Genomic DNA, 144179 nt, shown 5'->3' with positions numbered 1-144179 from the left:
CAGCAGGGTCTGTTTACATAGCAAGCTGTCTACTTCATTTTGAGATTATCTGTTGAAGACTTTATGGCTCCATATACTTTTTGAAGTATTTCAGATAATGTGTATAGCTGAGGCCTACTCTTATTCTTCAATTTTAGTCCATATGTTGGTCATTCTTCATTCATTTTTCCATTTGTAAAGCTGTAAAAAAACAAAGTAGTACTCTATTCTATCCATCCTTTTCTAGTTTTTCAAGTTTGTTTTTTAGGAAAAAAACTTTTGGGAATGGATGGATTTTAAGAAGCTTGAATAAGGATTTAGTGTAAAAATAAAATTGATATTATGCCATGTTATACTGACATTAGTATAAAATGAGAGGACATGTAATTTTTCACATCTTTTGACACATTAATACAATTACAGTCCTTCTCTTCCATCTTGCTCACAGCTTCCATGGCTTCTCTTTCCTTCCTGTCTTTCTCTCTCCGATTCTAGTCTTGCTCTCTTCTCATCACTCTCTTTCCCTCTCTTCCTGTAGTCTTTCTCTCTCTTCTGTAGTCTTCTCTCTCTTCTTTCTCTCTCTCTAGTTCTGTCTCTAACAGGAATCCTCATATAAATTATCTATATATTATTGAAGACGCTCTATCTTAGCAAAAAATGCATCACACAAATTCATTCGTTGATATAGGTTCTCAAGAGCCTCTTCAAAAGACATGACAGCACAAACTATAGGAGCAAGGAGAGAAATGGAAAGTTCAACCACTTTTATATGTAACTCCTCAATGGTTTTCTATTGCAGCTCAATAGTACCTTGAGATTGCTATGATTCACCCTCACAGTTACTAAGCTTTGTAGCTAAGGTCAATATTTATGAAAGGGAAAAATCTCTCTCCTTGGTCATTTGAACATTAAAGTCCTATAAAGTAGCTAACTTGGCTTCAAACTCCTTTATATTCACCTTCTATGAATCCATGAGAGCCATGGCCTTTGTCATTTGCTTATGGATATCATTAAGGGTTTCTTTCTATGAGGCTAAATCCTCCAAGTCTTTACGGAGCTAGCTAGTCAAAGAATCCACCTTCTTCTATAAGGATATGTAAACTCCTATGTACATGGCTTAAAGACATTAAGTAACTCATATTTCCAAAATAGATTGAACATTAGAAACTGACTATGATAGCATAAGTCCAGCTAATATCATCTATAAAGATTATGGAATTTGAGGATCAAGCTAGCCTTCCCTTTGTGCCACAAATAAGTTTATGCAAGAAATGAATGAGAGAAGAGAGTTGACAAAAACAATAGGTGCTGAAGTTGGACAAAATAAGGAACAACAATAGGAACAAGACATGAAGAACCCTATGTACATGAGCGCTTCTTGCAAATAAACCTTGCAGGAGACTCATTAGCACCAAAATCTTTTTGCATTAGGAAAGGAGGAGGAACTAGATGTGGAGGTTGTGTAGAATGTGGAGCAAGATCAAGGATAGGGACTCCAATAGGAGGAGGTGCAAAAGTAATGCCCTATTAAGAAAAACTCCATAAGATATATTACTTAGCTGGCCTTTTGGACCTTCTAAAATTGTTGATCTATTTTCTAAATAGGAACTACTTGACCTGGTTAAACTTAGCACACACTAAGAATTTTGATGGAGGCAATGAAAAGTTCATTTGATAGGCATTTAGGTATTGTTCTACTAGATGCAAAATAGTCCTACAAGAACTAGCAAAGTTACTTCCATAAGAGAGAAGAAATAGTTAAAACTAACACAATTGAACTGCCTCTCTAACTCGGCTTGGTATCAACTATGTAGAAGTTTCTTTCTAGAGGACTTGCACAATCTACTTAATTGATAATAGATGTATACCACTAGTCATAAGTGGAGTAGAGAGGGGAAAAGACAATGCCTCACTGATGTTGGCAGACAATAGATGAAAGGCCTCGTATGATGTTTGTAAGGTTTCAAAAATGGATAACAAACATCTATAAGCAAAAATCAGCAACAGCAGCAGCAGCAGCAAAAAGGAAAGGAGGAAGGAGAAGAAGGAGAAGAAATAAGAAAGAAGGAGAGAGAGGGGAGGAAACATGTGATGGTTGGAGAAAGGGATTTTTTTAAATAAATTAAATTGTTTTTAGAGTCTCTAGTCTTTTTTTAACTAAATAAAAAAGTAAAAAAGATTTGGAAAGGAGCTACCTTCCCCTCCCCCATGTTCCAATGAAATGGTGAGGGAGGTTGGGGGAAATACGATATGGCAAAATGTAAAAAAGTGGGCATTTGCATGAGAATGGGAGTTCAAAAATCCAAAATAGCACAAAACCACAAATGAAAATTAATTGTAAAAATATGCAACTTGGATTGCAAAAAAAAAGAGAAATGGGTAGTAAGAATGAACAAATAGATAGGCACATCAAATTCCAATTTCAACTTTAAGAAGGCATGTCCCGAGGAAAATTGATTTAAAAACAATAGAAAACACAAACAAAAATTATCAAAATTTAATATTAGACAATTCATAAGTTGGAACAATAGGCAATAAAAAGGAAAAGTGGCTAGAGTAGCAAAGAGATGAATAGGAGTACCATATCAAGTCACAAATTCAAAAATGTGTTTGCATGGAAATCAATCAAAAATGCTAAGAAATATAAAAATACTCAAAAGTTAATAACAAAAAATCCATAGGTCAAAATGATGGGTAGTGAAAAGAAAATATGTCTAGTTCAAAGGGATAAATAGAGTAATAAATTCACAATCTAAAATTTGTACCAAATGGATGCATTTGCATAGAAAAATATCAAAAAATATAAAATCCTACATAAATTAATATCAGATTGACTATGGCTCGAAACGGGGTGATGTGGAAAAAAAATGACATGTTTGAAGGGAAAAACAAGACCGGAAGTGAACATCTAGTTCCAAAAAGAAAATAGTGTATTCATGGAAGGGACCTTGAGTAGCACCTAAGGAGGTAGATTCATAGTTGGAGACCACCATGTTATTGTTGATGAAACGTGCATCACTCATTTTACCAATCACCTGGTTTGAAATGATACAATACGCACTCACTTGTGCTCACCCCAAATGCTTACACCACTCAAAGAAAAAAGATAAACCCTTGTCATACACACAATTTAGAAGATGATAAGATTGAGGGTTTAGAGAAATAATGCAAGTATGCATAATGGATGGTACAACAGTGTACCCCATCCCAACTAGTAGTAGTGTAAGAAAAAAGGTCAAGGAGCCTTATTCTACATTGTACACAATAGAGTGTCCTGTCATGTTGTGTTTACATAGGCCCATCCCGTGTGCGCATAGAAAAAAAATATTGTTCTTCTCTCCATCAAGATCTCCATTTATCGTAAGCTTCCTCAATTCTCACATGTCAGGTTGATTGGAGAAAAGATTTTTCACATTTAGTCTCCCCACTAGAGCTCATGTTTAATTGAGAACTATAGCAGGGCAACCTCATTCCTAACACCTATTGAGTGAATCCTCATAGCCATTAGTGCAAATTTTATGTGCATATTGTGTACAATTAAAGTGTAATCATATGTCCTACCCTATGCTAGAATACAATGCAAAACACAAAAGGCCAAGGAGCCTTATAGTGACGTGCATAGAATAAATTAGTGCTTTGTGCATAAAGAGACCCAACCCTATGTGTAATGTTCAAATTCACACCACTCACCTCTTTGTTAATTCAAAGGGAAAATACTAATCACTTGCCCCACCCTTTATTTCACACTTTGCTAATAGATATAAAGGGCAACCCTTACTCACATCTCCATCCATTTAGGATAAAATATCACAATACTCTGTTGTCAATGAAGATCCTCTTTTTGGTGATGTCAAACATTGTCTACTAATAAAAAGGTGTACCCAAGGAGGTAGTGAAAAAAAAAAAGGAAACTTGTTGATAGTTAGATAGAGCATGTACACTATAGGGTTCAAAGGTACAAGAACCATGAGATGATCAAGTTGCGAAAGGAGGTACACATACTATCAGACATACATTGAAGTTACAGAACAAATACATTGTACCAATGCAACTAGCTTCGAATCTACATCCTAGAAATATCAATTGATGATTCTCTAGGACTAGATTGCCGATATTATGATCTTCTCTTAGAGCCGAGCCTATGATGACAATGAATTTCTTCCTTTTCTCCCATAACAGTTTTTCTTTTTTTTCTCTCTTTTTTTTAGTAAACTACTTTCAAGATTATTTTTATCTTTTCTCAAGGAGCAAGGTGATAGGGATTGAAGTCATTTTCTCTCTTTTTTTTTTCTTTTTGTTATTGTTTGTTTTTTGAGATCTAGCCATGCCATGTCTAGACGATTGAAGGGAAAGACAACTAAACAATGGTAGCATTGGAGACGAGGGGATTGACAAATAGTATTGATCCAGGTTTTTTATGAATCGGATTTCTACCACAAAATTTGGCCAAAACCTCTATCAAGAGTCTTACCCATAGCTTAAACCCTACATCTTATTACTTTGGGTTTACTCTTCAAAAACTAGGAAAATCAAATTTCAAGAAAATTCATGTGCTGCCTGACCGGTTTTGACCTGATCTACAAGGTTGCAGAAGAAACTTTTTTCAAATTCTTCACTAATTTGAAGTTACGAAGGCGCAGACTGCTGGCTGCTACATGGAATTTTCTTCTCTTTCACCCTTATCACATCAACTTTCCATTTTATCCTTCTTATAAATATATTATAATAATGTGCTTTGGGTACCCACCTCTTGTAATCTAGCTCCCTTTCTCTAGCTTGTCTACCATCATCCTTCGCTTCTTGCATGATGACTAAGGTGGAGACTTGTCCCATCCACTATTCTTCATATTATCAAAGATGCCATACATCATCTAGGATTATGTTAATCAAAAATATTAGCTTAATATAATCCCTCATGGAGGCTATATAAGGTGCCCATGGAGATATAAAGAAAAACACAATCGCAAGCACATGAGAGCACTCTAGATCACTAAGCCCAAAGGAGAGCCACTAAGAGCACATTATATAACACCCTCATGCTAGTCCATCTCTTTGAGGTAAGCTATGAGTGAGTCTCTTTTTTTATGTAGCATTCCATGAATACATAATGACAAGCTTCATCTATCTCTTCTCCTCTTGTCTCTCTCTCTTCTCATCTCTCTCCCTCTCTCTCATATTCTAATATGATATCTAGATCATATGGTGTCTAAATCATAGCTACTCTCTTCTAATTCTCCCTCTACATTCATACTTAAACTTATTAAGTAAGACTTGCCATATGCTCTATTAGTGGGGAATCCTTTTTTCCTCATGTTATATATATAGATCATATGGTGTCTAGATCATATGTACTCTCTTCTAATTCTCCCTCTACATTCATACTTAAACTTATTAAGTAATACTTTTCATATGCTCTATTGGTGAGGAATCCTTATTTCCTCATGTTTTATATATATATTCATGGTAAAAATTAGGAGTTATCACCTCTCTTAACCTTCTATCATCTTCATTTCCCTTAAGATGGGCTACAAATTCTCCCTTGTGAAGTTGTATTTTGATTCTTTTCATTCACTTAGGAAAGGGATATCCTAGCCCATCGTCCCTTTGGCTAGGTGGTGCCCTTCTTTAGCTCTCTTTAGTGAGGATTGGAGGCTGGGTGGGTAAGAGGCAACCCACTCATCTTTTCAGCTCTCAAGTACCACCTTAGCAAAAGGAAAATGATAGCTATCAATAATAGAATTGACACTAGTAGAAGGGATGCCTAAGAAAAAAAGGGACTAGCCACCACTGTGACTACCAAGTTCCCAGCAGTAAGGGAAATTTTTCTTCAAGCGATAGCCATTGATTAGGAAGAGACTGCCCGTTGTGACTGTCAAAATACCTAGGGAGGAAAATATTTCTTGAAGGGATAGTCATTGATTACAAAGGGATAATCAAAGGTATTAATGGCTCGTACTCAAGCAGAGTTGTTAGGGTTAACTGCAAGTTCTTTATAGGACCCATCCAATGTTGTTGAAGTTTTTTAGGAAGATTACCAAAGCATGAATCATACGCTAGAATGAGACTCTACATCTAGGAAAGATGGATGAAGGTTTCAATCGCCTCGTACAAATGGGAGGCAGCTAAACCATGAGAAGTGTCGTATTGGTGAAAGTAGTGTAACTTTGTTAGGGCATGTCGTAAGTGAGAGGGGCATTGAAGCAGATCCAAACAAAGTTAAGGCCCTATTGGCGGTGCTGTCACCATCTTTTGTGAAGCAACTAACCTCTTTCCTTCAAAAGGTGCGATATATGGGGCGGTTCATTCATCTCCTCTCCTCCCAATTAGTGTTTCCACTGCAACAATTGGCCCACTCTGAGGAGCTTCTGTGGAGCGACGAAAGAGAAAGGTGCTTTCACGAGGTAAAGAAGGCTCTCAACACCCTTCCCATAATTTTACAGCCTTATTGGGATCAAGAGTTTTTTCTCAACAACAGTTTTTGGGAAAGATGCTCTAGGGGCAGCATTAATACAAAAGGATGCTAAAACTGGCTTAATAAGGCCGGTTTACTTTTCTAGCAGAGTAATGACAACATCAAAATGAGGGTACAAGATGGTGGAGGTAATGGTTTTGTCTCTAATGTTTGCTGTAAGAAAGTTTCATCCTTAACTCCTCCCTAGGCCGTTCACAGCGATCACGATAGAAGAGCATTTTCCATATGCCTTATAGCACATGGATGTTTCAGCCAAAATCGCTAAGTGGGTGATACAGCTCCAAGAGTTTGACTACACCTTCAAGGTGGTGGAGGACTCTACTCGAGCCTGCCTAGCTAATTTGTTGACCCATAGATGCCATCAAAAGAAGGAAAAAGAGAAGCGAAAGGTAAAAGAGGAGACACCTCCTCTTGAGGACCCACCACAGCTGGAGAATACCCATGCCCTCTACTTTGATTGGGCCTGCAAGTGTATTAAAGATAGAGCGGCAGCAGGAATAGTAGTGTTCAGTCCCGAAGGTGACAAACTTTATGGAGAATGTATCAACTTGGAGGATATCTAACAATGAGGTAGAATATCAAGCCTTGCTTTTAGGTTTGAGGTGGTGTCTCTCACATGGTGTCACTCGACTTAATGTTTTTGGGGATTCTATGCTAATTGTTAAGAAAATGAAAGGAATCTGGGCTTGTAAAAATGATAACTTAGCCGTGAAGATGAGAGAAGCTAAAACTCTGATGAGGAAGCTACAGAAAGCCCAAATCTATTTTGTGCCAAGGTGCACAAACAGCGACATAGATGCTCTAGCAGTTAAAAATTTGAAAGAGGTAATGGTGGGCATCATTGCAGTAAAGCTCTCCTTGTTTCAAGGTAAGTTTCAACTACAAGATGTGCTTTATTTTCTTCAGCATGGTGAGACATCTACACATATGAATAAGAGTGAGAAAAGGTGGTTGGCTACTAAGGCTACTAAATACCGTTTGATAAATGATGTGTTGTATTGCAAAGGAAAAGATGCATGCTTAGAAGGATGCCAACACCAAAGGAGATTATGGATGTGATTAAGAGCTGCCATGAGGGGGTTTGTGGCAGACATTTTGCTCAAGAAATAACTAGCAGAAAGATTCTCCAAGCCGATTTTGTGTGGCCTAGTCTGCATCATTGGTTTTGTGTGGCCTAGTCTGCATCGAGATGTGCAACATTGGTGCAGCACCTGTGATACTTGCCAAAAGTCTGGACCAAGGAAGCTAGTGCATGAGGAACAAAATCCCATAACTACATATGGCCCATTTGAGAAATGGGGGGTTGATGCAATAGGGCCACTCCCACGAACTCAGTCTAGCAAGGAATACATCATAATGGGTGTGGACTACATGATGAGGTGGGCTGAGGCTTCAGCAACTAGTAGGATCACAGCCTAAGAAGTGGAGAAATTCGTGTTTGAAAACATTTATTGCAAGTTTGGCACATCTTTAGAAATTATCTCTGACTGGGGTCCTGGTTTTAGGGCTAATCTAGTGGGGGAGCTAATGGAAAAGCTAAAAATCAAGCACAGGCATTCTACTCCCTACTATCCACAATGTAATGGTTTGGTCGAAAAGGTGAATGGACTAATTTGTAAGATAATTACCAAGCAACTACACATACACCTCAAGCACTGGGATAAAAATTGAGTGCAACTCTTTGGGCCTATAGGACTTCATTCAAAACCTCACTTGGCTATACTTCATTTCACCTCGTTTATGGCCAAGAGGCTTTGCTTGCTATAGAAGTAGAACTTGCCAGCTTATGTGCTTTAGTAGCCAGTCGAGAGAAGAATCAAGATAAGAAGTTAGAGGAAAGTATCTTGGATCTAGAGAGGCAAGAGTTAGACAGAGAAGCAGCAATCCAACACTATTACATGCAAGCTCTGAAGAGAGGAGAAAGACATTTAATAAGAAGGTAGCTAGCAAACACATAAGGGAAGGATCACTTGTACTACGCTATGATAACCGCTTTGATAACAGTAAGGATGCTAAACTTGTGTTCAAGGTGGGAAGGGCCATTCATGGTCATAAGGAGATATCCAAATGGCAGCTATAAGCTAGGTGACATGGATGGGAGGGTTCACAAGACAAGGGTAAATGGATGGCGACTCAAGCCTTATTTTCAAAAAATTAGGGATATTTTAGAGCAATCATTCGATAAAGAGCCACCAATGAAGGGGTGCAATCCTCCTTGCTCTATTGGACCATCATTAGTAAGCTAGAGATTTTCTTTACAAAGATTTGTTTTATGGCTTCTTCTTCAATTGATGTTGCTTCTCTAGTTTCTTAAGAGGATTCAAAAGAGACTTCTAGGGAGGTAGATCCATTTCCGTTTACTAGACCGTATAGCTTAAGTATAGCTTTATTGGGTCCCTTGCCTAGGTGGCTTAAGGTTCCCTCAAACCAATCAATTCTTCCTCATGCTTCAAATAGCCACGGTCTTCCCAATAGACGAGGGAGTAAGAGGTTCCACAAGAGTTAGGCTTCACCACGAGATAATTCAACCAATAATCTCATCCTACCAGGGTGTTCCTGGCATACGACGGGAGAACACCTAGAGACCCTATTCTACTTCGATCTACTAGTATAATGAGCCATTGAGCAGGCTACAAGCCTTGCAAGCCCAAATCTTCATTTTTACATCAATCATTATGTTTGCTCAGGAGTCAGGACCCTCCCTTTAGTCTATCTGCAATGCAACATCCTTTAATTCATATGCCACTCTTTGAAGTGTTAAGATCCTAGAAGGCATGGTCACATCCACTTCCTTCACATGCTCTGGAGCTCTATTAGCTTTTGATGTAAATATAAGGTTGGCCATTCTCATCCCATTAGAATACTTTATTTTAGTCTTTTGCAATAGCACATGGGGTATAGCATCAACAATTATTGAAATGTCAAATAGAATAACATGAATCCAAGTCTTTAACCAAATCATACTCTTTTATGGGGTCCATTGGCTTCTCTAGGTTGACTAGGGAATGGAGCAACACCCACTTCATTTTTTCATATTTCTTTACAAAAAGGTTGCATTTCTCCTTCCTCTATCACTAGAGGTACATCCACCTCTTCTATCTCGTGGGCATCTGGTCCTACTTCGTAGAATGTCTCTATATTATTTTGTGGCACTAGGTTGCTCTACACTGCATTGTCATGTATTGTACTACTTTGTGGCTATGTTGGGAGCTTAGCTTTTAGAGTTCTTGTAGGGGGATTATTGTCTTTTGAAACCAATGGTTCCCTTTTCTTAGCATGCGTAATTGTGGCAACATCCCATTCCAGCAAATTTGATGCAAGTTCTTGAGCCTTTGACTGTTATGAATGGTGTTAATCTTCACATGGGTTGGACTAGGACAATCTTTAGTAGTGTGGCCTTCGCCTTTGCATCGACTATATAGAGGCTTGTAATCCATGGACCTTTTAGGGTTTTGACCATTTGGGGAAATATAACCCTTCTCTCTCCATTTGCAACATTCCACTTCCATCCTATGACCACCTCTTGATTATCTTTCTGTCTGTAGCTTTGAGAGAGAAACCTCCTTTGACCAAAATTAGGGCCAAACTCTCTAAGATTTGGTCAAATTTCTTAGGCTGTCATCTTGGATTCCAATAGGTTAAATCTTGTTTCCTAATCTTTCTTCCTTCTTTTCATGCATCTCCTTCAAGCAGTAAATATCCTCTATGTGGTTCTTCCTTAGACAATATGAACAGAAAGCTCCAAGGATTATTAGTTTTTTAGTACATTCAATGGCTAAATGTCCCGCTCAGTGACATTTCTCACACTAGGTATTAAACCTTACGGTGTGTCAGACTGCTCTTGTTGGATTAGAAGCACTAGCAATATTCACATTCAAAGGCTACTGCTGCTTTGCTATCATCCACAAAAATCAACATTCTTGGCTACACATGCTACCATAAACTCTGCTACATGAAGATCAAGATCTTCATTGTACTTTCCCTTTAAAATTGACAATAGGACTACATTCATTTGCATGTCATTAACATTTCCATGATATATCTAGCAAGGAAGGGGATCTTTATTTGGTTGTGCCACTGGGGCTTTTGTAAAGAGTGTTGCAAGGGTATCAAAGAATTCTTATCTTACTTTATTGCTCTCCATTCTGGCCTTCGCTTTCTACCTTCTCACGTACCTCTAGAGTTTCACCCAGGCTTTCAATGTTGCAAAGGAGGAAACAAAGGCTTTTCTACTTACTTTAGTCTCTACAAGATTCTCTGAACAAAGATTTCTCTACTTGTTTTAGTCTCTAGATGACTATCTTGCCAAGTATCTCTTTCCCTTCTTCTTTCTCATAGTCTCTGAATTCAGCCTTCATACCACTACAACGAGGGAGGAATTCAATTTTGAAGGTCTCAAAGTTCATCTCTCTAAGAATAGCCATTGTGCCATAGTTCTGATAGTACTACCTAGTGAGGATTTCAATAGTATATATATTGTAAAGACATAATCCACCAACTTTCAATGGGTTGCTAATTGAACATACTTAAGGTTATCAGTGCACCAAGCATCCAATGTATCTTGATGTTGTCCTTTCAGTTTCACTCCAAACAGTTGGAAGCATGATGCATGTTTCCATGGCTTTAAAAGACAATGGAAATAATCCATTTTCTCTATTGAGGGATGAATTTATTGTAGAAAGTGGCTTTAGCGATGAATTTCTTCAATTCTTTTGGGATATAAGAAATTCAACAATTCTCCATTGATTTCTTCTCTTTCCAATAGTGGTATTTCTTTCCTTTTCAACTCTTAACATATGAGAGAATGCCTAGAGGCCCTATTCTACTCTGATCTAACAACCGAATGAGACACTAAGTTGATTGCATACCTTGATTTCGTCGTGAAATCTGTCATAACATTCTTTGAAAAACCTCCATCTATCAACACATCTGCAATGTAATATCATGTAACATCTTGCAATCCATACACAAGTCTCTAGAGTACCACGATCTAGGAAGGCATTGTCCATATCCACTTCTTTCACAAGCTCTAAAACTTAATTGGCTTTTGATGTAGATGTAGGGTTGAAAATTATTAGCCCATGTCTTCTAATTAGAATATTGTTGAATTTTTTGCAACAGATGGAAATCAATATCAACAATTGTCAGAATGTCAAATTAGGATGGAATATATCCAAGTCTTTAACCAAATTATACTCTTTTATGGGGTCCACTAGTTTCTCTAGCCAACTAGGGAATGGCAGAATACCCACTTTAAATATTCATTTTTCAACAAAGGACAATTGCATTCCACTTAAACCAAATCAACTCTTTTAAGAAATCCATTCGCTTCTCGAGCCAACTAGGGAATGGGGCAACACCCACTTTAAATTTTCATCTTTCATCAAGGGACACTTGCATTCCTACTTCCTCTACCACTAGAGATACATCCACCTCTTCTGTCTCCTAGATAACTAGTCCTGCTTCCTAAAATGACTCACTATTCTTTTGTGGCTAGATTGGGATAGTCTTTAATAGTGTGGCTTTGTCTTTGCATCAACTACAATTCAGGGAAACATGACCCACATCTATAGCATTCCACTTTTGACCTCTGCAAATATCTTTCTCCGTAGCTTTGAGAGGGAGACCTCTATGGACCAAAATTAGGTCCAAAATCTCTAAGATTTGGTCCAATGTCTTTGGTTGTTATCTTGGATTCCAACAAAGTAAATCTTACTTTCTTATCTTTCTTCCTTCTTTCACATGCATCTTCTTCAAAGACTAGATATCCTCAGTGTATTTCTTTATTGGGCAATATGAACAAAAACCTCCAAGAATGGTGAGTCCAAGTATTAGACATTATGGGGTCTAGGGCTACTCCTATTAAATTAAAGATGTTATCAGTATTTAGTTTTAGATTCTACAACTATTTTTTTATCACATCAATAAATTTCTACTTGGTATTTGCAATTGAGTAGGACATGTAGTCCTTCAAACTTTCTCCTCCAAATACATTTATAGTAGGATTTTGAGGTATCTACATGATCACGGCATAGATCAACTGGGTTAATGCAAAAGGGCTTATATTTTGATACTAATTTAGAGCTTCTGGTTGGATTGGTTGTTCCAAGTTCCAATTGATAGGGTTCCATGGTAGTTGGTGATTTGCCATTGGGAGAACTATCTAGCTAGAGCCATTATGGTTGTTTAACTATCATTAGAGGCACCATCTCTGGCCATTGTTGGGTTGACGCACCATATTAGGGCCTCATATGCACATGCTGCAGATAAGGATAGGATACAGTCCCAAGGATTAGGTCACGCTAGTACACTGACGTTGACATTCAGTGAAGTAGGACTCCTTGTCTATGATTCACCACCAACCTTGCCTCTACTTCATCATAGAGTCTAGGGCTTTCCATTGCGGTGTGCAAATTTGTTGGTCTTCTAAATTCTATAAACTTTCTTAAACTTGGTTTCAATCCTCTAAGACTTCTAAATTCCATCATCCAAATCATGGTTGGATCCTCTCTTCAGTATAGACTCCATCCTTCAAATATAATGTTGGACTCATTCATCAATGAACCGACTTAAATTCATAAATTCTTCTCGCATCCTCTAAAAAATCTTCACACTTAAACTTGGTAAGGAAAACCCGCTTCAGGTTATTCCATATGCCAAAAGTACCTACTACTTGACTTTCATACCACTAAAACGTCATGCCCTTGAAAGTGGCAAGAATATCACTAGTCAATGCTTTGGGACTTAGCATTGTTGGCTACACATACTACCAGAAACTCTATTACATAAAGATCAAGGCCTTCAATATATTCATCCTTTAAAATCGACAATGGGATTATATTTGTTATTCTCTCATCAACATTTCTAGGACATATCTAGCTAGGAAGTGGACTCTCATTTAGTTGTCATCAGGACTTCAACAAATAGTGCAATAATGACATCAAAGAATCATTATTTTGATTTGTCATTCTCCACTCTAGCCTTCACTTTCTGCCTACTCATGTATCTGTGGAGACGCCCTAATTTTTGTTGCTTTATTGACTCATTCATCATAGAGTTGACTCCACCTAACTTTTCAATGCTCCACGAGAGGATACAAAGGATTTCCAACTTACTTTAGTCTTTAGAAGGCTCTCTTACTAGCATCTCTTTCTCTTTTTCGTTTTCATAAACTTTGAATTGAATCTTCATGCCATTGCTGAGAGAAAGAAATTCAGTTTTGAAGGCCTCAAAGTTCATCCGCCATAAAATATCCATTGTCCCATCCTTTTGAAAGTACCAACTTCTGAGGGTTTCAATAGTATATGTCATGAAAAAAAACACCATCCGTAAACATCCAATGGGTTGCTAATTGAACATACAAAAGGTTATCAGTGCACCAAGTATACCACGTATCCTAGTGTTCTATGTCCTTAAACAATTGAACACCTAAGACACACATGAAGTCATCACATAAATGAGAATCCTATAGAGTTTTTAATATGTGAACATGTGGTGCTACAATAGCATGTTGCACCATCTAAAAGAATATAAGTTCACTCAATGTCTCCATTGTTATGCATTTAGCCCAACATTTCAGTTCCATTGCTCACACAGAGTGGTACAATTGTAGAGATTATCACAATGCTACCATATAGTAAAATAGTTTTGAGAGACAGTGCTCTTATTTCCCCTACATCTTAATCGTAATAAAAGGCCAAGCTCTCTTAGTCCTTACGAATTATTCCCACATTTTATTTTCTAGTTAATGCTTAGTATCTATATTTACATGAATCAAAGTCTATATGTTGAAATTCATGTCTATGTTTCCTTCTATCATAAAAATATATGAACTAGTCTTTTTGGAATGACATGAGAGAACAACAATATTTCCTTGCATCATAAAGATATAGAGACTGGTCTTTTCAGAATGACATGAGAGACTAACAATGTGGCTTTCGAGGATCGCATTACATATTTTTAGCTTGTTGAATTTACCATAGATGTAAGAACTTTCAATAAGGCAATGATTAGTTCCATTTAAGTTTTTGACCAAGTATCAATACATCTCTCACAAGAAAAAAAGTACCTAAAGTGCATTGTACACTGCTAGAATTAAACTAAGTATACATATTGATAGCAATTGTGCTCAAGCCATCCATATCATAGTATTGTTGGCATTGAGTGAGACAGAGAACCACAGGAAGAAGTTGTATTAACGTCCTCTAAGATGCCTCACGACATACAACACATATCAAGAATTTAGTTATAATCCACTTCGAGATGCCAATGGCACAAATAAAAGGCCCCATTGATAAAGTTGCAAAGGTTACTAAATGTATCAAGATCTTAAAGGATCTTTGTGCTCTGGCTTTGTTAGAATATCAAGCTCCCATTACTCTCCTGTCAGTATGCATGACCGACATTAGCTGTGTCTAGCTGTATCAGCAAGTCTGGGACATTAAATAAGTCGGTGGTCTTAGACCTAGTGTGAATGGTCCTACGGACCTTAGTACTATTGTATACACTTATGTTATGTTAGTAGTCTATGAAATAATAGAAGATGATGAACAACCTGAAGGTCAGGTTGCTGCTCCACTACATTGTCTCTCTCCCTCTCTCTTCCAATATCGTATCAGAGCCATCATGAATGGGCTCTTGAAGGCATGAAGCTGTGAGAAAGACCTGCAGTCTGAAGACTCAGGGCAGTGGTTGAAGAGAAGCAAGCTGTCATTGTGCAAGCTGCCATTGTATCTGTGAAGGTATACATTTTGCCATTTTGGGTTGTCATTATACAAGAGGGTTGTCTTGGCATGTTTGAAGCATTGTAGAGGCTTCATTGAGCACTCAAGAGCAAGCATCAACTTTCCTTGTGGAGTATACCTGCTGTTGAAACCCCCAAGGCTGCTAGCGTGTTTGCGCCTGATCTTGAATTGTCATTTTTTGCTGCTCATGAAGATATCAATCACTACCTAGTTGATCTCCAGCTTGAAAATGCTTCTTGGAAGGTCCTTTCATGCCTGGATAAGCCATTGCTTGGTCTGGAACATCAGTTCTGAAATACAGTCCAGGTCTGTTACAAACAGGGAATACACAGCATGTATGTATCTCTAACATGAGATTTGAGCATAGATATGCTTATGCAGACATATCTATTGGTTGGTATGCTTATGAGCTGAAGTCTTGGTGGCAAAAATATTCAAATCTGAAAATTTTTAATGGCTAGAAACTGTCATTGAACAGGGCAACATACACTACAGTCCTCCTGAAGATTTAAAGCCATTTGATGAGCATTTTGAGCTCTACTGAAGTGAGGGTTCATTCAGGAAGCATATGTACTGAGTTTGATGCATTTGGGTTGCATTTTACTGATAAAATAGTCAGATTTGAAATTTTATGACTGGCTGAAAACTGTCATCATCATATACTCAATTGCCTTGAAGAAGTACATGCCTTTTGTTACCTACAGGGAGTTGTATGGTACGGGATATGATTGTTGAATGCTATGAGCATTGAGATGAGCATTGAAGGCTCTTAAAAACTGAAATCTGAATCTGGAAACAAATGTATTCACAGGGTATTGGCTGGTCATAAACAGTGAATGCATTATATGACCTTGCCTCTTACAGATAAAGTGTCTGCAAATGCTTGTTTGGTCATGTATTGACCTATACACACAGTGGCATATGTATGAAGTGGTTGTATACAATCTGTGAGCAGATTTATGTCACTTGCACTTGCTGGATATACATTGTTTTGAGGCCGCTTGACTATCTAGTTTCTTACATATACTAGCAAATGTTTGGGAAAGTTTGGAGCATGTATGACATGATTTAAAGTGGTTTTTTGACAGTAAAATCACTACTGCTTACTAAAAATTTGCAGGTTTCAGACTACATATTCTCTTCACTGCAGTAAGCTTGCATGACACAGAGTTACAGTACCTGCAAAGTCTATGTACTGACTGATGTACCTACGGGTTATACCACATGTTTGTGGATGTTTTTGAGATTATAAAGGGCTGAAATTCCCTGGTTTTTTGCAAACAATAGCTGCAGAAAACTGTCATAAACAGTCAAGGACTGAAGTTGGTCAGAGTGACTTGTTGTCTTGCAGGAAGTCAGGCAGTGTTGACATCATGGCAAATGCAGAAAGAACCGACAACATAACCCAGATTGTGGGGGAAAAGCTTGATAGTAACAATTATGCGATATGGAAGTTCCGCATGGAGAACTTCTTAATAGAGAAAGGCTACTAGGAGGTTGTGACTGGAGCAAAAGTTGAACCTGAGCTCCTAGAGCGACCTACGGCTGATCAAAGACAACTACACCGAGCTTGGACAGAAAGAGCTCGTAGGGTGTTGCACTGGCTGTCTCTATGTATATCAGATGCCATGGTAATGCAGATAATGAACTGTAGCTCTCCTAAGAATGCATGGGACATTTTGGTCAACTACTATGGTACAACCACAAGTGCCAGAAAGATACAATTGAAGCAAAAATTCAACATTTAGAGAGAGCAGGTCCATACAAGATTATGTCACGGAGATCAAGACTATTGCAGATCAGATCTGGCATCTGTTGGTTCACAGGTTAAAGATGAAGACATGGTTGCTGTGACTTTGAATGGCTTAGGGCCTGAGTATAAGTCTTTTGACACTTCTGTGTCTGTGCGGGCTGAAATGCCTAATTTCAATGAGCTGGTAGCATTGCTTATCCATGAAGAGGTTAAGTTTGGCTTGGCTACAGGATCTAACAATTCTAAAAACAAGGATGCAATTTTCTATTCCAATCAGCACGGCCTTGGCAACCGTGGTACAGGCTATGGATCTGGTAGAGCAGGCCAGTAGAATGCATCCTATGGCAGTAACAACCAGCAGGTATCAAACACAAGAGGTAGTGGAAACTTTAGAGGCAAGGGGAGATCTAGCCCTAGAGGCAGAGGCTTCTGGCAACAGCAGCGTCCATCTGACAATCCGAATAAGGATAAGGGTTGTCATTACTGCGAGAAGTATGGGCATATTACCAAGCACTGCTGGAAGAAGCAGGGCAATCAGAAAGGCAAACAACATGGACACTTTGCTACGTCTAGTCAGGCAGATGATACTTCAGGAGATAGATTGTTTGCCATGCAGTATGTAAAAGATAGGGCTACTGAAAAATCCACTGATGATGCAATTTGGTATATTGATTCAGGGGCATCGAACCACATGACCCCTCACGGTGACTGGTTTACAGATATGGTACCTGAAAGGCATGGCTATGTATACACAGGGGATGACACGCAGCATAGCATTGAGCATAAAGGCAAAGTTCCTTTGGTAATTCATGATGGCAGGAAGAAGCACTTACATGATGTACTACATGTCCCGTCAATTACTAAAAATCTATTGTCTGTGGGTCAAATAATCGGGCATAACTTACAAGTTAGGTTTAATAAGCATGGGTGCTTTATTGAGGAGTTTGGTAAAGACTGCAAATTGATTGCTCGCAGTCACAGGAATGGCAGAATGTTTACTCTTGATGCTACTTTGCCAGAGCTGAATTCAGCTGTGTTTGCCCATGGTTCTGACACTATCAAAGATTTGGAAATTTGGCACAAGAGAGTGAGGCATGTAAATTTGCAAAGGCTGCAAATTATGCAGAAAAAATAGCTCGTAACAGGTTTACCCAAGTTCCAATACTCAAATATTGGTCATGTTAAAGATGCTTGTCAGTTTGGTAAGCAATCCAGGTTGCCATTTGTCAAGCATATAAGGCAGAGTGCACTTCCGTTGCAGTTAGTGCACTCTAATGTTTGGGGACCAGCCCATAATACATCTATGGGAGGCTCTAAATACTATGTGACATTCATTGATGACTTCAATCGCTATACTTGGGTCTATATTCTGAAGACAAAGGATGAGGTGTTTGTTGGTTTTCAACAGTTTAAAAATCAGGTTGAAAAGGAATTTGACTGCTATATCTCTTGCTTGAGATCAGATAGTGGTGGGGAGTATGTGTCAAATGAGTTTGACAATTTTCTGGCCGAAAATGGCATACGCATGCAGCTTACCTACAGCTACACTCCTCAACAAAATGGGGTAGCTGAAAGAAAGAACATGGTCTTGATGAAAGCTGCTTGTGCCATGATGAATGAGAAAAAGATGCCGCTCTATTATTGAGCTGAGGCTGTTATGACAGCCATGTATATCTTGAATCGGACTCCCACTACAGGTATTCATGAGATGACATTGTTTGAGAAGTTGTATGGCTATAAGCCGAATGTAACCCACATGAAAGTCTTTGGTTATCTTGTCTATGTACACATTCCAGACTAGAAAAGAAAAAAGTTGGATCCAAAAGCGCATAAATGTGTTTTCATTGGATATTCGCAAGAGAAGAATGCATACAAATACTATGATCCCTCTACCAGAAAGACTTTGGTGAGCAGGGATGTTATCTTTTATGAGATGGGCTCTTGGTATGTATCACTGGCTGCAATGCCATCGGATATGCCTTCTACTCATATATCTACAGTTGATTCGCAGCAAAGCATTGCTATGACAAGTCCTAGTTGTCAGACAGTATCCCCATGGACAAGGAGATTGAGAAGCTCACCGTCCACTGATACCAGTATGTCAATGAGGGGGAGATATGATGTCTTGGAGAGCAAAGGAAAAGAGAAAGCTACTGAGGATGCATCTGGTATGATGACACCTGGTAGAATGGCTTCTGGATATGAGTCTGCTTACACTTTAGACAGTGAATTTGGTATTCCAACTGTCTATACGCCTAGCACAAGGCAGAGCAGGTATATTCCGCCTCATGAGAGGAAAATCGAGCAGTGCACCACAGCCTAGATGCTCACAGTGAGTCAGATACCCTATTGACAAGTTGACATACAGTGGCTACTTTGCAAAGTATTATGCTTACACGACAAATGTGATGGAGATCAAAAAACCAGGTATATATACTGAAGCAGTGAAAGATGAGAACTGGTGTGCAGTTATGGATGAAGAAATGAATGCCTTGGCTGAAAATAAGACATGGGATCTTGTGCCACTGCCTGAAGGAAAAAAAACCATTGGCTGCAAATAGCTTCCCTAAAATCAAATGCAAGTCGGATGGCAGTGTGAAAATGTACAAAGCCAAGCTGGTTGCTAAGGGGTATGCCCAACAATATGGACTTGATTATGAGAAAATATTCAAACATGTTGCCAAGATAGCAACCATACGCACTGTGATTGCTTTGGCTGCTGCTAAAGGCTGGAAATTGCAGCAGATGGGCGTTAAGAATGCATTTCTTAATGGTGACTTAGCAGAGGATGTTTATATGGTTCAGCCTGATGGGTATGTTCACCCTGATTTTCAACATTATATATGTAAGCTAGAAAAAGCATTATATGGGCTGAAGTAGACTCCAAGAGCCTGGCATGCAAGGATCAATAATTACTTACAGAGCTTGGGATTTGCTGTTGGTAGAGCTGATCACACAGTCTGTTTACGAAAAAGACAGACAAAGGCTTAGTAGTGTTGGTTATCTATGTTGATGATCTGATAATCACAAGTGATGATTTGAAAATATAGCATGTTATGCAGACGCTGAAATCTGAATTTGACATGAAAGATCTAGGTGACTTGAAGTACTTTTTGAGTATTGAGGTGATTAAGGCTGAAAATGGTTTATGGCTGATGCAGAAACATTATGCCATGGAAATGCTGAAGAAATATGACATGGCTGATTATAAACCATTGGATACATCTCTTGATCAAAATGTCAAGCTGGACATTAATACTGGAGCTGAAATTCAAGATGTGGACTATGTACATGCAGATGGTTGGAAGTCTGATCTACTTGACCATCACTAGGCCGGACTTGAGTTATGTAGTTGGGCTCATAAGTCAGTTTATGCAGAAGCCTAGGAAGCCACATTTTGATGATGTTAGGCGGATTATTAGATATGTTAAGTCCACTGTAGATTATGGGTTGTTCTATGTGAGAGAGAAGCCCTTGAAACTGGTTGAATACACAAATACGGATTGGGCAGGATGCTCATATGATCGCAGATCTACGAGTGGTTATGCTTTTGGCTTTGAAAGTGGCATGATCAGCCGGAATAGCAAGAAGCAACCAACGGTTGCATTGTCTAGTACTGAGACAGAGTACAGGGGTGCTGCATTGACAGCATGCGAGATTTCATGGCTGCTCAAGCTTATGGTTGATTTGGATATTCAGGTGGATGCTCCAGTGACATTATTATGCGATAATCTCAGCAGTATACTCCTGGCAACGAATCCAGTATATCATACCAGGACAAAACACATAGAGATACACTACCACTTCATCAGAGAGATGGTTCTTGTAGGGAGAGTTGATCTTATGCATGTGAAGACTGATGAGCAAGTTACAGATATCTTTACTAAGTCTTTGGGTAAAGATAAATTAAGTAGTTTCAGACAGCTACTTGAAGTTCATCAAATGATTTGAGCTTGAGAGGGGGTGTTAGAATATCAAGCTCTCATTACTCTCCTGTCAGTATGTATGACCGACATTAGTTGTATCCAACTGTATCAGCAAGTGGGGGATATTAAATAAGTCGGTGGTCTTAGACCCAGTGTGAATGGTCCTACAAACCTTAGTGCTATTGTAGACACTTATGTTATGTTAGTAGTCTATGAAATAATGGAAGATGATGAACGACCTGAAGGTCAGATTGCTGCTCCATTATATTGTCTCTCTCCCTCTCTCTTCCAATAGGCTTTTGGAACTCTTCTACAATGGTTTGCTACCTCAATAAACTACCCATTTGCCCTCTTTCCTAGCCATATTTGTCCTACCAATTGCTTGTTAGAGAGAGAGAGAGAGAGAGAGAGAGAGAGAGAGAGAGAGGCTCCTATTACGGATACAATTACCTTTTACAGGGCAGCAGAGAGAGAGAGAGAGAGAGAGAGAGAGAGAGAGCATCGGCCAGAGAGAGAGAGAGAGAGAGAGAGCTTTGGAGAGAGAGAGAGAGAGAGAGAGAGAGAGGTTTACGATTAAGACACAGAGAGAGAGAGAGAGAGAGAGTGCACACGTGAGAGAGAGAGATGACGGGCTGCTGCTCCCGCGCCGTGCCGCCCTGCCCTCGCTAGGTCTGGCGCGACCTGCGGGCGCGTTTTCCTGCGCCGCCGCCGCCTGCAAAACCCTACCTGTCGCCACCCCGCGTTTGCCTCACGCGCGTCGTCGCCCCTGTTCGCCAGGCGTTCGAGTTCGTCACCACCATCGCGGCCTGCGTCTCTGCCTCGTTCGACCAGCCACGCCTGCGCCCTGTGCTGCGGGCGTCATCCCTGGTGCCGTCGTCAGGCAGTCCTGCTCCTGGAGCCGGCGGGAGCAGTCGCCCTGCCCCTGGAGCTCGCATCCTCTATTCTGGCCGCCCTGTCAACGCCCAGCTGCCCTCTCGCTGTTGCCCTATTCAGGATAGCATCCTCCTGACGCCCTGTTCCCGGACGCTGCCGACGGACCCCTAACCGACATCCCAGCCTGTCCCGTCCTGCTGTGGAGACCGCCCGGCCTGTGTTTCGCCTGTCTACCCTTGCACGGAGACAGGTAAACCTCGGTTTTCATTAGCTCTTCTTGCTAAGTGCACCCCTGGACAGCGCCTCGGTACAGGAAAAAGGGAAAGCGAGAGAGACGGCAAAACAGAGGGTCAGTCCTCATTCGAGAGCAAATCATCATCTACGATGGCTGGTTTGGATCTGGACTTCATAGATCAAACAGTGGCAGCACTGGGCCCGGATTCTGATGCGGAGGAACCCGAGGATATGGTTCCATGCAATGAAGAGATGCCCCCTGGTCCTGACATCCAGCCTGCGGGGAAACATACCAAGCATGCTTCAGAAGAGATAGGCGTTTCTCAGGATCGATCCTATGCCCAGGTTGCTTCGGATTCGGTGGACTCTCAGGAAGTGGACTGGGAACACTTGCTGGAATTTGCAAACACTTTGCTGGGCGATTATGTTCAACATAATCAGGAAGCCTTTTCCGACTCTGCACCTGACGATGTGCTGGATGCCACCGTGGACCCAAAAACGGTCCTACGCTCCTTTTCGGTATTCTATGATCGCGCTGTGATACTTTTCTTCACTGGTCGAATCCCGTTGCTTTCCCGTATTCGCCAGTGGTTGCAATATCTGCTGCAAGGGGACTGTGTTGAAGAGATTTTTATTGGCTCCCGGGGTTTTTTTGAGGTCCTGTTGAAATCAGAGACGCACCGTGCTGCTCTCCTGTCGAAACTGCCTTTGTTTTTTGAACGCCGATTGGTTCATGTGATTCCATGGCATCCAATGGCAGACTTTCAGCGTCTGCTGCAACGTGAATGCCCGGTCTGGGTCGAGGTGGAAAACTGTCCGGCTGTTTATTGGCCGCTATTGAAGGATGCTATGGCCGCTGTGGGCACTGTTCTGGTCCCTCCCAGTCTCCGGGCTGTGAATCGTAACCGCTTGTGTATGCTTTGGGACACTGCAAGAAAAAGGCCTGCCTGGTTACGCCTCAATTGCCCTGGCATGCACCCTTTACACTTTCGATTGAAATGGGGCAATTTTGCAGGGCATTGCTTCTCCTGTGGACAATTGGGGCACTTTATGGCCGAGTGCCCGGAACAGCAACCCACTTCCCATAATGGCCATGCTGTGCCGCCCATGGAGGAGATGGTGTGTGATGCTCCATCACTGGATGCTACTCATCAACCCCAAGCTTTGGCCAAAGGTAAACAACAGGTTGCGGGTCTGGATTCTAGCGCCAATAATTGGGTGGAAGTAGGTGCAAAAAAAGGCAACAGGGTTGTTGCGGCCATGCAGAACAATGTGCCTACTACATCTCAAGATTCCATGCGTACATACATGCGAAGGAAGGAAATGCAGTCGGCTGAGCGCTCGGCTCCTGCTATGGTTTCCTCTGGCCCCCGTTATCAGTCCGCCAGGAAAATGTCTTCGGATCGTTCTAAGGGTCCCTCTGCGAAGCTCGCATTTGATACCAGAGGTAATGTCATTACCCCGTGGGACCGTCGTTATCCCCGGTCCATCCCAAAGCCAGCAGATATGCCGTCTACTTCCAAATCTGGTCCGCAGAACTCTTTTGCAGTGTTGGCAGATTTCTTGGACGAGGGAGTCCTGGACATGCTCGCTGACAAAGTCCAATCGAGGCAAGCAGTGCCTCGCACCTGATTTTGCTTGGAGTATACATGAAAATCGCCACGTGGAATGTGCGTGGAATTTGTTCTCGCCACAAGCAACATGCTATGTGGACTGTGTTGCATGAAAATCAGTGGGATGTCCTGTGCGCTGTTGAGCACAAGAGTCACGATGAAGCCGAAAAAGTGGTAGATTGCCAGGGCTTTAGACTGTTTTATGCTGGGTCACAGGCCATGCATTATTCGGGTGTGCTCATGATTGTCCATGACAAATATCAGCCTGTTCTGATTAAAAATGATGTTCATGGCCGTTTTTTGGTGATTGAAATTATATTCGAAGGCGAAATCTTATGGCTACTTGGCCTCTATGCTCCGAATGATTCCATATCTCGTCGGGCGCTTTGGCAAACTTTGCAGGCCTCCTTGGCGCTTGGTAGACGGGGCTTCTTCATGGGGGATTTCAATATGTGTGTGGATTCCTCCCAGTCCACATCGGAGCATTCGGTGATGGATACGCCGGAAAGTCGTATGTGGCAGGCGTTGGCTCTTGACGTCCTCAAGCAAGATCTCTGGTCCTGGTTACACCCGTCCTCTACAGGGTTTACTTTCCACTCTGCCCAGTATGCAACAACATGGTCGAGATTGGATCGTATATATATCATGCAGAATGATGATTTTCTTCCTGAGCTGCTCGAAATAAAAGTATTGCAGCAATATGCCCTGTCGGACCATTTCCCTCTGCAGCTTGAGCTGCTTGCACAACCCATTGCCCCGTTCAAGCAATTTCTAGAGAGACTCCCTTTGCGTTTCAATTCGTCTTACCTGAAGCATGCCCTCTTTCAGGGCTATATGCAGCAATTGATCGACAGATTTCTCTTCGACTTCGCTTCTCAAGGCACTGCGTCCTTTGACCGATTGCTCGCTAATGTGCAGCGGGTTGCGCGGCAGTATGGGATCCACCATGCCTCTCTTTGTCGGCAGCGTCGCAAGGCAGCTGAGGACATGCTGGCTTTGGTTCGTTCTTTGCTGGGGGACACTCCGGATGATGCCTTTCTGCTCGCACTGGCCATGCGACTGGCGGATCTTATTAAAGAATTCCAATTGAAATCATATCAGCAGGCCAAACTGCAACATCTGACAGAGACGTTGCAAGATAATGCATGTCAAACCCATAAGTTCTTTCGAGCTCTTCACGCCTCTCCTGCTAGAGAAAATATGACCAGACTTAAGGATGCAGAAGGTCACCTTATCATGGATCCGCAGACTATTGTGCAGATGTGCACGAATTATTTCCGTGACCTTCTCGGCACCACTTCTCCACCCTCAGATCAAATCACTCAGGCCCGTTCGGATTTTTATGACCTGGTCCGCAATCAGATACCGCAGGACATGCAAGCTATTATGGAGTCGGATATTGGTGAGGCAGAGGTTATGGACGTCTTGTTACATTTGCCCAAGGATAAAAGCCCGGGTTGGGATGGTCTCACCAATGAGTTCTTCGAAGCTTTTGCTACCCAACTGGCGAAACCATTGCAGGCCTTGTTTCAGCAGGTGTGGCAAACCGGGATCATGCCTTCCTCATGGAAAGAAGGCCTTATTAAACTGCTTCCAAAAGTTCCTTCGCCATCTACGTTGACACAGTGGCGCCCCATTTCTTTGATGGGTTCAATGTACAAAATCTTTTCCAAAATAATGGCGAATCGGCTTCACAAGCATCTCCCGGCCATTGTGCATCCTCTACAGTATGGTTTCATTAAGGGCCGAAATATTCTGCACAACGTATTGAATGCTCAACTAGCTATTGATTATGCAAGGCATTCTAACCAGGAGGTGGTACTGATTCAATTGGACCTGGAAAAGGCTTTCGACTATCTGGATTGGTCTTTCGTCACTGAACTTATGTCGGCTATGGGCTTTGGTCCCCGGATGTCTCGTCTAATCTATACTGTTAGCGCTGCGGCATCTTCGCGAGTCATGCTGAACGGAGGTGTTACTGAGCCATTTGTACTTGCCCGCTCCGTCAGACAAGGATGCCCTTTGAGCCCGCTATTCTTTGACCTCGCGACACATCCAGTTCTTTCCATGTTATCCCATATGGTAGCCTCTTCTCGGTTGGCCGGTCTGTCGCTTCCCTCAGGCCACCACTTCATTAGCCAATCCCTGGCGGATGATACTTTTATGATTTTGCAGGCGGACAAGGACAACCTCAAGCGCGCATTGGATGTTTGGGGCATCTTTGGGCAAGCCTCCGGCCTTCGCATCAATGCGCTCAAATCAGCCATTCTCAGCTGCACGGAGTCGGATTTACAGTCCTTAGACTGGCAGGGTCTGGTTGTTCCTCGTGGCTCCATTGTCAGGCACCTTGGGTATCCTTTGGGTGTCGACGTTCCACCAAAGCAGCTTCTGCAGTGGATTTCTCAGAAAATGGTGGCCAAGTTTATGTATTGGAAATCTCAAGCCTGGCCCTTCCATATTCGTCTCAAAGTGGCCCAGACAATTATGCTGCCAATGCTGACATATTTTTTGCCATTATTGCCCTGGACTACTACCACTCTCAATGCTCTATGGAAGAAGGACTCATTGCATGCAGGTATCTCGTGGATTTCGTGGTCGCATGCCTGCACCCCTAAACGCATGGGTGGCGGAGCTATTTTAGATGCCCAAATTCACATGCAGGCACTCCGTTGGTCTCTCTTCCGCGCCATGTGTTCGGATCATCATCCATGGGTCGATATAGCCCGTTATCTCCTTGAGAGCCATGGGCTTCTACATGGCAATACCCAAATCCGGACTTCTTGGTGGCATGTTCTTAATGCTGCTTCGAGGTTCTCCAGTTCCTCTTCGTCGCTGCTCAATCATTTGGTATTTTCCTGGAAACGGGTCCTTCTAAAGGCTCAGTGGCATCCAGCGGAGGATCGCTTTACTACGAATTCTTTTCAATTGGAATTATTGGCAGTCTCGCGTTTACTTGCATGGGAAGGCAAAAATGAGCTTAGACCACAATTCAACCGGATGGCTCGTTTGGGCTTGTCTTCGGTCGCGGATGCCACCCTTGCTAGTCGCAATGTGCTTATCTCATTTCGTACAGCCAGGAGGCTTTACAGGATTCCGCGGGGATATAGGCCTTTATGGGAACAGCTTTTGCGTATGCTCCAGAGCAGACAACCCTTTCCTGCCCTTGCTTCAGATCATCCCTGGCAGGATTGGGACCTACAAGGCCGGCTGCCTTTAAGCAAAGCTTCTGCTAATCAAGTTTATCATATTCTGATCAAAGATCAACAATGGTTACTTACCAAAGCCAATGCTTTATGGGGTCTACGAAAATCCCGGTCCTGGTGGAGGGCAACTGTGATGGAGGGCTGGTTGAACAAGACCCCCTTCAAATGTAAAGTATTTCTTTGGAGAGTGATGATTGGTGGTCTTCCGCTTGCGTCGGCTCTTTCCAAGCGACGAATTTCCAATGGCAACTGTTTCTTTTGCACCACTGCGGTGGAATCAGCCCGCCACAGATTTATTTCTTGCCCTGTCGCAAAAAAAATCTGGTTCTTTTTGTCGGCTGTTTGGCAAGGAGCGGTTGGAGTCACGCTGCGCCCCTTTGATTGGGTTTTCGGGCAGCCCAAATACACCACTCCTGCACAGCCACATATGAAGCTCATGTATCATTTTCTTCGATATTGGGGTTGTTGGCATAACTGGACAATTAGGAATGCTTTTCTTTTTGACTCCGCCTATAATGTTCAGCGACATATTGCGAGGCTTAAGGGCCTTTTGTATTGGCAGTTAGATCTTCTCCGGCATTCTGATTTGCTCTCTAGGGAGGACTTCCGTCCCTGGCTTATGGCTATTTCATCTGCCCCCTTGCCATAACTTTGTAACATGTAGCACTTAGCCCATCTTTACATGATGGCCTGGATTGGCGTCATGTATCTTGTAATCAAGTTATCTTGTACTTTTTTTCGTAATTAATACAATTACCTTTTACGAAAAAAAAAAAAAGAGAGGCTCCTATTACATATTCAACGTAATTAATCATGCTACACCAAGATTTGCACACTAAAGCAATGAAACTATTTACAATAACAAGTGTACATGATCTTAATTTCTCCATGCTTTAGTATTGACAATCTTTTGCATGGCCTACTATTGTGATTGCTAATTACATTACTCGAAAGAAAATACAATTTAGTACAAGTGCTCAATGGACTATCTAAAGCTGAATGCCAATCGTATCAAATATATACGAGAGGATAGGCAGGCCTATTATTTCAATATAACTGAGCTTTATTAGGGTAGCAAGAGAGGCTGGAGGAGCACACAATAACGAACCCACTTCCAAGCTTGGATTTTGACAACCAAGAATTCAAAAACAAATGGTTTTTAATATTCACTGTAGCTAGGAGACCTAAATTGACGGAACCCAAGATCATATGCACAAGATTTCACGTCTTACAACACTTGGCAAAGTTCTCATGTAAAGCTTGGCCCAAAGAAGAGATCCATGACAAGATGTAAACACAGCAGTCATAGGTGTTCGAGTGGGTAGAAAGTGGCATCATTTATAACAATATGACCTTGAGTGAGTGACTTAGGCTCTGCAGTCTGTTTCTTATGTCTATAACTTCCCGTAATTAAGGAGAAACAAATACTTGAAGTTATAGACATAAGAAACAGACTGCAGAGCCTAAGTCACTCACTCTAGGTCATATTGTCATAAATGATGCCACTTTGGCTTCAAACATGGCCTATGCTTCCCTTGTAGTGCGCAGCTGAGACTGACTACAACCTGAGAAGTTTTGCATATTGATTTAGCATGTTTAGGTAGAGCTTCACACCTTGTCCTACAAAACTCGGTAATGATACTGTTTCTTTTGTATGCAGATTGGCTTTAATTCCACATACAGTAAAATCATTTTTATAATCTGTCATTCCACAACTCCACTACAATGCAGTAGAATTAAATCCCTCATTCCATGACTCCACTCAAGTGATTTTGAAGGCCTTGAAAAAGAATGACTCTACTGGCATAGCAAGTTTGACTTGCCTAGCATATGCAACATTTGAGCATTGCCTCTGCAGCATCCATCAGAGTGGACATATTTTTGCAAAAAGCAACCCTCACATAGCGTCTTCTATAGCCATTGCTCTTAATGCATCCTAATGATTCACCCAAACCTGCAGTTGCTTCACAGCTTGATGCATCATGGTTGGCACATGTTTTGTTCTCATGAAAAAATCCACATCCAGGAACCACAGCAACCCCTGCTTTCTCAATCAACTCAGCAACAAACTCCACCTGCAGAGCACAATGCTGATTTAAATGAAGTGAAGAGAAAGTAACTCACAATTCATATATTGAATTGTGGGACACCTCCACGTAGCACCAAAATAATATAAGATGCTTACATCACTTTTTTTATAACTCTCTGGAAGCTTTGCGAATACAAAAAAGGATCCCTGTGGCCTGAACAGAAGACTCAGGCCTGCTTTCTGGAGCATTGTGCACACTAGATTGCAGCGCTGTTCATACTCCTTCAGAAAAAAATCAATGGCCATATGAATCATCATAGATAATACAAGCACAAACATTTTCCCAGATTATTTCTGATGTAGTCATTATCTCACCATTTTTAATGTTGTGTAGTAACTCTCAGAACTCTCCAGAGCAGCAATGGCAGCCTCTTGAAATGGAGCAGGTGCAGAGTCAGTGATCTTGATGTGTATGTTTTTTATTGCTGATGCAATATCAGCTGGAGCTATGGCCCAGCCTATTCTCCAACCTAAATCAACAAATACCTTTCTATAAGACACTTAGCATAATCCACATATAAAATAGCCTTAATTTTTGTTAATAATGACCTGTCACACTATATGTCTTTGATATTGATGACGTCACGATTGTGCGCTCCAGCATTCCAGCGAAAGATGCAAGGCTGATGTGCTTGGCTGATTCAAATGTAATGTGTTCATAGACCTGTAAGGAAAAAAGACAAAAATGCAATGACCACAACTTAAATCTGTAAAAGATAACAAAGAACGATGCTCAGGAGAAGCTTGTACTACAACCACCCTAGTATTTTAATTCTTGCTAGAGATGTGTAACGGACACTCAAGCAAGGACAGCCCTTGATTTGTATGCAAGCAAGGACAAGTTCTAGTTTTATGAATTTCTAAAAGATTCTAGAAAATTCTAGAACATTCTAGAAAATATATGGATCATTGCTGATGTCAGCATGCCATGTGTCAGAATGCATGTCATTCCATGTTTCAACATGAATGTGACATTCAGTTCTAGTTTTGTGAATTTCTAAAAGATTCTAGAAAATTCTAGAACATTCTAGAAGATATATGGATCATTGCTGATGTCAGCATGCCATGTGTCAGAATGCATGTCATTCCATGTTTCAACATGAATGTCATGCCACATGGCATCCTCTTATAACAACATGTGTTCCCCTTAACCTCCCTAGGCTATAGTATAAATAGGGGTTATGGGCTACATGCAAGCCCTTCAATCTTGCCAACACCAGTTGTGAGGCTCCTACAAGGTAAGTCCTCTTCCTGTTCTTGTCTTGTTCTTAGTCGTCTTGTATCCAGTCTTATCTTGTAATCAAGCCATGCTCTTACGAGCATTCTCTTATAATCAAGTTATCTCATAAACAAGTCTTAGTTGTGGGAGCAATCTCCTAGCTCTCGAAGAGCACTTGTTGTGTCCATAATAGTTTAGCAAGACTCTCCTACCATGAACTTGTCTAGTCATCATGGAGTCTGTGATGGAAGGTATTGTTGCTTCTTTACAAAGCATCCAACAGCAAATCCAAGAGCTTCAAGAAAGTAATGCAAAGCTACAAGCAAAGCAACCACAAGCTTCCGGCTTAGCTGTGCAAGACCTAAAATGACAACTCCAAGAAATTCAAGATGAAGAGACAAGCCTACATCAAGCCAAAGGACCATCAATCACTAGCAACGTTCTGTGAAGAAAACTGCTAGGGTTTGCACTGAGAATACACAGAGTGTACGACCACAATAGAAACACAAAGAGACAAACACAGACACAGAAAGCAAAACTCAAATCCTAAACGCAAAACTCAAAAACTCAAACCCTAAACGCAAAACTCAAAAACTCAAACACAAACAAAATAAGGGAGAGAATAACACAACTCTGAAGTGAATGAATACAGATACTCAAGGGCAGAGCAGTGTGTCGGAGAGTGACATCCACCGGTGACGGATCCCAAGTCTGTGACCACCAATCGTAGTGTGCAATCTGCAAAACGATGATGCCAAAAGCGCCTAGAGCTCCAAATGCAAGTAGGAGAAGATGATGAAGATGCTAGCGATGGCTGGAAGATGCCAAACACAGCCTCCAGGAAGGCGCCAAAGCACTGCAAGGGCTGATGGAGAGGTGGCAACAATCTCGAAGGCTGGATAGCCACATAGAGGTAGAGTGATGGCTGAAATCTGCACTCAAGGGTGTGAAACCAACACAAATGGGAATGAGGCTGAATGGGGACAGCTTGTCTATTTATAGATGTTGAAGGGTACCCCAAAGAATTAGGGTTTTTGGGGGACCATTGAAACTCTCTCGAACCACTCCTCTTATTAGGGTTTTTCATTAATTAAGTGTGTTTTGGGGCTGTTTAAGAATGCTAGTCAACTGAAAAGCGTGTTTTAGCTCAAACCCCCTCTCAAGCCCAAAACGAAGCCAAAAGGTTAGGCTAGTCACTTTGATTTTTACTTAACCCAAGGCGTCCCACCTTAAAGCAACCAAGGCACTGGACAAAGGGTATATCTCAGCTGCCCAGTGGCCCACCAAGACTACAGAGGCAATGGTTATCTTACCAAGGGAGTCCAAGTAGTCATCCCAGAGAGAACAAGGCATCGGACAAAGGGTGCACGTCGACTGCCCAGTGACATACCAAGCCCTACAAAGGGGAATGGAACCACATTGAATTTATTTATTTTTGAAGTGAGTTAAATTTTATGGGATGTGGCCAATTGAGTAACAGTGATCCAGAAGACGGGAGTAGGGAGGATACACCCATCACATCACAAAACAGTACAAGCTTACCCATCCACTCAAGGGTATCGATGACGAGGAAAAAAAAAGGTGATGAGATATCCATGTGATGGAGTATGGTGGTGTGGTGACAACAACCGCCGATGGAAACAGCTTAGGATCCGCTCAAGTGGTGCTCTACACAATGAGATACAAAGGATGCTACATGCTGAAGAATGCTCATCCAGCAAGTGCCACTTGGATAGTGTCTCTCGTGGAGAAATTGTTCACTTGCCCAAGCGCCATAGTACAAAGATGATGAAATCATGCAATGCAAAGGAGAAAGGTACAACAGGGGGGAGAAGCCAATGTTGAAGACAAAGTTTTGAAGCCTGTAGAATACCAAGAAGGATAGGAACCCCCTCTAAACCTAGATGTAGATGCCGAAGAAGGAAGAGGAGTCTAATGTAGGTCTTCGTATGGTGCCAAGAATCATAAGGAATGAAAGAAGATAATGAAGATGAAGTAGATGAAATACCCCACTGGAAGAGCAAGATAAAAGTCACCGCCATGATAGCATCGAGAGAGATGCTGCACGATCTGTCTCACGAGGGAAAACCGCCATGCTAGAAGAAGAGCAAGCACTCCTAGGATGATGTAACCATGAAAGGAACAGTGCACATCCCCACGTCTCTAACCCATGTGGGACCAAACCAATCTGCAAGTTAGTCCTACACTGAAAGACAAAACCTTGCAAAAGAGATGAGAATCTGCAAACACAGAGGTCAATGGTGAGATACTCCAAAGCAAAACATCACACAAAGAAAAACTAATTGAAAAGGCAATGCAATGAATCTGTATGTGTGTAAGTAAATGCAGTGGAAGACTTAAGAATGGAAAAGCTAAGGACAATGAATCCTATGAGCCCAACTCGAAGAGTGCGAAAAAATGAATGCTAGTCTGACCTAGGATATCCTAAAGAACCTAGAGACATAGTAGTATTAGAAGGTGTCCACCATCGCGTACGTCCAGTAGCAAGACTCTACCAAGGAAACGCCTGACGAGGTGAAAAGGAAGGTGAGATGGATGCATGAAAATGCAACGGGATCTGGACCTGCAGACCAATCAGCCAGTCCCTCATGGTTAGTGAAAGAGACTGTCTATTGAGGCTGTGCTTGTGCCACATGTCTAGTAGCAACAACGGGTGTTGAAGGAGCAGATAAAGCAGGAGCGAAAGGCGTAACCCCATTGGACTGTGCAGTCGCAATGGTCTACTGAGGCTTTTTAGGTGGAAGACCTTGGGCCTTGGAGAGACACTTCTCCTCGTCCACATGGCCTACTCTCTAGCAGTGTGTGCAAAACTGGTTTTTCTTAGGGAGTTGCTGCCAAGTAGATCTAGATTCTTTGGTTCCATCTTTACTTTAATTAAAAAATTATTGAGAAGACCTATATCTATACTAGAAATTTTAAATAATTTGAGAAAAGTTTGTAAAGGATCAAAAGGTTGAACAAGCTTTTCAAAAATTAAAGTAAGCCTTCATCTCGGCACCCATTCTCATCCATGCAGATCTATTGAAGCTCTTTCTCATGGAGACAGATGCCTCAAATTTTGCACTTGGAGTTGTTCAAGTGGTTTCCCATCCAAATTTGACTTCGTCGTCATTACCTATAGGCCTGGAAAAGCCAGGTGCTTAGTCTCAAAGATCCTAGCTGGCACCAAAAGAAGGCGACCAAGCCCATGACCAACAGAATTCAGTAATCTTGAAACCTGAGCAACCGAAGTTAAGGGCAGTTATCAACAAAGCCCCAAAAGTCTTTGCATTCTTATCAAAGTTTAAGAAGTAAATTACCAAAGGCTCATTTGCCAAGGACATAAGGAGGCCATTGCATCAAGGCCAATAACAAACTCAAAGGGATTTTCAAGACATTGATGGGCATAGCTCATTACCAAATACATCCAAATAAGGGTGGGTTGAAGCCAAGACACACTGAGACAAAAGCTCAGCTTATACACAAATACATAACATAACCCATGATCATAATCCATGATCCATGCTGCTGCCATCCATTGACTACTATAGGTATGCACCTCAAAATTATATGTAGCTTCAATCTAGTAGTGGTAGAAGCCTTTACAATTAAGACATATATCAAATACTTCTGTCAAGTCCCTGTCAAAGCTAAAGAAGCACTTCAGCCCTGTCAATAACAGTGCATTCCAACCCTCAATCAAGGCTCCAGAATGCATCCAAATCCAATCATAAGCTTCTCTAATGAATGCCCAAGGTTGCCCTGCTGTTTAGGGACCATATCCAATACATCAATGCACTTAGATCACTTGCAAGCTCTTCCAAATTGAGTGGACTGTGGGCAGCCCTATTTATGACAGTTTTGAACAGTCCAAAACAGCCCATAGACCAAGAAAAATAACACCTTTGGCTGTCCCAAGTGGTACACTAGATCCCGGGAGCAAGAACCACACTCCAGGCATCAAATCAAGAAAAGCTTTGAGAAAGAAGATGAAGCAAGAAGAGACCTTGCTGGTCATGGATTCCCTGTTCTTTCCTATTCAGGACAGCACCATGGTCCATAGCTCTCCTCCTCTCTCTCAAAATTCATACATCAGATGCACTTTACCTTCCTTTCCTTCATCTTGCCCGTTTCTGAGTTGAACTCCAGTTGCATGCCCTTGGAAGCTCCACCTATGGTCCAACTCTCTCCCTGCAGCCCACGCCCGTGATTTGCAGCACAAATCACGCTAATCTCCTTGTTCTGTCCCACACAACTCCAAAGTTTCACACAAACACACTTAAGTTACCTAAGTCACTAACAGGGGGATATACCATGTCCCGTGCTCAAACCTAGTAGACTTGCTGAACTAAGTGATTTCCAAGCAAAAATGAACTTAAAAGAGTCACTACATTATGTCCTGTAACCTGTCCTGAAACTCTTGTAGACCATGTATGCAGACCTACATGATCCATAGCATCTCCATTTTTCACATTGTAAACATAAAATCCCATGACAACGTGCAATCAAGCTAAACTCCCTCGTCATCAACCTCATGGCCTTCTTTTACTATTACCTACTCCAAGTAAGGCATGGTCATCCTTGTCCATTGACTTCATTGTTGAACTACTTTCTTCCAAAGGGTATGATTCCATCTTGGTGGTGGTTGATCGATTCACAAAAATTCAATGTTTGCTGGCTATTCAACCTGCAAATCTATATCAATAGCTTGTTGCTCAAAAGGTTCAATAGTTTTCCTATCTATTCCGGTTGTTCGTCTCGTGAGGACATGTATTTTTTGAAACCTCACTTAACATGTGGATTAAATTTTAATCACATGGTTGAGTAAATATTACACATGTGAAGTGTAATTAGGTTTAGAGTAAATTTACAAGCTCGAGACCCGAGAAAATCATGAGATGTCAAAGGCAAAAGTTGCTATAAGTTATGTTGCACGTGCAATTGGTATCTAGTGCCAATTGTTGGCCTAGGTCATTCATTTGGCCATAAGCGTCAATTCGTGACACGAGAAGTGGCATTTAATGGTACCTAATGCCAACCTCATGGTCAAAGATGACGCGGAGACACTCGGGAATGAAAAATGCCTAGCCAATTTAATTATTGGCCAGTCACATTATTTTTCTGAGAACCGCAATAATTATTATATCAATTTTCAGTATTTAAAGACTGAAAATTAATATTTAATTATGGATAATGCTAGAAAAACCATTTGGGAAGGCTGCCATTTGGCAAACTTGCCCATGAAGGCTAGTGGAAGGTTGAAGAAGAGGAAAAACGTGACCATTCGACTGTTGTGAATCGTGTGAGCTCTTGGAGCTGATTGGGATAGTTTTTCCTCCATTTTTCCAATAAGAAAGAACAGGTTGTCGCTGCAGGCGAGATCTCCTACGGACCCCCAAACTACAAGCGATAGCATCTGGGTTGCTGGTGGCAACATTTATTGCAAGCGATAGCAGGGATAGGGTTCCCAACAGCAGGCGATAGCATCTACAGGCTATTGAGACTGGAAGCAACAGTAAATGACTGATTTTCTTCAATTTTTGCCAAAGACAGTCTGAATTTTCTCTTCTCAGCATTCTCTCTCATCTCCTAGCCTTTCTATAGCCTTGCACTGAAGATTACAGCAATAAGATCACCAAAGGCTAAGAAATTTCACATTCCTCTACTATAAACCCTAATCTAAGCAAAACTTAGAGGTTAGTAGCAACCTCAAGAAACATGCCAAAATTTGAAAGCTCCTCCAAGACTTGGATTCAACAAGGTTGAAGCTGTTTTCAATCAAATTCAAGTGAAGGGACAAGCAAATCAATGAATTTGGGGCATTTTTCATCTCCATCAAAGCAGGTGAAGGCCAATTGATTGCCCAAATCAAGGGGCAAATCAAATTGAAGGCTTGCTGGTCATTTTGGACAGCAAGGGGAGTTAGAATACCGAAAGGGATTGGGAAAATCCCCATGTATATCAACTTTTTCTTCAATTAAGTTAAAGAAATACCGAAAGGGACGCCAGTTTTGGGACCAATAGGGTGTCCATTGTCCAAGATTGTGAGTTAATTTGTATTTCTTAGTTTTGTAATAAATGTTACTACTATAACTAAGTTGTAATCACGGAATCACCACCCATCCACCGAAGGAAGGCTGGTTTCAATTCCAATGGCACATTTTCTTGCCGAAACTGTGGTATATCATGGGTAACTTCCTGCTGATTAATTTCGGTATCATTCCTTGCATTTATAGGGTCATTTACAGCATGTATCTGCTGTCGTGCAACTAGCATTCATTGCTGTCCTACAAGTATTTATTCTCGAAACAAAACCCTTCTGACTTCCTCTACCTTTTCGAATTGTTTATGCATGCGATCTTTCCGGAAGATAACATCATTGCTATGTAGAATTTTCCTTTTCTTAGGATCCCATAATTTATACCCCATTTCACCCTCGTCATCATATCCTAGGAAAATGCATTTATAGGACTTTGGCTCCAATTTGTTGTATTGTTCCTTATATATATGCACAAATGCATCGCAACCAAATTCTCTCAAGTGTGCATACAAAGGTGGCTTGCCCGACCACACTTCTTGAGGGACTCTCCCTCCCAAAGACCTATTTGGTGACCGATTTATCAAGTGTATAGCTGTCATAACAGCCTCGGCCCAAAATCCATGAGGTAATGCAACATGAGACAGCATGGTACGGACCTTCTCCTGAATAGTCCTATTCATACACTCTACGACACCATTTTGGGGCAAATTGTAAGGGACAATGAGCTCCCTTTTTATCCCTTTGCTGTAACAAAAGGCCTAAAAGGCTTTGGATACATATCCCACACCATTGTCACAGCAAGACACTTTAATGTCTTGTTGGTCATATTTTCAGCAAGTGCCATGAATTTTTTAAACTTATCCAAAGCCTCATCTTTACAAAGGCTTTAACTTTAATGTCCTGTTGGTCATATTTTCAGCAAGTGCCATGAATTTTTTAAACTTATCCAAAGGCTTTGGATACATATCCCACACCATTGTCACAGCAAAGACACTTTAATGTCTTGTTGGTCATATTTTCAGCAAGTGCCATGAATTTTTTAAACTTATCCAAAGCCTCATCTTTACAACCAATCGGATAAACCCATACTTTGCATGTGGCATCATCAACAAAAGTAATAAAATATTTATTTCCCCCTAGAGACAACCCTAGCATCTCATATACATCTAAATGTATCAACTCTATGGGTGAAGATTTTAATGAAAGAGACTTTCTATGTGATGTTGAGCATGCTTGCCAAAGATACAATGGTCACAATGGTCAAAATCAACATACCTCAAACACAACAAATAACCCAAATGAGAAAGCACTTTCATTCCAGTTTGACTCATGTGCCCCAACAAACTATGCCATAAAGACACACTTGGCTGCTCGGCTATGGCGACAACATGATCACGCACACTAGATACATGTAATGGATACAGAGTATCACTTTTAGAGCCTTTAGCAACAATCCTAGAGACCGTACATATCTTCCATTTGCTATCCCCAAAAGTGGTATGATAGCCTTTATCATCTAGTTGCCCTATGCTTATTAAACTCTTCTAGAGCTAGGATACATGCATCTATTATGAAAAGTGAACAATGAACCATGTTGAAATGCCAACTGCACACTACCAATTCCTGTAATGTCACATGCATAGTTGTCCCCTTAGTGGACAACTCCAAGTCTACCACCATTATAGTTAGAGAGCCACTCACAATGTGATATTACATGGAATGAAGCACTTGTATCAAGAATCCACGTATGCATGTCATCCTCAGAATCTATAATCAATGGTTGTGCACTAAAAGAAGAAGCAAAGAGTACATCACTGCCACTGTCACTCTCGTGACTGACTATATTGACTTTCTCGATTTTCACACTGCTCTCTTTGCATGTTGACTGTCCTTTTTCTCATCTTTGTTATCATCAGTGTTTTTGCCTTTGTCCTTTTCTTTCTTCCACTTAAAGCAATCCCATTTGAAGTGCCCTTTCTTGCCACAATGATGGCACACCACATTTTTTCCGCGAGACTTGTTGTGTGCTTTGTTGTCAAAGTTACCCTTCTACTAGGATCCGCCTCTAGTATGCAATGCATTGAAAGACTTGTTTGCTGAAATATTTTGCCTATTTAGTTCCTCCATGAGTAAAGATCTCTCCACATCTAAATATAATAGCATAGCATTAGAATTACTCATTGCTGTCCTAAAAGTGTCCCAACTTTCAGGCAAAGTGCATAGAAAGAATGTTGCCTTGAACTCCTCATCAATGTGAAACTCCAAAGAAATCAGCTAGCTGAAAATAGAGTAAAACTCATTCAAATGTACAAACATGGCAAGACCTCCCTTCCTATGAAGGTCCATCAAATTTTTCAACCAATAAACCTTGTTGGCTGCACTTTCCTAAGCATATAGCTCCTCAAGTCTTTGCCACATATCATAGGCAAATTTTAGTTTCTCTATGTTGAAGAGCAACGTGTCTGACACTGAAAGTTCTATGGTAGAGCCCGCAAGCTCATCTAACTCATCCCACTCATCTGGATCCATGGTTGTTGCTTCTGCCATATAGCAAAGTTGTGTGCACCCTTAAGCTTCTTAGTGTGCAAAAGATTGCTACTATCACTGCTGCCAGCCATTATTTACAGCTCAAAAATGACTCAAAAGTGTTGCTTACACATTGATTCAGTCATTATGTATTTCTTTTGTACTTTATATCATCATCTATATCATCAAGATGATCATGATTATAAAAGGGCACTTGGGCAAGTGAACGATTCCCCTGCGAGAGCAATATCCAAGTGGGCACCGTTGCATAGCATTTTACATGAGCATGAGTATTTGCATTGCCTCTTACAAAACTCCAAAGCATCAACATTCTATTCTTGTAAACATGTATTTGTGTATATTTATTCATTTTCGATCTTTGGAGTGGTTGAGTCAGGACCCATCATATTCGCAACATTGCGCATGGCAATCGACAAGAGCAATCTCCCTTGCTTGCTCAGCTTGTCTAGCTTGCTTCCTCCAAGCTTTTTTGCCTCTATCATATACTCCCTCTCACTATTCTTCATCATCGACACCCAATAGTGGCAAGGATAGCTTGTTTGTTTTGGGAAGGTCTTGGGGCTGACCATCCCTTATCTTTCTCCCTTTGAGACACAATTACTCGATAGGCTGGAAACTCGCTGAAAACCCTTAATGATAAATCTTTTAAAACCAAGCAAAATCCCTCCAAAAAAAAAAAAGAACAAGAAGAAGATAATCCGCTATATTTCCATCCGCTTTGGACTTAGTAGACCATTGGGCAACCAACATGCACCCCTTGTTCGATGCTCTTACTTCTCTAGGGTGAACACTTGGGCTTCCTTGGTAAGATTACTATTGCCTCTGCAGTCTTGGTAAGTCACTAGACAACCGATATGCACCCTTTGCCCAATGCCTTGGCTGATTTAAGGTGGAACACCTTGGGGAATAGAAAAGGAAAAGGGCATGGGCTTGTTTGGAGTCCCTTTCTGGTTCCAATTTTGGGCCTAAGGGGGTGGGGTCTTAAGCAAGAACTACATTAGCTTTATTTAAACAGCCCCAAAACTCAAATTATCTAATGAAATTAAACCTTTCATTAAAACGAAACATGGTCCTAGAGAGATTTTGTGCCCCACATGCAAACCCTGATTTGGGAGGCCCCAAACTTTCTATAAATAGACAGGCTGCCCTCCCATTCAGTCAATCTCATTTTTACATCTTGCATATGCCAAAGCTTCATTGTCCACACCCCCTATGCAGAAGATATCTCAACCGAAGCTGTCCCAGAATGCTATCCACCTAGTGGCGTTTGTTGCCCAACCATCTCTTGTTGTTTGCCACTGTTTTCAGCCCCGATTCTGCTATTGTTTTATTTTTCGAATAAAGAGTGTCTAATTATATTACTTCAAGCAAAAACCTTTGAATACAAGGAAGTACTCATGTTCAATAGACTAACTGGAGCTGATGCAGAGTCGCAAATATATAAAATATACAAGCCTCTCAGGGCGGTCTAGGGGGGATGGGGGCAAGAAGCCATGGAGAAGGGGTGTAACGCCATTTGGGGTTGCCTGCCTGTATCTCGAAAAATGGGTCTTGGCTGCCCCAAGTGCACATGAAATAACAACGAAGCTCCTGACAAGCCCTAGACTCGCCTTACACCTAATCCCATCGTCCGCGGAGGGAGTGGATGATGGAGGTCCAGAGCTTTGCTAAGGTTGCATGTACTGAAAGTCTCTCTCTGCCAAAAACCTCCTGACACCGCCCCTTTCGGATATGCCATCCAGTAAGATTCCCTATGATCTCCCATACTTCAAAGCTGTCTGCTGTGGGCTCCAATACCTGGCAGACGGGTAGAGCATCCAAACCGACCACTGCGCATGACCTTGCCTCGATAATGAATATCGTGTCCTACATCCCGGCCTCATACAGAAGGTGACAGCCCTGGCTGACTACCTGTCAGCAGAAAGCTCCCCAAGAGATGCATCCAAGGCTGGGAGCCATGCGGCGAAGGATGCGGCATGCTTCTCTCCAAACTAGCTGTGCCACCTCGCACAACCAAAGGCCGTGTTTTGGGGTTTCCAAAAGCTATTGTGTGCAACGCTTACAAACTCCCTCCTCCTGCATCTGGGCAAGCCAACTGCCAACTTCCCACCACCAAGCCTCCATGTGCCACCACCCATAAGAAATACGATACCCTCCTCAGTCTCCAACTATCCCATAGGCAACGCCAAAAGGTCCGTCTAAAAGGCTCTGTGATGTCGTGCTCCGCCCAATGCCTGCGCTACGCGAAGCGCCCAATCCATATCCTCCTGCATCAGTACGTGTCTGCCAATCTTGGCAGTGTACTCTAGGAGCCTTGGTGGCTTCTTGGCGACTGCAGTGGCTGGCCATAGCCACTCCCCTGGATCCCACTCCAGCTCATCAAGTGGCTTGCCCTCCCAAATCCAAAGGTGCCACTCCCTGAACTCCTCCCAGCAGACAAAAGGGTCCAACCGCCATGTCTTTCCCTGAAGGCCAATCACTCGGATCCTCCTCCATGGATGCATCAGTACGTGTCTGCCAATCTTGGCAGTGTACTCTAGGAGCCTTGGTGGCTTCTTGGCGACTGCAGTGGCTGGCCATAGCCACTCCCCTGGATCCCACTCCAGCTCATCAAGTGGCTTGCCCTCCCAAATCCAAAGGTGCCACTCCCTGAACTCCTCCCTGAAGACAAAAGGGTCCAACCGCCATGTCTTTCCCTGAAGGCCAATCACTCGGATCCTCCTCCATGGAAGGACAACAATCCCCTCGTCTTGCTACCCCCTATCAAGAGCCAAAAAGTCCGTCTAAAAGGCTCTGTGATGCCATGCTCCACCCAGTGCCTGCTACGCGAAGCGCCCAATCCATATCCTCCTGCATTAGTACGTGTCTGCCAATCCAGGCAGTGTACTCTAGGAGCCTTGGTGGCTTCTTGGCGACTACAGTGACTGGCCATAGCCACTCCCCTAGATCCCACTCCAGCTCATCAAGTGGCTTGCCCTCCCAAATCCAAAGGTGCATCCCACTCTAGCTCATCAAGTGGCTTGCCCTCCCAAATCCAAAGGTGCCACTCCTTGAACTCCTCCCAGAAGACAAAAGGATACAACCGCCATGTCTTTCCCTAAAGGCCAATCACTCGGATCCTCCTCCATGAAAGGACAGCAATCCCCTCGTCTTGCTGCCTCCCTATCAAGAGCCAGATGCCCTCCCTCCTACACGGTGAAGAAAGTCCTTGGTGGAGTGCCACCCACTCTACCGGCCACCTAGAGGGGAATACCTGCTAGTGAAAACCTAGCGGCCCTTACGTCCCCGGGCTCTATCGACTCTCATATCGCGGGAGCAAGCCACTCCTGAGGTATTGCTGCATCTATCACCCTTCTCAGCTCCACTCCTCTCTAACAGCCTGATACTCGCTACAACACCTCCTCGTCCGCCAACCTGTACATCTCCCACCATGTCCTGATGGTACGACCCAGGCCGGCCTGCCACCCAACCCACTCGATATGGGGGCGCTCACCAATCTGTGCCCCATCCCGATCTTTGACCAAGGGATTCCAGATCACCGGTTGACGGCCTATCTCCTCGTGGCATCCTAGGGGGCTCTGGATTAGGGCCTTACGGAGGCCCTACCACATGCGGAGCAAGCTACGTAGGAAAGGTGATCTGGGCTGCCATGAAGATCCATCTAAGGGACAGCCTCCACTCAACCACCGAGCCTTAGTCTACACTCCTAAAGACCCTCCTACAATAGGACTAGCTTGCCCAAGAGAGCCATACTCTGATACTCTAGGTCTATGATCCCAAGCCCTCTTGATCGATGACGTATGATGGTTGCCCATGCCACCTTCGCCTTGGAATCCCTAGAGCCATCTGACCCGGACCACAAGAAGTTCTGCACTAGGCAGCGAAGCTGCACTGCACAGAATGAGGAGAAGCACCAACACAAGGCGATGACCAGGCCGTCGCTAGGAGGACCTGGTTAACCACCAAGGCTAGACTAGTTATTGAGAGGCAAGCTGTGCTTCGGTATGTCAGCTTCCTCCGAATAGAATCGAGCACTCGAAGAAACTCCAGGGCAGAAGTGATGTCGAGTCCCACTTGGAACCCTAGATAATGGACGGTCTGCCCTCTGCTCACCCATCTAAATCCCAAGTGAACGCCCCACTCCGTGCTAGAGTCCGGGTCTGTGAGGAAACCAATTGACTTCCGCCAATTGATTTTTACCCCAGCTGCAGAACAGAACACCTCAAGAGCCAGCCTCACTCTCTCGAGCATCAACTCATTGTCCTCAATGTAGAGTGCTATATCATATACATACTCTGAGTCTAGCAACTCCGTCTCCTCCCTCACGGGATGTCGGAGGCTACGTAATCTGCTCACCTGAGACCTTGAGGAAATGGGACATCGCCTCTGCAAAGAGTAGAAACATGTATGGGGCCAGGGGGCAGCCCTACCGGACCAATCTCTCCAGCCAAAACTCCTCCCCTCGCCTACCACCTATGAGAACCCTGCTGGTGGCCGAACCCTGCTGGTGGCCGATCTGTAAAGTGCGAAGACCCCACAAATCCAAGCCTAGGGGAAACCCAACCTCACCATGGTGCCCTCTAGGAAACCCCATTCCACCCTATCATAAGCTTTCTCGAAATCCAAGAGTAGTACGGCCAGTCTCTGTCCACTGTGATAAGCCCACTCTGTCACCTCAAAGAAGGTGAATACATTGTCGAGGTTGCTCCTATCCTGGACAAAACCTGTATGTGTGTCATGGATAATGTCTAGAAGCACAGGGCGTAGTCGCCTACCAATCATCTTTGTCAGTGCCTTATAGGCCACTTACAATAAGGTGATCGGTTTCCACTGGGAAAGCTCCAACCTGTCTCCCCCTTTGGGGAGAAGACTGATAATGCCTCTCGAGCGACTCATGGGGAAACATGTGACTAACTGAACAAGCATCTGTTCGGTGTGGAAGCTGCAGACGAAGAAGAGGAGCTATGAGGCATGCAGATACACGTCACTACCCACCTGGATGGTGAGCTCCATTCTCCCATGGTAGCCCTCGCTTGGCGGACCATGGGGGTGATGGATGTGCCTGGTGGTACAACTAGGGCATCAATCAACCAAGCTAAGAGAGGCGAGACTCCGTACACTGGCAGAAACGGGTTGCCTATGCCAGGAGCCACTCAATCACATCTGCTGGTGCTCTCCACTGTGGGGGGGCTCGAAAGATAATACTCAGATGAGGGACCTTGGCCCCTGTCCACCAGGGGATGTCCATCATACAACCCGACTATTGTTGGGAGAAAAGTGTCAGTCCACCTTCTCCCATGGAGAAAAGTGTCAGTCCACCTTCTCCCATCCACTGGGATTTGTGGTCTGCCACCTAGCTCTTCACCTTTTCCTCCACCTGAGTCGTCGTCCAGTCTCCTATGTGAGAGGTCTGACAAAAGAAGGCGTAGTTTGGTCCATCCTGTGGTGCTAGGAGATGGACCTTGCCGCTCCTAACCTTGCGTACCACGAAGATTCCCACCTCTAGGGATAGTGGGAAAACTCCGCACTCCACAACTCTCAAATAAGACCATGGCCCACTGCAAAAAAAACTCGTGGTAGCAGCTGCGCCTGTCTCGGGTAAGTGTGACGTGCGGCATGGACAGATGAACTAGTGGCTGTGTAAGGAAGGGAGGAGCTAGATAGCCGATGGGTGGAGGATGTCGGCATCTAGGGCTCCTCATCTCCTGTGGGAGGGGCGGGGATGGGGGGGGGGGGGAACACTTGCTCTCCAGCACCCTACCGTAGCTGTGTCTGAGGAGCTCCCTACGCCCCCCCTGTTATCTCCCTTTCTGTCATTCTGTACTCGTGTGAAACCATCCGCATCCACCTGTGGGCCTATTGGCGGAGCCGCCCTAGCACTGAAGCGCGTGCACTCTACTACCCGATGCCCAAAGTCATGGCAGTGCAAGCACTGCCCTGGCTGCCCAGTCACAATGACCTGCTATCTAAAGGAGTGTCTGCCTACCTCAATCTCTAGGAACTATGGGATATTCTTGACCTCTTTCACTACCACCCGTACCTTTGGGACTCCTGTAGCTGTCACTACGTTCACGAAAGACACGGGAAGGACCGTGCTGAAGAGCCGTCCAAAGTCTTCCACCAACTAGCAATACTCTATCGCCAGGCCGGGAAAGAGAAGTTTGACCGGGTGCCAAAGAAACCTATTGTGGAGTGCAAATGCCTCCACAGTGAAGCCATTGTACCAAGGGACCATGTATATGACCCCCTTCGTGGACGCATAGGGTGAGCTGGCAAGTAACTCACGAGTTGCATTTGCCGAGCTAAGCCAAACCATGAAGATCCCTTGGCCCATTAGAACCGCCTCCACGATCTACGTTGTGCCAATGCGCAGCGTGGAGTGAAGCTAGTCCCCAAGCTGGGCCCTAGCTGGAGAATATCCTACTACCTGACCATAAATCGTTATTTCCTTTAGCTCCAACTCTTTAGCCCCGATGGCAACATGTTGCCAAGATATCCACACCTAACCCAAATGATTCCCTTTCTCTTTCCACAACATAAATCGGATGGGCTACAAGAGAGACTTCTTGGTCTAGGGAAGCAAGGGCAGAAAACAAGAGATCGTACTAATCATGATAGATTGAGCCACTTTCAGCTGCACATAAAGAGGCCAGACATGAGATTTCCAATACATAAACTCAAATCTAGCCTTCCTTGTCTGTGTTTGCCCACAAAGATCCTCCTCATCAAACATGAGATTTCCAATACATAAACTCAGATCTAGCCTTCCTTGTCTGTGTTTGCCCACAAAGATCCTCCTCATCAAAGAAGACAAAGACCGGTGGCAGGTTCGGCATCTACATTTGATCTCTCTATCATTTCCGCTACGCATTGAGAGATATCCTTTTCTCCCTGCCACCCTCCCTTCTTCAATTTGCCACACCGGTACCATGGCGTCTCCACCAATAGATTGCTAGTCTACTAGGTGTTCCTACTGCGGCACGAACGGTCATCCCACCGTAGACTGCCGACTTCGACCTTTGCCCCCCATCCCTCTGGAGTATATGCATCTTCCACCAAGGAATCCTTGTCCCACATCTCCTTTTTGGGCCACAGAGATCGTTCTACATCGACTATTAGAGTATTATACTCGAGGCAATAAGCCGCACCTGACGCGCACTAAGTCCTTTCAAGCACACAGAGGCTCTAAGACCTTCCAAGGCGATAAGCCCTCTTGGAGACCACCCACTGTGTGGGGATTTCCGCCACCCACTTCTAGGACCGTGGCTTTCACGGCCCACATCTCCTCCACAATCCACTCTCCTGAGAGCCTACAACTGTTCCCCACCCTTGGCTCATCCTGAGCCTCTTTCCCCACCCTCTTCCACTCAAGTTCCAAAGGCCACTTCTGGGTGCTTTCTGGCTTCTTCTTCTTAGCCCCAAATACCTTCTTTGGCATGACCGACGGCACTTCCTTCCTCATCAAATGCTTCACAGTCCGTGAGCCATGAGGGTTGGATTCCCTTTCTCTCTCAGAGTGGGATTCAAAGGGGGATTCTCTTACTTCGCCCTCATAGGGGCTTCTAGTTCTTCTTCGACTTCAAGGGGGGCTCCTACTTCTACTCCTTCCAATTCAAAGAGGGACCCTATGTGCCATGAAGTTCTTCGCACACCACCACCTTTCACTTTCGAGGAGTGGCTTTCCTTTGAGTAATCATTTTCTCTACTCATACCCAAGATCTAAAGGATCTACCTAGATCAGGATCCTTGGGTCTTCAGCAATGACTTGGTAGCTAGGCCTTCATATTTCTTCTAGCATGGAGTCACGAAGCTAGTGGCTTCTCTCCAGAGGTTGAGTTTCGGGTTCTATAGCTCATCCAGTCTCCTGACTATCTTCAAAGGTCTCCTTTCAGGTGGTATTCTCAGATTACAAGGTGGATCTTCTTCGTCCCTTGGTCAACATGAAGCCACCTCCCGAGCTCGAGTACAGGCATATCCTTATGGTTCTCGGCACCACACAAAGTCCAACATTCCTCCTATGCATTGCATGTTTTCATCATCTTTGTACTAGGCTGCTTGGGCAAGTGAACAATTTCCCCACAAGGGACACTGTCCAAGTGGCACCTACTGCATGAGCATTCTTCAGTATGTAGAATTGCATCTCCAGCTCACTCTTCTCTTGTTCCCCTTTTTAGGCCTAAGAGGGGGTGTTGAGAAACCCTTCACCCACAATTTGCATTTTTGCATTTCTGCTTTTTGCATTTAGGGTTTGCAACCCCAAAAAGGGGCACCACCCTAGACTGACTGTGTCTATTTATAGGCCACTCTCTCACTCATTCTTTACAGCTGATTCATTCAATCCGTCACCTTTTCTCTCCAGCCTCTCCACTGCCCTCACACACCTTCAGGAGAACATTGTGGTTTGTGGTTCATGGCTGTCTTCATCATCTTCCTTATGCTACAGCACCCTTGTTCCCTTCTATCACATTCACTCCATGATTCAAAATCTTCATCATTACATTCATCAGAGTTTCTTCTCTCTTCTCTTCTTCTCTCCATGTTTGCCAAGTTCACTCTGTGTTCCTCCCCACAAACCCTATTATCTCACTAGTACGTCATCTTTTGACACCAGACAACCTCCCATCAAGTGTCTTTCTTTGATGCATCTGAGGAGATGCCACAAGAGCAAGATGTATCAGAGCTGCAACTGGAGAGGACATCTCAGGATTTGGGGGAAGTCACCAAATATGGGAGATACCTTGTGGAGATGGGCACAGCACAGAGGTTGGCCATTCTCAATGGCCTGACTAGATATCCCCTATCCAGCACTTTCACATGTTATCCTTACCGACACGGTGCCAACACAGTAGACTATATACTTGCTCCATCGATGCTAATATCTCACATCCAAGACCTCTCAGTATCACCACGCCTTCTCGCAGTTGCAATGGATCATGCCTACCTATCATTCACCATCGACCTCCAATTCACTATCACATCACATAGACCCATTATGCAGCTCACCGACACCCAAGATTCCTCTTTTCCACAAAGAGAGAGAGAGAGAGAGAGGATATCTATGAGGCGCAAATTCCTTAGATTGTTACACAATGTAAACCCCAACGTTCCATTATAGGAGCTATCTCAACAATTAAGTGAGGCCCTACACATTGTTGTAGGTGTAGCTTTCCCACACTCACGACCCACACAGAGAGCCTCCATCGAGGTGACACCTTGGAACAGTTGGTATGATGATGAGTGCCGTGAGACCGGAGCATAGCTATAGAGAGAGATTGCACTGGGGTCCACTACCCATAAATAGGCACAAATACTCTTTAGCTGCCTCACATAGCAGAAGAAGAGAGAACATTCTTAGCCCAGCTAAAGTGAGAGAGACCTATATCAGCTATTCTTGAGCCAAGATTCTAGAAAGGCTTGGAGGCTTTTCAAAGAGCATTTCCTGACCACACCTATTACATCTACCACTACATGGGAGAAGTATGCAGTTAGTCTTTATACTGTGGAGGGTCAACCAACTCTTCCTGACCCACTTGAGTCTTGTCCAAAGACCACCACTTTCTTTACAAAAAGTAGGGTGCGAGAAGCCACTGACAGACTTAGTAGAGGAAAGGCACAAGATCATGATGGATTAGTAGCCGAGCACCTGATCCATGCTAGAGATTTGGTGGCAGGACTCCTAGCTTACATGTTTAAGAGGGCCATGTGTGAAGGCCTACCAGAGAGCTAGAGCACGAACACTATTGTGCCTATCCTCAAGTCAAGGAACCCTACTTTACCTAGTAACTATCGGACTATCATGGTTGGGCATACATTGGCTAAGCTATATGCTTCCATCCTTGAGCATGAGTTAAGCAGGTGGGCAAAGGTGTGGGGTCTTAGAGCACAGGGACAAGCTGGCTTTAGGAGAGGCTTCTCCACATTGGATCACATCCTCACACTCAGAGCAATTATTGAAAAGGGAAGGCCCCATTGCCGACGGACCTACTGCTGATTTGTGGACTTCCCCAAAGCCTTTGACACAACACCGAGAGACAGGCTCATACACAGATTGCATGCCATAGAAGTACCAAAAGAGCTCAGTTGGGGTATTTTGGCATCATATGAGAGGATTGTGGACGAAGTACGATCACTTGAGCGGCCTTTCGACACCTATTTACTCCACTATTGGGGTGAAGCACGGATGCCCCCCCTCTCTCCGACATTATTTGGCCTGTACATTGATGGGATTGCTGATTATACTTCACAAGAAGGAGATAGAGGAGCTCCACTAGCTAGCACTTGGATCTCTCTCCTATTGTATGCAGATGACATTGTATTGATAACTGACTCTCCAGAGGATCTACAGAGACACTTGGATGCATTACACTCCTATACTTTGGACAATGGGCTTTCAGTGAACCTTGGTAAAACCAAGGTGATGGTATGTTTTAATACTACACCACAGTGAGTCAAGAGATCAGCACCTAAATTCACATATGGACCTGAGGAGCTAGAGTATGTGGACTCTTATACATACCTGGTAGTCTTATTCACAGGGCCCACCTTTTCCATGCAAGAGACAAGCACTAGACTGACTCGCGGACACACAACACTAGGTGGTTTGGAGAGGATGTGCTCACATGCGCAATTCCAAGAACCCCGAACCAAGCTATGGCTCTTCGATACACTGGTCACATCCACACTACTCTATGGAATACACATGTGGGGGACCAGTCTTGACCACCGTAGCAAATCAAGGTGCACTTATGACAGATGGAGGTCAATGGAGAAACCCCTAGTGTCCATGATATCCATGATGATTAGATGATCAAATGTAAGGCCTCAGTTTCACATGAGATTATCAAAGCTGAGCTAGCAGCCACAACAATTGTGGTAGAGGCCCTCACCCGTTCGGTCGCATACATACATAGCCTATGGGACTTACCCAGACACAGATATGCATGGTAGCCTATGGGACTTACCCAGACACAGATATGCATGGTTGGCTATTGAGTCCTCCAAGCAGTTGCCAAGGAGGGCGATACTTCATGGTTGTATGCACAAATGTCAGCTTGATTTGAGCTATATGGCTTTAGAATGGACAAGTTACCCCCTTCCAATACTCCCTTGATGCACCATCTCTTGATTTGAGCAAGTTAGAGATTCGCAAAGATCATCAAGATGGATCTTACCCAATTGGATATCAAGCAGACATGGTTGATGCCAGGGTAGAAGCTAGGGACAAAGATGGCTTTCTACTGCAAGCATTTCCTTTGTACTACAGATGATGGATTTATTGTTCGCCTGAGATACATGGACACCCACCTTTCCCATGGGATCAAATGTACTATTCGCTAGCTCCGCACCTCCTCACATCAGCTAGAGATTGAGACTGGTAGATATAGATCCATCCCACTGAAGGAGCACGTATGCCAAATATGTCAATTAGAGCTAAAGACAGAGGAGCATTATATCTACCACTACCCAAAATATTATGCACATGCCCATGGATGCCTGATGTTGCATCAAAAATAAAGGCATTGCGAGTACGCCATATATGCCACAGGGCTATCCATCTAAGGAAATGAAATAGGCAAGAACAATCTGAACTCAAAGAGGGCATAGAGGACATATTTCCCATAAGCCAGGAACAAACCTATAGGCGGTGCTAAGTCACGGAGAACCACACACGGGAAATGAAATTCCAGATCTGTCGCATCACAGGGCAAGAGGCAAAGAGGTGAAGCAATGTCTCATCACACGTAGTGCAGAAAACACAACGCCCAACAGAGATCTTTCGGACACGGAGCACTTCACCTGTTGCAAGACCCCCAATGAGCAGCCACCATATGAACACTTTTCCTTGATATGGGACCTTAGACTTCCAAAGCGGGATAAATCTTTCCCGCCACTTCTTTTTATTGTCCCTACGATGCCATAACCTATTCACTTTCCCCATGACCCATTTCTTGGCTTCCACCATCTGATGATATATCTGATTAGTTGACCTTTTCCCAAAGTCATTAGGAAGCACAAACATCTAGTCACGCCAAGGATCCAATGGTTGTAATGGCAAAGGAAAGAACCTCTGAAGACTGTCCTTGATGGACAACCAAATGTCCCTGTATCCATAAGGCACCCTAAAATACTGACGAATATGCCTAAAGGAATAAAGACGGGGCTGCCTAGGAATAACAACATCACACATTGTCTTCAACCCCAACCTAGCCATCCGATTGAATTTGTCTCGATACAAATCTTTCAGTGGCCAATCCAATTACCTCGAAGAAGCCAATATTTCTTCTTGCAACGAATTTTCCTCTTTACGAATATCCGAGAAACGCCAAACTGCAAAACGAAGTATCTCTTGCATGGAAGCTATCAAATGAGAAAGGAGAAAAGACTGGGAGACCTTTAAGGGCCTTGTAGAATTAAGCGCATGCCACCAAGAAGCATGAATAACCGTGCTACCATGAGAGATGCCAATCTTTTCTATCAAGAATTTGGTAATGTCTGACCAAGGATGACACTGAGTACATAGATTCTGCAACAGGGATAGCCTCAAAGCGGCCATATGCAAATTGACATCTAGCAAAGCTGCACCCCCCATCCTTTTCGGAGTGGTCACATGCTGCCAGGAGATCCATACCTGCCCCAAACAATTGCCTTTCTTTTCCGGAGCATAAATCTGATAGGCTAAACCAAATCCAAAATGTACTTCTTAGTCCAAGGAAGCAATGGCAGAAAGAATGAGATCATATTGATCATAATGCATTGAGCCACTTTTAGTCTAACATGTAGTGGCCAACTCTGGGATTTCCAATTCTCTCTAATTCTTTTTTTTTTCGTAAAAGGTAATTGTATTAATTACGAAAAAAATACAAGATTACTGGATTACAAGATACATGATGACACAAAGCCATCATGTGAAGAGGTTTTCTCTTTCTCTCTCTCTCTCTTTTTTCTGATTACAAGATACACGAGGGCCCTAGGCCAACGTGTGGGGAAGCCCCGTAGCAATGCACCGAAAAAGTTACACCAATCATGGCAACGACCCAGAGGCAATTGCCATATGCCACGGATGCAAATCCTCTCGAGGGAGCAAGTCGGAGTGTCGGATGATATCTAGCTGCCAATGCAAGAGCCCTTTAAGCCTGGCAATATGTCGGGGTACATCAGAGGCCGAATCAAAGAGAAAAGCATTGCGCGTGGTCCAAATGTGCCAGCATCCCCAATATCTGAAAAAGTGAAATAAGATCTTCTCATGCAACTGTGGCGGTGCGGAATATTTCGGGCGCACAAAAACCCAGTCGAAAGGAGTTAGCGAGGATCCCACCACCGCGCGCCAAATGTGCGACAAGAGTGACCAGATATTCTTGGCGAGCGGGCAAGAGAGAAAACGATGTCGGGCCGATTCCGCCGGTGTGGTACAGAAGAAACAATTGCCATTCGAGATGCGACGCTTGGCAAGGGCCGAGGCCAGAGGAAGACCACCAATCATTACCCGCCAAAGAAAGACCTTGCATTTGAAAGGTGTCTTATTTTGCCAGCCCTCCATCAGCGTTTTGTGCCACCATGACAGCGATTTCCGCAATCCCCAAACAGTGTTAGCTTTCTCTCCCAGCCATTGGTGATCTTGAACAAGAAGATGATACACCTGATTAGTAGAGGCCTTTTCCAGACTCAGGCGGCCTGCAAGGTCCCAGTCCTGCCAAGGGCGATCCACAGTCAAGGCAGGAAAGGGTTGCCGACCCTGAAGCTTCGACGAAAGCTGCTCCCACAAATCACGGTATCCACGCGGGATCTTAAAGAGTCGCCGAGCAGTCCGAAATGAGACGAGGACATTGTGAGTGGCAAGGGTAGCATCCGCAACCGACATCACACCTAAACGGGCCATGCGATTAAATCTTGGTCTGAGTTGATGTTTATCTTCCCATGAAAGGAGTCTCGATACTGCCAACAATTCCAGCTGAAAGGAGTTAGTCTGCAAGCGGTCCCCAACTGGGTGCCAGCGGGCCTTTTGGAGCACCACTTTCCAAGAGCCGACCAAGTGCAGTAACAAAGAGGAAGAGGGACTGGAAACACGAGAGTCAGCATTAAGGACATGCCACCAGGAGGCCCGAAGCCGTGTGTTGCCATGGCGGAGCCCGCTGTCCTCAAGAAAATAACGGGCTATGATGGACCAAGGGTGATGATCCACACACATGGCACGAAAAAGGGACCAACGGAGAGCTAACATATGAGTGTGTGCATCCAAAATTGCTCCGCCACCCATGCGCTTAGGGGTACATGCGTGTGACCATGAAATCCAGGAAATGCCGGCCTGCAGTGAATCCTTCTTCCATAGCATGAAACGGATGGGATGAGTGAGGGCCTTCAAAGTAGTAGGAGTCCATGGCAACAAAGGCAGGAAATACGTTAGCATTGGAAGCATGATTGTCTGGGCCACTTTGAGGCGGACATGGAATGGCCACGCTTGCGACTTCCAATACATAAACTTCGCCGCCAATTTTTGTGAAATCCACTCCAGCAGGGCTTTTGGCCGTACATCCACCCCCAATGGGTATCCAAGATGCCTGACAATGGAGCCACGGGAAACCACCTGGCCTTGCCAGCCTAAGGACTGCAAATCAGGCTCCGTACAACTGAGAATGGCTGACTTAAGGGCATTGATGCGAAGCCCAGAGGCCTGACCAAAGAGTGTCCAAACATCTAATGCCCTTCGAATGTTGTCCCTGTCCGCCCGCAAAATCATAAAGGTGTCATCCGCCAAAGATTGGCTAACGAAGTGCTGACCCAACGGAAGAGACAGCCCGGCCAGCTGGGCAGAGGCTGCCATGGAGGATAACATTGAAAGGACCGGGTGAGTCGCCAGGGCAAAGAAGAGAGGGCTCAAAGGACAACCCTGTCGGATCGAGCGTGCAAGGACAAATGGCTCTGTAACTCCACCATTAAGCATAACTCTGGAGGAAGCCTCAGCACTAATGGTGTAGATCAATCGGGACATTCGGGTACCAAAGCCCATAGCCGACATGAGGTCTGCAATGAAAGACCAGTCCACATAATCAAACGCCTTTTCCAAGTCCAATTGGATCAATACCACCTCCTGACCGGAGTGCCGCGCATAGTCAATGGCCATTTGCACATTTAAGATATTATGCAGAATGTTGCGGCCCTTAATGAAACCATATTGGAGAGGATGCACAATAGCTGGAAGGTGCTTGTGGAGCCGATTCGCCAGCACTTTGGAGTAGATTTTATACATGGAGCCCATCAAAGAGATTGGTCGCCAGTGTTGCAACTTCGACGGCGAAGGGACCTTTGGAATTAGTTTGATAAGGCCTTCTTTCCATGAGGAGGGCATGACCCCCGTTTCCCACACCTGCTGAAACATGGCCACCAATGGCTTCGCCAACTGCGTGGCCGAGGTCTGAAAGAATTCATTAGTGAGACCATCCCAGCCAGGGCTTTTATCATTCGGCAGGTGCAACAAAACGTCCATAACCTCGTCCTCGCAAATATCCGTCTCCAAAGCGGCTTGCATATCAACTGGAACCTGCTGGCGGACCAGATGATAGAAGACCGCACGGGCATGCGTAACCTGGCTAGAAGGCGAGGAAGAGGAACCAAGAAGATCCATAAAATAGTTTCTGCACATAGTGACAATGGTCTGCGGATCCGTGACCATGCGACCTTCCGAATCCTGGAGTCTGGTCATATTTTCGCGGGGCGGAGACGCATGCAAGGCGCGAAAGAACTTATGAGACTGGCAGGTGCTATCTTGCATTGTGTCCATCAAGTTGTGCAGCTTGGCCTGTTGATAAGATTTCAACTGAAACACTTGAATAAGATGGGCCAACCGCCTCTCCAGAGACAGCAGAAAATCATCATCAAGGGAATCCAGGAGCAAGGAACGGACCAAAGCCAGTAAGTCTTCTGCTGCATGTCGACGTCGGCGGCAAAGCGAGGCATGATGGATCCCATACTGGCGAGCAACCCGCTGCACATTAGAGAGCAGCCGTGCAAATGAAGGCCAGCCCTCAGAGGCGAAGTCCAATAAGAACCTCTCAATCAGCTGCTGCATATAGCCCTGGAAAATTGAATGCTTCAAATAAGAGGAGTTGAAACGTAAAGGGATCCTATCCAGGAATTGCACAAAAGGTGCAATAGAGTGTGCCCGCATCTCAAGCTAGAGGGGGAAATGGTCCAACAACGCATATTGCCGCAAGACCTTCATTTCCAGCATGTCGGGAAGAAAGTCATCGCCCTGCATGATATACATTCTGTCCAGCCGCGACCAGGTAGTTGCATATTGTGCGGAATGAAAAGTAAACCCTGAAAAAGAAGGGTGAAGCCACGACCAAAGATCTTGCTTGAGCACGTGCAAAGCAAAAGAACTCCACACCCGGCTTTCCGGCGTATCCATTAACGAATGCCCTGAAGTGGACTGAGAAGAGTCGACACACATATTGAAATCTCCCATCAAGAATCCCCTTCGGCCGAGTGACATGGAGCCCTGCAAAGTGGACCAAAGATCCCGCCGGGATGCGGGATCATTCGGAGCATAGAGGCCCAACAGCCATAAAATCTCGCCTTCAAATAAGACTTCGATCACCAGAAAGCGGCCCTGCACATCATTTTTAACAAGGACAGGCTGATATTTCTCATGGACAATCATCAGCACGCCCGAATAGTGCGTAGCATGGGTCCTTGCATAAAACAGGCGGAATCCATGACAATCCATCACTTTTCCTGCTTCACCGTGACTTTTGTGCTCAACTGCACACAATACATCCCACTGGTTTTCGTGCAAGACGGTCCACATGGCATGTTGCTTATGGCGAGAGCAAATGCCTCACACATTCCACGTGGCTATCTTCATGTATCCTCAAAGAAGGAAGTCAGGAACGAGGCACCTGCTGCCTCGATTTCACCTTTTCCGCAAGAGCATCCAGGACACCCTCATCCAGAAAATCAGCCAATACTGCAAAAGAATTCTGGCGACCTGCTTTGGAGGTAGAAGGGCAATCCACTGCCTTGGGAGAGGGGCGGGGATAACGCCAATCCCAGGGTGTAATAACATTTCCTTTGGCATCGAACGCCAGCTTGGCAGGTGGGCCTCTGGGGCCGTCGGTATAGGCTCTCCTTGGAGACTGATTGCGGGGGCCCGACGGGGCCCTAGGACGCGGAGCCTGCTGTGAAGTGGCCATTTCTTTCCGGCGCGTATACGTGCGCACGGAATCCTGGGAAGCGGGAGGCCCAGGATCCGCCAGGCCTGTATCCAACTTTTTACCTTTTTGAGGACGTGCCTCAATCCAGTCAGTGCGACGGGAATCCACACTTAGGACCTGTTGTTTGCCTTTGTCCATGACATGAGGAGACTGAAGGGCTTCCTGGGGCGTGGCATCAAGCACCATGTCGTCCTTGGGCAGCACAACCTGCGCATCATCCGAAGACGATTGCTTTTCAGGGCATTCGGCCATGAAATGCCCCAATTTACCACATGAAAAGCAGTGGCCCGCAAAGTTGCCCCATTTTAAGCGAAAATACAAAGGATGCATGCCCGAACAATTGAGGCGAAGCCACGCGGGCCTTTTCCTGGCCGTGTCCCATAGCATGCATAAACGGTTGCGGTTCATCGCCCTGAGGCTTGGGGGAACCAGCACTGTTCCCACAACTGCCATCGCATCCTTCAACATGGGCCAATAGACCGCCGGACAGTTTTCCACCTCTACCCACACCGGGCATTCGCGTTGAAGCAGACGCTGGAAGTCGGCCATGGGGCGCCATGGCACAACATGAACCAAGCGGCGATCAAAGAATAGCGGCAACTTGGACAGGAGCTCAGCGCGATGCGTTTCCGATTTCAGCAGGACCTCATAAAACCCGCGAGGTCCAAGGAAGATCTCCTCAACAGACTCCCCTTGCAATAGATGGTGCAGCCACTGGCGAATATGCGAAAGCATTGGGATCCTGCCAGTGAAGAAAAGAATAACTGCCCGGTCATAGAACACCGAGAAGGATCGCAAGACTGATTTGGGGTCCACCGTGGCTTCCAGCACATCATCCGTTCCCGCAACAGAAAAAGATTCAGTATTATGCTGGACATAATCGCCAAGCAGAGTATTGGCGAAGTCCAACAAATGCTCCCAGTCGATTTCCTGCGAATCCACCGGATCAGAGGCCACTTGCGCATAGGAGCGTTCCGGAGGACTCATTGGCTCATCAGGCGTAGGCTTGGAGCGTTTGCCGGCAGGCGGCTGTTCAGAACTCGGCGGCAACTCCTCTGTGCATGGCACCATATCTTCCGGCTCCTCTGCATTGGAATCAGGGCCAAGGGCTGCCACCGTCCGGTCAAGAAAATCCAAATCCAGGCCAGCCATACTGCTGTCTTCACACAGAGGACGAGCTCTCTCTCTCTCTCTCTCTCTCTCTCTCTCTCTCTCTCTCTCTCTCTCTCTCGTTGTCTCTCTCTCTCTCACGCGCTGTGCAGGTCCCGCAGACCTGCAAAATCAGTGCACCACCCGGCTGCAGCACAGGACTGCAACGACGAACAGGACAGACACGCGCCGATGAACCGGGGCGCCGTGTAACGGGTCAAACACAGGAGGCTTAAACGGGGCTGCGTCAGCCCTGCACGCTGACGCAGAGCAGTCAACCACAGGCGGAGCACTCTGCACAGGTCAGACGTCGACGGGGCAGGCGCCACGGGGTCAGGCCCAGGGCAGGCGTCGATGGTGCAGAGTTGAGGGGCACTGCAGGTACAGGCGACGGGCAGCGTTTAACCAGCAGGGCAGACGTCAGACGTCGACGAAGGCGGGCAAACAAAGGCGTAGCAGACGTCCAGCGAGCAGTCGTGAGGCGTGGATGAAGGCGGGCGCAGGTCCAGACGACGGGCAGAGACTGACAGGCGCAGGTACCGACGGGCGGGCGTACCTGCGACAGGCGCAGCAGCGGCAGGAACAGGCGGGCGCAGCAGCGGCAGGTACCGACGGGCGCAGCAGCAGCAGGCACGGACAGGTTCGGCGGCTGCGCAGAGACCACGATCTGGTCGCTAGGTCACGGGGGTTGAAGGCCCGCCATCGCTGCTCCCTCGCGCTCCAGATTCGACCTCCTCCTATTCTCTCTCTCTAAGACCTCTCTCTCTCTCTCTCTCTCTCTCTCTCTCTCTCTCTCTTTTTCGTAAAAGGTAATTGTATTAATTACGAAAAAAAGTACAAGATGACTTGATTACAAGATACATGACGACAATCTAAGCCATCATGTGAAAAGGTTCTAAGTACTACAAGTTACAATGTTATGGCAAGGATGCAGATGAAATTGCCATATGCCAGGGACGTAAGTCCTCCCTAGAGAGCAAATCAGAATGCTGGAGAAGATCCAACTGCCAATACAAGAGGCCCTTAAGCCTCGCAATATGCCGCTGAACATTATAGGCGGAGTCAAAAAGAAAAGCATTCCTAATGGTCCAGTTATGCCAACAGCCCCAATATCGAAGAAAATGATACATGAGCTTCATATGTGGCTGTGCAGGAGTGGGGTATTTGGGCTGCCCGAAAACCCAATCAAAGGGGCGCAGGGTGAATCCAACCACTCCTTGCCAAACAGCCGACAAAAATAAACAGACTTTCTTTGCGATGGGGCAAGAAATAAATCGATGGCGGGCTAATTCCACAGCAGTGGTGCAAAAGAAACAGTTGCCATTGGAGATTCGGCGCTTGGAAAGAGCCGACGCAAGCGGAAGACCACCAATCATCACTCTCCAAAGAAAGACTTTACATTTGAAGGGTGTCTTGTTCAACCAGCCCTCCATCACAGTTGCCCTCCACCATGACCGGGATTTACGTAATCCCCATAAAGCATTCGCTTTGGTAACTAGCCATTGATGATCTTTAATCAGAATATGATAAACTTGGTTAGCAGAAGCTTTGCTTAAAGTCAGCCGGCCTTGTAGGTCCCAATCCTGCTAGGGATGATCTGAAGCAAGGGCAGGAAAGGGTTGTCTGCTCTGGAGCATCCGCAAAAGCTATTCCCATAAAGGCCTATATCCCCGAGGGATCCTGAAAAGCCTCCTAGCTGTACGAAAAGATATAAGCACATTGCGACTGGCAAGGGTGGCAGGGTGGCATCCGCGACTGAAGACAAGCCCAAACGGGCCATCCGGTTGAATTGTGGTCTAAGCTCATGTTTACCTTCCCATGCAAGTAAACGCGAGACTGCCAGCAATTCCAATTGAAAAGAGTTAGTAGCCAAGCGATCCTCCGCTGGATGCCACTGAGCCTTCTGGAGGACCCGTTTCCAGGAACATACCAAATGAGTAAGCAGCGACGAAGAAGAACTGGAGAACCACGAATCAGCATTAAGAACATGCCACCAAGAACTCCGGATTTGGGTATTGCCATGTAGAAGCCCATGGCTCTCAAGGAAATAACGGGCTATATCGACCCATGGATGATGATCCGAGCACATGGCGCGGAAAAGAGACCAACGGAGTGCCTGCATGTGAGTTTGGGCATCTAAAATAGCTCCGCCACCCATGCGTTTGGGGGTGCACGCATGCGACCAAGAGATCCAGGAAATACCTGCATGCAATGAGTCCTTCTTCCATAGCATGAAGCGAATAGACTGAGTAAGAGCATTCAGAGTCGTAGTAGTCCAGGGCAACAATGGCAAGAAATATGTGAGCATTGGCAACATAATTGTCTGGGCCACTTTGAGGCGAATATGGAAGGGCCAAGCTTGAGATTTCCAATACATAAACTTAGCCACCATTTTCTGAGAAATCCACTGCAGAAGCTGCTTTGGTGGAACGTCAACACCCAAAGGATACCCAAGGTGCCTGACAATGGAGCCACGAGGAACAACCAGACCCTGCCAATCCAAGGACTGCAAGTCCGATTCCGTGCAGCTGAGAATGGCTGATTTGAGCGCATTGATACGAAGGACGGACGCCAGATCAAAGATGCCCCAAACATCCAATGCTCGTCGAAGGTTGTCCTTGTCCGCACGCAAAATCATAAAAAGTATCATCCGCCAGGGATTGGCTAATGAAGTGCTGTCCTGTAGGAAGCGACAGACCGGCCAACTGAGAAGAGGCTGCCATATGGGATAACATGGAAAGAACTGGATGTGTCGCAAGGGCAAAGAATAGAGGGCTCAAAGGGCATCCTTGTCTGACAGAGCGGGCAAGTACAAATGGCTCAGTAACACCTCCGTTCAGCATGACTCGCGAAGACGCTGCAGCGCTAATGGTGTAGATTAGACGAGACATCCGGGGACCAAAGCCCATAGCAGACATAAGTTCAGCAACGAAAGACCAATCCAGATAGTCAAAAGCCTTTTCCAGGTCCAGTTGAATCAGTACTACCTCCTAATTAGAATGCCTTGCATAATCAATAGCCAGTTGAGCATTCAATACATTGTGCAGAATATTTCGGCCCTTAATGAAACCATACTGTAGAGGGTGCACAATGGCCGGGAGATGCTTATGAAGCCGATTCGCCATTACTTTGGAAAATATTTTGTACATTGAACCCATCAAAGAAATGGGGCGCCACTGTGTCAACTTAGATGGCGAAGGAACTTTTGGAAGCAGTTTAATAAGGCCTTCTTTCCACGAGGAAGGTATGATCCCCGTTTGCCACACCTGCTGAAACAAAGCCTGCAATGGTTTCGCCAGTTGGGTAGCAAAAGCTTCAAAGAACTCATTGGTGAGACCATCCCAACCCGGACTTTTATCCTTGGGCAAGTGTAACAAGACGTCCATAACCTCTGCCTCACAAATATCGGACTCCATAGTAGCTTGCATGTCCTGCGGAAGCTGATTGCGGACCAGGTCATAAAAACCCGAACGGGCCTGAGTGATTTGGTCTGAAGGTGGAGAAGTGGAGCCGAGAAGGTCACGGAAATAATTCCTGCACATATGCACAATAGTCTGCGGATCCAGGATAAGGTGGCCTTCTGCATCCTCGAGTCTGGTCATATTCTCCCTAGCAGGAGAGGCATGGAGAGCTCGAAAGAACTTATGGATCTGACATGCACTATCTTGCAAAGTCTCTGTCAGATGTTGCAGTTTGGCCTGCTGATATGATTTCAAGTGGAATTCTTTAATAAGATCGGCCACTCGCATGGCCAGTGCGAGCAGAAATGCATCATCCGGAGTGTCCACTAGCAGAGAACGAACCAAAGCCAGCATGTCCTCGCCTGCCTTGCGACACTGCCGACAAAGAGAGGCATGATAGATCCCATACTGCCGAGCAACCCGCTGGACATTAGAGAGCAATCTTTCAAATGACGCAGTGCCCTGAGAAGAGAAGTCCAAGAGGAATCTATCAATCAATTGCTGCATATAGCCCTGAAAGATTACATGCTTCAGGTAAGACGAATTGAAACGCAAAGGGAGTCTCTTCAGAAATTGCTTGAAAGGTGCAATGGGTTGTGCAAGCAGCTCAAGCTGCAGAGGGAAATGGTCCGACAAGGCATATTGCTGCAGCACTTTTATTTCGAGCAGCTCGGGAAGAAAATCATCATTCTGCATGATATATATACGGTCCAATCGCGACCATGTTGTTGCATACTGGCAGAATGGAAAGTAAACCCTGTAGAAGACGGGTGTAGCCAGGACCAGAGATCTTTCTTAAGAACAGCAAGAGCCAACGCATGCCACATACGACTTTCCGGCGCATCCATCACCGAATGATCCGATGTGGACTGGGAAGAATCAACACACATATTGAAATCCCCCATGAAGAAGCCCCGTCTGCCAAGTGACAAGGAGGTCTGCAAAGTCTGCCAAAGCGCCCGACGAGATAAGGAATCATTCGGAGCATAGAGGCCAAGTAGCCATAAGATTTCCCCTTCGAATAAAATTTCAATCACCAAAAAACGGCCATGAACATCATTTTTAATAAGAACAGGCTAATATTTGTCATGGACAATCATGAGCACACCCGAATAATGCATGGCCTGTGTCCCTGCATAAAACAATCGAAAGCCATGGCAATCTACCACTTTTCCGGCTTCACCGTGACTCTTGTGCTCAACAGCGCACAGGACATCCCACTGATTTTCATGCAATACAGTCCACATGGCATGTTGCTTGTGTCGAGAACAAATTCCTCGCACATTCCACGTGGCTATTTTCATGTGTATTCGAAACAAAATCAGGTACGAGGCACAGCTTGCCTCGATTTGACTTTGTCAGCGAGAATGTCCAAGACTCCCTCGTCCAAGAAATCCGCCAACACCGCAAAAGAGTTCTGAGGACTAGATTTGGAAGTAGACGGCATATCTGCTGGCTTGGGGGTGAAACGGGGATAACGACGGTCCCACGGGGTAATGACATTACCTCTGGTATCAAATGCCAGCTTAGCAGGGGGACCCTTTGGACGATCCGAATACATTTTCCTGGCGGGCTGATGAAGGGGGGCAGAGGAAACCATAGCAGGAGCAGAGCGCTCGGAAGACAACATTTCCTTCCTGCGCATATATGTACGCATGGAATCTTGTGAGGTAGTAGGCACAGTGTTCTCCATGCCAGCAACAACCCTGTTGCCTTTTTTTGCACGTACTTCAACCCAATTAGTGGCACTGGAATCCAGACCCGAAACCTGTTGTTTACCTTTGGCCAGAGCTTGGGGCTGATGGGTAGCATCCAGCGACGGGGCATCACACACCATATCTTCCATGGGCGGCGCAACATGGCCAACATCGGAAGTGTGTTGCTGTTCCGAGCATTCGGCCATAAAATGCCCCGACTGTCCACAGGAAAAGCAATGCCCCGCAAAATTGCCCCATTTCAAACGAAAGTGTAACGGGTGCATGCCAGAGCAATTGAGGCGTAACCAAGCAAGCCTTTTTCTTGCAGTGTCCCATAGCATACACAAGCGGTTGCGATTCACAGCCCTGAGACTGGGAGGGACCAGAACAGTGCCCACAGCGGCCATAGCATCCTTCAATAGTGGCCAATAAACAGCCGGACAATTTTCCACCTCTACCCACACAGGGCATTCACGTTGCAGCAGACGCTGAAAATCTGCCATTGGACGCCATGGAACCACATGAACCAACCGGCGTTCAAAAAACAAAGGCAGTTTAGACAGGAGAGCAGCACGGTGCGTCTCCGATTTCAACAGGACCTCAAAAAAGCCCCGGGAGCCAACAAAAATCTCTTCAACACATTCCCCTTGTAGCAGACTGTGCAACCACTAGCGAATACGGGAAAGCAACGGGATTCGACCAGTGAAGAAGAGTATCACAGCGCGATCATAAAATACCGAAAAGGAGCGTAGGACAGTTTTTGGGTCCACGGTGGCGTCCAGAACATCGTCAGGTGCAGAGTCAGAAAAGACTTCCTGATTATGTTGAACATAATCGCCAAGCAAAGTGTTTGCAAATTCCAGCAAATGCTCCCAGTCCACTTCCTGAGAGTCCACAGAATCCGAAGCAACCTGAGCATAGGACCGATCCTGAGAAACACCTATCTCTTCCGAAGTATGCTTGGTACGTTTACCCGCAGGCTGGATGTCGGGACCAGGGGGCATCTCTTCGTTGCACGGAACCATATCCTCAGGTTCCTCAGCATCAGAATCCGGGCCAAGTGCTGCCACTGTTTGATCTATGAAATCCAGATCCAAACCAGCCATCGTATATGATGATTTGATCTCGAAGGAGGACTGGCCCTCTCTCTTGCCGGCTCTCTCGCTCTCCCTCTTTTCTGTACAGAGGCGCTGTCCAGGGGTGTACTCTGCAAGGACAGCTAATGAAAACAAAGCTTTACCTGTCACCGTGCAGGGGCAGAAGGGCGAAACAAAGGCCTGGCGGTCTCCACGGCAGGACAGGACAGGCTGGGGTGCCGGGCAGGGATCCGTCAGCAGCGTCCGGGGACAGGGCGTCAGTGGCAGGCGACCGTGGACAGGGCGTCAGGGACAGGGCGTCTGGCCGTGGACAGGGCGCCAGGAGCAGGACGCGCTGGCGGCTCCAGGAGCAGGGCGTTTGCTCCTGACGGCTCCAAGAGCAGGGCGTCAGAAAGAGGGCGCTAGGGATTCCGCTGGCGGCGCAAGGAGCAGACGCGAATGGCAAAAACAGGCGGAGATGCAGGCGTCGACGATGTTGACAAAACGCGAACGACAGACGAGCAAAGGCGACGACGGTGCTGACGCGAACGGGGGATGACGACAGGCAAGTCTTCAGGCTGCGACAACGCAGATCGAGGCAACAGCAAGGCGCGCCAGACCAGGCGATGGCAGGGCGGCACGAAGCAGGGGCACCATCGCTACGCGTCTCTCTCTCTCTCTCTCTCTCTCTCTCTCTCTCTCTCTCTCTCTCTCTCTCTCTCTCTCTCTCTCTCTCTCTCTCTCTCTCTCTCTCCACATCTCTCTCTCTCTCTCTCTCTCTCTCTCTCTCTCTCTCTCTCTCTCTCCGTCACTCTCTCTCTCTCTCTCTCTCTCTCTCTCTCTCTCTCTCTCTCTCTCTCTCTCTCTCTCTCTCTCTCTCTCTCTCTCTCTCTCTCTCTCTCTCTCTCTCTCTCTCTCTCTCTCTCTCTCTCTCTCTCTCTCTCTCTCCGTGTGAAGATAATTGAATTAAGTAGCAAATATTTACATCAAACCATCGGGTCAGCATTGAAAATAACAGACATGAAGGAAAGTCTACACTGACTCTAATACAGAAATATATCATTACATTTCTTCTTCTTCTTTTTTTTTTGTGTGTGTGTGTGTGTTATTATCTTTTTATTTGGAAATTGGTACGTGTGTGTGCGATTATCTACTATGATTTATCTAAAAGTTGTTTTAAAGATGCTTACAAGATTAGTATTTTTCTCATAAATTGTTAAAATATGTTAACAAATTAGGGCCACATAAGATTCAAGTCTAGGGTTCAAATCATACTCGAACCATACATTCATACGCGTTTGTGTTTGACGTTTGATTCACATATGGAAAAACTATGCCCCCGATTCCATAACACCTGTCCTGAAACATGTTTCTTCCAGTCCGAATATGTTTCCGTTTCACTAATCAAAGTCTCCCTTACAAAGGGGGCTACAATTACAAGTTGTAATGTTCAATTCTATATTGATTCAGCACCCTTGCTCCATCAGATAGCATCATTTAAGCATCTTTCCACATCACTTAAAGCACCCTTACTCCATCATGCAACATCCATTTTGTAATTTAACATGTTACTTAAAGCTCACTTTTATTCTTCAATTTTAAAAGGCCTTGTAAAATCTTAACCATCACCACAAACGCAAGGTCATATGACTGGTGTTTGGATATTAACGACATAATCAGAATCAAGATTACCCTTCAAATTCCAGGTCTCATAATGAACAAATTTACTAAAAAACATAAATATATAGCTCATAACTCAGGGCATGGCCATATATTTATAGCTTCAACTTCTTTGTGTGACTTGACAGCTTGACTTCCCATTTTAAAGTGCGAGTCATGCATTATGCATCAGCTGGGGTGGGGTGGGCATGAGTCCAGTTTACAAGGATGCGTCAGGTACTTACAACAAATTCTAGAACTGGATTATATGATGGAATGAAAAGTACGTTCAACACTTAGGACAATGCCAACCAACCATAAACAGAGGAGGTAAAGAGGAGATTTGCACAAGAGTGCTTAAAATATGAATTCATGATACAAGGACCAAGTATCTAACCTCATCAGTAATTGCCAAAATATTGTACTTCACGCAAAGTGCTGCAATATGTGACAATTCTTGCTTGCTAAAGACTTTGCCTGTTGGATTGTGTGGACTGCTTAAAAGCACACAGCCCATTGCTTAGAGATGTGACCAACTCACCAATTGAAATAAAATACCAACATCACCATACAAAAAAAAGTCCATTCTCTACTTCAGAATCACTGCTTATTCCGTACAAATGCATTCAAGTCATTCAGATCGTTGACTACATTCAGATCATGTGAGAGACCAGAACCAGCCCATTTTCAAGAAACGATATTACTTCTTGGGCTTCCAAGATTGTTGACTACATACTTAAATATACTAAACATATGCTCCCTAAGCCTTATTATTGCCTAGCAAGGCGACAACACAAAGGTCAATATAACTCAATTTCCAAACAAGTTTGCTGTTTGCTGTCAAATGCCTTGCCTACAAGACCAAAATTCATGAAAATACTGTGGCATCCCCTCAGGATTTCCCGGGATAGGTAACTCCCTTGCCGTGCAGACTGCAGTGCAAATCAGGGTGCCAGATTTTGTGATTTATAAAGGTTTCTAGCTGTTTAAGGAGAGCTGCACCATTAGGATCCTACGACACCTATTCTCGTTAAAGCATTCATCTCTCATGACCCAGAGATCATTCTGAATTAAAAAGTACTCAGAAAAGAGTTTTGTAGCATTGACTGTGCAGCCATGACAATAGTAAGTAAAAGAAAAACACAGAACTGCATGAACCCACGGACACACTAACCACAGAAAAGGAATCCTGTGTTCTGTCCTCCAAGATCTTCAATAACATAGTTAGGAGTATAGTAAAGAAATGTCCCTAGTACTAGGGCTTAGTAATGACTCAACGATCAAAAATACTGTGTTCTGTCCTCCAAGATCTTCAATAACATAGTCAGGAGTATAGTAAAGAAATGCTCCCTAGTACTAGGGCTTAATAATGACTCAACTATCAAAAATGGCTGAAGTCTTAATTTTAGTCAAAAATTTTGAAACAATGTTTTGACACATGTATTGATGTAAACTTTGGCCGTTAAGTAAATTGTAGCTAGGCAATAACTAGGTCCAAATTTACCCAAATCCCCAGATTGATTATCATGCTAATGACAATAATGAAGGAGTGGAATCAAGATGGCAATCTGGGTTTCACACAACTTACTTTCAGCAGTCAATTGCCTAGGGAGGGAGCAAAAATTTTGGGTCTCGCAGGACTTACTTTCAGGAGCCAATTGCCTAGGGAGCAAAAGTTTTGATAGATTTCAACATCATCAGTGCTTGAAACCCCCAAAACAATCTTTGATAAGCAGTTGGAATCAGAGCACATAAATGAAGGTAACTCTGTGGGCAGTTCTCTCATAGAAACCAAAGACCTTAAGGAGTACATTTTTGTGGATGAGATAATACCTGACAGTTAACTTGTGCAATTTGTTTGATTGACTACCAGATTCTTATCAAAGTTTGGCCTCTACTCGGAATCTTATGATGACGGGTAATCCAAAGTTCAAGGAGTTAGTTACTGGACTCTTATAAGAAGCACAGCCCATGCAAAACCAAATATGTCTTTTGCAGACCAGACTTTTCTTGCTGATCAACGAGGTAAATGAAAGGCCTCTTCAAACAACAAACAAAGTACATCAGCTAAAACCAAGAACATTAATGAGGATGGTAAAAAGCCTAAGAAGAAAGGCAACTGTAACTGTTGCAAGCAACCAGGCAATTAGGTCCTTTCAGTAAAGAATGTCCAAAGTTGCTGAAGAAGGAAACAAAGAAAAAAGAGACAAAAAGGGCTGTTACAGATGTCTCACCATCAGATGTTTATCTGCCAATCTTGCACGAGATGTAGACTGCGCATTTAATGTGCAATCCTAATGACACATATGTACATGATGTATCTCTGTCAAATGCCAGTTTAAATGTTTGCTACTTTGAAAGTGGTGCTAGTAAGCACAGCACTTTTCAGCACGAGATATTCTCATCCCCAAACAGATGGAAGGCCTAAACAAACAATTAAGCAAGTAGAGTAAAATAACTAGCTGTATTATAACTCGTTGCCCACATGGCATGAAGCATGAACCTGCTAACAACTCAAAACTCAGTGCATGCTGACCCACGTGTGAGAGACGATACTAAGACTTGAGAAAGTGGAGGGAAAAGACTTGACACCCAAAACATCTGTACGCTAATCTGAAAGCACTCATACGGCTACAGAAGTGTCTGATGGCTATTGGCAACTAAAGACTGTAGATTGGCTGACTTTAATGAGGACCAAGAGTGGCTTCCAAACTCTGGAGCAAGTTACTATGTAGGCCAAATCTTTAAAACACATACAAAGTCATTCATATCAATATACCCCACTGTTTGACCATTGAAACTAATGTCCAAGGCCATACTTGATGTCCAAAATCTTGATCAACTATATATCCATGATCTGTGAACCCTTCTAACAAGGTCCTACCTCATGCTACAGCTTGAAATTCGAGTAAAATGTTATATCATAGGCGCAGTACATGTAACCAAAACCTTGAAGATCAATTTCGACCGGCTGAAAAGTTAGCTTAACTATAAAATAAGAACAAAGAATAACACAAAAGACAGCTATCTAGACAATCTGCCTAGTTTCCTGCAAAACATGGGAAGGAAAAAGAGCTGTCATCGTGTGGCTGTAGTAATCCCTAATAAAGGCAGTGCAATGCATGAGCATGAGATGAACCATTTGTAGCATACCACTTATCAGCTTTGTAATAATAGATATACCAGAACTGCTATAGTAGTGGGTTCATGGGACCTAGTATGTGCTATGCTTTATATCTATCCATTCCCTCTCGTTTCAAGCTGTCAAAAACTGTAACTGGAGCATTCAAAGACTTTCATGCATCCCTTGTTAGCTTGCTTTTACAAATAAAAGCACCTGTTAATGACGATTGCCTTTGTGTTGTTGTTGATGCTTGCTTCAACCTTTCCCAGATCCAGATTCCAAAATGGAGGCTCCATCTCTATATAGACCTTCATTTTTAAAGATGATAACTCTGATATATAATGAGGTTTAGAAGATAGGCAGCCCCAATTACAAAAATGCAGATACACAAACAATATGCACAAAATACAAACATAACCACCAAATGCACTTGCAAGGTCAATCATAGCGCTCCCCTCCCCCCCCCCCCCCCACAACAATGAAAAAAACAAGAAAAAACAAACAAATCAAAAGAGAAAAAACCCTCCCCAAATACAAAAGCACAAATGCAACCAAAACTGCATGACACTGACATCCCCACAATAAATGCATCTCCAAAACCAATATCACATCTCCCCCCTCCCAGCAGGACCCAAACAAAAAGTTAAAAACAAAAAGGTTTAAATCCACCAACACACACACACACACACAGTATAGTATGATCAACCCAAATTTGGCTTTAAGATACTCACAGGAATTCCACCTGCCATAGTTATGCAGGCCCCATAGGTTTCATATGCTGGATCTAATACTAGCACCTCATCGTTCTCATCTACCACTGCTCAGGAAGAGTAGTGGACCATTAACAGCATGTTACATAAATAAACTGTCCAGCTAAATTAAAGTCTAAAAAGAAACAAGACCAAACCAGCTAATATAGATGCAGCAAATGCTTCAGATTGACCACAGCAGACTATCACATTCTGAGGATCAACATCCACATCCTGATGCGAAGAGAAAAGTCTAGCCACAAGCTCACATAAAGCTGGAACATGCCTGCAACAAACTGGCATAAGATTGCCTTCAAACTCAGAGGCAATGCCTCACAACAGAAAAAAATGTTACCTCCTACCAAACACAGCAGGTCTTTTGAAACTCAGAAACAAAGTGGTTACAAGATGTCACGATATAAAACCATGAGAATAGAAACAGAGTCATCATGACCATAAGGATAATAGCTTCCTGTCTTGCATCGTTTGAGACTAAAGCATGCCTAAACTGTATCAGTAAGCTTTCACAAATCTACAGTCAAAACTGAGTCATGGAAGCAAAATCAATGAGAAAATAATAGAACTTAGGGAGATGTTTTGCCATATATCAAACAATCAGTAAAAGGAGAAAAGAGAGAGCACATGACAATTGAACCAATTTATAGCCTGCATGAAAACAAAGATGTACAGAGTTGTAGCCTATCAGCTCCATCGCCTGCTGCTTGCTTATCCAGCCAATCGCAGTCTCCCAGCCCTCTACTTCACTTACACCCTCAAGCCCTATCATGCTTCCCTCCATGCACTGCTTGGGACCCCTTCTTCCCCTTAGCCACTACTTGAATTCTTCAACAAGCAGTCCTCCCAAGGCTGTCAGAATTTAAGCAAAAGCTGCAGAGGGAGGTGGGGGGTGTGAGGGAGGCAAAACATACCATCAAGTGAGAATCCCATGTGGCACTAAGGTGTGATACAATAGCACTCCAGTACTTTGACCAGAAACAAAAGGAATCACTGTGTGGCCACCTATCTAAGGGGCTTGATACACATAGGACAAATATCTCTACATTTGAGCTCCTTGGGATGTATGTTTTAGAAATGTAACTCTCACCATTGTAGCACCTAAACCACCTAGCTAAAAGATAGAAATGGTACCTAAGCGCAAGGATAAATTATTTCGGGCACTTATCTAGCATGGAATTATTGTATTTTTGGACGCTCTCTAGCATGGAATTATTGCATTCGCGCGCGCACAATTTATTTTTTCCGTTGTAACCCTTGTGCAAAGCTTAAAGGGTTAGGCAATATTTTGGTATAAACCTTAGAATAGTTCATTTAGCTAGAAGTTGGAAAATAGAAGGCCAAAAAGCACCTTGCTCATGTTAAGAAAACAATAGCCCAAAAAAAAGGGGTGATTTTTATGTATTTTGAGCACAAAAAGATAATGCAAATCCATAAATACGTGCGATGTCTTGTGCACCCTTGTCTGTCTGTGTTTGAGTTTTGAGTTTTTCATTTAGAATTTGAGTTTTGCACGTCATTGTCCGAGTTTTTGTGTTTCACTCGTGGCTATATTCTCTATGTTTCCTTAGTGTAAACCCTAGCATATCTTCACATGGTATCACAGCAGATGCTCTTGTAAAAAGTATCCTACGGATATTGTGGAGGTTGTGCGAGGTACACAAACAACACGTAATTGATTCATAATGTCTCAAACACCTTCTTCTTGGGATCCCACGATGTCTTGCCCAGCTTCTCCATCAATGGAGACCCTGAGGAGGCATTATGGACTCCGCAAGGAAGACGACACCCCACCTTCACCTTCACCTTCTTTTTCTTCTCCTCTTCTAAATTTCAATCACGTGACAGAGGAGTTTAAAAAATAATGCTCACACATCACGTATAGTCGAGCTTGCACCACTCCTACCAACTTTGCTTCTACATCCAAACAAATTGGTGAGTTTGATCACCTCTCCGATCATGGAGGACATACGACATCTGGTACGACTTGCCACCCATCTCCTTCATCTCAGCCAGGTCTGATATTAAGTTCATACAACCCCTTTGAATCATATGAATCAAAACCCTCTCCTATTTCTCTTTTGGTGTACAAGATCTGGATGTAAACTTCAATAGAGGGGGCTCTCAAAGCAAACATCCTTCATCAAGCATATCTACAACTTTTGTTTCATTTGAGCATGTAAACCAATCTTCTCAACTCCCTCCCATCCCACCCTCCTCTAATCTACACCTTGATTTCCTCTCTTCTTCATTCCAAAAGCTCCAAACCACATTCTATCTACCCTCACTTCACTACCTCTTTGCACCATGGTACATCGTTAGGACAAATGCCTTTCACATATCCACAAGTGAGCACTTCTTTTCAACTTGAGACGGCTATGATGGGATTCCCCCTCACTACCCCTAATCACTCCCCTCCCCACTTATCAACCTTTCGGACACAGGGATTCCCATCCTCTACTTATGGTGCATCATCACACAATCCATGGGTCAATTCTATGTAGGGATTTCCATATTTGCCCCCTCGTGTCCATATCTCTCCTCCATGGGCTACTCATGCGGCACTCTCAGATTAATTCCCAAGTGTACTCCACTTCCCTATCCTACCCACCCTATCCTTCCTACTCACATTATCCTGCTTATAGTACTACCATTCCTGTTGCTATGGCCAAGAATGTCTTTACGGATAAGACTTGTTTTAACAGGTCAAATTTCACCACCTGCTCAAACTTCATGCAATAAGTGCTTGAATGACAAGGTCTTTGGGACCTAGTCGTTCGTCTTGAGTCTATGCCTAGCTCATCATGATCACATCCATCACTGGAGAGCCCGCAATGCCACAGCCAATGTTGAGCTTATACAAGGGTTGCTTCCTGAGTTCCACTCTCAGTTACAACATTTTCCCCTTGCTTCTAAGCATTGGACTCGTCTCATTGACTACTATGCGGCATGAGATCACGCCATAGCCACATGAAACGGGAAACGGAAACGCACTTGAAACAGGGGAGGCCCGTTCTAGAAATAGGGGAACGGGAAACTAAAAATAGATAAATTTTGACATTTTAAAAATAATTATGCATTAAACAACTTCACAAGTGTTCAAAGACACTCTAAAGCACACTTTCAACATTATATTGCATAAATAGTGTGAGATATATTAAGGCCAATCAATGCTGCAAATAAGACTTGAGCACACTACACACAACCAAGAAAAGTTAAAACTCTAATGATTAAACTTTAAAGACTCAAGAGTCATAATTTAGAAATGTTTAAAAGCTGAGTTACATATCAAAGCATCGTGCAAGAGCTAATGCCCAAGTGGCAAGCTCTTGCTAGCTATCATGAATTTGATTTAGTAAATTCTCTTTGCAAAGTTAAGCCGAATGTAAACCTCCTACAATTGATTAAGTTGTCTCCTAGAGTGCATAAAAATTTGAAGAAGATTCTTTGCATTGGGTATATCATTGAGCCCTTGGGAGTAGCACAAGTAGGAGACGATTGGTTTGCACATGCTGAAAAGCATTGTCCTAGTAGCATATGGGGTGGCAATTTAAGTTTGTAGGCTTGCCTTCCCATACTTTGATTACTTCATATGGTCTATAGTACCTTGGACTAAGCTTTTTGTACATACAAATATAAAATTCAAAACCAAGAATCGAGTAAATTGGGGATCCTTTGCCAATTCAGCAAAAAGATTTTCTATTGTACGCATTCGATCCTTGAAGCTATCATCAAATTCTTCAGCCCCTTGCTGGTCATCAGCCTCTTTATGCATTGAAGTGCCAACATTTGGGTCATTTCCCACGTTTTCAGCATACTGCCTATGCTTAGAACCATGCCCAACAATAGTCATTGCATTTCCCCCTTCACCACGAGATTGACCAAGGGAGTGATGCATCCTCTCAACTTGATCCCGTATCACCATGTGAAGACATGCTTGCTATAATTCACTGCTGAGAACAATTTCAGCAATAATGCAATAGTCCAAGTTGCAATCAAGTACCACTGGCCCACCAATTCAAAGGATTTGATGGTATCCCGACAATGGAACCATGAAACCAATCTTCCTTCCGTAGATGGGTGGTAAATCCCTGATTACAACTTAATTACAACAACAAACAATAAATGCAAATCTGAAAATACAAATTTACTTACTGATCTTAGACAATGCACACACGATTGGCCCCAAAATTGGCACCCCTTTCAGTATTTCTTTAGCTTTATTGAAGAAGAAGTTAATTTACAATGGGATTCTCCCGATCCCCTTCACAATCCAAACTCCCCTTGCTATCCAAAGTGACCAGCAAGTCTTCAAAATGTTTTACACCTTGATTCGGACACTTAATTGGCCTTCACCCGCTTCATAGACGATAGAAATGCCCCAAATTCAATGGCTGGCTAGTCCTCCACCTGAATTTAGCTAAAATTCACCTTCAGCCCTGAAAATTCCAAGTCTTGGAGCTTCCAATTTCTGGCACACTTCCCTAGGCTGCTACTAAACCCTAATTTCTGCTGTAAATTAGGGTTTAGAGTAGAGAATTTTGTGAGATGGACGGATCGAGGTGCAGCTGAGATTTAGTAGACAGTGTGAGAGTGAGAGACAGGGTGAAGCACGACACCCAAGAGAATAGACTGAAAGAGTGTAACCAGAAAGTACAAAGTACAACCCTTAAACCTTAGGGTTGTAGGGGGTGTTCACACCCGACACACACTAAGTGCCCATAAGTGTGTAACATAAGCACATAAGCACATGCGACAATAAGACTATAAGTCTGGGGGGAAAACCTCTCCTACCGAGAGTAAAAAGTGCCCCAGTGTCCTACTGATCACCGATACTCCCATATGAGCGTAGGCGTAAGTGAGGCGTGAGTCAAATACCCAACAAACCCCCCTGGAGTGAAGAGTGATCAAGAGTACAAGGATCATCCGCCACCAAAGGATATCAAATTTAAAGCATCGCGAAACGCTTCAAATTTGTCACGAGGAAGAGCTTTGGTGAAGATGTCTGCCACATTACTGGTGGTAGGACAATAGACAAGGCTAATATCACCTGCATGTAGCCTCTCTCTGACAAAGTGATAATGGATCTCAATGTGTTTCGTGCGAGCCCGAAACACTGGGTTCCGTGCCACTGCAATGGCACTCTAACTGTCAATGAACAAAGGTGTAGGCTCCGTAACAGATACATCCAAATCAGCTAGCAAGCGTCTAAGCCATACGCATTCAATTGTGGTAGTGAAAGCTGCCTTGTATTCAGCTTCACATGACGATGTGGCAACAATGGATTATTTCTTGCTAAGCCAAGAAATGCAAGAAGAGCCAAGAAAGAAACAATTGCCACTAGTGGAGTGAAGTGTATCATAATCACCAGCCCAATCAGAATCACTGTAAGCATGTAACTGCAGTGGTCCCCCCTTGGCATAAAGCAACCCAAGAGATCGAGTACCCTGCAAGTAACGAAAAACACGCTTGACAGCTTGCCAATGTGACATACGTAGCTGATGCATATACCTGCTCAAAGCTGAAACTGCAAACTGTATGTCCGGCCTAGTGTTGCATAGATGGATAAGACATCCAATTGCAGGAGCATATGTATGTATATCAAACAAATCACTGTCATCATGTAATGACAGTTTCAGTCCAGGTTCCATGGGGGTACAAACTGGCTTGCAATCCTGTAAGCCAAACTTCTCAAGAAGCTGTCCAATATACCTTGACTCTGATAGCCCAATACCTCGAGCATCATGTATGAACTGGATGCCCAAGTAGTAATGCAAAACTCCCAAGTCAGACATGTCAAAAGTTTGCTGCAAATTTTGTTTGAATGCTGAAATCTGATCAGCATGTGTTCCAGTGAGCAAAAGGTCATCAACATAAAGACATATAATCAGCATAGATCCCCCTTCTTTACATACGTAAAGGGTAGACTCAGATGAGCTGTTTAGAAACCCCTGACCAAGCAAGAAAGCATCTATTTTTGCATACCAAGCTCTAGGAGCTTGTTTCAATACCATATAGTGCCTTTTTGAGCTTGCATACCAAATGTTCTGAGCCTTCAACTGCAAAACCAATGGGCTGCTGTACATAAACTTCCTCCTAAAGTTCCCCATGTAAAAATGCAGTCTTGATATCTAGCTGATGCACTGTCCAACCATAATGTGCAACCAAAGCAATCATAGACCTGATGGTCGTCATACGCGAAGTAGGAGCAAATGTCTCCTCATAATCAATGCCCTTTTTCTGTGCGTAGCCTTTAGCTACAAGCCGTGCCTTGTATTTATCAATGGATCCATCTGCTTTCCTTTTCAGTTTGTAGACCCATTTCGTTCCAATGGCTTTCTTCCCAAATGGCAAGGACACCAAATCCCAAGTTTGATTCTTAGTAATAGAATCTAATTCAGCTTGCATTGCTGCCATCCAATGCACACTGTGTTGTGCATCCTCATAACATTTAGGCTCTTCATTATCAAAAGTACTTGCTGCCATAACAAACTCCATGGTATGTGCTGAATCATGCAAACGAGTTTGCCTTCTAGTAAGACCAGCCATGGGTTCATCCAAAGGACTATCTTGCATAGTCTGCAAATACCATCTAGGTAGCTGTCTATCATCCTGACTGTGTGCAAGCTCTTGCAGCATTATGCTGAATATTCCGATCAGCCAATGGCTGAATTTCTGCACTTTCCATAGGAGCAGCTGGCTGAACATTAGGTTCATTTTCTAAAGCTCCAGCTGAATCACCAAAAGTAATGGGCAGCAGCCAAGGATAATTCTGATTTTTCATCAAAAACAACATCCCTGCTGACAAAAACCTTCTTTGTAACGGGATCATAGAGTCTGTAGCCTTTGCTTTCATTGCTATATCCCATAAAAATGCACTTAACAGCCTTGTTGTCCAACTTTTTTCTAAGTACCTGTGGAATATGGGCATAGGCAAGACACCCAAAGGTACGAAAGTGACCAACAGAAGGTTTACGGCTGTTCCAAGCCTCAAAAGGTGTGATGGTCTTCAAGGCTTTTGGTAGGGCATCTGTTCAAAATATGGCAAGCACACATGACTGCTTCCATCCAAAAACTATGAGGCAAGCTTTTTGCCTTCAGCATACATCTGGCCATCTCCATGAGTGACCGATTCTTCCTCTCTGCTACCCCATTCTGCTGTGGAGTACAGGCAGTAGTATACTGATGGACTATGCCCTTCTGCTGCAAAAAGGAATTCAGCATAGAGGACATGTATTCCCCCCCTCCGTCCAAACAGAGAGTCTTAATCTTGCATCCAGATTGATTTTCAATAAGTGCACTAAAAGCCAAAAATGCATCATACACTTCTGACTTCTTTTTCAAGCAGTAGACCCAGCAAAAACGTGGAAAGTCATCAATGAATGTCACAAAATAATAACAACCGCCCAATGACATGGTTTGCATAGGCCCACAAACATCTGAATGCACGAACTGCAATCTGGTTGTTGCTCTGAAAGCAACATCACGAGGAAATGAGAAACGATGCATTTTCCCCAAAATGCATCCCTCGCATAAGTACTCGGGAGGTCTCTCCAAGAGAGGTAAGCCATCCAGCATCTGAGTACGCTGCAAAAGCATCAAGCTGCCAAAGTTTACATGCCCCAAACGAGCATGCCATAACTCTGCCTGTATCATAGCAGGAGTAAGAGTGGATGTCAAGTATGCTATTTGATCTACTGAAAGAGCATCCAACTCATATAAACCATGACACAAAGATCCTGTCAAGACCAAAGTCATGCGTTCTTTATCTCTAACCATGCAACGGTCATCATCAAAGGTGACCTGCAAACCACAACGTGCCAAAGAAGAAATAGAAAGCAAATTCTTTATGATTCCAGGCACAAACAAAGCATCCTGCAGGCAGAGAATAGAGCCATCAATGGCTGTGAGCTGAATCTCCCCAATAACACGAATAAGGTATGATGCATTATTGGCACACTGTACCGATTTCCCAACGGGAGATGCACTAACTGAAGCAAACAAATCTCTGCGAGATGTAATATGCCTAGAAGCACCACTGTCAAAGAACCAAGTGTCAGCATCCTCTGTAGAGCTAAGTGCTCTATCGGCCCAAGAGATGTCATAACTGCAAGTGTAAAAACAATAGTCCCTGTCCACAACAAAGGACGCAGACCCACTAGCAGTGGAAGGAGTAGTAGAAACAGACATTCCTGACTCCTTCTCTTTGGCAATGCGCTTCCTGCACTCAGTGATATAGTGGCCGGGCTTCTTACAATAATGGCATTTTCCTTTTTTAGCTTGCGTCCCCCTTGTGTCTGATTCTGCAATGTGCCCGAAGTGCCAGAACTCTGTGGAGCATTTTTCACCTTGCTGTTTTTGCCTTTCTGTCTTGCCACAAAAGCCTGCTCAGAGACTATAGCATCCACACCACTATTTTTCCTTGTTTGCTCCTCTTCTAGAAGCAAACTAACCAGCTGAATAAAAGTGAGTGGGTGCTCAGCAATCCTCATGGTGAGGTTCAATGCAGTATGAAAAGACAAGTACAAAGGAGGTAAGGAATTCAAGGTGGTGGATATCAACTGTGCATCCGAAAAATACTCATCTACATTCATGAGCTGCTCCCTCAAGTCCTGAATCTTATTTAAGTGATCCTGCATAGAATCACCCTCATGCATCTTCAAAGTTTCCAACTCTTTCTTCAAGAAAGAGATCCGAGTCTTATTCTTTCCTGCAAACATATGCTTCAAAGTCAACCATGCATCTCGTGAAGAAGATGCCGAACGAATGTGAGGGATGATGGACCGCTGAACTGCCAAAGCAATCAGCGACAAGGCCTGTGCATCACGTGTATCCCAAGCTTTTTGAGCTACAGTTCTTGGAGGAAGTGGCTGAGGTGGAGCAGGCTGAGGTCCCCGTTGTCCACGTGCGCCATGGGGAGGAGGAGTAACGGGAGCTACAACTCCCGGTCGAGTTTCCTCTCCACTGACATAATCCCATAAATTCTTGGCCACTAATACATTCTTCATCATGAATGACCATAGCGAATAATTGTTTCCGTCCAATCTGTCTTCCTTGGATACATACGTAAAGACATCACCTCCCTGATTTGCCATAATGACAAATTTCCAAAGACAAATGAGCAATGTCAAAGCAGTATGGACTGGAAATCTGCAAATTTCCAGAAATTGCAGCAAACACACTTCTGCAATTAATGTGCAAGGGCGTACTCTGTCAAAAACTGTCTGCAATGCACGCTTCCCAAGGTGCAAACAGTGCTCAGCAACACTGTAATATCAAAATCCCCAAAATTTTTTGGCAAAATGTCTGTCAAAACAGTCTTTCTGTGACTGTATCAGCAGCTCATATGCAACTGTCCTCAAAATACACAAAAGCCCCAAAATTTCTGACGTGGAGCAGGCTGACGTGTTGGTCAGACGGTGTGGGCGGACTGCTGGTCGCTGGTCAGACGGTGTAGGCAGACTGCTGACGCTGGTCAGATGCAGACGACAGTGCTGACGTGTAGCAGACAGGCGGCGCAGGAAACGGGTGGCCCTAGCGCTGACGTTTGACGACAGGCGGCGCAGGAAACGAGTGGCCCTGGCGTTTGACGATGTGCGGTGTCTGAAGCTGCGCGCTAGTGGACGAGCAGGCTAATGCACTGACGACTAACGTGGCGCCTGACGACTAACGTGGCGTCTGACGAATGTGTGGCATCCGAAGCTGCGCGCTGGCGGACGAGCAGGCTGACGCGAGCTGCAACTGGCGGGTGGCGCTGGCGACTGGAGGCGACTGTGGCGACTGTGCACTGGCGAGCTGAAGGCTGACGACGTCCAGGCCTGCTGGCAACTGACGAGCGCCCTGTGCACGCTGAGCAGACGCAAGGCTGGCAGCTCCTGTAGGTGCACTGGAAGCACGCAGGTACAGGGGAATACTGGCGGGGGCTGCAGACAGTGGGAGCTTCAGTCTGCAGACTGCAGACCGCTCTGATACCAAATGTGAGATGGACGGATCGAGGTGCAGCTGAGATTCAGTAGACAGTGTGAGAGTGAGAGACAGAGTGAAGCACGACACCCAAGAGAATAGACTGAAAGAGTGTAACCAGAAAGTACAAAGTACAACCCTTAAACCTTAGGGTTGTAGGGGGTGTTCACACCCAACACACATTAAGTGCCCATAAGTGTGTAACATAAGCACATAAGCACATGCGACAATAAGACTATAAGTCTGGGGGAAAAAACCTCTCCTACCGAGAGTAAAAAGTGCCCCAATGTCCTACTGATCACCGACACTCCCATATAAGCATAGGCGTAAGTGAGGCGTGAGTCAAATACCCAACAAATTTTGCAATTTCTCAATATCCAAGGATCCAAATGCTGAGATCTTCAAAGCAAAGCTGTGAAATGGCTGGAAGATGAGAGAAAAAGTTGTAGAGAGAGAATATTCAGAGTTTTGTTGCGAAGAATGACTAAAAATCAATCAAATGCAGCTGCTTCTCTTCCACAACAGCATTAAATGCTTTTGCCTACAGCTGAGGCATCCACATCAACTATCATCTTTGTACCTGGATGCAATCGCCGAGCTGTGGAGGGTATGAATCTCCAATCACCTCCTCAAAACTCACTCGTGGCTGGCTGCAATGGCTGAAAATAGGCTGGCCATGGTTGCTCACAACTCTTCCACATTTGCTACAACAAGAATATCTTGTTTTTCCTCTTCTCCAACCTTTTACCAACCTGTATGGGCAAGTTTGCCAAGTGGCAACCTTCCCAAATGGTTTTTTCAACATTATCCATCATTAAATATTAATTTTCAACCTTTAATCTGACTGGCCAATAATTAAATTAGATAGGCATCTTCCACTCCCAAGTCTCTCTGCCATCTTTGACCATTACCTTTAATCTGACTGGCCAATAATTAAATTGGATAGGCATCTTCCATTCCCAAGTCTCTGTGCCATCTTTGACCATTTGATCAGCGTTAGCTACCATTAAACGCCACATCTCTAGTGTCACCAACTACCACCAAGTACCTATGCAATATAACTTATAGCAACTTTTGCCTTTGACATCCCATGATTTTCTGGAGTCCGGGGCTCGTAAATTTACTCTAACCCCAGTTGCACCTCACATGTGCAACATTTACTTAATCATGTGATTAAAAATTAATCCACATGTTAAGTGAGGTTTCAAAAATACGTGTCCTCATGACACTACTATATATAAATGTCCTCATTCTTCATGTCTCCATGTAAGAAAGACATTTTCACATCCATCTGATAAAGTTCTGGATCAAACTAAGCAACCAAGGCCAAAATCAAGCGAAGGGTAGTCATCTTGACTACAGGGGAAAATATCTCATCAAACTCAACTCCCTTGTTCTATTTAAAGCCCTTTGTAACCAAACAGACCTTGTATGCTAGCTTAGAGCAACTAGGAGTGCTCTTCGACTTATATACCCACTTGCATGGCAATGCATGTTTACCATTTGACAAGAAAACTAAGTCCCATATGATTTTTCTACAATGAATCAAACTCAAACTACATGGCACTCTCCCAAGAGTGACTATCACCTCTGCATAGCCTCCTCATAAGGGGCTCATCACCAAGATATAATGCATAGAGGGCTCAAAACAATCAAGAGGACATGAGCCTCTTGCAGAGCATTCCAAAGCCAATTGTGGAATCTGCACTGCCTATCGTCTCTATCTGACATTATAATCATGCACAACAAGCATCATTAGCAACTACGAGCTGTCTAACTGAGACGAGCTATATCGTAACAGAAGGCTCCTCTTAAAAGATCGCCCTACGTATCTCAACTACCTGCTCTTATCTCATATGCATCCTCATGAAACACAACATCATGATTGCACATAACCTTCCGAGCTTGCATATCCCAAAGGCGATAGTCTATCTCTCTTGTATCGCCATATCCAAGAAAGATGCATTTGATAGACTTCGAATCCAACTTATTGTGTTTATCTTTGGAAATATGGCAAAAAGCTTCATATCCAAGACTCACAAGTGTGTATATGAGCGAGGGTTTACTGAACCATACCTCCTCTGCAACTTTACCACCAAGTGCAGTGCATGGGAATCTATTAATCAAATAAACAGCAGAAGTAACTACCTCAATCCAAAAGTGCAATGATAAGTCTACCTGACTATATGTAATGTGAACTCTTTTCTGAATAGTCCTATTCATACACTCTACAACACATTCTTTTGGGTCGGGTATAAGGAGCAGTCAACTGACGCTTACTACTCCTCTCATCACAAAACAACTCAAATGCCTTAAAGACAAATTCACCCCCATTGTCAAATCATAGAAATTTCAGCCTATTTCCAAACTGGTTTTCAACCGTAGCAAGAAAGCATTGAAACATAGGAAAAACTTCTAACTTCTACTTTATGGCATACGCCTGGACCTCATGCGAATAATAACAAATGAATGTAACGAAATACTTTGTACCACCCAAGAACTTATAGGGCATGGAACCACAAATATCTGAATAAACTAGAGCCATAGACTCACCCTTGCACATAGAACCAAGCTTCTTATGTGTATTACGAATCTGCCTATCATATAAACAATGATCAAATAAATCAAAACATAAATAAACCAAGGGTGGCGAGTCAAGACTTTCATTTCTTTAAGGGACATAGGCCCAAGATGGCGATGCCAAAGAAATACATGTGGAAGATCAACCACAGCCAAAATATGATCAATAGATCAACATACAAGTAAGGGATATAGGCTGTCAATCTTGACACCTCTAGCAAAAATGAGGTTGCCACATATAATCTTCTATGTAGATTCACCAAAGATACATAATACCTATCATCTTTCAAATATCTAGCTGAGATAAGGCTTTTACTCAAAACCGGGACGTAACTACATCATGCAGCACAAATAAAGTATCGATACCAAATTGCAGTCGTCCTTCATTTATGCCAATAATATCACATACATGATCATCACCCAATCTAACAAAATCTGCAATAGTGTGGTAGATATACTACCAATAATAATACAAGGTCACATTAAAGGAAGTCCCCCAAATCAAAAAGCCAACAATGAGAGTAAGCGGGCTGAACATCAATCAACTAAGTAGCATCTAGCAAAAATGAGGTCGCCACGTGTAATCTTACATGCAAAATCACTAAAAGATACATAATACTTATCATTATCTAACTAACTAGCTGAGATAAGACTTTTAGTCAAAGCTAGAACATGATATACATCATGTAGCACAAATAAAGTACCAGTACCAAACTGCACTCTTACATCACCTATGCCAACAATATCACATACATGATCATCGCCCAGTCTAACAAAACATGTAACAGTGTGGCAGATATTAAACCAATGATGATGTGGGGTCACATGAAAGAAAGTCCCCCAAATCAAAAAGCCATTACTAAGAGTAAGCAGACAGTAAACATCAATCAAATCAATAGTATCAAGTCAAGAAGCAGCAAGTATGTAATCATCTAAATTGTACTCCAATGCATTTATCTCCTCAATCTTAACAATGGACAATGCGATCATCAGAAGACTTGGCATTATTGTGCACTTTTCCTTTGCATTTTTCATGCCTATCATTGCGTATTTTATGGCACTGCAGCCTTATGTGACCTTGCTACATACAAAAATGACAAGTAGGAGAGAACTTAGGACCACGGTATTTACTACATGACTATCCACGAGACTTAGACTTGCCCCTATTGGACTATGAATCTCTACCATGGTGGTCAGTATTCCCTTTACCATCATATTTGCCTCTAACTATAAGTGCATGAAAGTACATGCTGCATCAATGTTCTTCCTATTCACTTTTTCCGTAAGCAAGCCTTCCTCTACATTGAAGCATTTAAAGCCATCCTCAAGGGGATTGGCAATCATAGTAGTACAGAATGTATCCCAAGACTCTGGTAGTGTGACAAGCAAGAATGAAGACTTAATGTAATCCTCAAACTTAATGCTCTACGAAGTAAGTTGGCTGAAAATAGGATGAAACTCATTCATATGAGAAGACATAGCAGTCCCTTCCTTCAATCTTTTGGATTTATTCCCTTGGTTTTCAATGGCCCTTTTTTTGCATCAATATCTACCAAATCTCGGTCCTCCAACACTAGAAGTTATTGCCATCCAACTTCTCTATGCTAAAGGTAGCATTGTCATTGGAAGAATTTGAGATACCTGCCATTGTATCTGCCAACCAAAGAGAGTACAAGCTGCTGTAATAAAAATAAATCTACCCCAAAACTGAGCCAAAAAGCATACAACAAGAGAAGGACCAAGCCAATACACTGCTGTCCACAAGCAGGAAGCAGTAGAGTGCTGAATACAAGTGTCAGCTCTCAAAGAAATTGCTCAAAACTGAATTTCAACATGGTTGTCCATAAAGCTACAGTAAGTGGGTGTAAAAGTGTAGGCAAAAGATCCAAAATGCAAAGCTCCCACTACCAAGGATATCCGGGTAGCAACCACGATATACAATGCAACTAGCAATGCAAGAAAAGGCATAAACCACCAAGGTTCCAAATGCTGTCAAAGACCCAAAGATGTCAAATACATAGATGCAATCGCAAGAAAAAGACTAGCATATACAGGAGCCAACTGAGCATAAGAGATTTCCAAAAGTAACAAAGATCCATCAATCTGCAACTAACTCACTACATATAAGTAGTGAAGCTCCAAGTACATAACCAAGCATGCATCCAAAGCTGATAAACCTGTCTAACAGGAGAAAGTACTGAGTGTGCAAACCAAAGCTAAATCAACCCACAATCATCAATATGTTTGCAAGGACAATGTATACAAAACCAACCGAGCATATATACATAGACACGAGACTCCCACTGTCTCAAATAAACCAAGCTTTGCAATAAAAAAATATCAAAGTGCTCCCACAAAATCAAAATATCCAAGTGCAAAGCAAAGCTCAATACATGTGTCTTATAGTATCCGGATACCCAAAGATATGAATCAATACATCCGAAAGCATGTACCCACAATAAGCCTTCAAGCCTCTTAGGTTAGGGTTCAGCAATACGCACACACTCATACACACTCACAGTGAACAAGTAAACAGAAAGAGAGAAAAAAGTGTTGGAAGGTCACATCCACTATGTGAGAATAAATGAAAGTGTCAAAAATAATGGTATGCTCTGATACCATGTCAAAATAAGCTGTAGTGCTGAGAGATAGTAGGGTATACGAGGAGTAATACAGAGTGTGTAAGACAAACACTAAGAGAGAAGAGAACTCAGAAACACAAGAACACGATGATGATACACAAAATCATGCTATGAGAAGAAAAGCTGACACAACAGAGCCGAAGCTCAAAAAATAACTACGATGTCCTGTCAGAATCGGGCCGCAGTACCTATCAAAAGATGGCATACCAACGAACAAGTACACACACACTCACAGTGAACAAGTAAACAGCAAGAGAGAAAAAAGTGCTAGAAGGTCACATCCACTATGTGAGAATAAATGAAAGTGTCAAACATGATGATATGCTCTGATACCATGTCAAAATAAGCTGTAGTGCTGAGAGATAGTAGGGTATGTGAGAAGTAATACAAAGTGTGTAAAACAAACACTAAGAGAGAAGAGAACTCAAAAACACAAGAACACGATGATGATACACAGAATCATGCTATGAGAAGAAAAGCTGATACAACAGAGCCGAAGCTTAGAAGATAACTACGATGTCCTGTCTGAATCGGGCGGCAATACCTATCAAAAGATGACGTACCAACGAGACAGTAGGGTTGGTGGGCAGGAACACGGAGTGAACTCGGCAAACATGGAGGAAATAAGAGAAGAGAGAAGAAACTGTGATGAATGGGATGATGAAGACCTAAATCATGGAGTGAATGTGATGCAAGGGAACAAGGGTGTCGTAGCACAAGGAAGATGATAAAGACAACCACAAACCACAAACCGCAATGTTCTCCTGAAGGGGTGTGAGGGTAGTGGAGAGGCTGGAGAGAAGAGGTGACGGACTAAATGAATCAGCCCTGAAGAATGAATGAGAGAGTGGCCTATAAATAAGCACAGTCAATCTAGGATGGCGCCCCTTTTTGGGGCTGCAAATCCTAAACGTAAAACGCAAAAACGCAAAAACGCAAAAAACGCAAACTGCAGGTGAAAGATGAAGGGTTTCTCAGCACCCCCTCTCAGGCCCAAAAAGGGGAATAAGAGAAGAGTGAGGTGGGGATGCAATGCTACAAGCTAAAGAATGCTCATGCAACATGTGCCACTTGGATAGTATCCCTGTGGGAAAATTGTTCACTTGTCCAAGCATCCTAGTACAAAGATGATGAAAACATGCATTGCATAGGAGGAATGTCGGACTTTGTGTGGTGCCGAGAACCATAAGGATATGCCCGTACTCAATCTCGGGAGGTGGCTCCATGCAAACCAAGTGACGAAGGCAAGAAGAGAAGAGGAGGAAGAAGATGTAGAGGATCCCTAAGATCCAAGATTTCCAACTAAAAGGGAACCTGCAGTAAAGACCAGTAGAGAGAGTGAACTGGAGAACCCGAAACACAACCTCAAGAGAGAAGCCACTAGCTCTGTGCATCCATGCTGGAAGGAGTACGAAGGCCTCGTCACCAAGTCGCGGCCGAACCTTCGAGGTCCCGATCTAGGTGGTACCTAAAGATCCTTGGTATCAGTAGAAGAGATGACTGGTCGAAGACAGCCACCCCAAGAAAGTAGAGGATGGGTGAAGAACTTCATGTGGAGTAGGTTTCCCCTCTGAGATGGGAGGTGGAGGGGCCCCTGCTGAAGGTCGAAGAAGAAGTAGATGCCCCCTCTGAGGGCAAAGAAATAACATCCCCCTCTGAAGTAGATAGGGAATCCAAAAATTCATGGATCACGGACTCCGAAATGTCTAATGACGAAGGAAGTGCCACCAGTCGTGCCAAAGAAGGTATCTGGGGTGCCAAAGAGCGCCCAAAGATAGCCGCTCAAACCTCAGTAGTCGAGGGTGGGAAAGGATGGGGCTCAAAATGAGCAAGAGGTGGGCAACAATCGTTGTCTCTCAGTGGAGTAGATTGGGTAGCCGAAGAAGAGAAAGGAGTAGAGCAGCCACTGTCTCTCAAAGGAGCAGACTAACGAGGAGACGGTATCAAATAATCACTGTCTCTCGATAGAGTGGATTGCATATTCGTAGGTCGTGGAAGCCACTATACCTGAAAATAAGTGAGAGAAGATTGCCGCTAGCATTGCGATGATCTCCAGGAGGTCGTAATACCAATCAATCCTCCTTGTGCTCGAAAGGACTTAGTGCACATCGGATGCGTCTTATTGCCTTGAGCATAGTATTCTGATAGCCGATGCAGAATGATCTCTGTGGCTCAAAAAGAAAAGGTGGCACAAGGAGTACCTGGTGGAAGACGCAACTCCGGGGGGGTGGGAAGCAAAGGTCGAAGTCGGCAAGCATCGGTGGGGTGTCTGATGATGCCACAAATAGGAGCACCCAGTAGTTTGGACATCTATTAGTAAAGAAGCCATGGATACGAGTGTGCCTTGCTGAAGAAGGAAGAGATCAACCACCATGAACCACGAACCGCAAAATCCGCCTCAAGGGGTGTGAGGGCAGTGTGAAGTACGAACCGCAATGTCCGCCTCAAGGGGTGGGAGGGTAGTGGCACGGCTGAAAGTGAGCTGCCACTACCCTCAAGGGGTGGGAGGGTAGTGGGAGGGTAGTGGCAGGAGGATGTGACCAGCAGTAAGAGGTTGCAACCAATAGAAAAACGCAGGTGAGAAAAGAGAAAGACTAAAAACGCAGCCATGACAGCCTGCAGGAGAGAGAAAGACTAAAATCGTAGGCAATAAGTGAGAGAACGACTAAAAACGCAAGCAAAACAGCTTGCAGGAGAGAGAGACTAAAAATGCAAAAAGGGCATCTTGCAAGAGAGAGAAAGACTAAAAACGCAGGCAGCAAGATTGTGATGATGTGGCAGGCTGTACGGCAGCAGGTCTGCACAGGAACAACAGTCGCTTGGCTGGAATCAACTCCAACCTGCATGAAGAGGGCTGGAAATCAAGCCCCAACTGATGAAGACAACAATGGATAGCTTCGACTAAGATGTCCTCCACGAACAAGGTATGGGCAGCAAGCTGAAACACGTAAAATCTGCAAAAACGATTGGGATACCAAACATCAAAAACCATCATTAATACCAAACATCAAGAACCTTGAGATCGATTGGGATAGCAATGGATCATGCCATCTTAACCTTTACAGTCTCTTGTGGACATATGAGAGACACAAAATCTTGCCAAGCACCCCAGATATCACTTTGTAGAGGAGACTTCACACATATATATGTTAGCATTTGGATCATCCCCTGGACAGGTTGTGTTAGGGTTTCTGCACAATTAGGGTTTGGTACAGACAGATTACAGAGCCACGTCAACAGCAGACAGAGTACAGCGCCACGTCAGCAGCCAGCCACATCAGCAGACTGCGCAGGTGCCACGTGGCAGCCTGCACCGCAGTCGGACAGTTTTTTGGCATTATTTTATGGCAGTCGGCTGCATTTAATGCAGCCGACCTGTTTATTTTATGCCTTTTATTTCTGCTTTATATAACAGTCCTCCAGCACATTATTCAGTGATTTCAGAGTCTGATCTTGAGATCTGTTGGCTGAGACAGACTGTGCTCAGGCTGACGGAGATCAAGGTCATCAAGTCGGAGACATGCGCAGATATTTCCTCTGTCCCCTTGTGTATTTCTGCACTCTTATACAGCATACTACACCGCAAATTTTCTGTGTTTACAGTCTCCTTTTCTCTCTCTCTCTTCTCTCTGTGTTCACTCTCTCTCAGTCTTTGTCCTACGCTTCCGCATCGCTGCACCCTGACATGGTATCAGAGCGGTGAAGATGGACTTACTGAGGGCTGAACCTATCTGAAGAGGAGATTTCAGCGCGACACAAGACTGCGTTTCCAAGATTCGAGAGCGAACGGGAGGGCTGCGCATCGGATCAATGCTGAAGCGAGCGTGGGCGTGCGGGAAAGGAGTCTAATCGGTGAATTTGCTGCAGATTATTGCTGTTCGAAGGGGCAGAAAGCTGCGTTTGAGGCCTTCCATTGCAGATTTTACCTTTTCATCACCTCCAACAGGTGAAGTGAAAAAGGTTTGGACAGTGGAGGAACCAGCCCTAGAAGGTTGCATTTTCACAGTCAGAGGGGGCTGATTTTGCGTTTGTGCAAGTATTGCACATTAACATGTCTACAGAGACTGATTTGGAGTTCCGGGCGATCATGGACAGGAAGGTGCCTATCCTGTCCTACAAGCTCTTCCAACGGATCAAAAGCTTGATGGTGACAATTACCGCATCTAGCGGGTGATGATGTTGGCCATTTTAGAGTCTTATGATTTGGCGGAATTGGTGATGGAGGAGATTAACAGGCCCTCGGTGAGGGATAAGTCCAAACTCTCTTCCAATGCTCATGCAGAGTTGACCAAGGCTCAGTCTCATTGGGACAAACTGAATGCCACGATTCGATCTTTTTTGTTTCTATCTTGCACCACAGCCGTGATAGCTCACATCGATCACTTGACAGTGGCTCGTGAGAGATGGCTGGAGCTCGACCAGATGTACAACCGGATGACCCTGATGAAGAGGGTTTCTTTGGAGGTGCAGATGCGGACTTTATCCGTGAATAAGTCTTCTCCGCTTTGGGAACACATCAACAAGCTTCGACAGCTTCAGATGCAAGTTCAAAATGCGGGAAAGCCTATTTCCTCTGAAGACATAGCGATCACTTTACTATCCCAGTTGCCGCCACGATTCGGTACTTTTTATTCCGCTCTTATTGCTTCAGGGCAGGTGTGGACTCTTCGGTGGGAAGAGTTGGTTCCAATGGTCTTGGACCAGGAGGAACAATTGAAGGGACAGAATGCTTCCAAATCGAAGGCATTGGTTGGTCAAGCCTCTCAGAAGAAGGGGAAGGACCAAAAGAAGAAGAAGGAGGACAACAAATCCAAGAAGGACAAGGAGAAGGAATCGACTTGCCATATTTGTGGAAAGACCGGTCATTGGAAGAAGGATTGCCCCGACAAAGACAAGAAGGATACCAAGAAGAAGGACACGAAGGACTCTGGAGCGGTGGCTGCACCCTCATCAATTGCTTTTCTACACTTAGCAGTCATTGAGGACTCTACATCGACAACTTCTGATGCTGCAATGACCGCTCCCCAGGCTCGAGAGTGGATTGTGGACAGTGGTGCCTCACAGCACATGACTCCTTCCGTTGGTGTTGCCCATTTGCGACCTTCGCGTGAGCAGATTCTCAATGGAGACAGCTCTTCTGTGTCCATTGCTGCCGGGGTGAGATGCAGCTTATTCCAGATGGACGTGGTGGTACCCACATCTCTGAGGTGTTGCATGAGCCAGGATTGAGGTATCATTTACTTTCAATTCATAAGATTTGAGCTCTTGGCCTCTTGGTGGAGTTTGACAATGATATTATTCGAGTCCTTGATCGTGGATCGAGAAAGGTTCTCTCTACAGGGTATGAGGAGAATGGAGTCTACAAATTGAAGTCTTCTTCAGCTCTAACTTCTCTTCTTCTTACTTCTCAGACACAATCTGAGCTATGGCATGCTCGGTTTGGCCACTTGAGCTAGGAGTATCTTCGGAAGGCGTCGCGAGGGTCGTTTGTCCGAGGCTTGCCGGACATAGTGGTGAGCCATCAGCCATGTGTCTCCTGCATTCGTGGGAAATTGCATTGGGATGCGATTCCCAACAAAGCTTCTAGGAGGTCTACTTCCCCCATGGAGCTTGTATCTACGAATCTTTGTGGCCCGATGAGAACCGAGTCCCTGAAGGGAAGCTTGTACTTCATGTTGATCGTAGATGACTACAGTAGGATGACTTGGGCCTATTTCTTGACTTTGAAGTCGGAGGCTTTCTCTCGTTTCAAGGATTGGCTTCTCTTTAAGGAGAACCGTTCTGGCCCGCGACTGAAGACCTTGTGTTCAGAAAACGGAGGTGAATTTATGTCTAATGAGTTTGCTCGTTTTTGTGCAGATAGGGGCATTCACCAGGAGTTTGCTAACACTAATACTCCCCAAGAGAATGGCATTTTGGAGCAGAAGAACCGAAGTGTGATCGAGATGGCACGCACCATAATGGAGCACCGACAGACACCTCAGTTTCTGTGGGCCGAGGCAGTGGCTACCGCAGTTCACATCCTTAATCGATCTCCCACTTCCGCCGTTGACAGGATGACACCTTTTGAGGCTTACTTCAGGACTAAGCCTGATGTCTCTTATTTCTGGATCTTTGGGTGTGGCGCTTATGTGCACATTCCGAAGACGCAGCGTGATAAGTTCGAGGCAGCTTCCCGACGACAAGTTTTTTGTTGGATATAGCTCCCAATCCCAAGGTTATCGTTTGTTTGATCCTGTTAAGCGGGATGTTTACACGAGCCCCAAGATGTGCGGTTCGTTGAAGTTCTGGCCACAGAAGGGAGTAAGAAGCACCCTATCCTTGGAGATCCAGGGGAGAGTTGGGCTCCCGAGACAGTTCCTTTGGAGCCAAAGCCTCTTGATGGAGATTCTTCTTCTGATTTAGAGTTTTCTCTTCCATCCGCCACCTCCGAGGAGCTTCCACCGGTGGATGCTCCTGAGTCTTCAGCAAATGGAGAGCGACGGGGAGAAGTTTGTCCTCCTCATTGGGCCCATGACACCCTTCGAGATTTAGGGATCGAGGGGGTCCCTGAGGAGTGGAAACCGCAGGATGGACCGCGGCAGTCACGGAGGAACCAAGCACATTCTTCGGAGCTTGTCTGCTCCAACTATTGTTTATTGACCCGTGTTATGCAGGATCGAGAGCCCACTTCAACAAAGGAGGCTTTGCAGTCTGATCATTGGCGTAAGGCCATGGAAGCCGAGTTGGAGGCTATTGAGAGGAATGGCACTTAGTCTCTTGTGCCTCGTCCCTCTCGCAAGAAGGTGATTGGTGTCAAGTGGGTCTTCAAGACCAAGTACCTTAGCGATGGTTCTTTGGACAAGCACAAGGCTCGCCTTTTAGCTAAAGGTTTTGCTCAGCGCCCAGGCATTGATTTCCATGATACCTTTGCCCCCACTACTCGTATGGCGACTATTCAAGCTGTTCTTACCTTGGCTGGCCACAGGAGATGGCATGTTTATCAGTTGGATGTGAAATCGGCCTTTCTTAATGGTGACTTGCAGGAGGAGATCTATGTTGAGCAACCTCCTAGCTTTGGATCCTCAGATGGGAAAGTTTATAGGTTGAAGAAGACCTTGTATGGCCTCAAGCAAGCTCTATGTCCATGGAACGAGAAGATTGACTTATTTCTTCAGTCGAAGTTGGGATATCGGCGCTTCAAGGCCAATCCGCAGCTTTATGTGCACACTTCAAAGGTTGGTCGTGTGTTGTTTGTGTTATATGTTGATGATTTGATTTTGACAGGGGATCATGCATAGAAGGTCCGAGAGACCAAGACAGCTTTACATCAAGCATTCGAGATCACGGATTTGGGGCTTCTTCATTTCTTCTTGGGTCACGAGATTTATCAGTCTCAAAGGGGGATTTTCATCTCTCAGCAGAGGTACATTCAGGAGCTCTTGGTGACTTTTGAGATGGAGGCTTGTCGGCCCATTACTACTCCTATGGATCTGAATTGGAGAGCCACTTCACACTCAGATTCTCCCGTGATGGATGCTTCACGCTACCGTCAGTTGATTGGATCCTTGATTTGGCTTCTCAACACTCGTGTTGATCTTTGTTTTGCTGTGGGTCTTTTGGCAGGGTTCATGACGAAACCCAAGCAGATACATTGGCAGGCTACCCTAAGGATTCTTCGGTATTTGAGAGGAACCTCTGACTTGGGGATTTCTTATCCTATAGGTACAAATGCTTCAGATTTGGTTCTTGCAAGTTGGAGTGACTCGGATTGGGCTGGCGATGTGGACCACCAACGGTCTACTACAGGCTACATGTTTTATCTTGGGTACAGGTGTTATCTCTTAGAGTAGCAAGAAGCAGCCCACAATAGCCCTTTCTTCTACTGAGGCGGAGTATCGGGCTACGTCTTCCACCACATGTGAGGTTGTGTGGCTTTGGAGATTGTTGGAGGAGCTTGGCTGCCCTCACACTCATCCTACTCTTCTACGGTGCGACAATGAGAGTTGCATTGCCTTGGTACAGAATCTTGTATTCCATGCCCAAACGAAGCACATTGAGATCCACTATCACTTCATTCGGGAGAAGCTTCTGGATGGGACCATTGATGTGGAGTATTGCAAGACGGAGGATAATCTTGCAGATCTATTTACGAAAGCCCTTCCCCACGCTCCTTCTTCGGTAGCATTCCAGATCCCTCAGTCTAATGCCTCGTCCAGGGTCTGAGACGGGGTGTTAGCATTTGAGTCATCCCCGATACAGGCTATGTTAGGGTTTCTGCACAGTTAGGGTTTGGTACAGCAGACAGATTACAGAGCCACGTCAGCAGACAGGCTGTGTTAGGGTTTATGCACAGTTAGGGTTTGGCACACCAGACAGATTACAAAGCCACGTCAGCAGCAGACAGAGTACAGTGCCATGTCAGCAGCCAGCCACGTCAGCAAACTGTGCAGGTGCTACGTGGCAGCCTGTAGTGCAGTCGGACAGTTTTTTGGCATTATTTTATTGCAGTCAGCTGCATTTAATGCAGCCGACCTGTTTATTTTATGCCTTTTATTTCTGCTTTATATAGCAGTCCTCCAGCACATTGTTGGCACATTATTCAGTGATTTCAGATTCTGATTGAGATCTGCTGGCTGAGACAGACTGTGCTCAGGCTGACCTAGATCGAGGTCATCAAGTCGGAGACATACGCAGATATTTCCTCTACCCCCTTGTGTATTTCTGCACTCTGATACAGCATACTACACCGCAGAATTTCTGCGTTTACACTGTCTCCTTTTCTCTCTCTCTCTCTCTCTCTTCTCTCTGAGTTCACTCTCTCTCAGTCTGTCCTACACTTCCGCATCACTGCACTCTGACAATATAGCAAGTTTGTGCATGATAGATTACCCATGCTATATTTGAGCAAACTGCTAGAAGAATGCACAAGAGATTTAGCAAAGGCCTTGCATACTTCAGCTATGTACACATTTCCACACACCTTGCCCCCATGCAAATCCCTACACTCTATGGCCCCTATGATTGGTATGATGATGAGTGCATGGACAGTTGCACACATCTGTAGCAAGAGATTGCTTTGGGCACTCGAACACATTGCCAAGCAAGGACACTCTTCAAACGCCTTGTGCGGAAGAAGAAGCAAGACTACCTAGCAGGGATTGAGACAGAGGTATGCCAACCATTTTTGGATGGGATAGCAAAAGATCATGGAGAATGTTTCACAAGAGACAATCCCCTATACAGATTACATTGCCTAATGCTTGGCACCGTTATGGACAATAATTGTATGATGTATCAGCACAAACACGCATGCAATCTCCACATGCCCAAAGGCCAACACAATGCTCCTTCTTCACCAATAAGATAGTCAAAAAGGCAATCTACAAACTAAGAATGGGAGGGCATATGATGAGGATGGGTTAGTGGCAAAGCACTTCTCACATGCATGTGTCACACTGGTACCCATATTGGCATGTATGTTCAGCAAAGCAATATACGAGTGATTCCCTAAAATATGGTCTGACTACACTATGGTCCCACTACAAGACCATCATGATCGGTCGCATACTAGCTAAGATATGCAGATCAATATTGGAGCATGAGCTCAGTGCATGGGCTAGGATGCAGGACAAGAGAGCACAAGGGCTGGCTCGTTTTAGATATGGATACACCACACCATATCTTTGAGCTCGAGATAGAAGGATTTATTATTGCTTTGTAGATTTCTATAAGCCATTTGACATAGTATCTCAGGCATGTTTCATGTAGAGATTACAACAAATCGGAGTACCAAAGGGTACGCATTGAGGCATTTTTGCGTTGTACGAAAGAGTGACAGGCCTTATGCATACACCTTAGGGATGTCTAAGAGGATTGATAGCACCATAGGAGTAAAACATGAATGCCTACTTTCACCCACACAATTTGGTCTATAGATAGATGAGGTGTCTGACTACATTGAGAAGGAAGGTGGGGCTCGAGCTAACCAAGATGGAGTATTAATATCGACAGTATTATATGCCAATGATATTGTACTCACTTTAGAATCACAAGAGGGCTTGCAGCATCACTTGGATGCACTATACAGCTATTGTTCAAAAAGAGATCTCAAAGTGAATCTTAGAAGAACCAAAGCCATGGTATTCAATACTTTAGCGACATGGGAGACCTGATCTATGTACCAATTCACATTTGATGCAATAGAGCATGTGAGAGAATAATCCTTTGCAACCAATCTTGATTTGTACTTTGGTAAGGAACCAAAAGAGACCTTCATCTTGTAAACCCATTTGCATGGAAGTGTTTTTTGCCCTTTAGGCAATTGCACCAAGTCCCAAGTGCCATTTTTCTCAAGAGATTCCATTTTTGACAACATGGCTTTATACCATTTCTTACTGTCCTGTCTATCCATTGCTTCCTTAAAGCAAGATGGTTCACCACAGTCTGTCAATATGACATAATCAGCCACATTGTTTACTCCAGGAATAAATCTACAAGTTGTCTAATAGCCCTAGACGATCTCCTAACCCAATGATCATTGTTTGCTGTGTTTGCACCAGGAATGAATCTATCAGGTTGTCTAGTAGCCCTAGACGATCTCCTAACCCAATGATAATTGTTTGCTGGCTGTTGAGCATTTTTAGCTTGTTGTCCTGGCATTTCAGACTGCAAATCAGCATTAACAGCTTGTTGTCCTAGCTGTTCCTGCACATGTAGTGGCTCATTATCATGCGGGCACATTTTGTTGTCCAAAAGGTATTTCTTCCCAGAATACAACCCTACGGACCTCCTCAGTCTTTTCAGGTTGTTTATGCATGCAATCTTCCTAGAAAATAACATCATTGCTGCGTACTACTTTCCTTTTCTCGAGATCCCATAATCTATACCCCATTTCACCCTTGTGACAATATCCTAGGAAAATGCATTTACAAGACTTTGGCTTAAGTTTGCTACGTTTTTCTTTATGAATGTGCACAAAAGCCTCGCAGCCAAACACTTTCAGGTGAGCATATGAAGCTCGCTTGCCCGACCACACTTCTTGGGAAACTCCCCCCCCCCCTCCGAAAGACCTGTTTAGTGACTGTCATAACAACCTCTGCCCAAAAACCATAGGATAATGCAGCATGAGACAACATCATACGGACCTTATCCTGTATGGTCCGATTCATACGCTCTGCAACTCCATTTTGGGGTGGATTATGAGGGACAGTGAGCTCCCTCTTTATCCCTTTGCTGTCACAAAATGCCTAAAAGGCCTTGGACACATATTCCCCACCATTGTCACAGCGAAGACACTTAAGTGTCTTATCAGTCTGATTTTCAACCAATGCCAAGAATTTTTTAAACATGTCAAGCACTTCATCCGTGCTACGAATAGGATAAACCCATACCTCCGTGTAGCATCATCAACAAAGGTGACAAAATATTTCTTTCCCCCTAAGATAATCTTGGCATCTGACATACATCGGAATGTACTAACTCTAAAGGAGAAGATTTCAACGAAAGAGACTTTTTAGGAGATGTTTGTGCATATTTACCATAAACACAATGATCACAATGCTCAAAATCAACATAACGAAGACAAGGCAAGTAACCCAAACAAGAGAGCACTTTCATTCAAGTTTGACTCATGTGTCCCAACCGGCCATGCCACAAAGAAACACTTGGCTGCTCGGTCACGGCAACAACATGATCACTCACACTAGATAAATGGAGAGGGTACAAGGTATCACTTTTACAACCTCTGGGAATCACCCTAGATCCCTTACAAATCTTCCATTTCCCATCACCAAAGGTGGTATGAAATCCATCATCATTTAGCTGCCCTGTGCTAATCAAGCTCTTCTTGAGCTGAGGTACATGCCATACATGCTGAAGTGTGAAGACAGAACCATGCTGAAACTGCAACAGCAACTGCACACTGCCAATACTTGCAATGTCACATGCATAGTTATCCCCAAGATGAATAATACCATGTCGACCCCTAGTATAGCCAGAGAACCACTCACGATAAGGGGTGACATGAAATAAAGCACCTAAATCGAGAATCCAAGTGTGCATGTCCTCATCCGTATCTACAAGTAAAGCATGTGCACTAAAGTGTGAAGAGACCAAGAGTACGTCATTCCCACTATCACTATCATGAGTGACTACATTTACCTCTTCAATTTTGACACTCCTCTTCTTAAGCTGACTCTCTTTCTTCTCTTCCTTGCTATCATCTGTATTCTTGCCCTTTTCTTTTTTTTTCTTCCATTTGTAACAGTCACGTTTGAAGTGACCTTTCTTGCCACAATGATGACATTAAACATCTTTGGCACGTGATTTGCCACGTCCCTTGCTATCAAATTTGTCTTTCCGCTGTGATCTGCCTCTAGTATGCAAAGCACTGAAAGACTTACTGGATGCATTGTTTTCCCAATTCATTTCTTCCATGAGTAGAGCACTCTCTACATTAACATACAAAAGAATCGCATTAAAATTGCTCATAGCAATCTTGAATGTATCCCAACTCTCTGGCAGAGTGCAAAGCAAAAATGTAGCCTTAAATTCTTCATCAATCAAGAACTTCAAGGCAGCCAAGTGGCTGAAAATGGAGTTAAACTCACTCAAGTGAGTAGACATTATTATACCCTTTTCCATATGCAAATCCATAAGCTTTTTCAGCCAATACACTTTGCTTGCGGCACTCTTTTGTGCATACAATTCTTCTAGTCGAGTCCAAATAGCATATGCAGAATCCAAACCTTCAATGTTAAACAGCAAGGCATTAGAAATCAATAGCTCGATGGTTGAGCGTGCAAGCTCATTTAACTCATCCTAATCTTTCTGTTCCACGTCTGCTGGCTTTGCCCCTTTGGTCTTAATTGGCTTTGCATGCTTCTTCTGCAACACGATATTATAGCATTGTTTTTGCCAAACTGAAAAATTATGTGCTCCTTCAAGCTTCTTAATGTGCATGAGATTACTGCTATCACTGCTGCCAGCCATGATTTTCAGCCCAAATGTGACCAAAAATTTCAGCAAATGCAGGCCCAAACTATCACACAAAGTGACCAAGGTACAAACAAGTACCAACCAGCAATAAATGACCACGTAGAAGCAGAAATTTCAGATCTGTAAGTAATTTTCAGAAGCACCAAGCCTTGTACTACAGCACTCCACAACTGATTACAGTTGTTTCAAGGGCAAATACATCACATTACATGATAAGCCCCAAATTTTAGCTGCAATTTCTGTTGTATATGCACCCACGGGCACAAAATTTGACATGCACGGTCAAAAGACCCAAAATTTTTGTGCTCAAACCATCAACCATACATCTGCACTATCTTTGAAATGTAGCCACAATAGAGCAATCTCAGCAAAACCCCCAAATTTTTCCAAGTGCTAGATATCCAAATTGCATGGAATTAAACCCACATGTATATAAAATGACCACATGGCGCACAAATTTTGCCCAAACAGCAAAAGCCCCAAATTGCACAAGGTCCAATGTGCATCAATGTCAAGAAATTGGGTAAATTTCAGCCCAATTCTTGCATGTACATGAGAAGCCCCAAATGTCGGAGGCAAAATGTCACAAATTTCTGCAATTTCTGAGACAAATGGTCTTACTCTCCATCACAATCCCCAAATCCGGGAAAAGCCCCAAATTTTCGGGCCAAGATTGCACAAATCTACACTCTGTGATTATGCGCACAAACCCCCATCAACAAAGAGGGATAGAAACTGATTTTTTTTAAGAAAAAAAAGAAAGAAAAAAAAAACATGATGGGGGCAGGGGGGATTCCAATGACCTACCGTGCAGTTGCCACGGGCCCGTCGGCGGGTCGTCGCCCTGGAGCGTGTCATCTGATCCAGTCGCAGCCCGTCTGTCGCCGCACGTCAACTGCCCTATCGCGCCTATAGCAACTGTCACCAACGACCTCACGATCACGACCTGCTCGCCTTCTACAGCCTGCCTTCTACAATAGCTGCCGTCTACTACTCATCGAGCCCACCTAGGACTCCTACAACACCTACCGTTTGTTTTGTCTCGAGAAGCGTGGACTCCTCTGATACCAGTTTGTTAGGTCTTGTGGCATGAGGATCGAGACACACACTGCTTGCACACAACAGAGAGACAGAGAGAGAGTGCAGAGTAGAGAGGAGAGAGAGCACAACTTGTCGGTACAATGACGAGTGTACCTCTTTAGGTTTTTAGATAGTATATACATATATATATGAAAGTACAAGTGTGCTAAGGGTGTGTTCACACCCGAGCACATATAAAAGGCACGAGGGCCCTTTATTCCCAACATAAAAGTGACGAAGTACCATGCACCCCCATGTGAATTAACATGGCATAGTGTACACATTTGAATGTACTAAGTCAATAGCATTGGACTTCTTAACGACACCAGAGTAATAAGGAGACTTCACATGTTTTCCATATATGCAATCATTACAAAACTCAAGACCAGAGCCTTTTACATCAAATCTCCCTGAAGAGGAGAGAACTTGAAGGCCTTTCTGTCTCATATGGCCAAGTGTTTATTTGTGAGAACTTCAACCACAGCCAAAAACTTGCCAGCCAATGCATTACAATGCAAATAATACAAAGTCCCCTTTTTGCCACCTTTAATAATCAGCATAGAGTCCTTGTGGACCTTCCAACATCCCCCACCAAAGGCGGTAAAATACCCTCTTGCATCAAGTTGCCCAACTGATAGTAGACTTTTCTTTATACCGGCTATATATCTGACATCATGCAAAATCGGCTCTTGGCCATTTTCAAGGGTCAAGTGAATGGTACCTACACCCTCTATTTCATATGCATAATTGTTGCCCAAGTAAACCTTGCCTAGGCAACCTGAAGTATATTCAAAAAATGACTCCAAGAGGAAGAGACATGAAAAGAGACACCGTTGTAGCCTGTCCACTATCCATGATTGAGACAGCCCATCATGAGTTGAAAGTAAGGCATCAATCACCTCCTTTTAAGTGATGTGCATATCACATGCTGCTGCCATAACATGTATATCATTGCATGAGGCTGCAACAAGTATCTCTGGAGTGTCAAAGTTCTTCAATGACCACACTAGATGCAACACTTGCCTTTGCAACTTCTTTTGAGGGGGAGCTGTCATCGTCTTTTTTGTCCTCTTTCTTGTAATATTGACAATTGGGCTTTTTAGTACCGACAAACAGGATTTTTATGCCCTTTACGCCCACACTGATAGCAAGTAGCATCCTGTTGTTTGCTCTTGCTTTTACTCCTGCTTTTGCCTTTACTTCCTACTTATCCCTCTTCTCTGACCTACCTCTAAGATGATAAGCTATACCACTGCTTTCTCCACTGGACTTTCTTCTAATCTCCTCATTGGAAATAGAGCCCCTAACACCATCAAAGATTAAAGCAGGGTTGTTGCTTAATGAAACAACCAAAGACTCCCAGCTATCAAGAAAAGTCATCAACAAGAAAATAGCCTTCAGTTTATCATTGAAGGGCTGCAAACCAGAGTCTTGCAACAACTGACTCAAAATCCCTATGAAAGCACTCAAATGCTCTCAGATGTTGGCTTAGACTCATCCAACTCCATGTTCACAAGCTTGCGCATGAGATGCACTTGATTCACTAAAGTTGTGTCTTCATAAGTGTCCATTAACTTTTTTCCATATGGCATAAGCCGTATCAAGATGCTTAATATCTATAAGTACATCATCAAACTCAGCCATTTGAATGTATACAATGGCCTTCTTGTTGAGTCTAGCCCAATCCTCATCTGTCATAGTTACAAGCTTGGTTTCCAAGAGAGCATCATCACAATCCTTGAGAAACAAAATGCCTTGCATCTTATTCTTCCACAGATCAAAGTCAGTGCCATCAAATCTCTTGATTTCAAGAAGGGATTTAGTGTCATTGCAGCTAAAAGCATTAGTGGCCATCATTCAACAAAGTGCCAAGTGCCAATGCCGTATATTATGACAATAAATAACAAGCTGAATATTCAACTGATTTCGACCCAAAATTTCAAGAAATAAGGGCAAGATTTGATCCAAATACATGTAAGCAGTAGAAATAATGACTTTCATCAATATAACTAAGATTTCAACACACATTCCGTGAGTACACCACTGTAAGGTGACTCCCACTTCAGCAATATCACCAAAAGTACATTTGCAACAATCCTAGATCTGCAAATGATCACTAAGACTACTGCACCATGAATATTCAGCAATACATCAACTCAACAAGAGTTGCCTAACATGTGTACTACGTACATGTGCCCAAAGGCACTTCTGATACACAAAAACACCAAAATTCTTTGCAATTTCTTCAAAAATCTCACTGGTGGGAGATAATAAACTCAAATATTCACTGCTTATAGCACCAAGATTGCTTCAGCATTGTCCCCAATATGCATTTCACACATCAATTTTACCAAAATTCACAAATTTCAGCAAAAGCCCTAAAATTTCATTGACCAATCTGCCCCAATTGCATTAATACATGTTCCCGAGAGCATAAAACAAGCAAATTTTGCCCCAATTGCATTAATGCATGTTCCCAATAGCATAAAGCAGGCAAATTTTGCAAAAGCCCCAAATTTCTCGAAGTCCAAATGTGCACCAATGTCAATAGATTCAGCTCAGCTGAGCAAAATTTCACTAATACATGAAAAGCCCCAAAATTTTCAAGGTCAATGTGCACAATTTCTGCAATTTCCGGGTTCAATGTCACTATTATGCATGAACAGCATCAAATCTAGGAAAGCCCCCAAATTTTTGGGCATAAATATGCACAAATCTGAGAAAGAGGGTTACACGCCCGAACCCCCATCAGTGAATACAGGGCTTGCTTGCAGAAATTTAAAAAAAAACTGACGAAAAACTACCCGAAACATGACAAAAAAGCCAACCGTGGACCTGTCGCCTGCCTGCAAACTAACTATCGGCTGTCGCCTACCTCGTTTGACGGATGCCTGTTGACATGCTGCACTAGCCCATTGCCATGCTGGCCTAGAGAAGCTACGATTGACCAACCTAACCTGTCGCCTCGTCAAAATGAGTACCTACTGCCCCTCCACTGAGTGAAAGGTGACGACCTGACTCATTCACGCGAGCATGCTGAATAGACTCGCATTGTCCTCCAGAAGCGTGCACACTCTTGCTGCAACTCTAATATCAATTTGTCGGGATGTGTGTGCAATGGAATGCCAGACGGAAATGGAGCAAGAGCAGTGTTGAGAGTGAGAGTGAGAGAATCCCACGATGAGTGTACCAGCCAATCCTGCAGCTCTAATACCAGTTTGTTGGGATGTGTGTGCAATGGAATGCGAGATGGAAATGGAGGAAGAGCAGTGTTGAGAGTGAGATTGAGAGAATCCCACGATGAGTGTACCAGCCAATCCCGCTACACAAAGAATAAAATGTATTTATATGTAAGGGTACAAATAAGGGTGTGTTCACACTCGTATAAGTTTATACGCTCGAAGATTAAGGGACTTTACACCCAAAGAAAGCATTGTCTTGCATAACATATACACACTTAGGCATAGATTGATTCAATTTTCCTTAGAAAAAGTAGTGGCTTGTCAAAGTGTCCCATTAAGACAAAAGAGCCGTGAATGCATACCCAAAACAATTCCAACGCAATCAATTGGGCCTTCTACAAGAAGTATCCCACAATATGCACAAGCGGTTTCAATTCGCTGCCCTCATAGTGGGAGAAACCAGAACATTGCCAATAACTGCCATGGCATCTTTTAGCAAAGGCCAATACACTATAGGACAGCCTTAAACTTCCACATAAATCAAGCATTCCTATTGAAGCAGACATTGGAGATCTGCCATAGGTCTCCATGGCACAACATACACTACCTGGCAAGCAAAAAACAAAGGCAACCTTAGGCTGCACACAGGTCGGAGCAATCCAGATGCTGGCTGGAGGAGAGAGCCCTCAATGCTGATGCTGACTGAGAAAAGCCTCAATAGACTGCGCATAGGTGGGACAAGGCACCAGCCACCCACAGTAGACTGTGCACAAGTCACATCTACTCTCTCTCTCTCTCTCTCTCTCTCTCTCTCTCTCTCTCTCTCTCTCGTAAAAGGTAATTGTATTAATTACGAAAAAAGGTAGAAGTTTACATGATTACAAGATACACAATGGCTGTAAGCCAGCGTGTGTAAACTGTCAAAGACACAGTGGAAATTGCCATATGCCAGGGAAGTAAGTCTTCCCGAGGGAGCAAGTCAGAGTGCCGAATGAGATCTATCTACCAAAGCAAGAGGCCTTTAACCCTGGCAATGTGCCCCGGAACATTAGATGCCGAATCAAAAAGAAAGGCATTCCGAGTGGTCCAATTGTGCCCGCATCCCCAGTATCTAAGAAAATGGAACAAGATCTTCATATGCAACTGTGGCGGTGTGGGGTATTTTGGGCGTACAAAAACCCAATCGAAAGGGCTCAGCAAGAAACCAACCACAGCTCGCCAAACCGCTGACAAAAGCGACCAGATATTCTTAGCGAGAGGGCAAGAGATAAATCGATGACGGGCCGATTCCACCATAGTGGTGCAGAAGAAACAATTGCCGTTAGAGATTCGACGCTTGGAAAGGGCCGAGGAAAGAGGAAAACCACCAATCATTACCCTCCAAAGAAAGACCTTGCATTTGAAAGGTGTCTTGTTCACCCAGCCCTCCATCACAGTTGCCTTCCACCATGACTGAGATTTCCGCAACCCCCATACAGTATTCGCTTTAGGAACCAGCCATTGATGATCTTTAATCAAAATATGGTACACCTGGTTAGCCGAGACCTTTTCCAAATTCAACCGACCTGCCAGGACCCAGTCCTGCCAAGGGCGATCCACAGCAAGCACATGAAAGGGTTGCCTGCTCTGGAGCACTAACAAAAGCTGTTCCCATAAATCATGGTATCCACGAGGGATTCGAAAAAGCCTCCTGGCAATACGAAACGATATGAAGACATTACGACTTGCAAGGGTGGCATCTGCAACTGAAGTCAAGCCCAAACGGGCCATGTGGTTAAATTTTGGTCTGAGCTCCTGTTTGCCTTCCCATGAAAGTAATCTCGAGGCTGCCAACAATTCCAGTTGAAAAGAGTTAGTATGTAAGCGGTCCTCCGCTGGATGCCAACGCACCTTCTAGAGAACCAATTGCCAGGAGCCGACCAAATGAACAAGCAGGGATGAGGAAGGACTCGAAAACCGAGAGTCTGCGTTAAGAACATGCCACCAGGAGCTTCGAATTTGTGTATTACCATGCAGAAGCCCGCGGTTCTCAAGAAAATAACGGGCTATCATGGCCCATGGGTGATGCTCCACACACATGGCACGAAAAAGAGACCAACGAAGGGCCTGCATATGAGTTTCGGCATCCAAAATGCCCCACCACCCAGGCATTTGGGGGTACATGTATGCAACCACGAAATCCACAAAATACCTACATGCAATGAATCCTTTTTCCATAACATGAAACGAATGGGCCGAGTGAGAGCATTCAAAGTAGTAGGAGTCCAAGGCAGCAATGGCAAGAAATATGTGAGCATTGGCAGAATAATTGTCTGAGCCACTTTGAGGCGAACATGGAAGGGCCAAGCTTGCAACTTCCAATACAGAAACTTTGCTGCCAATTTCTGTGAAATACACTGTAGTAGTTGTTTTGGCCGAACATCAACACCCAAAGGGTACCCAAGATGCCTGACAACGGAACCACGGGGAATAACCCGTCCCTGCCAACCCAATGACTGTAAATCGAACTCCGTGCAACTGAGAATGGCTGATTTGGAAGTATTGATACGAAGACCAGAAGCCTGACCAAAGAGCGTCCAAACATCTAATGCCTTGCGAATATTGTCCTTGTCCGCACGTAAAATCATAAAGCTGTCATCAGCCAAAGATTGACTAATGAAGTGCTAACCAAAAGGAAGAGACAATCCAGCCAATTGAGCAAAAGCTGCCATGGAAGATAACATCGAAAGAACCGGATGAGTCGCCAGGGCAAAGAAGAGAGGACTCAAAGAACAACCCTGTCTCACAAAGCGTGCAAGGACAAAGGGCTCTGTAACACCACCATTTAGCATAACTCGGGAAGAAGCCGCAGCACTAATGGTGTAGATCAAGCCGGACATCCGAGTGCCAAAGCCCATAGTAGACATAAGTTCTGCAATGAAAGACCAGTCTAAATGGTCAAAAGCCTTTTCCAGGTCCAATTGGATCAATACCACTTCCTGACTAGAGTGCCTTGCATAGTCAATAGCCATTTGCACATTTAAGATATTATGCAAAATGTTGCGGCCCTTAATGAAACCATATTGAAGAGGATGCACAATGGCTGGAAGATGCTTGTGGAGCCGATTCGCCAGCACTTTGGAAAAGATTTTATACATCGAACCCATCAAAGAGATTGGTCTCCAATGTTGCAACAATGACGGTGAAGGAACCTTTGGAAGCAATTTGATAAGCCCTTCTTTCCATGAGGAAGGCATGAACCCTATTTCTCAAACCTGCTGAAACATAGCCGTCAATGGCTTCACCAATTGGGTAGCAGAACTCTCAAAGAATTCATTGGTGAGACCATCCCAACCGGAACTTTTATCCTTAGGCAGGTGCAACAAAACATCCATAACCTCCTCCTCACAAATATCTGTCTCCAAAGTAGTTTGAATATCAAGTGGAACCTGATGTCGGACCAGATCATAAAAGACTGAACGTACATGCGTAACCTGGTCAGAAGGTGACTGAGAAGAACCAAGAAGATCTTGAAAATAATACCTCCACATATTGACAATGGTCTGAGGGTCAGTGACCATTTGACCTTCTGAATTTTGGAGTCTAGTCGTATTTTCTCGAGCAGTAGAGGCATGCAGAGTGCGAAAGAACTTATGAGTTTGACAAGCTCTATCTTGCAAATTCTCAGTCAAATTTTGCAATTTGGCCTGCTGAAAAGATTTCAACTGAAACTCTTTAATAAGATCAGCCAAACGCATCGCCAGTGACAACAGAAATTTATCATCTGGAGTGTCCACCAGCAGCGAACGAACCAAAGCTAGTAAGTTCTCCGCTGCACGTCGACGCCACCGACAAAGAGAGGCATGGTGGATTCCATACTGTCGAGCAATCCGCTGCACATTAGAGAGCAATCGTTCAAAGGAAGCAGTGCCCTCAGAGGCGAAGTCCAATAAAAATCTATCAATCAATTGCTGCATATAGAGTGAATGCTTCAAATAAGAGGAGTTGAAACGTAAAGGGATTCTATCCAGCAATTGCATAAAAGGTGCAATGGGTTGTGCAAGGATCTCAAGCTGGAGAGGGAAATGGTCCGACAAGGCATATTGCTGCAAGACTGTCATTTCCAGCATCTCAGGAAGAAAATCATCATCCTGCATGATGTACATTCGGTCCAATCGCGACCATGTAGTTGCATACTGTGCCGAATGGAAAGTAAACCCTGTAGCAGAAGGGTGTAGCCAAGACCATAGATCTTGCTTAAGTACAGCAAGAGCAAACGCATTCCATACCCGACTTTCCGGAGCGTCCATCACCGAATGCCCTCAAGTGGACTGTGAAGAATCAACACACATTAAAATCCCCCATCAAAAAACCCCGTCTGCCAAGAGACAAGGAGGTCTTCAAGGTATTCCAAAGATCCCGGCGGGATAAAGGGTCATTCGGAGCATATAGGCCCAGCAACCATAAGATCTCTCCTTCAAATAAAACTTCAACCACCACAAAGCGGCCATGTACATCATTTTTAATAAGAACCGACTGATATTTCTCATGTACAATCATAAGCACACCAGAATAATGCCCGACGTGTGTCCCTGCATAAAACAAGCGAAACCCATGGCAATCCACAACTTTTCCTGCTTCACCGTGACTCTTGAGCTCTACCGCACACAAGACATCCCACTGATTCTCATGCAATACAGTCCACATGACATGTTGCTTATGGCGAGAACAAATGCCTCGCACATTCCACGTGGCTATCTTCATGTGTATTCAAAAAGAAAATCAGGAACGAGGCACCACTTGCCTCGATTTAACCTTTTCTGCTAGAATATCAAGGACACCGTCATCCAAAAAATCAGCTAACCCAGCAAAAGAGTTCTGACAGCCAGCTTTAGAGGAAGACGGAATATCCACTGTCTTGGGGATGGAACGGGGATAACGACGATCCCATGGTGCAATCACATTCCCTGGAGTATCAAAAGCCAACTTAGCCGGTGGGCCCTTTGAACCGCCGGTATAGACTGTCCTAGTAGACTGATTACGGGGAGCAGAAGGAACCATAGTACGCACACTATGCTCTGAAGACAACATTTCTTTCCTGCGCATATACGTGCGCATGGAATCTTGTGAAACATTAGGCCCGGAAGCCGCCAGGCCAGCATCAACTTTTTTATCTTTTTTGGGACGTGCCTCTACCCAGTCATTGCCACGGGAATCCAAATCCGAAACCGGTTGTTTACCTTTATCTAGAACTTTAGGTGGCTGGGTTGCATCCTGTGACAGAGCATCAAGCACCATGTCTTCCATAGGCAGCAAAGACGGTTGCTTCTCTGGGCATTCTTCCATAAAATGCCCCAATTTTCCACACGAAAAGCAGTGTCCTGCAAAGTTGCCCCATTTTAAACGAAAGTGCAGAGGATGCATGCCAGAGCAATTAATACGAAGCCATGCAGGCCTTTTCCTAGCAATGTCCCATAACATACACAAACGGTTGCGATTCATGGCCCTTAGGCTCGGGGGGACCAGAACAGTTCCCACCGCGGCCATGGCATCCTTTAACAAAGGCCAATAGACAGCCGGGCAATTTTCCACTTCAACCCACATCGGGCATTCATGTTGAAGCAGGCGCTGAAAGTCTGCCATAGGGCGCCATGGCACAACATGGACCAAACGGCGATCAAAGAACAATGGCAGTTAAGACACAAGATCAGCCCGATGCTTCTTAGATTTCAACAGCACCTCATACAAGCCTCGAGGCCCAACAAAAATCTCCTCAACACACTCCCCCTGTAGTAAATGGTGCAGCCACTGGCGAATATGGGAAAGCACTGGAATCCTACCAGTGAAGAAGAGAATAACAACACGGTCATAAAACACCGAAAAAGAACGCAAGACATTTTTCGGGTCCACCATGGCTTCCAAAACATCTTCACTTCCAGAGTCCGAAAAAGCTTCATGATTATGTTGGACATACTCACCAAGCAGAGTGTTGGCAAACTTCAGTAAATGCTCCCAGTCAATATCCTGAGAATCCATAGAGTCAAAGGCAACCTGAGCATAAGAACGGTCCTGATGACCCATTGTCTCTTCTGACGTATGCTTGGAGCGTTTGCCCGCAAGCTGAAAGTCTGGAGCAGGAGGCATCTCCTCTGTGCAAGGAACCATATCCTCTGGTTCCTCTGTATCAGAATCCGGACCAAGGGCTGCCACCGTTTGGTCGATAAAAGCCATAGCCAGGGCAGCCATGCTTCTTTTCTCTGTCACGAAAATACTAACTCTCACTTAGGTGAAGAAGAAATCTGTTTACCCTGCTCTGTCACACGTGACCTGTTACCTGAGTTGAGACTGGACGAAGAAAAAGGTGAAGGGGCAGGTCACATGGTCGCTATCAACCAGGCGGATGGCGATGAGAAGTACAACCCAGAGATGACGGCACCTGCTCTACAGATTCCGGTGGCAACTGACGGGCGTGAGCCAGACAGTAGGGAAAGCACGAACAGCAAGGCGCTGCAGGCATTGTCAGCGGGGTGAAGCCCTAGTCAGAAGTATGGCGTAGGCGGACGACAACCACGAAGGGGGAAGTCAGCGGGGCGGGGCAGCGTTGGCGGGGAAGGAATAGGGTGATGGCCAAAGCCACAGCCGCAGGCGGGGAATCACTCTCTGGCTCTCTCTCGCACTCCTGCGGTAGGCGACAGGCTGCCCTAGACGAACAGGAGCGGCAGGTGAAATCGCCATAGCACTCAGGCCATGGACAGGTTCGCCATCGCCATCGCCATCGCCATCCTCTCTCTCTTTTTTTTCGTAAAAGGTAATTGTATTAATTACGAAAAGTACAAGATTACTGGATTACAAGATACATGACGACAATCTAAGTCATCATGTGAAGAGATTCTAAGAACTACAAGTTACAACGTCATGGCAAAGATGCAGCGGAAATTGCCCTATGCCAGGGACGTAAGTCCTCCCTAGAGAGCAAATCAGAATGCCGGAGAAGATCCAACTGCCAATACAAGAGGCCCTTAAGCCTCGCAATATGCCGCTGAATATCATAGGCGGAGTCAAAAAGAAAAGCATTCCGAATGGTCCAGTTGTGCCAGCAGCCCCAATATCGAAGAAAATGATACACGAGCTTCATATGTGGCTGTGCAAGCGCGGGGTATTTGGGCTGCCCGAAAACCCAATCAAAGGGGCGCAGGGTGAAACCAACCACTCCTTGCCAAACAGCCGACAAAAAGAACCAGACTTTCTTTGCGATGGGGCAAGAAATAAATCGGTGGCGGGCGGATTCCACAGCAGTGGTGCAAAAGAAACAGTGGCCATTGGAGATTCGTCGCTTGGAGAGAGCCGAAGCAAGCGGAAGACCACCAATCATCATTCTCCAAAGAAAAACTTTACATTTGAAGGGTGTCTTGTTCAACCAGCCCGCCATCACAGTTTCCCTCCACCATGACCGGGATTTACGTAATCCCCATAAAGCATTCACTTTGGTGACGAGCCATTGATGATCTTTAATCAGAATATAATACACTTGGTTAGCAGAAGCTTTGCTTAAAGTCAGCCGGCCTTGTAGGTCCCAATCCTGCCAGGGATGATCCGAAGCAAGGGTAGGAAAGGGTTGTCTGCTCTGGAGCACCCTCAAAAGCTGTTCCCATAAAGGCCTGTATCCACGAGGGATCCTAAAAAGCCTCCTGGCTGTACGAAAAGATATAAGCACATTGCGACTGGCAAGGGTGGCATCCGCCACTGAAGACAAACCCAAACGGGCCATCCGGTTGAATTGTGGTCTGAGGTCCTGTTTACCTTCCCAAGCAAGTAAACGCGAGACCGCCAGCAACTCCAATTGAAAAGAGTTAGTAGCTAAGCGATCCTCCGCTGGGTGCCACTGAGCCTTCTGGAGGACGTGTTTCCAGGAACACACCAAATGAGTAAGCAACGACGAAGAAGAACTGGAGAACCGCGAATCAGCATTAAGAACATGCCACCAAGAACTCCGGATCTGGGTATTGCCATGTTGAAGCCCCTGGCCCTCAAGGAAATAACGGGCTATATCAACCCATGGATGATGATCCGAGCACATGGCGCGGAAAAGCGACCAACGGAGTGCCTGCATGTGAGTTTGGGCATCTAAAATAGCTCCGCCACCCATGCATTTGGGGGTGCACGCATGCGACCACGAGATCCAGGAAATACCTGCATGCAATGAGTCTTTCTTCCATAGCATGAAACGAATAGACTGCGTAAGAGCATTGAGAGTCGTAGTAGTCCAGGGCAACAATGGCAAGAAATATGTGAGCATTGGCAACATGATAGTCTGGGCCACTTTGAGGCGGACATGGAAAGGCCAGGCTTGAGATTTCCAATACATAAACTTAGCCACCATTTTCTGTGAAATCCACTGGAGCAGCTGCTTAGGGGGAACATCAACGCCCAAAGGATACCCAAGGTGCCTGACAATGGAGCCACGAGGAACAACCAGACCCTGCCAATCCAAGGACTGCAAATCCAACTCCGTGCAGCTGAGAATGGCTGATTTGAGGGCATTGATGCGAAGGCCGGACGCCTGACCAAAGAGGCTCCAGACATCCAATGCTCTTCGAAGGTTATCCCTATCCGCACGCAAAATCATAAAAGTATCATCCGCCAGGGATTGGGTAATGAAGTGCTGTCCTGTAGGAAGCGACAGTCCAGCCAACTGAGAAGAGGCTGCCATATGAGATAACATCGAAAGAACTGGATGTGTTGCAAGGGCAAAAAATAGAGGGCTCAAGGGGCACCCTTGTCTGACAGAGCGGGCAAGGACAAATGGCTCAGTAACACCTCCGTTCAGCATGACCCGCGAAGACGCTGCAGCGCTAATAGTGTATATGAGACGAGACATCCGCGGACCAAAGCCCATAGCAGACATAAGTTCAGCAACGAAAGACCAGTCTAGATAGTCAAAAGCCTTTTCCAGGTCCAGTTGAATCAATACGACCTCCTGATTGGAATGTCTGGCATAATCAATTGCCAGTTGAGCATTCAATACATTGTGTAGGATATTTCGGCCCTTAATAAAACCATACTGTAGAGGGTGCACAATGGCCGGGAGATGCTTATGGAGCCGATTCGCCATTACTTTGGAGAAGATTTTGTACATTGAACCCATCAAAGAAATTGGGCGCCACTGTGTCAACTTAGATGGGGAAGGAGCTTTTGGAAGCAGTTTAATAAGGCCTTCCTTCCATGAGGAGGGCATGATCCCCGTTTCCCACACCTGCTGGAACAAAGCCTGCAATGGTTTCACCAGTTGGGTAGCAAAAGCTTCAAAGAACTCATTAGTGAGACCATCCCACCCCGGGCTTTTATCCTTAGGCAAGTGTAACAAGACGTCCATAACCTCTGCCTCACAAATATCGGACTCCATAGTAGTTTGCATGTCCTGCGGAAGCTGATTGCGGACCTGGTCATAAAAAGCCGAACGGGCCTGAGTAGTTTGGGCCGAAGGTGGAGAGATGGAACCAAGAAGGTCACGGAAATAATTCCTGCACATATGCACAATAGTCTGTGAATCCAGGATAATGTGGCCTTCTGCATCCTCGAGTCTGGTCATATTTTCTCGAGCAGGAGAGGCATGGAGAGCTCGAAAGAACTTATGGGTCTGACAAGCAGTGTCTTGCAACGTTTCCGTCAGATGTTGCAGTTTGGCCTGCTGATATGATTTCAACTGGAATGCTTTAATAAGATCAGCCACCCGCATGTCCAGTGCGAGCAGAAATGCATCATCCGGAGTGTCCACCAGCAGAGAACGAACCAAAGCCAGCAGATCCTCCGCTGCCTTGCGACGCTGCCGACAAAGCGAGGCATGATAAATTCCATACTGCCGAGCGACCCGCTACACATTAGAGAGCAATTTTTCAAAAGACGCAGTGCCCAGAGAAGAGAAATCCAAAACGAATATGTCAATCAATTGCTGCATATAGCCCTGAAAGAGTGCATGCTTCAGGTAAGATGAGTTGAAGCGCAAAGGGAGTCGGTCCAGAAATCGCTTGAAGGGTGCAATTGGTTGTGCAAGCAGCTCAAGCTGCAGCGGGAAATGGTCTGACAAAGCATATTGCTGCAACACTTTGATGTCGAGCATCTCGGGAAGAAAATCATCATTCTGCATGATATACATACGATCCAGTCGCGACCATGTTGTCGCATACTGGGCCGAATGAAAAGTAAACCCTGTAGAAGACGGGTGTAGCCAGGACCAGAGATCTTGCTTAAGAACAGCAAGAGCCAACTCATGCCACATACGACTTTCGGGCGCGTCCATTACCGAATGCTCCGATGTGGACTGGGAAGAATCCACACACATATTAAAATCCCCCATGAAGAAGCCGCGTCTGCCAAGTGACAAGGAGGTCTGCAAAGTTTGCCAAAGCTCCCGACGAGATGACGAATCATTTGGAGCATAGAGGCCAAGTAACCATAAGATTTCCCCTTCGAATAAAATTTCAATCACCAAAAAGCGGCCATGAACATCATTTTTAATAAGCATAGGCTGATATTTGGCATGTACAATCATGAGCACTCCCGAATAATGCATGGCCTGTGTCCCTGCATAGAGCAGTCGAAAGCCATTGCAATCCACTACTTTTCCGGCTTCACCGTGACTCTTGTGCTCAACAGCGCACAAGACATCCCACTGATTTTCATGCAATACTGTCCACATGGCATGTTGCTTGTGGCGAGAACAAATTCCTCGCACATTCCACGTGGCGATTTTCATGTGTAGTTAAAACCAAATCAGGTACGAGGCACAGCTTGCCTCGATTTGACTTTGTCAGCCAGAATGTCCAGGACTCCCTCGTCCAAGAAATCCGCCAACACAGCAAAAGAGTTCTGAGGACCAGATTTGGAAGTAGATGGCATATCTGCTGGCTTGGGGTTGAGTCGGGGGTAATGACGGTCCCACGAGGTAATGACATTACCTCTGGTATCAAATGCCAGCTTAGCAGGGGGACCCTTTGGACGATCTAAATACATTTTTCTGGCGGGCTGATGACGGGGGACAGAGGAAACCATAACAGGAGCAGCGCGCTCGGAAGACAACATTTCCTTCCTGCGCATATATGTACACGTGGAATCTTGTGAGGGAGTAGGCACAGTATTTTCCATGCCAGCAACAACCCTGTTGCCTTTTTTTGCACGTACTTCCACCCAATCAGTGGCGCAGGAATCCAGACCCGAAACCTGTTGTTTACCTTTGGCCAGAACTTGGTGCTGGTGGATAGCATCCAGCGACGGGGCATCACACACCATATCTTCCGTGGGCGGCGCAGCATGGCCAACATCGGAGGTGTCTTGCTGCTGTGGGCATTCAGCCATAAAATGCCCCAACTGTCCACAGGAAAAGCAATGCCCTGCAAAATTTCCCCATTTCAATCGAAAGTGCAACGGATGCATGCCCGAGCAGTTGAGGCGCAACCAAGCAGGCCTTTTTCTTGCAGTGTCCCATAGCATACACAAGCGGTTGCGATTCACTGCCCGGAGACTGGGAGGGACGAGAACAGTGCCCACCGCGGCCATAGCATCCTTCAACAGTGGCCAATAAACAGCCGGGCAATTTTCCACTTCGACCCACACAGGGCATTCACGTTGCAGCAGACGCTGAAAATCTGCCATTGGGCGCCATGGAACCACATGAACCAACCGGCGTTCAAAAAATAAAGGCAGTTTAGACAGGAGAGCAGCACGGTGCGTCTCTGATTTCAACAAAACCTCAAAAAACCCCCGGGAGCACAAAAATCTCTTCAACACATTCCCCTTGTAGCAGACTGTGCAGCCACTGGCGAATACGAGAAAGCAGCGGGATTCGACCAGTGAAGAAGAGTATCACAGCGCGATCATAAAATACTGAAAAGGAGCGTAGGACAGTTTTTGGGTCGACGGTGGCGTCCAGAACATCTTCAGGTGCGGAGTCAGAAAAGGCTTCCTGATTATGTTGAACATAATCGCCAAGCAACGTGTTGGCAAATTCCAGCAAATGCTCCCAGTCAACATCCTAGGAGTCCACAGGATCCGAAGCAACCTGAGCATAGGAACGATCCTGAGGAACGCCTATCTCTTCCGAAGTATGCTTGGTACGTTTGCCCGCAGGCTGAATGTCGGGACGAGGGGGCATCTCTTCATTGCACGGAACCATGTCCTCAGGTTCCTCGGCATCAGAATCCGGACCAAGTGCTGCCACTGTTTGGTCTATGAAATCCAGATCCAAACCAGCCATCGTGTGACAATTTGATCTTGAAGGAGGACTGACCCTGTCTCTCTCCCGCTCTCTCTCTCGCCCGCTAGTCTGGACAGAGGCGCTGTCCCGGGGTGTACTCTGCAAAGACGGCTAATAAAAGCTGAGCTGTACCTGTCACCTTGCAGGGGCAGAAGGGCGAAACAGAGCCTGTCGGTCGCAACGGCAGGACGGGACAGGCTGAGGTGCCGGGCAGGGATCCGTCAGGTCAAGGGACAGGGCGGCAAGGGCGGCCGTGGACAGGGCGTTTGAAGCCGGGCGTTAGAGGCGGTTGCGGACAGGGCGCCAGGCGAAGAAAGCGTGGGCGGCGGCAGGCGTAGGGTGTCAGGAACCAGGCGCGAGGGGGGTCGTCGGCGGCGCAGGGAGCAGGCAGGACGAAGGTCTAGGCTGAACAGAACTGCAGGCGGCGACGGGACTGAGGAGGCGCAGGTACGCGGCGAGCAGCAACGGACCGGCAGGTGAGCGACGTCACGTCGGGCAGCTGCCGAGCAGAACGCGAGCGCGCGAGGAAGAGGGAGCTTCACTCTGCGTCAGCGCAGGCGACGAGAGGGCGTGCAGGGCCAGGCGAGGGCAAGGCGGAACGACGCAAGGACCTCTCTCTTTCTCTCTCTCTCTCTCTCTCTTTACAAAAAAAAGTACAAGATAACTTGATTACAAGATACATGACGCCAATCCAGGCCATCATGTAAAGAGGGGCTAAGTGCTACATGTTACAAAGTTATGGCAAGGGGGCAGATGAAATTGCCATAAGCCAGGGACGGAAGTCCTCCCTAGAGAGCAAATCAGAATGCCGGAGAAGATCCAACTGCCAATACAAAAGGCCCTTAAGCCTCGCAATATGTCGCTGAACATTATAGGCGGAGTCAAAAAGAAAAGCATTCCTAATGGTCCAGTTATGCCAACAGCCCCAATATCGAAGAAAATGATACATGAGTTTCATATGTGGCTGTGCAGGAGTGGGGTATTTGGGCTGCCCGAAAACCCAATCAAAGGGGCGCAGGGTGAATCCAACCGCTCCTTGCCAAATAGCCATCAAAAAGAACCAGACTTTTTTTGCGACAGGGCAAGAAATAAATCTGTGGCGGGCTGATTCCACCGCAGTGGTGCAAAAGAAACAGTTGCCATTGGAAATTCGTCGCTTGGAAAGAGCCGACGCAAGCGGAAGACCACCAATCATCACTCTCCAAAGAAATACTTTACATTTGAAGGGGGTCTTGTTCAACCAGCCCTCCATCACAGTTGCCCTCCACCAGGACCGGGATTTTCGTAGGCCCCATAAAGCATTGGCTTTGGTAACTAACCATTGTTGATCTTTGATCAGAATATGATAAACTTGATTAGCAGAAGCTTTGCTTAAAGGCAGCCGGCCTTGTAGGTCCCAATCCTGCCAGGGATGATCTGAAGCAAGGACAGGAAAGGGTTGTCTGCTCTGGAGCATCCGCAAAAGCTGTTCCCATAAAGGCCTATATCCCCGCGGAATCCTATAAAGCCTCCTGGCTGTACGAAATGATATAAGCACATTGCGACTAGCAAGGGTGGCATCCGCGACCGAAGACAAGCCCAAACGAGCCATCCGGTTGAATTGTGGTCTAAGCTCATTTTTGCCTTCCCATGCAAGTAAACGCGAGACTGCCAATAATTCCAATTGAAAAGAATTCGTAGTCAAGCGATCCTCCGCTGGATGCCACTGAGCCTTTAGAAGGACCTGTTTCCAGGAAAATACCAAATGATTGAGCAGCGACGAAGAAGAACTGGAGAACCTCGAATCAGCATTAAGAACATGCCACCAAGAAGTCCGGATTTGGGTATTGCCATATAGAAGCCCATGGCTCTCAAGGAAATAACGGGCTATATCGACCCATGGATGATGATCCAAGCACATGGCGCGGAAGAGAGACCAACGGAGTGCCTGCATGTGAGTTTGGCCATCTAAAATAGCTCCGCCACCCATGCGTTTAGGGGTGCAGGCATGCGACCACGAAATCCAGGAAATACCTGCATGCAATGAGTCCTTCTTCCATAGCATGAAGCGAATAGACTGAGTAAGAGCATTGAGAGTGGTAGTAGTCCAGGGCAACAATGGCAAAAAATATGTCAGCATTGGCAACATAATTGTCTGGGCCACTTTGAGACGAATATGGAAGGGCCAGGCTTGAGATTTCCAATACATAAACTTGGCCACCATTTTCTGAGAAATCCACTGCAGAAGCTGCTTTGGTGGAACGTCGACACCCAAAGGGTACCCAAGGTGCTTGACAATGGAGCCACGAGGAACAACCAGACCCTGCCAGTCCAAGGACTGCAAATCCGACTCCGTGCAGCTGAGAATGGCTGATTTGAGCGCATTGATGCGAAGGCCGGAGGCTTGACCAAAGATGCCCCAAACATCCAATGCGCGCTTGAGGTTGTCCTTGTCCGCCCGCAAAATCATAAAAGTATCATCCGCCAGGGATTGGCTAATGAAGTGTTGTCCTGAAGGAAGCGATAGACCAGCCAACTGAGAAGAGGCTACCATATGGGATAACATGGAAAGAACTGGATGTGTCGCGAGGGCAAAGAATAGCGGGCTCAAAGGGCATCCTTGTCTGACAGAGCGGGCAAGTACAAATGGCTCAGTAACACCTCCGTTCAGCATGACTCGCGAAGACGCCGCAGCGCTAATGGTGTAGATTAGACGAGACATCCGGGGACCAAAGCCCATCGCCGACATAAGTTCAGCGACGAAAGACCAATCCAGATAGTCGAAAGCCTTTTCCAGGTCCAATTGAATCAGTACTACCTCTTGGTTAGAATGCCTTGCATAATCAATAGCTAGTTGAGCATTCAATACATTGTGCAGAATATTTCGGCCCTTAATGAAACCATACTGTAGAGGATGCACAATGGCCGGGAGATGCTTATGAAGCCGATTCGCCATGATTTTGGAAAAGATTTTGTACATTGAACCCATCAAGGAAATGGGGCACCACTGTGTCAACCTAGATGGCGAAGGAACTTTTGGAAGCAGTTTAATAAGGCCTTCTTTCCATGAGGAAGGCATAATCCCGGTTTGCCATACCTGCTGAAACAAGGCCTGCAATGGTTTCGCCAGTTGGGTAGCAAAAGCTTCGAAGAACTCATTGGTGAGACCATCCCAACCCGGGCTTTTATCCTTGGGCAAATGTAACAAGACGTCCATAACCTCTGCCTCACAAATATCGGACTCCATAATAGCTTGCATGTCCTGCGATAGCTGATTGCGGACCAGGTCATAAAAATCCGAACGGGCCTGAGTGATTTGATCTGAAGGTGGAGAAGTGGTGCCGAGAAGGTCACGGAAATAATTCCTGCACATCTGCACAATAGTCTACGGATCCATGATAAGATGACCTTCTGCATCCTCGAGTTTGGTCATATTCTCCCTAGCAGGAGAGGCGTGAAGAGCTCGAAAGAACTTATGGGTTTGACATGCATTATCTTGCAACGTCTCTGTCAGATGTTGCAGTTTGGCCTGCTGATATGATTTCAATTGGAATTCTTTAATAAGATCCGCCACTCGCATGGCCAGTGCGAGCAGAAATGCATCATCCGGAGTGTCCACCAGCAGAGAACGAACCAAAGCCAGCATGTCCTCGGCTGCCTTGCGACGCTGCCGACAAAGAGAGGCATGGTGGATCCCATATTGCCGAGCAACCCGCTGCACATTAGAGAGCAATTGTTCGAATGACGCAGTGCCTTGAGAAGAGAAGTCGAAGAGAAATCTGTCAATCAATTGCTGCATGTAGCCCTGAAAGATGGAATGCTTCAGGTAAGACGAATTGAAACGCAAAGGGAGTCTCTCCAGAAATTGCTTGAACGGGGCAATGGGTTGTGCCAGTAGCTCAAGCTGCAGAGGGAAATGGTCCGACAGGGCATATTGCTGCAATACTTTTATTTCGAGCAGCTCAGGAAGAAAATCATCATTCTGCATGATATATATACGATCCAATCTCAACCATGTTGTTGCATACTGGGCAGAATGGAAAGTAAACCCTGTAGAGGACGGGTGTAGCCAGGACCAGAGATCTTGCTTGAGGACGTCAAGAGCCAACGCCTGCCACATACGACTTTCCGGCGTATCCATCACCGAATGCTCCGATGTGGACTGGGAGGAATCCACACACATATTGAAATCTCCCATGAAGAAGCCCCGTCTGCCAAGTGACAAGGAGGCCTGCAAAGTTTGCCAAAGCACCCGACGAGATAAGGAATCATTCGGAGCATAGAGGCCAAGTAGCCATAAGATTTCCCCTTCGAATATAATTTCAATCACCAAAAAACGGCCATGAATATCATTTTTAATCAGAACAGGCTGATATTTGTCATGGACAATCATGAGCACACCCGAATAATGCATGGCCTGTGACCCAGCATAAAACAATCTAAAGCCATGGCAATCTACCACTTTTCCGGCTTCATCGTGACTCTTGTGCTCAACAGCGCACAGGACATCCCACTGATTTTCATGCAACACAGTCCACATAGCATGTTGCTTGTGGCGAGAACAAATTCCACGCACATTCCACGTGGCGATTTTCATGTATACTCAAAACAAAATCAGGTACGAGGCACTGCTTGCCTCGATTTGACTTTGTCAGCAAGAATGTCCAGGACTCCCTCGTCCAAGAAATCTGCCAACACTGCAAACGAGTTCTGCGGACCAGATTTGGAAGTAGATGGCATATCTGCTGGCTTTGGGATGGACCGGGGATAACGACGGTCCCACGGGGTAATGACATTACCTCTGGTATCAAATGCCAGCTTAGCAGAGGGACCCTTTGAACGATCCGAAGACATTTTTCTGGCGGGCTGATGACGGGGGGCAGAGGAAACCATAGCAGGAGCCGAGCGCTCAGAAGACTGCATTTCCTTCCTTCGCATGTATGTACGCATGGAATCTTGTGATGTAGTAGGCACATTGTTCTCCATGGCCGAAACAACCCTGTTGCCTTTTTTTGCACCTACTTCCACCCAATTAGTGGCGCTAGAATCCAAACCCGCAACCTGTTGTTTACCTTTGGCCAACGCTTGGGGCTAATGGGTAGCATCCAGCGATGGGGCATCACACACCATCTCCTCCATGGGCGGCACAGCATGGCCATTATGGGAAGTGTGTTGCTGTTCCGGGCACTCGGCCATAAAGTGCCCCAATTGTCCACAGGAGAAGCAATGCCCTGCAAAATTGCCCCATTTCAAACGAAAGTGTAATGGGTGCATGCCAGGGCAATTGAGGCGTAACCAGGCAGGCCTTTTTCTTGCAGTGTCCCATAGCATACACAAGCGGTTGCGATTCACAGCCCGGAGACTGGGAGGGACCAGAACAGTGCCCACAACGGCTATAGCATCCTTCAATAGCGACCAATAAACAGCCGGACAGTTTTCCACCTCAACCCAGACCGGGCATTCTCGTTGCAGCAGACGCTGAAAATCTGCCATTGGACGCCATGGAACCACATGAACCAACCGGCGTTCAAAAAACAAAGGCAGTTTAGACAGGAGAGCAGCACGGTGCGTCTCTGAGTTCAACAGGACCTCAAAAAAACCCCGGGAGCCAACAAAAATCTCTTCAACACAGTCCCCTTGTAGCAGATGTTGCAACCATTGGCGAATACGGGAAAGCAACGGGATTCGACCAATGAAGAAAAGTATCACAGCGCGATCATAAAATACCGAAAAGGAGCGTAGGACAGTTTTTGGGTCCACGGTGGCATCCAGCACATCGTCAGGTGCAGAGTCAGAAAAGGCTTCCTGATTATGTTGAACATAATCGCCAAGCAAAGTGTTTGCAAATTCCAGCAAGTGTTCCCAGTCCACTTCCTGAGAGTCCACCGAATCCGAAGCAACCTGGGCATAGGACCGATCCTGAGAAACGCCTATCTCTTCCGAAGCATGCTTGGTACGTTTACCCGCAGGCTGGATGTCGGGACCAGGGGGCATCTCTTCGTTGCATGGAACCATATCCTCAGGTTCCTCCGCATCAGAATCCGGGCCCAGTGCTGCCACTGTTTGATCTATGAAGTCCAGATCCAAACCAGCCATCGTATATGATGATTTGATCTCGAATGAGGACTGACCCTCTGTTTTGCCGACTCTCTCGCTTTCCTTTTTTCTGTACAGAGGCGCTGTCCAGGGGTGTGCTCAGCAAGGAGAGCTAATGAAAACTGAGGTTTACCTGTCTCCGTGCAGGGGCAGACAGGCGAAACATAGGCCGGGCGGTCTCCACAGCAGGACGGGACAGGCTGGGATGCCGGGTAGGGGTCCGTCAGCAGCGTCCGGGAACAGGGCGTCAGGAGGATGCTATCATGAATAGGGCGTCAGTGACAGGGCATCTTGGCGTGGACAGGGCGGCCGGAACAGAAGATGCTGGCGGCTCCAGGGGCAGGGCGACTGCTCCCGACGGCTCCAGGAGCAGGACGGCTGGAAGACGGCACCAGGGAAGCCGCCGGCAGCGCAGGGCGCAGATGCGACTGGTCGCAGGAGGCAGAGATGCAGCCCGCGATGGTGGTGACGACGCGCGAACGCCTGGCGAACAGGAACGACGACGAGCCTGAGGCGAACGCGGGGTGCCGACAGGTAGGGTTTCAGGCGGCGGCGGCGCAGGTAAACGCGCCCGCAGGACGCGCCAGACCTAGCGATGGCAGGGCGGCACGGAGCGGAAGCAGCATCGCGTCGTCTCTCTCTCTCTCTCTCTCTCTCTCTCTCTCTCTCTCTCTCTCTCTCTCTCGTGAAGGGTAATTGTATTAATTACCAAAACCGCCATCCTCTCTCTCTCTCTCTCTCTCTCTCTCTCTCTCTCTCTCTCTCTCTCTCTCTCTCTCTCTCTCTCTCTCTCTCTCTCTCTCTCTCTCTCTCTCATGAAGAAGTCTGAATTAATGTATAGAAATATTTACATCAGGCCCTTTGGCCAAGCAAGCTCCATCAAACACTAACAACAAGCACTCGTGTAGCCAAAAGGCTAAGAAAATGCCACACTAAAGAAACAAAAGAAGAGGATCATGAAGGGGGCAGAACATGGGTCGAGGGAACAATATCCATGCATGGAGCAGCCACCTCTCTAATTATCAAGCTAGCCAAAACCATAGAGGTAATCTGCCATAATAGCAAGCCTTGCACGTGACCCACATCCTCTCTCTCTCTCTCTCTTTTTTTTCGTAAAAGGTAATTGTATTAATTACGAAAAATACACGATTACTTGATTACAAGATAGTTGATGACACTAAGCCATTAGTAGAAGAAGTTCTCTCACTCTCTCTCTGTCTGATTACAAGAGGCACGAGGGCCCTAGGCCAACGTGGGGAAAATCCCAGTAGAAGTGTACTAAAAAGATACACGAATCATGGCAACGACCCAGAGGCAATTGCCATATGCCAAGGAAGCAAATCCTCCCGAGGGAGCAAGTCAGCGTGTCGGATGAGATCTAACTGCCAGTGCAAGAGGCCTTTAAGCCTGGCAACATGGCGCGGTACATTAGAGGCCGAATCAAAGAGAAAGGCATTGCGCGTGGTCCAAATGTGCCAGCATCCCCAGTATCTGAAGAAGTGAAATAGTATCTTCATATGCAACTGTGGCAGTGTGGGATACTTCGGGCGCCCAAAAACCCAGTCGAAAGGAGTTAGCGAGGAGCCCACCACAGTGCGCCACATGTGCGACAAAAGTAACCAGATATTCTTGGCGAGCGGGCAAGAAAGAAAACGATGTCGAGTTGATTCCGCCGTTGTGGTACAGAAGAAGCAAGTGCCATTGGAGATGCGACGCTTGGCAAGGGCCGAGGCAAGAGGAAGACCACCAATCATTACCCGCCAAAGAAAGACCTTGCATTTGAAAGGTGCCTTATTCAGCCAGCCCTCCATCAGCGTTGTCTGCCACCATGTCAGCGATTTCCGCAGTCCCCACACAGTATTTGCTTTGTCACCCAGCCATTGGCGATCCTGAATAAGAAGATGATAGACCTGATTAGTAGAGGCCTTTTCCAGACTCAACCAGCCTGCAAGGTCCCAGTCCTGCCAAGGGCGATCCACAGCCAGGCCAGGAAAGGGTTGCCTGCCCTGAAGCTCCGCCGACAGCTTTCCCCATAAATCACGGTATCCGCGCAGGATCTTGAAAAGTCGCCTAGCAGTCCGAAAGGATATGAGGACGTTGCGCGTGGCAAGGGTAGCATCCGCAACCGACGTCACACCTAAACGGGCCATGCGGTTAAATCGCAGTCTGAGCTGATGTTTGTCTTCCCATGAAAGAAGTCTCGATACTGCCAACAATTCCAGCTGAAAGGAGTTAGTCTGCAAGCGGTCCCCTACCGGGTGCCACCGGGCCTTTTTGAGCACCACTTTCCAAGAGTCGACCAAGTGCTGTAACAAAGGGGAAGAGGAGCTGGAAAAACGGGAATCAGCATTAAGGACATGCCACCAGGAGGCCCGAAGCCGGGTGTTACCATGGCGGAGCCCGCCGTCCTCAAGGAAATAACGGGCTATGATAGTCCACGGGTGATGATCCACACACATGGCCCGAAAAAGGGACCAACGGAGAGCCAGCATATGATGTTCTGCATCCAAAAGAGCTCCACCACCCATGCGCTTAGGGGTACATGTATGCGACCATGAAATCCAAGAAATGCCTGCCTGCAGAGAATCCTTCTTCCATAGCATGAAACGGATGGGGTGAGTGAGAGGCTTCAAAGTAGTAGGCGTCCATGGCAACAATGGCAGGAAATACGATAACATTGGGAGCATAATTGACTGAGCCACTTTGAGGCGGACATGGAAGGGCCACGCTTGCGACTTCCAATACATAAACTTCGCCGCCAGTTTTTGTGAAATCCAGTCCAGCAGGTCCTTTGGCCGTACATCCACCCCCACTGGGTATCCAAGATGTCTGACAATAGAGCCACGGGAAACCACCTGGCCTTGCCAGCCTAATGACTGTAAATCAGGCTCCGTGCAACTGAGAATGGCGGACTTAAAGGCATTGATGCGAAGTCCCGAGGCTTGACCAAAAAGCGTCCAAACATCTAATGCCTTGCGAATGTTGTCCCTGTCCGCCTGCAAAATCATAAAGGTGTCATCAGCCAAAGATTGGCTAATGAAGTGGTTGCCCAAAGGAAGAGACAGCCCTGCCAGCTGAGCCGAATCTGCCATGGAGGATAACATTGAAAGGACCGGGTGCATCGCCAGGGCAAAAAAGAGCGGACTCAGAGGACAACCCTGTCTGACTGAGCGTGCAAGGACAAAGGGCTCAGTAACCCCACCATTGAGCATAACCCTGGATGAAGCCGCAACACTGATGGTGTAGATTAATCGGGACATTCGGGTGCCAAAGCCCATAGCAGACATGAGATCTGCAATGAAAGACCAGTCCACATAATCAAACGCCTTTTCCAAGTCCAATTGAATCAATACCACTTCCTGACCGGAGTGTCGCGCATAGTCAATAGCCATTTGCACATTTAAGATATTATGCAGAATGTTGCGGCCCTTAATAAAACCATATTGGAGAGGATGCACAATAGCGGGAAGGTGCTTGTGAAGCCGATTCGCCAGCACTTTAGAGTAGATTTTGTACATGGAGCCCATCAAAGAGATTGGTCTCCAGTGTTGCAGCTTTGACGGTGAAGGGACCTTTGGAATCAGTTTGATAAGGCCTTCTTTCCATGAGGAGGGCATAACCCCCGTTTCCCAAACCTGCTGAAACAAGACCACCAATGGCTTCACCAACTGAGTGGCTGAGCTCTGAAAGAATTCATTAGTGAGACCATCCCAGCCAGGACTTTTATCCGTCGGCAGGTGCAACAAAACATCCATGACCTCCTCCTCGCAAATATCCGCCTCCAAAGTGGCTTGCATATCCAATGGAACCTGCTGTCGGACCAGATGATAGAAGACCGCGCGGGCATGCGTAACCTGGCTAGAAGGCGAGGGAGAAGAACCAAGGAGATCCATAAAATAATTTCTGCACATATTGACAATGGTCTGCGGATCAGTGACCATGCGACCCTCCGGATCCTGGAGTCTGGTCATATTGTCGCGAGCCGGCGACGCATGCAGGGCGCGAAAGAACTTATGAGACTGGCAGGCACTATCTTGCAATGTGTCAGTCAAGGTATGCAGCTTGGCCTGCTGATAAGATTTTAACTGAAATACTTGAAGAAGATGGGCCACACGCCTCTCCACTGACAGCAGAAAATCATCATCTGGGGAATCCAGGAGCAAGGAGCGGACCAAAGCCAGTAGCTCCTCTGCTGCAGATCGACGACGGCGACAAAGCGATGCATGATGGATCCCATACTGCCGAGCAACACGCCGTACATTAGAGAGCAACCGTGCAAAAGCAAGCCCTCAGAGGCGAAGTCCAATAAGAACCTGTCGATCAATTGCTGCATGTAGGCCTGAAATATGGGATGCTTCAAATAAGAGGAGTTGAAGCGTAACGGGAGCCTATCCAGCAACTGCATAAAAGGTGCAATAGATTGTGCCCGCATTTCCAGCTGAAGGGGGAAATGATCCGACAACGCATACTGCTGCAAGACCTTCATTTCCAGCATCTCGGGAAGAAAATCGTCCCCCTGCATGATATACATTCTGTCCAGCCGCGACCAAGTAGTTGCATATTGTGCAGAATGAAAAGTACTCTCTCTCTCTCTCTCTCTCTCTCTCTCACACGAAAAAGTTGAATTAATGAATTAAAATATTTACAAAGGGCATTATGGCCAACCAAGCCAACTCAAATATGGGTAGGAGACAAGATGTGGTACCAAATGGCTATTAAAAACACAAGGATACAATAATAGAGGAAGGGGGGGTTATGCAGATGATATGTATGCACACCTCTTTGAGGATCACACAAGCAAAAACCACAAAGCTAACGTGCCACAATAACAATCCTCAAACACGACCCACATGACCATGGATATCCATTCCTGCAGTGGGCCTAACCTAATCATTCCCATGCCATTCCCACAATGGGCTTAACCATTCCTATGTCATTCTTCATTTCTCATTCCCTATTCCTAGAACCTATGTTCTCAAAGTTTTCAAAAGTTCAACACTATTAAGGTTATGCCACGTGGCAGCCGTATGAATTCCAACAGATAATCATGGGAGAATCAGGCAGTGATGATTGCAAAAACTAGAGCATCTATAAAATAGATTCTACATAATAGCACCTCGGGTGACACTCTTTCTTTTTCTTGTTTAAATGACCTTGGCAGTTTAAACATGATGTTTAGGATGTTGATACACCCACATGGGATACAGCTTATGAAACATAAGTCCTACAAAACATAATTTTAAGGATTCGTGGAAGCATGAGTCAGTCAAGTATTCTAGCCAGCTACTATTCTAACTGGCAGGGTCCACACCTTGATTCTTGAAGCCTTTCAAAAGATCAATGCTATTAGCATTATGGTTTTTGGACTGTGTGTACTAGAAATAGACCCTTTCACAACCACAGCACCTTGAGACCTGCTACTGCAAATTATGTTACGGGGCAGTATTAGGTAGTGATGATCACAAAATAGAATAACTGTTAAGGAAAATACTATGAAAACCCTTTGGGCATTTGTTCTTGTTGAAGTGATCTTGGCAGGTTAAACATCATGTTTAGGATGTTAAAGTCAGGATCAGTTCATGGGAGACGGCATAAGACCATCAGGTACTTCTATCAAGTTTTAAGTAGGAAACTACATTGATATGAGCAACAGATCCCTTAGTGAAAGTAGCGTTTGAGGAACACTACTGCAAATTAAGCTTGTTCTACTTACTACAAATAACCATAAGCTCAGTATGTTCACAGTTCTGAGGCTGAAATTAACCCAATAGCATGTTTCCAAAATGACAGTTTTAAGTAGGAATAGTCTTTACACAGTCAGGTGACAGGGCTATTAGAGAATCTGTTTCTTGGCTTTTCAGAAGCCATTGAGTACCCAGCACTGTACACACTCTGACTGATGAGAAGTCGTAATAACCCATCCATGTGATAAACATTTCAGTCAACTGGCATGACTTGTGCTAACAAGCAGACATACAATACCTGTATTGATTGCAATCCAATGAGATAGCAGCAATTGCAGCTTGTTTTAGGTGCAGAGGTGCAGAAAAATCAGGAAATCCTGCAGATAAGCAAGTTAGCATATGAGGGAATCTAGAAACAACAGACAGGGTCTATTTAGAGCAGCAATCTCTTGATAAATTCTTTAAAGTTCCTTTATGCTTGAGTTCTGATGCAACTCTAAATCTCATCAATGAGATAAGGCATTTCACATTCCCTTGCCTTCTAAGGCTGCCTTCAAGAAATTTCCAAATACAAGCCTGAAAACATACCATCTCAAACATAAAAGCAACATAAGCAATATGAAAAGTTTCAGAATGGCCAGTACACTACATTGACCAGACAGTTTTTGAAGCCTGTCCAGAAATAGCATGCAGAATCAAGCTGCGTGACATGTTGATTATCCCCTAGATGGACACGCATCCCCAAAGCCTGGAGGAGATGCCCCAACCAAATGTCAATCTTTAAAAAGCTAGGGGAGCCAGATAGCCTAAGTCTCCCTCTAAATATCAAAAGGAGGCCTCTATTGCTCCAGAACACTTAGATCCATCAAAAACTGTGGCATCAATCAGGCAAGAGACCCAAGAAAAGAGAATTCTATTAATACTGCCTTGGAGAAAAACCCCCCTGATGTAAATACAAAGTACAAAGGAACTCTATGAAATGTAACTAAGTACATAAAAAATACAACGGTTTTCACCAATTTGGTGGGTGAAAATGCCAGACCATCTGAGGGCTAGTATGAAAGGTGTATAACTGTGGCATCAATCAGGCAAGAGACCCAAGAAAAGAGAATTCTATTAATACTGCCTTGGAGAAAAACCCCCCTGATGTAAATACAAAGTACAAAGGAACTCTATGAAATGTAACTAAGTACATAAAAAATACAACGGTTTTCACCAATTTGGTGGGTGAAAATGCCAGACCATCTGAGGGCTAGTATGAAAGGTGTATAAATCCCAAATCTACAGGAAAGCCTCTCTTTTCTTTCTCATCCTCTCCCATCTCTCACAAAGAGTGTGGCCTATCTCTGTCCAAATCCTTGACAGACTCCCCAATGGATATATCCTGAAGATCAATGACCTGGCTACATCTCACAATGCCCCCAAGTCCACAAACAGAACATTCCCTGAGGAGGATGGTCACCTCCACAAGAGGATCTTGACCTTGAGGAGGATGGCCTCAACGAGAGGATCTTGACCTTACAGCACTCACTGGTGGTTACTCCACACAGAGGATCAGAGTAGTGGCACATTTCGAGAGGAAGGATCACATAGACCCAAACCCAGACACTTCTTGTAGATGGATGGAGATACTAGGCACACAAGAGGAGGCCTCTACAAAGACTTCAAAGTGGGTATAGAGGGTGTCAAAAGATGACGTACCCGCGAGACAATAGGGTTTGCGGGGAGGAACACGGAGTGAACTCGGCAAACATGGAGAAAAGAAGAGAGGAGAGAAGAAACTCTGATGAATGGAATGATGAAAGTCTGAATCGTGGAGTGAATGTGATACAAGGGAACAAGGGTGCCGTAGCACAAGGAAGATGATGAAGACAGCCACGAACCACGAACCAAAATGTCCTCCTAAAGGGGTGTAAGGGCAATGGAAAGGCTGGAGAGAAGAGGTGACGGATTGAATGAATCAGCCGTACGGAATGAATGAGAGAGTGGCCTATAAATAGGCACAATGAGTCTAGGATGGCCCCCCTTTTTGAGGCTGCAAACCCTAAACGCAAAACACAAAAACACAAACTACAAGTGAAGGGTGAAGGGTTTCTCAACACCCCCTCTCAGGCCCAAAAAGGGGGAAGAAAAGAAGAGTGAGGTGGAGATGGAATGCTACATGCTAAAGAATGCTCATGCAGCAAGTGCCACTTGGACAGTGTCCCTCGTGGGGAATGTTCACTTGCCCAAGCGCCCTAGTACAAAGATGATGAAAACATACAATGCATAGGAGGAATGTCGGACTTTGTGTGGTGCCGAGAACCATAAGAATATGCCCCTACCCGATCTCGGGAGTTGCCTCCATGCAAACCAAGTGACCGAGGCAAGAAGAAGAGGAGGAAGAAGATGTAGAGGATCCCTAAGATCCAAGAGTTCCACCTGAAAGGAAAGGTAACTTGTAGTAAAGAACACTAGACAGAGTGAACTAGAGAACCCGAAACTCAACCTCAGGAGAGAAGCCACTAGCTCTGTACATCCATGCAAGAAGAAATACAAAGGCCTTGTCACCAAGTCGCGGTTAAACCTCCAAGGCCCCGATCTAGGTAGATCCTCGAGATCCTAGGTATCAATAGGTGAGATGACCGCTAGAGGAAAGCCACCCCATCCAAGGGTAGAATAAGAAGGTAAAAACCCCCTGCCAAGGTGTGTGAAGGATTGAGCGGGGGGTGGGGACCCCCTTTGAAACTAGAGGAATAGGAGTCCCCTCTGAAGTCGCAATAGATGTAGATGCCCCCCTCAGAGGGCAAAGAAAGAAAAAACCCCTCTGAATCCCAGTCTGAGAGAGAAAGGAAATCCAACCACTCATGGCTCACAGACTACGAAGGATTTGATGACGAAGGAAGTGCCGCCGATTGTGCTGAAGAAGGTATCTGGGGCTCAAAAGAAGAAGCCAGGAAGCACCCAGAAGTGGCCTCTCGAACATGAGTGAAAGAGGGTGGGGAAGAAGGAGACTCAAGATGAGCCAAGGGTGGGGAACAATTGCAGGCTCTCAAGAAAGTGAACTGTGGAGAAGATGTGGGCCGTGAAAGCCACTCTACCCGTCTCTTCATGAAAGTAATCATCAAACTGACTGATGAATGCAAAGACAGTCTTTCCATCTCAAGTTCCATTGAAAGTATGGAATTTGAAATTTCTTTTACTTATCTTTGTTTCTTTGCGAATGGATTGAGCTTCGAGAGTCGCATCGATGGTTCATCGGATAAGATCTTCGAGTTGTAGTCCATCTTTGTCGGTGGTCGATCGTGGGAAATTAGCCAATTGAACTTGCAAAGCTTGTCGGGCTCTTCGTTCTTCATCAAGCTGCATCATAATTAAATCCAATTTTTGTTCCATTGTAGGTTCAAGAAGATTGCCTTCATCCATTAAATCATCCATGTTTTGTTCCGTCATCCTATAAAAATCCAAAAGACCTCACACTCTCAAAATCCAATTAGCAGGATGAGCGTAGCTCAAAGTCGGGTATACAAGGCGTATAGATTTTTGTTTGGCTTTCACGATCTTCGTCTAGTGGATGGAGAAAAACTCCACGCAATGGGATGGTCTCCAGGAGGACTTATCACCTTGGAAGGTCTTAGAGCCTCCCTGTGCTCAAAAGAACTTAGTGCACGTTGACTCTCATAGCCGATGCAGAACAATCTCTGTGGCCCAAAACGATCTCTATGGCCCAGAAAGGAGAGGTAACACAAGGAGTGCTTGGTGGAAGACACATATACTCCGGAGAGATGGGGAGCAAAGGTCAAAATCGGCCGTCTTCAATGGGATGACCGTTCGTGCCGCAGTAGCAACACCCAGTAGAAGGAAAATCTGTCCGTGGAGATGCCATGGTACCGGTGTGACAAACTGGAGAAGACACATATACTCCGAAGAGATAGGGAGCAAAGGTCGAAATCGGCCGTCTTCAATGGGTTGACCGTTCATGCCGCAATAGTAGCACCCAGTAGAAGGGCAATCTCTCCGTGGAGATGCCATGGTACCGGTGTGACAAACTGGAGAAGGAAGGGTGGGAGGGAGAAAAAGGATATCTCCCGATGCGCAGCAAAAATGATAGAGAAATCAAATGTTGATGCCGAACCCGCCACCGGTCTTTGTCTTCTCTGATGAGGAGGATCTTTGTGGGAAAACGCAGCCAAGGAAGCCTAGATCTGATGTAGATGACAATGCAAGAGAGAGAAAGACTATAAACGCAAGTGAGGAGAGAGAAAGACTAAAGCACAGGCTGCAGGAGAGAAAAAGACTAAAAACGCAAGAAAAACCAGCAATAGCAATCAGTATGCTGAAATCAGCTCCGAACAGTGTGTTGTAGGTTGGAAACATGCACCAGACTGTTATAGACAGCAATGGCCAGCTTGGACCACGATGTCCTTTGCATCGGGGATGTGGGCAGCAATGGCCAGCTTGGACCACGATGTCCTTTGCGTCCGAGGTGTGGGCAGCAAGCTGAAATACCTGAAATCTGCAAAAACGAGATTACTTTCTGAATGGAGATGATCAGCAACAGTCGCTCTGCTGTAAACAGCTGCAAACTGCGGATGGGAGGCTGGAAACAGGCACCAGACTTTAGATGACAGCAAGGGACAGTTGAGATTGCGATGTCCTCCGCAAAAGGGGTGTGGGCAGCAAGCTGAAAACACCTACAACCTGCAAAAACGAGATATTGACGCAGTGGAAGAAGAAGAGAAGTGGATGCCGAACCCGCCACCGATCTTTACCGTCGCTGGAATGGAAAATCTTTGCCGCTGTTTGAGCAGATCCAGCTCTGATACCATGTCAAAAGATGACGTACCAACGAGACAGTAGGGTTTGGGGGGAGGAACACAGAGAGAACTCGGTAGACATGGAGAAGAGAAAAGAAGAGAGAAGAAACTCTAATTAATGGAATGACGAAAGTCTGAATCATGGAGTGAATGTGATATAAGGGAACAAGGGTGCCATAGCACAAGGAAGATGATGAAGACAGCCATGAACCATGAACCACAATCTCCTCATATAGGGGTGTGAGGGTAGTGGAAAGGCTAGAGAAGAGGTGATGAACTGAATGAATCAGCCGTAAGGAATGAATGAGAGAGTGGCCTATAAATAGACACAGTTAGTCTAGGATGGCGCCCCTTTTTGGGGCTGCAAACCCTAAACACAAGCCCTAAACGCAAAACGCAAAAATGAAAAAACGCAAACTACAAGTAAAGAGTGAAGGATTTCTCAACAAAGGGACCCTTTCCTTGACTGACAAAGCCACGTACCCTTTTTTGGCTACACTACTAGATTGGGGCGGAGGGTACAGACAAGCAGAATTGGAGCGCAGCCAACCAGCAACCCTTTGTTGAACTAAAAATGCATTAGCTTGACCTAAACAAACCAAAACATGCCTGATAAATGAAGAAAACCTCTTATTTTAAAAAGAATTATTGTGTTCCACATGCAAAACCCTAGTTTCGGTGTGTCCCACATCCAAAACCCTAGTTTGGGTGCCCCAAACTCTCCATAAATATGCATGCAGCCCACCACTCTTCCTTAATCTCATTTTTGCATGTTTCAAGAGCCATATCGCTACTGCCCACAACACATTCGTGGAGGACATTGCGGTTCGAGCTTCCACTAGCCAACTACTACCATCTAGCACCTAATTCCAACCTTCCTCACGTGTTTGCAACTGTCGCCAAGTTCCAAGAGCTATTGCCTATAGTTGGATGCTGTGCCTTATAGTTGGTTGCAATCACCATCAACTAGCAGTTGTTGCCATTATCTTCTCTCTCCTTTGAATGCTATGTTTTGGGTTTCTGCCTACCGCCCTGACATTCTCTTACCTCTATCTACTGCATTTGCACCTAACAGTTGTGCAAATTTTCTCTCTCCTTAAGTGCTTGCGCTTTTAGTCTTTCTCTCTCCTTCACTACTATCTGTATCAAATCCAGCATGCCTTGGCTGCGTTTGCTGGTGTTCAACACTTGGAGGCTGCCTTTGCATCGATTTGAGATCCGTTTAGAGTATGATACACTCTACAGCTCATAATCTCTGAATTGATCCTAGAGATACGAGAGTTCAAGGTTTAGTATTCACTACATAGTATGTTTGCTGCATAAGCACTATATATTCATTATTCATTCACTTTATTATTCATTGTGTTCACTGTCTCTGTGTTACCCTAACCCTAACCCTAACTATGTTCTAAGTTTATCAGTCTGAGCTTTGTCATACGATTGGTTTTATGCTTTTTGTGTTAGACAATTTCTTCACATGGTATCAGAGCTAGGTACTCTGAGAAACCTTTACTTTTGATCGGAAAGCTCGTTTGTGAGAACAGGAACAACAGAAGGGTCTGATGTCTTCGAACACATTCACAACACTGCTCCAATCTCCACACTCAAACATGGACAGAAACGATCAAGAGTAGGCCTCCAAAGTTGCTACTACCCAATCTCACACGGGTGGAAAACAATTGGACTACCATGGAATCCACAAACCATATCAAATTTCTACTGCTCAGTATGATCTCATCCTTATGCTACTGCCCAATCTCACACGGGTGGAAAACCATTGAACTACCATGGAATCCACAAACCATATCAAATTTCTACTGCTCAGTATGATCTCATCCTTATGCATAGGGCTCAGCAAGAGGTTGAAGGTAAGCCTGAGTTTCTCCTTTAGATTTGGTGCACAAAACTAATGATCTTGCAAGACCTTCGGAATCTCCACTACGAACCCGGCCATCTGCAGTGGAACTTGGCTCAAATTACACATTACTACCACGGTACTTCTTTTCTCCAATGCCAAGTACGAACCCTTTTATTTCAAATTCTATGCCAACTGATTCTGTATTTTCTGTTGGATCAAGAGATGCTCATCAAGAAAAAACTCTTCAAAACAAGCTTTGGTTTGTGAGTAATGAGGAAGACAAGTATTTCTTCATGAACTCAAAACTAGGTAAGAAGCTAAAAGAAGAACTTATAAGTTCGTCTACCCTTCCTTTTTCTTCAAATGATTTTATTTCTCACGGTCATTATGGAGTAGGTGCATCTTCATCTAGTGCATTTAATGGACAAAAGAAACCTACGATGTTTCCCACAACAACATCTATCACAAATCCATTTGGGCTCCCACCCATCCCTCTGTCATCTTCCGCTCCCCCAGCCGACATTTGAACAAGGCTGTAATGTCCCAATGCCTCCACCTACACCTATGGTATCATATAGACCTATGTCCGCCGTTTCAATACCTTCGCAGCAATCAACACTTATTGGACATCAACATCCTAATTTTGCCTATTCACCTTTACCCCCTCCTTGTTCTTATCCACTACCACCACTACCATCTTATCCCATCTATCCATCTTTCCAAACACCTCATGGTTCTAGCTCATCCGCCAAGTATGCATTTAATGACGAGACTTGTTTCAACAAGTCAAACTACACCACTTGATCAAATTTGATGAAGCACGTCTTAGACTCTCAAAACCTATGGGATTTAGTGCAAGAGTTGGAACCCCAACCTGATCCCGCTCTTGTTTCATACAGGTCATCAGGCTACCCTATTCCTTAACAAGTTGCCAAGAAAATATTTCCATTTTGTGCAGCAGGTGATTTCACAGTCTCAGATACCCACATTTTATGAGTATGAGTCTCAACGGTTGCATTACACACGGTTATTCGATCAATTTCATAACACATCCTTGATAGAGAGGGCTCTTGTTGCATCTTCTCAGAGGGGGCAACAGGGCAAGGGTACACAAACATCAAATCAAGATCAAGATCAACCGGGCTAGTGAATCCCAAGGAACCAATCAATCTTCCCTTAAACTTGGATAGCAAAATGCACCTAAAAAGAATAGGTATTATCAACATTGTCAAAAGGTTGGCCATTATGACGAGTCTCTCGATCTAAGGCAAGAGGCACACAACCAAAATCCTAGACTCAGACCCCCGCGCCCCAATCGAGTAACCCCCAATAGGGGTAGCAAGGTGGTAGCAACCCTCAGCAAGGGCAATGGAGAGACCGAACCCACACTGCCACCGGTCCGTCATCACAATCGGCAAACTATTCAACTCCAAAGGGTTTGTCTAACTGGCATGTAGAGGCCCACATCATCTCCTTAGAGACATTGAATGCGAGTCTCATTCACTTTTGTGAGTTGCCTCCTAATGGGGTGCCTGTAGAGGCCCACTCGTCATAGCCAAGCACATCGGTATTTGTTTGGCTTGTAGACAGTGGAGCTACCTATCACATGACCCCGAGAGCCAACATTTTTATTTCCCAAACCCTCCACCTGAGAGTATCCACGTAGAAAACACTCCTCCATCAAGATTCACGCCCAGGGTCACATCAGTTTTCCCACTAACCTAGATCCAAATCTCACTTCACTAGATGATCTCTACCATGTCCCCCAGCTTGGGATAAATGTGTTGCCTATTCAGCAACTTTGCTAATTGGGACGAGTAGTTTTCTTCACAGCAACCACAGTCAAGATCCTAGACTCTCTGACTAGTTTAGTGATTGCTCACAACATGGCACAACCTAATGGCCTTTACCACATGATACATTTTCTCACCAAGCAAACTGACAATGATTCGGAGTTTCATCACTTCCAGGATTTAGCCACTACACGGGAGCTTGCAAACTATGAGCATCTTTGGCATTTTCGCTTAGAGTATCTTCGCTACAACTCTCTTTATACGTTGTCACGTCAAGGAATGGTTGAGGGCCTTCCATGCCTAAAACTATCTCAAGAGGTTTGTAAAGCATCCTAATGGCCTTTACCACACGACACATTTTCTTACCAAGCAAACTGACAATGATTCGAAGTTTCATCGCTTCCAAGCTTTAGCCACTACACGGAAGCTTGCAAACTATGAGCATCTTTGGCATTTTCGCTTAGAACATCTTCGCTACGACTCTCTTTATACGCTATCACGTCAAGGAATGGTTGAGGGCCTTCCATGCCTAAAACTATCTCAAGAGTAAAGCATCTCAACCAGGTAAGCAGCATCATACACCCTTTTCTCAACAATCTTAACACTCATGCTGCTGAACCCCTTAGGCTCATTCATGTAGATCTTTGTGGTCCCACATCCACTGCCACCTTAAATGGTGCACTATACTTCTTTTTTATAGTGAATGATTTCTCTAGATACACATGGGTATACTTCCTCAAGCGCAAGTCCAATTGCATGCTAGCTCACCTCTACCAACTCCTCTCCACAAAATGGGGTCATAAAGCATAGGAACCAGATTGTCCTACATATGGCACACTCTATGCTATTCACAACAAGGCTTCCTGAGCACCTTCAAGTCGAGGCTCTTCACACTTTGGTATACATCCTCAACTGATCCCGACTATGGCGATCTCTAAAAAGCCTCTGTACGAGGCGTTTCTTGGCTCTCAGTCTGTTATTTCTCACTTCAAAGTTATGCTTATATACACACCCTTGAAGATCTCTTGATTTTTGTGGGCTCTTCTTAAGCGAAAGCATATCATTTGTTCAATCCTCGGTCAAACAAGGTGATCGTTCTAAGAAATGTCATCTTTGATGAGAGGGACATAGTGCAGTCCTCTGCACTAGACTCTTCATTCTCACCTTCGCTCACATCATTTGAGATCGTGCCTATTCAAGCCAGGTCTACTACTCTCTCTTGACCTTCTTGTAGATACTTCAGCTCTCAAGCCTCCTCTATGATACTCGTTACCTCGCTGATACCAATAAACCACCTGGTATTTGGGCATCCTTCCACCAGATTTCACTCCAAAGGGTTCATTCTCACCTTCGCTCACATCATTTGAGATCATGCCTATTCAAGCCAGGTCTACTACTCTCTCTTGACCTTCTTGTAGATACTTCAGCTCTCAAGCCTCCTCTGTGATACTCGCTACCTCGCTGATACCAATAAACCACCTGGTATTTGGGCATCCTTCCACCAGATTTCACTCCAAAGGGCCCTAGAAGGACTTGGCTTGCCCCTCATGCTTCATATACATCACTATTTACACCTGATTATATTGCACATTCTGAGCCACATAGTTGACAAGAGACTCTCCATGACCCTCTGTGGCGTGAGGCCATGGAAAAGGAACTAGATAGTATTAATCGAAATGGGACTTGGACATTGGTGGATTGTCCTTGTCACAAGCCGATCATCGGAACGAAGTGGATTTTTAGGTCCAAGCTAAACGTTGATGGTACTTTAGACAAATACAAGGTTTGCCTTGTAGTGCCTTCACTCCTACCACTTGGTTGACATTCTTTTGCCTCTTGCTTGCGCTCCCACTCACCACAATTGGCCAATCTATCAGATGGACGTCAAAAGTGCCTTTCTGAATGGTTATTTGGAGGAAGAAGTCTATGTGGAGCAACCTCCCAGCTTTTCTTCCGCTAGCTGAAGTGACAAGGTATTTCACTTGCGGAAAGCCCTTTATGGCTTGAAGCAAGTGCCGAGCTCTTGGTACCACTAGATGGATGAGTTTTTACGGACTCATGGATACCATTCTATCCCCTATGATCCAAATCTCTACATGCACACCACTAGCGTAAGGGTTAGCTTTATCCTGCTATATGTTGATTATATATTACTCACTGGCTCAAATTCTGTAGCTTTAGCAAAAGTTAAGGCACAGCTTTGCGCTACCTTCAAGATGACAGACTTAGGATTGTTATCTCATTTCTTGGGGATGGAGATTGTTAGATCCAAGGAAAGTATCTTTCTATCATAACAGAAGTACATCCTATGACTAGTGGAACAGTATTGCATTGATCAAACACGGCCAATGGCCACCCCTCTAGATCCCATTGTCCATCTACACAAGGATACCTTGGATCAACCTTTTGATATTCATGTTTATCGTTATGCTACAGGAAAATTGCTCAGGTTGATTCATACTAAGCCAGACCTTGCATTCTCAGCTAGTTTATTTAGTTGGTATTTTAATGCACCTAGAATGTCTCATTGGACTGTTTATCTTCGTGTGTTAAGATATTTAAGGTGTATCTATAATTTTAAGCTAACTTACAATCATGGTTTATATTTGCAAAGATACACTCATTCTGGCTGGGTGGGAGATCCTAACACACGGAGTTCACATGGCGGCTATCTCTACACCTTGGGCATGGCACCATTTCTTGCGCCGTAAGCAGGAGACAGTGGCGGCTTCCATGATCGACGTAGAGTATAGGGCTCTCTTCAATGGCACTATAGAGGCCATCTATCTGAGGAAATTGCACGCTGCACTTTAGTTCCCTTGCGAGTTGCCTACAGTTGTCTACTGACAAACACGTCCCAAGGGTGCATCCCGCCCCTCATTTGTGACTATGTGGTGGCAACATAGGGGGTTCTAACTTGGGTCCAACATGCAGCTATGAGGATGTTCAAGGGAGCACTTGGCATTCATCCTCATCATCAAGTGCTAGAACAATCTTGGCTGCAATTGATGATACTTAGACAGCAAATGATGATGACATGGCAGCAATTGCGAGAGGCTAGGCAACCACTAGAGGCAGGCTATAGGCTAGAAACAAGGCGCCAATAGTAATAGAGAGGTTCTAGACTAATGTAACATGCAAAACAAGGATGAACTAAATGCTAGGTAGCCGATATATTTATAGATGCAAAAGGATTCTCCCAAATTCGGGTTTTGCTTATGGGACAGAAAAAACTCTCTAGGAACGTACTTCTTATTAATGAAACTTTGGTAACATTTGAGTTTTGGGGCTGTTTAAAGAGCTAATCAGTTTGTAATGCATTCTTAGCTCAAAAAAAGAGCACTCTCAGATTGGACAATGAGGCAGCTCCGAGGAAACAAAGTAAAGAGTGTTGGTTCATGCTTGGGCTCGTGTAGCCAATACTCCTACCAATATCCATTAACTACTATAATAAAGATTTGAGAATCTCTTTCACCTTTTTTGGTTCTCTCATCTTCTATTGAGTTGTGCAAATAGGAATGTAACTCTTACATACAAACTTAGTCTTGTTGTTTGATCTTATGTGATGTGGGATTTCTTCAAAATGCCCACTTTCAACAACTCCATGCATCAAATAGATTGAGATGAATTTGTCTCCATGTTGTGTGGAAGGTCAATGGCTACACGAGATAGTAAGTAGTGTATAGATGGCTGCGATCAAGATCAGCGGTTTTTCCTACTCCTTTACCATATTGCAGCCATGAAATATAGATTTTTCAATAAAAATATCTCAAGCCCCTTTAAGAAGAAGGGATGATAATGACTGGCCAAGCAACCTTTGAAGGTGACGAACACCCATCACCCGCTGCCCATAGAAAATTATGGACAAGATGCCTAATGCTATTTCCATGCTCTTACTTCAGGCTACAAACTCAAACCCCAAAGTTTGCCAAGAGATCTGAATTCTGATAGCAGGATGAATAGAACCCATTAAACCCCCTCACAAGAAGGGTCAACAATCACCTGTCAAGCAACCTTTGCACATATGCAACACCAGTATCCAGTGAGCATGAAAATTTACCCATCATATGCTTGAATTAATCCAAGTTAGACGATAAAGCCAGAGGTAAATGTACTATATTGACAATAAAATACAAACAGATGAGCTCCATTAAAACAATTTGTGGTAAATGCTATGCAATAAATGGGAATTCAGTGCCATGATGCAATGTCGTAAGCAGTTCAACTGCTCAAAAAAACCATTGAATTTGCCTCCTTAAGCCATAGAAACCTTGGATCTCAAGACCATTGTTCAATGGAGTTGTTCAATGCATCCATCGCCAAAGCAGAAAGTGTCGAGACTGGATAGAGGATCATGACTGATATTTAAGTCAAAGAAATCCTGATGTTCAGCAGGAATATGAACCAACCAAGCAAGTCTTTCTTAACCAATTCCGAGAAACTAAAATACCACAAGATCTTTGGAAAAAGATTGAGTTGTGCCATAGAAAGGCATACCAATCAATAGAGTTGTTGCCCTTGACTTTGAAAGACTTTGGGACCATTAAAATGGTTTATTGGGAGATGGAGAGAAAGGCATTTACACCCTGAAGACTTTCAAAGGTAGTTTGTTTCACTACATAGATGTGTTCACCATCAGTACAGAGCACCCCAGTTTTACCTAAGACAGCTGTGTTTTCCATCGTGAAACCCCCACACAGCTCTTTCCTGCCTTTGACCAGCTGAATTTCAGCCCAAACAATCTCAAATTGCATCATTGCTGCATTTTCTCATGGTAGCAACAGCTCGTGCAGCCATTGAAGCCTCTTCAGGTCTGTGTTTGGTGGAAAAACAGTCAGAATCAGCAGCAAAGCAGTGGCAAAAATGCAATTGATGGCTTTTGGAGGAAAAGAACTCCCCCCCCCCCCCCCCCCCCCCCCCCTTCTTTCCAGTTCGGAGTCATCAGCAGCCCGGGGGCAATCTCCAGCGCTCCATTCTCAGTGGTGTCATTCATTTTAAACACGAGCCCTAATCTCGAGTGAACATCAACATCAAGTCTTTGCTAGTCACATTCTTATGAGAAACCATAAGCTCATAACAAAACCACATGCCATTGCAAAAAGAGGAAATTTTAGTGGAGATTAGGTGGCCCCTTTCTGTAACTTTACCCGAGAAGTATTGGACAAATTCCCACTATAATTCCTACATTGATGATTATGATAACATCGTGAGCTTCTGCCAGGGAGGGACCATATACCTAACTAGGTGTGGTGGTAGCAAGGGGCTAGAAATTCCTGCTATAATTCCCACATTGTGAATTATGACAACATCATGAGCTTTTGTGAGGGAGCACCACATACCTAAAAAAGTGCAATCAAGCGCAGAGGCCTACAAATTCCTACGATAGTTCCCACATTGTGAATTATGACAAGATCAAATTCCCGTTGTAATTCCCACATTGTAGACTATGACACCGTCATGAGTTCTGCAAGGGAGGCACAAGCAGCCCCTGCCTTCAACTGCACCTAGCTAGGTATGCGGTGCCTCCCGAGTAGAAGCTCGGAATGTTGGAATCTCTCTCTCTCTCTCTCTCTCTCTCTCTCAGCGGCTCACCTTCGGCAAGATTGATGGCATTACGTTCCTCGGCAAGACGAGAAAGCTGTTGAATCGGGGACGGAGTGAAAGAGTTGGTGCGCCTCGCTAGAAAGGACCGAGGGAGAGTAGACATATTCATGTCACCACCACCTCCTCCAAGCATAATCAGTCGTAGTGGACTTCCACAACAGAAATATAGTCGTGCGGAGAGAGTTAGTGACTGTAGATTGTCATTTTTGAGGCTCTCATCAATTTTTGAGGCGAGCAGGTCGTGAGGTAACGGTCGCTACGTGTGTTACTATCCGGACAATAAAAGGCAATAACTCGCATTTAAGAGCCCAGCCACTGGGACACGTGGCAATGGCCGACGCAGCATCCGCCACCAGGAACGGTGCTAAGGCAGAACTACTAAAGAAGAGGTTTGTTAAGGAGGATGATAGAATGGACCTTGATTTTATTGCAGCTACACTTAAGCATGAGCTCGATACGGGGGAGGTTGAGATGCACCTTCATCAAAGCAATCGCTAAGGGGGCGAAGGTACTCAAGGTGCATGTATCATTTGCAATCAAAACGCTTACAAAAGCATTCAGCAAAGTACTACACATCCAGAAGGTTGCGAATGGAGTTATTAGAGCTTATAATAAGAAGGTATGTATTCTATGGAATGGGAAAATGGATGTCCCCAAGTTCTTGGAAGTCTATGACCTAAATGGAATCGAGATATGCATCGAGGTTCACTTTAGTCACTTCCTTGATGCGTGCTATCTATGTCATGAAACAGGTGGCTATGTTAGGGATTGCAAGCAAAAGGAACAAGAGAATGGAAACCCACTTGAGAACCACCAACAAACGCAAAACCCCAAGATTGATTATCCGATGGGAAAGGAAATGCATGCTCCTAAGATGGAAACTAAAAGACAGGATCCACATAGTAGCAAAGGGAAGGCAAACCAAGGCAAGGAGTAGAGCAAGGATAGAGGTAAGCCTCATCGCCTAGATAGCAAGGAGAATCAACCTCCAAATAAAGAGTAAGCTAGAGCAAAGGGGGGGAAAAAGATTCTCTTATCGCTTAAGAAGCAGGCCAGGATAACCCTTTGTTGATAGAAATGTTTATGCTCCCCTCACTAAAGGAAATAAAGAATTCCAAGAGATCTATTCTAATGTACAATATGGTTAATAACTACAAAAAGCTTAATATGATATCATCGAACATTAGGGGATATTATTCCAAGGAAAGAAAAGTTGCATGCAAGAGATTAATGAGTAGCAAGCTTGACAAGGGTAAGTCTTAGACAAGAAGACACCACTTCATTGACGATCCTGGGGTACAACACTTTTCTCATTGAAGAGAAGAGAGGGAGGGGAGGAACCATGATGTTGGTCCGAGAAGAGCTAGAACCAATGGCCATATGGAAAGAGCAAGAAGGAGCTGCACTCAACATCCAGATTTAAATTTGGGGAGGTGGTACATGTCACGCCAATGTACACCCCACACATGTCAACCAAGAGAGCAAGGCTTAGAATTATCATGAGAAACTCTATCACTTCCAAGCAAACAACAACTGGAAGGGTGGTGGATAAAGAGGTGGCAACAATGCTAGCCTGCCCATTCTCAATTGACAATTTGCTTTTTGTGGTTAGGAAATGAAAAGAGGCAAGTCACTGGGGCTAGATGGTATACCTGTTGAGGTGTACCAAGCCCCGTGGTCCACATGTGGATATGATATAACCAGCTTTGCTAATGCCTATGTGAGGAGGGAAGCAATCCCTCTAGAGGTTGATTAGGGTAGAATCAAACTCCTCTTTAAAGGAGTGGTGAGAATTAAGCCCTCTCAGTGGAGGCCTCTGACAAACATGAATCCTAGGATTACATTTATTCTAGAAAGAGTGCTACAAAAAGCCCAATGAGATTTTGTACATGGCCATAAAATACAAGATGTCATATTGAATCAGATGGTAGCCATAAAACATGCTATTGAAAGTGGGGGAAACTTTGTGCTTATCAATGTGGATCTACATAAATCCTATGATAGGCTAAGATGGGACTTTCTACTAGTAGTAATGGGAAAACTAGGATTTGGTATTAATTTTTGCAAATGATGGCCATGCTCTTTTCAAATGCCACTACTCGAGTGGGTGTGAATGGATACATGTCACATCCACCACACTTACAGAGGTTGACAAGGCTACAGGGATGCCCCTTGGCCCCGTTATTTTTCACTAGAGATGCATACCCACTTCTTAAAGCTCTCCAATACATGGTGGAAGTTGATGTACTGAAGGCCTTGCCTCTTCCAGATCGATCGCAAATGTATACCCAACTCTTTGTACATGATAACTCAAGTCTAGTGGTAGCAGAGTAAGAAAATGTAAGAAGGCTTCTCTAGGTATACGACGAGTACTCGGAGATATCAAGTGCTCTTGTGAGCAAACCAAAATTGAAAATGGTCTACTTGGGGTTGGATAACCCCCCGAGTTGGTTGCATGCGATAGGGATGTAGTCAGGACTAGGGAAGTACTCATGTACCTAGGAGCACCCGTAGGCCTAGCACTCATAGGTGTTAAGAAAATGGAGTGACTGATTTCCAAGCCTCACAAAAGGTGGTTAAATATGTTAAGAAGCCACTATCACTCACTAGAAAGATGATAGTGGTGGTTGACAAAGTACTAATGATGGTAGCTACCTTTGTTACTAAGAAGCAAAATGAAAGGATTGATAGACTGATGAGCTCATTCCCATGGGATATAGGTGCAAGAAAAAGGTGGCACTTAGTGGCCTAGGGCACCAACACAAATGCATGGTACAATGGAGGCTTGGGCCTTGAGAAGCTCTATGACATGGTGAGGAGCCTCATGGTGCGACTAGATGAGCAGGAGCCATGGATGGTCATTGCTAAGGTAGTGCTATATGGGTCAACATTGACCAAGATGAAGTGGGGAATGTGAATTTGGGAAGACAAATTGCTAGCATCGGCCATCAAGGAGGCCTTCAAAGGCTATGAAACCATCAAGATGCTAATCAGAGGATGGAAGGAGTTTTTTAAGACCTTTGAGTGGGGAAAAGAAGAAAGAAGAGAAAGGGAGATTGTGACTGTGCTACAATGTATTTGGACCTTCCTAGAGGCCTACAAGGACAAAGTGCCTCCAATCAATAGGAACCCCAAACTCTCCCCCAAGTTGGCCAACAAAGGTGTATTACACTAGATTGATATATGGGTCGAGGATAGGACTGAAATGTACACAACCAAGAGATCATTGTCTGGTTTGAGTTGAGCTTGGAAGGAGGGGGATGGTTGGAGGAGAGTTTGTAAGCTAACGCCCAAGAGTGTTTTTAGGAGGGTAAGTGGGATAACACCTCTTTTGGACATGTAGAGACAATCAAGCACCTCTTTTGGACATGTAGAGAGGCAAGGGTAGTGTGGAGAAAGATTAGGGATTTTTTTAAGAGCATCTAGCCAAAATGACATGATTAAAACATGGATATCACTTTTTGGAGATCAAGGTCAGCTAGATGAAAAGACTTGGAAGTTGTGGAATGTGGTTAGGGCATTAGTCATCAAGAACATACGGAATAATAGAAACACAATACTTGTGAGAAAGGAGAGGAAGCTTACCACTGATAAGGTACTTAAACTTGTTAGAAAAAATAGCTTATGTATCTTTAGGTTCATTAGGAAAAAGGTGCATGTGTTTAAAGTAGCCCACAAGCTACTCTCCTAAATCTAAGATTTTGAGGCATATAACATGATGTATGTATGTCTTATTTCTTTAGTATATCTATCACATTATAAAAAAACTCATTTGGTTGAAAGTCTTTTGGAAACTGCTATTTGAAAGTCTTACATACGAACTCTCTCTAAACCAGGTAATAAATAAATTAACTTTTGAATCTCTCAAATGAGACAAAAGGGGCTAGCAAACTCAATTGCCGCCCCGCTACTGAGGCCAGTTTCAAACTCGTTTGGATGGATAGGCATGAAAGGGTTGTCAAGCTGATTGGTGCACGTCGATTCTATGGCATGCCAAAAAGTTGTCCAGATATTGTTTGAAGTGGGTAGCCTTAATATGGTGGGACTAAGTTTGAACTCTCGTTTAGCTAGTTATAAGGTTTACACATGCAATTTAAGATCATTTTTCTGTAATGTCTCCATTACTTAGTTTATTTTAATAAACAATGTGTGTATACATTCCAAATATAATTGATTTATGTTGTACCTTTTTTAAAAAAATTATGAAACGGGCTCTACTTATGAAGATAATTGTTATTATTAATAAGGTATTATATGCCAGTTCATGGAAGAAAGACTTGGGAAACTCTCCCAAGACTAGCTTATTAAGACTGTGTTTGTAGTAAAGAATAACAAAAAGAACTACCCTAGTGGATAGTCACTTGGCAGTTAAGTGCACTTGGGTGACGACATTGCCGGGATGCGTGACCTCCTAGGAAGATTTTCCTACAAGCTAGTGGGAGCTTTTCACGCGCAGCCAACGGCACCAACAAAGCCTTCATAGCTTGTTGCCAAGTATGCCAAGGTCTATGCCTTGGTCGCCACCTTAAGTCATGAGCCTTGGAGTGGCGCCACCCCGACGACGAGACGTGCGGTGCTCGCCCATATATTCGTTAAATTGGTATCCTCGTGCTACAAAAATGTGAGCCTTGGAGTGGCGCCGCCCGACAACGAGACATGCGGTGCTCGCCCATATATTTGTTTAATTGGTATCCTCACGCTACAAAAATGGAGCCCCTCCCCCTGACGTCATCAAAAAACGCCAAACGAAAGTGTTCTCTCTTTATCAACAATGACATCATCAAAAATGCTAAAAAGCATGCATCCTCCTTTTACCCCCCCCCCCCCCCCATTACTACATAAACAGGGGTAGAGCGTCACACACAATGACGTCATCAAAAAAT

General features: G+C 44.8%; 1 protein-coding gene across 3 annotated transcripts; it reads right to left on the bottom strand.

Annotated features, from left to right (window-relative positions):
- Positions 1 to 28458: 28458 nt before the first annotated feature.
- LOC148012474 (uncharacterized) lies at positions 28459 to 139559 on the bottom strand. Of its 3 annotated transcripts, XM_087669473.1 has the most exons (10): positions 139285 to 139559; positions 125544 to 125622; positions 68976 to 69103; positions 68800 to 68885; positions 68282 to 68376; positions 65342 to 65438; positions 29436 to 29550; positions 29202 to 29356; positions 28983 to 29108; positions 28459 to 28872 (listed from the first exon to the last, which is right to left on the bottom strand). In XM_087669473.1, the coding sequence occupies exons 1-10, from the start codon at positions 139427 to 139429 to the stop codon at positions 28621 to 28623; spliced, it is 1278 nt and encodes a 425-aa protein (XP_087525599.1). In that variant the 5' UTR covers positions 139430 to 139559; the 3' UTR covers positions 28459 to 28620. The 3 variants fall into 3 exon arrangements, with proteins under 3 accessions (XP_087525599.1, XP_087525600.1, XP_087525601.1); XM_087669474.1 differs by lacking the exon at positions 125544 to 125622 and having other exon boundaries at positions 68976 to 69113; XM_087669475.1 differs by lacking the exons at positions 68976 to 69103; positions 125544 to 125622 and having other exon boundaries at positions 139285 to 139557.
- Positions 139560 to 144179: the final 4620 nt, after the last annotated feature.

This window comes from Lygodium microphyllum, chromosome 27, assembly GCF_053477565.2.
Source record: "Lygodium microphyllum isolate KBCC chromosome 27, Lygodium_microphyllum_v1.1.10, whole genome shotgun sequence".
In the NCBI taxonomy this organism is placed as follows: domain Eukaryota; kingdom Viridiplantae; phylum Streptophyta; class Polypodiopsida; order Schizaeales; family Lygodiaceae; genus Lygodium; species Lygodium microphyllum.
Note: the sequence above shows the minus strand (reverse complement) of the source record. Positions and strands in the feature narration are given on the sequence as shown.

Coding starts and splice junctions, on each gene's coding strand:
- LOC148012474 (XM_087669473.1), bottom strand. CDS start 139,429: ATGCTTGGAGGAGGTGGTGGTGACATGAATATGTCTACTCTCCCTCGG. Junction 68,886..68,975: donor TGCTGCATCTATATTAGCTG/GTTTGGTCTTGT, acceptor CTTCCTGAGCAG/TGGTAGATGAGAACGATGAG. Junction 29,109..29,201: donor ACTACACAACATTAAAAATG/GTGAGATAATGA, acceptor TTTTTTCTGAAG/GAGTATGAACAGCGCTGCAA.